We start from the raw sequence: 144179 nt of genomic DNA on the forward strand, positions 1-144179 counted from the left end.
AGTGCTGAATAACAGAATGTTACAACTTCATGGAACATACGTTTTGATGGAGTTCCTTTCTTTCATTTCATAGATGAAGGATCAGAATCAGGTAGTTGACTTGCCCCAGATCACTCAGTATAGCTGTGGACCAGAAGGTATGTATTTTGTCTATTTATGTTCCCCTACTTTCAACGGTTTCTGGTGTATTATAGAATTTCAGAATTGAAAAGACTCTTAGGATAAGAGAATTAAAGCTAAAAGGGACCTTGGACACCATCTTATCCTCCCTCCCCACATGAAAAAATCAAGATGAAGCCATTTGCCCAAGGTTACATGGGTAACAAACCATAGAACTAAGATTTAAAACCATATTCTGTGACTTTCTCTTTCTACTGTGCTATTCTGACTCAAGCTCAGCTTATTAAAGTAACTTCTATCTTTTAACATAAGGGAAACAGTAGAATAATGAAAATTAAATTTAGTATGCAATAAATATTCCAGACTATCTGTATTCATTTGACCTTACATGCCTTCAGAATTGGAGGAGAATTAGACTAAATATGTACCATCTTTAATGGGACTTGATGTTTTCCCTTCCCACAGGGTCAGTATTACCCAAAAGACTCATTTGGGCCTTTCCCAAATTAGGATGGGCATGTTAATGGGTACTATTTCCCTTTCAGGGTTCCTAAGCCTTATCTGTGCCAGTGACTTAAATGTACAGTACTTAGAGTCAGTGATGGGTGGAGTATTAGAGAGAAGAGTTTTGTTATATATGGCCATTTGACTTGTAAAATTTTTGCACTGGTTTAATTTTGCAGTTTATTCTTTTTTAATAAGATTATTACTTTCTGAGTTAGTGGCCAGTCGCTTATTTTAGAATGCAATAGTATTTATTCACGCTTTAGTGGGTATTTTTCTTGGACAAAAAAATTTTTCCTGAAATTAACTGTACCTCTACTTTGATTTCCAAAATCATGAGACAGCACAAACTAATAATTAAAGAAATGCCACTTTGGTGCTTCTGGTTCTGCTTACTCTTTCCTCTAAATCTTAAAATATCATAAGAGCAATGCATGTATATCTCTATCATGAGAAGGCAGAGCAATGCTACCCAGACCATTTTCCCAAAAGGATTACTGCTTCATTACTGTGTAATTAACCTTAAATTAAGAATTCTTTTGCAGTAGCAAATTAAAGACTTGGCTTGCATACATATAATATTCAGAGAAAGTGAGTCCTGTCACTGAAAAAATAAGAAAGTTTTATTGTCATTACTGTCTTGAGTTATGAGGAGTTTCCAAAAAAGTTATCAATGAATCACACTTAGGAGACTTGCCCTGAGAGAATGGACTCTATCTACTTCAAAGCCCCCACTACAATTCATAAGCACAAGATCCATCAAAATCTAATAAAACTGCTTCATTAGCATGATTATCACCTTATTAATAATTCACAGGTTGGCAGAGGTACTGATGGGATTATAATGCATCATTTTAAACAAGAAAAGAACATTATTGCAATGCTTATTAAGGTGATCTCTACAGAAGTAAAATCTGTGGCATACATATTTAAAATATTTTTATTGTAATTAACTAACCCAAAACCTTCCAATATAACACAATTCTTGAGTATAACACTTTGTTCTGTGAGTTGTGCAATCAGTCCCTTAAAGTGACCAGAATAGTACAAAAATCAATTAATTTCATGGGATTTATTGTTCTCTCTCTTTCTCTTTCTCCCTCCCTCCCTCACTCCCTCTCTTTCCTTTCTCTTTCTCTTTCTCTCTTTCTTTCAATAGACACAGTGTGCAGTGGGGGCTAGAACAAGGGAAGAAAAAAGCATTTAGATAGTGCCTACCACATTCCATGGCACTGTGCTATTGCTTTACAAATATCTCAGATAGGAGACTTGCCTTGGACTGAGGAAGACCTGAGCCCATATCCTGCCTCTAACACATGAGAACCGTGCAAACGTGAGCAAAGCATTTAATGTTTCTCTCAGTGGCCTCAATCAAATCTTTAAGAGAATAGTAACATTAATTATGGTAATGATAATAGTAATCATTATTATGACTATTATTATCACATATAGTGCTTGCAAAGAATTTTACAAACATGATCTTCATTTGATCCCAACAACCTTGGGATACTGGTGCTATTTTTATTCACATTTTACACATAAGGAAACTATGATAGACTATGGTTAGGCAATTTGCTCAGCCTTACATAGCTAGTAAGTATCTGAGGCAGGATTTGAATTCAGGCATTGCTGATATCAAGTTGTGTGTTCTATCTACTATACCATATAGGAATTTTCTGATCTGCATGGTTGGAGGCTGTTTCTACACTGAGAGTTGCTGAATCAATGTAATCACAGGTCTGACCCTCTCCCACTTTTCATTTCCAACTAAAAACAAAAGCCTATAATAAGGTATTGTGGGAAAACAACCAAAAACTAAAGAAATCATTGGTCACTTGAAAATCTCTCTGCAGAGAAAAGAAAGCTACCTCAATCACATTAGATACTGAAGGATTTATACTGGTATAGTGAAGTCACCATGTTGAAGTCAAGACAACAGATTGATAGCCCTAATGTAAAACCATCTCCAATTCACCATCAGTCAAGGGAAAATGCTTTCACTTTGGCATCAAATGGCTACTGGGGTTGTTAATAGGAAGCAAAGCTTCGAATCACTAATTGAAATTTGACCTGTGTGAGCATTACTTCAGAAAAATCAAAGTAAATTGTCAATCTCACTGTAAGTTTCAGCATTAAAAAGTCATCACTGATAACATGATTGCCTTTTAATTTCTAACAACACACTACCATGTAACAACAACAACAATGGAAAACAAAAATAATAGCTAACTTTGACTTGTGTCTTTGGGGTTTGTGCCAACTGTTTATACATGTGGTCTTATTTCTTCCTCTCAATAACCCTAAGAGAGGCAGACAGAGCATACCGGATAGAGAACTGTTCCTGAAGCCAGGAAGACCTGATTCAAACCCCACTTCTGACATGATATAATGACTCTTAGACACTAAGCAAATCATTCAATTCACAGTGCTCAAGGGAACATTCTAGCATGTAAGTTACAGGGAAGGCACTGGCTTGCACTGGTGGATAGAATGTCCTCATCTGTAATGTTCTTATGTCAATTAAATCATATTCTAGTCCCTATCTCTAACAGCCTTGTGAGGATTGCATGAGCATTATTATCATCTTTATTTTATACAGGAGGAAAGGAACACTCAGAGATATTAAATGCCTTGCCCAAGGTCACAAGGATATATTGGAAGAGGAGAGATGTCATCCGGATCTCCTGAGTCCAAATCCAAGGCCTTTTCTGGTTCACCACAGGGAACTAAATCTAAAACTTTCATGACCAGCTTTCTTCCGTAATTGCCTGTCTCTATAGTTGTTTAGGGTATTCCTCTGAGTCTCATCTGACAAGACAAATTATAACTTGCCTTTAAATTAACCACATTATATACCAATTGGCAGTCTTAGTTAATGAACTCAAGGCAACTGGACATATTTTGCTGCCTTGGCAATTACACTAATCAATCCCAAGACAACATTTTTTTTCCAATATGTAACTAGTTATATGCATATACACACATGATCATGCATGCCCATATTAAAGGTATGCGTATAGGTATACACGCATGTATGTATGCTTGTATACATATGTACATATGTATACATATTATATATAATATATACATATTATATATATGTGTGTATATATATACACACACATATATATGCATGCATGTGTACACACTTATGAAGGATAGACCTCAGACAAACAGAAGTGAGAGCTCATTTGAATCCCTAAGAATAATTTTAGGGACATAGCAATATTGTAATATTAGGGTTGTCCAAACTTCCCTCCATGAAATCCCTATTTTCTGCTCCTACCTGGTCTTCTACCTATTGAAGTGCCCAGTTGTTCTCAGAGAATAGTTAAGACAGCAGATAATCATGCTTCTGACTAGGCAATGGCCAGGAAGAAGTCACACCTTTTTTTGACCTATCTGTTCACTTCCAGTTGTAGATGTTAATTCAATACTTGGGGGGAATGAAGGGGTAGGAGAGATGAGCAGCCCTAAGAGTAGGGTCTAAAGAGTTAAACTGTGTGTGTGTGTGTGTGTGTGTGTGTGTGTGTGTGTGTGAGACAGAGAGAGAGAGAGAGAGAGAGAGGGAAAGAGAGAGAGAGAGGGAAAGAGAGAGAGAGAGAGAGAGAGGGAAAGAGAGAGAGAGACAAATGTTCCACCTAACTCCATCCCTCTTTAGGTTTACTCTCCCTAGACCATGCTCCTAGAAGGTACTGAGTAAGAAGGAAATGATTCTATCCTTTTTTATATAAATTGTACCTGGCCATCAATTTACAGGTCACCTCCCTCATGATCTGAAGGTACTACATAGTTAATATATAGCTAATTGACTTGAGTATTTTTCTGATAATAGCTCATGTTTTCCTAATAGTTTTAGATTGGCAAATTTTTTTTATACATTTTCTTATTTGATCCTCCCAACAACCCTGTAAGAAATGAGTAAATGAATGAATATATGTGGTTGCACAGTTGTTCAGAGTTATATCTGACTCTCTTTTTTTTTGGAGTTTAGAGTTTTCTTCACAAAGATATTGGAGTGGTTCTTCTTCCAGTTCATTTTACAGATGAGGAATCGAAACAAACAGGGTTAAGTAACTTGCTCAAGGTCACAGCGCTAGTAAGTATCTGAGGATTTGAACTTAGGAAGATGAATATTCCTGACTCCAGGCCTGGCACTTTATCCATTGTACCACCCAGCTGCCCTGAATGAATAAACATACATTAAGCATTTTCTCCGCCAGACCAAGCGCTGAGAGGTCAAATGTCAGAGACACTACCTGTCTCTCCCATTACATTCTAATAGGAGAACAACACACATATGGGAGGTGATGGGCAAGGAAAAGTGAAATCACAGAGTGATTTAATACTATACCCTTTTCAGAAGTAGGTGCTATTGTTATCTCCTTTTTGCATATGAATAAACTGCCACTCAGTGAGGTTAAACAAGTTCTCCATGATAACACATAGTAAGTATTGGAGGTGGAGATGTATATACAGGTTTTCCTAACTCTAAGGCAGGTGCTCTATCCACTCAGTCATGTTATCTCTGATAGAAGGGGTATGTGTGTCAATGTTCATGGGAAATCAAGAATGACTCATGAAGTGAATCTCGACAGGAAAGTGACTTGCTATATCCCCTTCAAACTCTTCATACTAGGTAGGCACTTAACAGGTCCTATTTCTTGCTTCCTGTGCAGAACTACCATTCTTCCTCCACTATTCTTTCTCATGTTCACTGACCTTGTCTCTACTTACTGCATGACCCAAGGATTAAAGGTTTGCTACTCATCAGAACTAGACCCAATAATTCTAGACACTCTTTAAATACTAGGAAAAGATGGCAGAGTGAGAAAAATGAAATAACAAGAGGAAAGGAAGGGAAGATAACAAAGGAAAATAGGCCAAAAAAGGGAAGGAGAGAAAAAAAAACAAATTGTTATATTTTTATATATCTAGCATACAGAGATAATGGAAAAATCATTAATTAAAGTCAATATTTAACTACGGGCCTGGAAGATTGATATTTTGTATCTCAACAGTGACATGACTGTGCAGACTACTTTACTTGATAAAGAACCTAAGAACCAATTTTTGAAGTGTCCAAGCAAGCCCCTATGTCTTTATTTTTTTTTAAAAAATGAAATATAGTCTTGTTACTCTAGGTTCTAATTATTATATTTGTTCTACCAATGTTTAAAATAGGAAAACCATTTTCTTTGCACTGCTTGGTACTTACAAGCTTACATTTTCCTTTGGTCAGGCAAAAGATAAAAGAACAAAAAAAGCAACTTTGGGGCAGCTAAGTAGCTGCTACCTCATGAAGCCCAACTTACCAACCTCAGGTTCTGGTTGCCATGGTCCATCTTCCTCATTGTTTCCCTTCCACTATCACCCAATTTCTGCCTCCTGCCATCTTCTCATACTATCTCTTCTCAAGGACAAGTTGGTTTATGAAACAACAGTTTTGTTATGACATAATGATCCAGGATCTCTGGGGAATAGGCTATATCACTTCTTGACAGTATTTCCCCTGACTGGAGCCATTTTTTCTCAGAAATATTTTTGACATCTGAATTTAGTCCAGATACAATACTTCTTAACCACAAATATGGTGATAGGGTTAAGGAACACTCCATAGGGTATGATTTGCTTAGAAACTACATGTCCTGCAAAGAGTTATTCTAGTCCACCTTTTAAGAGTGGGACATCAAAATGGCACATTCTCAAAAAAAAAACTGGGTGGCTTATGGTTAAATAATGAGATTGTAAATTATCATTGTGCCTGGTCTACTACACTCACTGATTACTCACTGATAAGTTATAGCTAATCTATGGGGTAATGGGGCAGGGATGAGCCTACAGCCCCAACATATGAAGAAAAACTAAAGGAATAGGGGATGTTTAACCTAGAGTAGTAGTTCTCAAGTTATTTTGTATCATAGACCCCTTTGGCAGTCTGATGAAGCCTATAGATCCACTTCTCAGAATAATGTTATTTAAGTAATAAATAAAATATGTAAGATTACAAAGTAAACCAATTATATTGAAATGTAGTTATCAAAATACTTTTAGAAATATACATTCATGGACCCCAGGTTAATAATCCTTCACCTAGAAACAGGAAAGCTTGGGTGAAGGTAGATAGATACAGGAGATAGAGATAGATACAGGACAGATGTTTTCAAATATTTGAAGAACTATAACTGCAAGAAGGATTAGGCTTCTCCTGATTGGCCTCAGAGTATATAATGAGATTCAATTGGTAGAAATTTAAGCAAGATAAGGCTTGGTATAAGGAGAAAAATATTTTATCAATTAGAGCTGTCCAGAAATGGAACAGATATTTTAGAAGTCAATGAGTTCCTCACATTGTAGATTACCAAATGGAAGCTGGATGGCTATTTGGTCATAAATATTGTTTGTACAAGTGATTTTGGTCAGGAAAAGGTTGGAGTAGTTAAACTCTAATTTCCTTTACAACTCTGAGCTTCAATGACCCTGATACTACATCTATATGAATAACAATCTCAATATATAGAGTTGTGAGCTTAATATTCCAAAGTGGTTTTATAAACCCATTTTTGGGGGAGATTCCTCTTGTTTAGGTTGAAACTATTTCCATGTTATAATATAATTAATAAAAATAATTTTAAAAATATTAGGTGTATAAGAAGCATGATCTCAGACTTGATCAGCTATCTATCGTCTATTCACTCAATATACAGAGTGTTTGCTATGTAGAAAGCACTGGACTTGCTTCTGAAGCAGTTACAGAAATGAATATGTAATGTTCCTTGCCCTCAAAAACAGATCCCAACAGATCCCAGATGGCCAACTGCATTATATATTATTCCACTACCTACACTTCACAACCTATGTAAACTTGCTTTCTTGTTGTTCTTCACACATGTCACTCCATCTCCCCCCTCTACACATTTGTACTGGCCATCCACTATACCTGGAACGTGCTCCCTCCTTAGTTCCACTTGGCAGAATTCCTTACTTTCATTTAGTTTCAATTCACATAGGACTTTCTACATTAAATCTTCTCTGATCTCCCTGCTCAGCCTAAGTAGCACACATTTATTTTGTACATGTTTAAAAATGTGTATATTATCTCCCAAAAGAGTGTTAGCTCCTTGAAAATGAGTATTGTTTCATTTTTGTCTCTATACTCATCACCTAGTATAATAATTGGCATATAGTGGGTGCTTAATAAATTCTTGCTGATTGATTGACAGGTAACTATAGTATGGGACAAAATGTAGTGTGTCATAAGTGGGGCATGGCCAAAATGCAATAAGAGGTTGTAGAAAGCAGAGATTAGATCCATGAGGTATATTTTCATAAACAAGAAAACATTTGAGTTGAGATTTGAAGGATGGGTAGGATTTCAACAGGGAAAGAAGTCAAGCAGAAAAAAAATTGGGGGGGATACACTGGGTTGGCAAGAAGCTCCATTTAAGGAAAATATGGGGTACAAGTAGAATAATTGATTATAAGTTAGATTAGGCTCTAGTCATAGAATATTTTAAATGAAATAGTGATGAGTTTGGACTTAATTTAGTAGTTGACAAGAAGTCATTAAAAGCCTTTGAGAAAGGGAATAACATTATGTTATATTTTAGTAATATTCATCCAGCATTAGTATGTAGGATTAATGGGAGAGAAGAGAAATCAGAGTCAGTGTGACTAGTTCAGAGGTTATTGCAGGCTATGTGAGAGGTAACAAGGACTTAGACTATGGTGATGCTAGTAGCAGCAGAATGGAAGGATACAAGTAAGAGACACTGTACAGGCAAACTCATTGTGACAAGATTTGATGATTAATCAGGAGTAGAGCAATGGAATAACAGGAACTGGGGTTTTGATCATGGTTGGGAGAATGTGGTGCTATTAAACAGTAGTCCAGAAGCTTCTGTTTTAAAACTAAATCATGAGTGTCATTATGGGCATGGTGAACCAAGGAGTCAGTATGAAATCTATATTTACTTGTCTTATAGACATTTGGAAAGACTCAACTGTATATCAGTAGATAAGTTTGGGTAAGGGATGCAGATTTTGGAATCATTTACATGGAGGTGATCATTGAAGTAATGCACTTTATGTGATATCACTGAGGAGAAAAAAAAAGCTGCACCTTGAAAGATACCTGTGATTGAGGCATGAGAAGCCCTCTAATTAATATTTTGATATACACAAATTAAGTAGGCAACACTTCAAAAATATTTTAAAGAATTATCCTACACAGGTCAATAACATTTTAATAAGTTAATATATGAAACTGTTAATAACTTAAATTTGTGTTTCTAAGATGTGCCACTTGTGTTAATTACAGTATGTAAGAATTAATTTATGAAGCTCATTTTTGATGAACCTTGGGCATTCATACAGAATTGCTAATGAAAAACCTAACTTAATTTGGATGAATATTTTCATTCAGTAGTACCTGAAGAAATGAAACTACAGAAACATGTGGCCTCATTCACTATGCAAAATATTTAATACAAAATGAACTGGCAATTTTGTTGGGAATACTCATCTGCAGGTCATTTCTGTCATTTTATTTTGTACATACAGAAATTTTTATTCAAATCCAGTCTAACTATCATACCTGAGAAAGAGATTTAACTGTTTTCAGCTCAACACAGATTAAAAACAGTCGATATGTTTATACAAGATAGAAATAATTTTATGTAAGAGAGAGAAAAGGAATGTGATAGAGACTGGGACTAAGGGCACAACAGACTAATAATTAGGAAATCTGAGTATTTTGGTGAACTATAATCCACTAGTTTTTTAAAGAATCTGGCTAAGTCTAGGACAGAAAAAGTGAATGACAAATGTTGGAGGGAACTTGGGGAAAAGGAGATTTTAATGAGCTATTGGTAGAGTAATGAATCAATTCAACCATTCTGCACAGCAATTTGGAACTGTGCCCAAAGGGCTATAAAACTATGCATACCCTTTGACCTAGCAATATCACCAGTAGGTCTGTATCCCAAAAGAGATAAAAAACAAAAAAGGAAAAGGACCTAAAAGTACAAAAATATTTATAGCAGCTCTTTTATGGGGTAAAGAATTAGAAGTTGAGGAAATGTCCGTTGACTGGGGAATGACTAAACAAGTTCTGGTATGTGATTATGATGGAATACTATTGTAATATAAAAAATGATGAGCAGAATGCTCTCAGAAAAGACTGGAAAGAGTTGCATGAACTGATGCAAAGTGAAATGTACTGTGTACAAAGTAACAGCAATATTGTAAGATGATCAGTCGTGAATGACTTAGCTATTGTCAGCAATACAATGATACAAGACAACTCTGAAGGACTTATGATGAAAGATGCTATTCATCTGGTTTCTGAATACAGGTTGAAGCACATTTTTTAACTTTATTATTTTTCTTGAGCTTTTTTAGTCTATGTTTTCTTTCACAACTTGACTACTAATGAATATGTTCTGCATGACTACAGATGTATAACCCATATGGAACTGCTTACCTTCTGAATGAGGTGGGGAGGAAGGAAGAGAGAGAATTTGGAACTCAAGTTTTAAAAATGAATGTTAAATTTTTTTTACATGTAACTGGGGAAAATAAAATACTAAATAAAAGCTTAAAAAAAGAATATGGATGTCACAAAATTGCTTAAACCTTTGGTTTTCCTTTCCTTAAGGTGAGAATAATAAATTCCTTTTAATTCTAAGATCCAGTTCTATTATCTTTATTTCCTCAAAGGTAGTGAGTGTCTTGTTTTTGTATTTGCAAATATTTCACTTAGCACAACAATGCCTTTGACAAATTAGTTGCTTAATGTCTGTTTGGGGACCAAGCATACCAGTTCTTGTGAAGATAAAATGAAACCACAGGTATAGGAATTCAATTTATTTTAGATGACCTAAATAAGAAAAGAAAGTATTTTTAAAGTTCGATGGAATTGTGATCTCATCCATTTAAAATTCTGCAATTCCATAGACAAAATTCCATATGAAAGACAACACTTTGATGGTATCTGATCTTAAATGGTTCTTGTCTAGGACTTCCCACAAATCCTCTACAAAGGGTCTACCCAAAGTAATGGAAGGCTTCCTATGCGTCTTTTAACTAACATTAGTATAACACTCAGTTGGTTCATTTGTCATCTGTTACTCTCATTTTATGATCAGTATTTTTAACTCTAATCACACATTACCTAGATGATCACCTTTATGCCTCTTCTGCATAAGTCATTGTAAGCATATATCATTTTATAAATCTGAAGCAAATGCAATGAAAAAAAGAATCATTATGGAGTAGAGAGGATTAATCCCTCCCTTCTCCATATCGTTTCAGCAAAACTTTCTATGGTAACATTCTCCTCTCATTTTCTCATGGAACCAAAGGAGACTCTTGCATTTCCTGGAGGGTCCTGCAGCAGTTCTACCTGTGATGCCACCATATAGATTCTTTTTTTTTCCTTTTTTTTTTTTGGGTGAGGCAATCAGGGTTAAGTGACTTGCCCAAGGTCATACAGCTAGTACATGTCAAGTGTTTGGTCTGAGGCCAAATTTGAACTCAGGTCCTCCTGACATCAGGGCCAGTGCTCTATCCACTGTGCCACCTAGCTGCCCCCACCATATAGATTCTGTAAGTTGCATACTCAAGAATATTCTGGAAAATGAAAATGTCTAGGAAAGTGTTCAAATTGACAGCTATCTGAGGGACAACATCCTACACAATTGATTCTGACCTTATCCCAAGTTTCATGTTAGGGGGAAAATAAAAATTTAAGTATGGAAAAAAAGTTATTTTATTCTTCTGCTGTAAGAAGGAAAAAAATGAAATATAGTTTACTATATATATGCATATATATGTGTATATATATATATGTATGTATGTATATGCATATACTATCTCTTTCAAAAAACTTCCATTGAAACTACATTGTCTCTATTTCTCTTGATGATCTCATCATATCACATGGATTTAATTTTTATAATGTAGATGACTCTCAGATACATTTATCCAATCCTATCATCTCTCATTATCAGTATCACATTTCAAGCCACCTATTCACCATCTTGAAAGGAATGTTCGATAGCCATATTCAAATCAAAATGTTTACTACAGAACTCATTAGTTTCCCCCAAATCCTCCACTTTTCTTAACCACTGTTACTGTTAAGGGTACCACCCTCTTCCCAGTAACCCAGACTTGCAGCCTAGGTTTCAACCTTGGCTTCTCTCACTCTCAGCACCATATCCAATTCGTTGCTTAGGACTCTCCCAAAATCTCTCATACATGCGATATTCTCTTCTCTGAAAATACCACCACCTTGGTTGAGGTCTTCATCTCCTCATGCTTGGACTACTGTAACAGCCCACCAATTGGTATCCCTGCCACAAATCTCACTCTATCCCAATCTATCTTCTCTCTCAGCTATTGAAATGATATTCCTAAAGCATGCATCTGTCTATATGAAGTAAGGTAGGGAGAAGTGAACTAGAACCAAAAACATCGAATGTTAAAGTTGAAAGGGATTTAAGAAAACATTTGGTCCAAACTTGCTGATTTACAAGATGAGGAAACCTACCCCAGTGACCTTCCCAAGGGCAGATGCTTATTTAGTGGAGAAGATGAAACTAAAGACTAGGTCTTCTGACTTACAGTTCAGTGTTCTTTCCATCTGATCCATGATATTTGCAATGGAGTTTTACTATATGTAATCATTCTTGGTACCAGTTTAAGATGATTCATCTTTTCTATTCAGGAATTGGCTATGTTGTAAATTCTTTGAAGTCATGGAATATTTAATTTTTTATTTTTGTAGCCCCAGAGCCTATCACAAAGCTTGGAACATAATAGGTACTTAATGAATTCATTGATTCTTGTTGACTGCCTGAACAAAAGGATTTCCTAACCTGTTCATATGGTATAGGCTATAATCTTTATGTTATTGGGAGATTCTGGTATTCTATTTCTGATAATATTGTTATTTAGTTATTTCAGTCATGCCTACTCTTTGTGACCTCATTTGGGGTTTTCTTGGCAAAGATACTCGAGTGGTTTACCATTTCCTTTTCCAACTCATTTACATATCAGGAAACTGAGGTAAAGAGGGTTAAGTAACTTGTTGAGGGTCAAACAGCTAGTAAGTGCCTGAGACCAAGTTTGAACTCAGAAAGATGTGTCTATCTCCAGGCACAGCACTTTATCCACTGAGCCACCTAGCTGCCCTATTTCTGATAACATTATTTATAGGAATAATGAGGAAGAAAAGGAGGAAGAGAAGGAAGAAGAGAAGGAAAGAAGAAAAAGGAGGAAAAGGAGGAATAGGAGCAGAAGAAGCAGGAAGAAAGGAAGGAAAAAGAAAGGGAAAAGGAGGGAAGGGAGAGAGAGAGAGAGAGAGAGAGAGAGAGAGAGAGAGAGAGAGAGAGAGAGAGAGACTATGAGAATGTAATCCCAGTTCCAAAATCCATTAATGTGCAATTATTTCCTCATTGGTGGAGATGAATGCCCTGAGTCTACCTGAGGAATGGGGCGGAGTAGATAACAGGAGTTAAGAGTACAGCTTTGCTCTTCCTAAACTCTTGAGTGTCTTCAAGTTTCTACAGGTCTCTTTGGGTCTTTTTGAGACTTCTTTGGGATCTACAGTCACTTTAGGCTCTTCTAGCTTCCAGCTTCAAGAGAGAACATAAATGATACAAATTCCACTTCAAGTTGTTGAAGGAAAAGACTCTAGGAAAGAGCTGAATTAAAGAAGCTAGCAGTCTCCAAAATGTCCCTATCTTGCTACACTAGAGACTCAGGTTCAGGAAGCATCTGATAACCTAAAATCTCACTAGAACTGGCAATGTTGCAAAATCAAAGGTTATAATTATAAAAGATATAAAGACTCTTGTTCAAGTAGCTTAAGACATATTACCAACTTTATAGAATGTCTGCAAATATAATAAGACTATCAAATTACAATAAGCATTTCTTTCAAAGTATGTACATGAATAAGATGAAAAATCACATGCAATTTTGTTGACTTCCTTTAAACATCGACTATAAAAGATGTATTTTCAAAAGTGGGTTGTTTAGAAAATTGCCTCACACAAACTTGTGCAGTTTTAAGAGAATAAATATATGGGTTACATGATCAAAATTATTTCCTTGCTTAGGAAAATTCCTCTAAGCTGAATATAATTGAGTTATTATAAAGGTTAGCCCTAATGCATCTCAATGAGTCCAGGATTAGCCCTTATGGAGACAACAACCTCCAGGGACAATATGATTTAATTATTTTATGAAACAAATACCTCTTTTATATATTAAAATGATATAGGCAATATACATTGATTATGCTATAATAGTAATAATTGAGATAAAACCCTGAAAATTGCCTATATTCAATATTACTGTGTAACAAAGCACTTAAAAACTCATTTAAAAATCCACAATCCTCCATTAACTTTTTAAAATCAGATTTTATCAAGACTTGTTATATATTTCTATCACTTAATTTATCAAGTTTCAGTTTTGGTTTAATCAGATTAATTTTGTAGCAAGTATGATAAATTATTAATGCTAATCATAAAATGGAGCTATGTGGCTGAAAGAACATTGGACCAGGAGGCAGACACCCTAGGCTTGAGTCATAATCCTGCTGTTTGACCTCAAATAGAGATAACAGGATGAAGAAATATTATCTACTGAAGTTTAACTCCAAAATTATCTCTATTTTTGCAGAAGAGGAAACTGAGTCTCAAGAAAGGGATTTCGATAAGGTTACCCAGCTAGTAACTGTTAGATTTAAATTCAAAATAATGTCTACTGATTTCAAATCTATTGCAATATTCACTCTGCTAATTGCCTCCCAATACCACTCCAGAACTTAGCAGAGTACCTTGCATTGTAAACATTTAGCAAATGTTTGTTGAACAAAATACACTTAGTTATATGCTATTTTGTGTTGTTACCTAATTAGTTTGTGTTTGTACACGTACACATGCACTGCTTAACAACAAAAATTGTCAGCTTTTGAGAAGGAAAACTGCTGAATGCTTTGAAGCTCATTCTATGATAGGTACTTGTAATATATCTGATAAATATCTGTTGAACTAAACATGTATTTTTAAAATGCCTTTGTGTTTTAAATAAGTCAATGTTAATTTTACTGAATGGTAACCACAATGAGGAATTTATAAGATCCTTTATAATATTTACTACAAAATTCCAAAAGGAAAGTTAATTATCCCCTATAGGCAACAAGAATGTATAGAGTATCTACTCTTTTATGTGCTAAACACTGTGATAGACACTAAGGAGAAGGACAAAAAAAATACACATAAAAACTACTTCCCCAAGAAGACTGTGTTCTACTGGGAAGCATGAAACCTCTCTCTATATATCTATCTACTGATATATGTAGATATAGATAAATATAGATATAGATATATGTGTGTGCATGTATGTGTATGTATATGTATGTGTATGTATATGTATGTGTATGTATATGTATGTGTATGTATATGTATGTGTATGTATATGTATGTGTATGTATATGTATATATACACATATATATGTATAAATGTAATATACATGAAAACAAATAAAAATTAATTCTTAGAGACCAAGTATTATAAATCAGAAAAGGCCTCTTGTGGAAGGTGGATCTTGATCCATTAAAAAGGACTTGAGCATTCCAAATGGTGGGGGTGAGAAGGGAAAAAATCCAGATGCACAAGAAACTCTATACAAAGGAACATATGCAGAAAGACAGATGTTATATATGAAGAACATCAAGTAGGCCTATTTGGCTAAAACACATTATGACATAGAATAATGAATTATAAGGCTTAAAAGATAGACTGATGTCAGATTGTGAAGGGCTTTAAAAGGAAAAAAAATTGGAGCCTTCTTAAATAAGAGTCTTATGGTTACACCTATGATTTAGGACATCAGTTGGCAAAAACCTAGGTGTCTCTGGCTATATCTATTCTTATTTTAGTAGCTTTGTGTGCAAAACCTTCAAAGTTTGTTACTTTTAGGGTATAGCTTTTATTTTTGATATGATTATGATAAAAATAATGTTTGTTTTTTAATTGAGGCATCTTGGCATAAGTAATGTTGATAATGAAATGACATCGTAAGGCACGTTTTCTGTCTCAATGCTTTTGGACAAGGGGGAAAAAAAGAAGACATACCAAACAACAACTCATTCTCCCAATAATGTCTTCCCAATTATGTTTGCTTCAGTGAAGTCTGACCTAATTAAATTTGCCTTACTTAGACTGAACCAAGGAAAGACCAATACAGGTGAGACTAATAAATTTCCTGCCATTCTTAGTTAATAGCAGAGGGCTCAAGTGCCCTTGGTTCACAAAAGCAATTAAACATGTTCATACCTAGAAAGCAAGAAACCAGCAAAAAAAAAAAATCCCTAAGACCACAAAGACTGAATTCATTTTAAAATGAAGCTGAAATATTACATTTAATTTTTCAGAAATCCTTGCTGGATACCTACATGAAATATTTTGTAAACAATGAAAACTTTGCTTTCCAAAACCTTTAACAACAACAAAATCATGTACCTGTGATGTCATTGATGCTGGGCACTCTGGGTGAGGAACTGTCTTTGCTAATAAATATAGGCTTCTACTTATCTTCGAGAATTTTCTGAGTCAGTATAAGCTAAATAACTTAAAAAATAGCCAGTGTATGTCAAAGGTGGGACTTGAACCTAAGACTTCCTTCTGGACTTTGAGGATACCTCTCTATTCACAGACTACCTCTCTATTTTCCATGCTAAAGATCTTCCAGCACACAGGTAGATGAAAATGGCAACTTCTTACATTTACGTGTCATTTAACAACTTTAAAAGCCCTTCTCTCACAAAAGAAGTGTGGATGGTCAAGTTGTGTTGAGAGCTGGTCCCTTGTGCCTACAAAGTGCTGTCATTTTAATTTTAATATACATTTTTTATGAAAAACTGTCTAAAATGAACCATTTCATTTTTAAGCACAAATTACCAAGTATGTTTCCTCTTTCTTGACGAGTTGTGGTCATCATTGTAAACTTCAGTCATAATGAGCTGAAGATGTAGCTCTAACTGTAGCTGCAGATTAGGGAATAACTATAGATACATGGGACTCAGAGCTGCCTGGACAGTGACCCCAGCAATGTCCTTGGAAAGAGTTTAGGAAGGAAATCCTGATGCCAGTTTGTATTCTTGTCATTTTCTTCCTCCTTATGAAGCTAGGCCCTCCCAAACTGCACAAGAAGGCAGGCTTTCTGCACATTTAATTAGTGAACCAATGGTTTAAGATATTCTCATGAATGATTTTCCCATTGCCTAGAAAAAGACAATCTCCTCCACCATTACAGACAATATCCTTTTGACTTGTGCCATTCCAAACTTAATCTATGTTTTCTACATCATTAACAAAATGGACCACACCTTCTTTTCAACTTGCACATAGTCTTCTATCTCAATTTTATTATCATGTGATGGAGGTACAAACAAGAAATATCCTTCGGTAGTTCAAATGCTGGAGCATTTGAAGGGTGGCTTTCTCTATGATTGTGTTCTATCACAGAAGATGATGTTTCTACAGCATGACACCAGAGCTATACTTTCTTAAGGTTTAAATCCAAACATACTTCTAGGCACAAGAAACATTTAAAACTGTGGTTTTGATGTTAGAACAATATTGTTGTTGTTGTTGTTGATAAATCTCCCTTTTCATGAAAGTTCTTCAGGAAACAAATTTCATGAGGTAAGGAATATCTTACTACAGAGATAGAATCAATAAGGTAATACTGAAGGGCAAGAAAATGTTAAAAGTATTCCTATATATATATATATATATATATATATATATATATATATATATATCTCATTAGGCTGTACTTCATGTATCTAAAAAAATGAATAACTGTACTTATCTTTAGGTACTCCTATAGTATGTAATGATCCTTTTCAAAGGGATGATAAACAAAGTATAGAGGAAGTATTATACAGGCGTGCATTAGATTTTCTCCTATAAAGGACAGGTGTGACATTTATGAGAGAAACAGACTGATGAATTTTCTAATTACCAAAAGGTTTTATTTTCTGTGAGCCTGCAGCATTAATGTACATATAAATAGCCAACCCATCCTTATTCTGCTCAAATCTTGGAGGAACTTGAGAAGCTAGGTAATGAGGTACACAGAATACCAGACCTGGAGTCAGGAAGACCTGAATTCAAACCCTGTCTCATAAACTTAACTAGCTGTGTGACCCTGGGTAAGTCACTTTTACCTCTATCTTCCTTAGTTTCCTCTTTTGTAAAATGAGGATACTAATAAGACCTAATACTTAGAGTTGTTGTGAGATTACAATGAGATATTCATAAAATGCTTTGCAAACCTTAAAGAACCATACAAATGTTGGATAATGTTGTAGCTATTATTTTGCAGTTTGTCACGCAAAAATTTGGCAAGAACTACCAAAATATATCTTAAAGAACAGGAAAAAATGGTCATGAAACAAAGCATCCTCAAAAAAATCATTTCCTAAATGAACTATGACTTTTTAAGGCAGTTTTGTGATTTGCTTATTTGTTTCTCCCAGTTATATCAAGGCTTGTAAAGATATATACCAGGTACATATCTGGTAAATATCCCAGAAGGTCATATCTGGAAGGCACCTCAGAGGACATTTAGTCAAACCTGTAATAGATAATCCTATGGATCTTTGTTATGAGGCTAGAACTCTGAAGTACTGTGTCTCAATTTGAAATCCCAGGCAATCTTTCTGAAATTTCACAAAATACAGCCAATTTTACTTGCTCATCAAAACATATGTCCCTTCAGTCCACATTAGTACCAAGTTAGAGCCATCTTTAAATCTTCTACATAAGCATCACTCACGTAGAATGCATTGCGATGTAGATAATTCAGGTGAGTCCATTATATAGTGACATGGTTTTGCTACAGTTTCACCTCACTGAGATATTTCAAATAATGTAACCATCTAGCCTTCATGAACGTAGAAATTATATAGAGTAGATGCATCAATATCCTGCTTAGCTATTTACATGGGTTTAGTTATTGCACAAAGCATTGTATCATTATTCAAATAACTGTTCTCCTTCCATGTTGTATGTGTGTGTATGTATGTGTGGGACATCTCCCATCTTACTTGACTATGGACTGAAAATTATTAAACTCAGACTACATTTTCCTGATTTATGATTCTACGATTACGTGTAACATATTGGTGGGAGTCAGAATGAGTCTGGAATATCTGGTACCAGGTACTACCTCTTACATACAGATTGTATGACCCTGGAAAAATCACTTTCTCATTGGCATCAAGTGATATTCTAAAACAATTAGTTATGAATTTTTTTTGTCTAAATTATTAGAGAGAGTTCCCAACTGGAAGTTCATTATACCAATGAATAATAATTTAAGACATAAAAAAAGGTTGTGTGCATCAATATGTGCATGAAATTTTTATTTCAATAAGCAAATTAATTAATTAATTAATTAATACATAGATGGATAGATATATAGATAAACAAGGAGCCATGTCTCCTAATCTTTATCCAAGTAGAAGCAGATTAGATCTAAGGGCCTGTATAATTTCTAAAAGAGACGGCCCTATAGCTTAAGTCCAACTTCCATTATCCAAGACTCTCTATAAATTTGTCATCTTAAGATCATAAAGCTACAACTGATGGGTTCTTCAAAGAAGAACTCCAGCTCCTTCATTTTACAGACAAGAGAACTCAAACCCAGGGAAATTATATGACTTTGCTACAGAATCATAGTAGTGACAGAGGCAGGATTTCACCCTGTCTTCTGAATACCCTCCTTCTGTACTATCCACATGAACACTTTTAGTGCTTATACATAATATATACGTGTCCCCATATGTATATATTTTATTTCGTCTGAATTTTAGTGTCTGTTAATGCTAAATTAATATTAAAGTTGAACCTACATTTCTCAGCAAGGTAAAAATGAGCTGCTTTTCTCAGTTTAGACCTCTAAGAAGAGGAAAGGGTGGAGAAATTAACAAGCAAAACTTATTTTGAAAATGTTCAATGGTGAATGGAAAGAAGAAATCTACTGAGAGGTGAGTTGGTTACGTGTGTTAAACAGCTGGTCAAGTCTCAATCCTAGAAATATTCAAAGTGTGTCACATGGCAGCAGTTAAAACCATCTGACCTAGAGAGAGCACTGACCTAAACCAGAATGAAGATTTTTGATACGATATGCTTGCTCCAGACTGGCTCATGGCTATCTCCTTCTTCTGCTACAGTCATGAGCAGTCCAGTGCTAAGAAAGCAGCATTTCAGTGAGAATAATTGTTTTGTCTTTAGTTCTATTATTTGTGCATATATCCTTTGAAAGTTCAGTACACTTAGAAAATAAGCACAGTGTGAGATGCTGTAAATACTATAATTATAAGCATGTAAATGAATAAACACCAGTTAGGAATGCCTCTTAACAAAAATCCCTGTGGATGCCAACTTGATGGAGGAAACAGTGTTCCATGATACTTTCAAAATAGATCTTAATGAAATTGTATGTTTAAGATATCTTAAAAGGAAAAAAATAGCTTCATCTCACAGTTTTCCTCACATATGTGGTTAAATATCTTTCACCAACAAATATTACTGGTCTATAGATTTTAAATATGAATATTTTGGACTACTTTATAACATTTGTTAAATATAAACTGCCAAACATTTCAAATGATGATATCCTTCATTATAAGTGCATCATGGAGTCATGAAGACCTGAGTTCAAATCTAGCCTCAGACATTTACTAGCTATGTGACCCTAGGCAAGTCATTTAACCCTGTTTGCCTCAGTATCCTCATCTGTAAAATGATCTGGAGAAGGAAATGACAAACTATTCCAGTATTGTTGACAAGAAAACTCCAAATGGGGTCACAAAGAATTGGACACTACCAAAATAACTGAACAACAACAATGATAGGCTCTCACTTGGTGGTGGTAGCACAGTAGGCTAATATTAAAGGTGGGTTTCTGCACACTTACAAATTTTTAATTCCTCTTTGAAATATACAAATTAACTAAAAATACCTAAGCATTACAAAAATGAAACAATGGAGTACATAGTTTTTAAGATTAGCTTTTTTAAAAAAAAATTCAAAGGTGTAATAATGAAGTTTTCTGACTAATTTAAGAATTATAATCAATCATCATTTATTATGCCCTTATTTTATCCACATTCTTGATTAGAACACTAATTTCTAGCTGGCTTTATATTTGTGTCTTAGAGTAACAGCCTTCATAGGACAGTCTCCATTAAAAGCCTTTTTAGCAATTTCTCCTCAAGCATTCAATGGATCATGGCTTTTCTCTGTAGTCATAGATGAACTTTTATCTTCCTAGGTTTATAAAGTCAGTTATAAGGATAGTTTTGGTTTACATTTCTATCCTTCTTATCTCTCTTATTCCTCTCTGTATGTCTTCTCTCTTCAGAAGGCTAAAACAAAGAAAGATGAGTTCTTAAAAAGTTGCATATTTACTGTTTAACTTTTAACTTCATAATTTGTCTTCATTCTATGAAAAAAAAAAGTTGGTTGTTTGTTTTTTCCCTAACCATGGGGATCTCCTACAATAGATCTCTGGTTGGTGTACTCTATGAATTCCACAAATAAGTACAAAGTTTTTATAGTAAACACTTCTTAGCTGGCTCCAGATACCTTAATTTATTCAGAATGAATATGAAATTCTTTCAGAAAAGAAACCCTCAGAATTATTTCCTCATGTCCCCAAATGCCTAAGTAATAGAATAAAAAAAAACATACTAATCATAACTAGTATTTTTAACAAAAGTAGTTTAACTAGTGACTTAAAAAATCACATTTGTAGTAGCAAAGAAGTTTAAAAAAGAAAATGGAAAATATTATTTATTTGTCCTTAATGTTTACAATATATTTAAAAGATAAAGCTTTTAGTTTAAGACAAACTAATTTTCAGTGATGAAACCAAAGATTAGACTTTATCAGCAGAAAAATAGGCAAAGGGAACTATTATATCACCAAAAAGGTAAAAAAATAAAATCTATCATTAAGTCTTTACTTTCCTTGATTCTATACCAAAAATAATATAGCCTTAATATAACAGGAATACAAACCTGTTATATTACCATATGGAGAATTCCCAGTAGGGAAAAACCCTCTACTCATGCAGACTGATAATTCATTTGTAACTCAAAAACATAGAGAGTTGTCTGAAGAAAATGAGATTTTAAGAGACTTAAGGGTCACACAGCCAGTATGTGTAAGAAGCAGACCTGAAAGCACTTCTTACAGACTTTAAAGCCAGCCCTCTGTCTGCTACTGCAAACTGCTTGTTTTCTTCCTCCCGACCTCACCCATAAAAGGAATCATTTTTTTCAACTTAACATCAATGATTTTAAAAGAGAGAAAATAAAAACAATATATGAGTAGGAAATTTCTCATTGGACAAAATGACTAGTCAGGTAAATTAAAACATTGATCTCTGTGGATCATTGCTCCAATTTGTAAGATCTTTTAATTACAAAGATCACACAGTTTGTAACTCCTTGAAACAGGTTTCCATTTTAAAAATAAGGCACTTTGATTGACATTTAAGGATGGTTTTCCTAGGCTATCTCTCAGTAAGCTTTTAATTGATTATGTCAATTTGATTGATTATTTAATATTTGCTCTCTTCATAGACAAATATAACTAAAGAAATCAATAGCTCAGGATAATGAAAGCACAGTGTGTGTTTATGTGTGTATACATATATATAATTATATATAAAATTCAATAATTATATGCAAATTGCCTTTTTAAACAGAAAATCATGAGCCCAAATACAAAGTAAATGCAGTAAAGTTTAGTGTAATCTTATTAAGTTTATGCTATCCTGATTTCATATAACTTTACCATGGTCCAGGTATATGCATAAATAGGCTGCAAAATATTACAAACTAGTAATTATACTGAAAAAATTGTTTAAATGATGTCATCAAATAATTGCATGATAAAAATGACAGGCTGGTAATGTAGCAAAAGTGAAAGATAACTTATTTTAAAGAGTCTGGAAGGTCCATTGACATCCTCATACTTTCAACAGATTGCAAGTAAGATCTCTAAGCACATTGGCTTGATGGCCTCCTGAAAATTGTAGTATGATATTAATGAGCATCACACAGAGTAGGCAGGAATTGATAGGTATACATACCTCTTTGGAGGAAATACACACATGAAACCATGAATTAAAAATGAATGGTGCAGAATAGGTTAGAAGAAGAGAAGGAGGAGAAAGAAGAAGAATACCAACAACAACTATAGTAACAAGAAGTACCATTTCATACTGTTTTAAGTGTTGGAGATGCTTTACAAATACAATCGTATTTTATACTTTCAACAACAGGGGGAGGTATGTGCAATTATTTTTTATCTCCATCTTAACAGATGAGAAAACTGAGTCACATCAGGGTTAAATGACTTGCCCAGAGTCATATATCTGTAAGCATCTGAGACTGCATTTGAACTCAGGTCTTCTTGAATCCAGGTCCAGAACTCTATCCACTTAACCGCCTACCTGATTGAGTGCAGCACTAAAGAAAGTAAAGTTGAGTCAAGAAAATAGAAGACCTTTCATATTATGTTAAGAAGACTGGATCTCATTTTTAGAAGTAAAAGGAAACATTAAAGTTTTTTGAGCAAAAAGGTAGAATAATTATACCTTCATGGAATCTTGTAGACAGGAAGGTAGAGGTTCCATAATCTGATCTCCCACCTTATGAGCCATATGAATTCTTCCAATAATTGGGAAATTGGCACTCTAAAAGGCATTACCTTCCATTTTAAGATAACTAATTTTTTTTCAAAGTTCTTCATTGAAGTAAATATCAAGATCATAAATGTGATTTAGGAAGATTATTATGATAGCAGCATTGTAAGATAGAAGTTGAAGTGGAGATAGACTAGATCTAGTAAGCCTATACATAATGAATCTCTTTGGTTCCTGGAAAACCTCCTTGTCGCAGAATGTTATTTTTTGCTCTCTATTATGTGCTGACTCTAATTTTAAAAATATAGTATCACCATAATTTGAGATCATAAACCCAGTGGTGTATTCTAATTTCAACTTGAGGTAGAAAGGTGATTAGCTTTCAAATACTACTCTAACTTTGAATTCATAAAACATAATTTTTTTTTACAAATGACACAATTCTTTGAATAAGTATATCCATTAAACAGTGTGAAAATGAGCAGTTAGAAGAAAAAAATATATTGTATTGATAATCAATATTTGTGCAATTAAAACAGTATTTATCAGACTGCAATAATATGAACATGATGGTAAAATCATACCAGATATACACACACACACATACACACACACACACACACACACACACACACACACACACACACATGAATGTATATGAAGTTATCAATGCTGTAATTATTTTTTGTGCCTATGTTTGGGAGAAATCACTTATGGATGATTAATTTTATATTTAGATTTCAAATGCATTCTATTTTTCTAAAATTAGCTCAACAGATGTTTCAATAACACTTTTCTTCATTATTATTTTTACCTTTTTTAGTCCTTTTCAAGTATTTTGTGATCAAGTGTAGAAAATATCCAAGTCCAACATCTGATAAGCTTTATTACCCCAATAAAGTTAAGTGGAAAAAAAAGATTGAGAAAAGATTGAAAAAAAGATTGAAGCATCCTACTTTATTTTTTTTTAGCAAGAGAGAGCTCAACTATAAAATTGATTTCCCATCCATATTCTCTATGGTTTGAAAAAAACTAGAGATTATACTTACAACATATTATGAAGTTTGTGTGTTGGGAAAATTGCAATTCTTCCTTTTTATGTTAGTATACAGTTTCTATTGGCTATTTTTCCTTCACCGCCATACAAGAAAGTACTACTGACTGCTTCAAAACTCATAGAAGTGGAATAAAAGAAAGTTGCCACTGAAGCAGGGGTCTTAATTGCCTAAGGGGTAAGTTGCTTGAAAATAGAAGTGGTGTGCCATATACACTAACCCTTTACTTGAGAAGTGTTCGAAGTATTGTTAAATTTAGTTACTAGAAATTTAATTCCTAAGAGTAAGAAGATAGAATTTAATAGTGAAAATAGTGGCAGATTTGGAATTATAAGGTCCGAATATTAAAGTGGGTACTATTGTAGCTCTGTGACCCTGGGCAAGTCACTAGTAATTCTGAACATTAGTTCTCTAAAATTCAAGATAGGAATAATAAGGTATAGATTATGAATGTCACTGAAGTATTCTGAGGAATAAGTAAGTTAATGCTGTGCACTTTGTTAAGAGCCTTACAAGTCTATCATTATTAATAATCACTTACAGACTCTGCTATTAAGCATCTAGCTCTAAAAGTGCTTCTCCAATATGGACACCCATAATTAAAGAAAAGCCTATAATCTATAGAAATCTATATCGATGACTAGCTCCCAAATCAGTCTAACCTAGAACTAATTTCATCTAGTCTCACCTACTTCTGTCATTATAGAAATATAAAGAGTATAAAAGGAAGCAAAGAAAATACAGCCTCAGTCATCTGAAAGTCTGCACAACTTAGTTTTTCATCATGGCTTTAGGATGCTTAAAATGGAATCAGTATGTCTTTGTATATTGTGAAGAAGCAAACTGAAAGCAAGAGCTAAAGCTGTGTCAAATGGTCCAAGGGGTGATCATCACCATTTTCACTGTTCACCTATCAAAGCTTTTGTTCTGATGAATGCTTTATAGGCATCCAGCTTCCCTCAAAGCTACATTCCATTCTCTTTTAAAAATACTTTAGTCTGACCAGTCCCAGGACAGGTGTTATTTCTACGGCCTCTATGTCCTAACATTGTCCTACTCATATCTCATCCTATTAGTTCTACCCACAAAATTTGACAATTGTTTAGTCCTAGTTTTAAACAGGCAGAAGACCCAAAAGGAACATGTGTTCAAGCAACAAAGCTGTTTGGTTTTCCAGCTCCATCTAGCTAGACTGGAGCATTCCATATCAGTCCCAGAGTTTAAGTCCAGGAGTTGCATCATAGTTTGTTAACTACCCAATTTAGCCTCTTCATCTGACTCCCAACTCCCCTTCAAACTTAACAAAAAACATCTTTCATCTTGGTGTGAAGCCCCATACCAACTCCCATAAATACAATATAAACTTTGCCCCATATGTAACATTGTAAATTTCTGTACTCTAGATAATGTCAGTATTTTTTTTTTGTTATGTAACATTGAAGACAAAAGGAAAGATAAATCTAGGTTAACTCTGTTTGAAAGGGTTCTTTATCATAGGCTTTGAGATATGCCATAAAAAACAATACATGGCAGAAAGCATTCAGGAAAAAAGAGTGAAGTAAATTACAATGAATATTCAAGATTCCTTATCTTGTACTCTTAGGAATTAATATTTAATTTTAAGAAAATACAGATCATAAAAACCAACAGATCAGTGGCTTTCAAAATATGGTTTAGAGATGGCAGTAGTAGATAACAAGTATTCTCCAAGCATAGGCTAGTTTCTTATGTGATTCATATTTATATGACAAAGTCCACATTTGGATTTTAAATATTAATGAATAATTTACATAATTTTAACAAAAGTCAGAAATGACAACGAATATATCTATAACAGGAATGTTTACTGAAATTGAATGCTAAAACAGAAGCAATCAAACACACTGAATCCATTTTAACTGGTTCTTTGAGTGAAAGTTGAATACTCAACATATTGCCTAACCCTAAGACTATGACTTGCAGTATCTTTAAATGTGGTGATAAACTATTGTCTAAGCTACAGTATGTTATTGATGAGTTCACACAAACATTAAAAAAAAAATTCATAATATCGACACAGTATTTCTGTCTATAAAATGAGAACTAGCCTGGGGAAAACTACCAATGAGAATTTTATTCACATTCTATGGTCCTTAGTTTTAAAAATTCTTAGACTGAAACATTAAAGTTCTTTTATCCTTTTAAAGCAAACTTAATACACTTGGTTAAAAACTTGAATGCATTTAGGGTAACAAATTGGGATGACATCAAGCCTTTAAAAGACCTGAAAATGAATTTTATATAATGACTAGTTTGCTATAAAGGATTGAATAAATACCAGGTTCTAATTACCATCATATGACTTAGAGAGTGAAAGAATGTTCTATTAACCCAGTTCATTACCTCTATATTAATAAAAGTAAAACTATTACAACTCACAATAGTTCTGATTAATTTTATGCCTAGATTATGTGGGTTTAATTTATGCATTTAAGCAATGGATGCAGTGACTCTATGTTCATATATGTATATGTGTATGTGCACACAAATATAGATAAATATATACATTTAAGTACCTATATACAGACAACTTTGTGTGTATGTGTATACATGTGTATATAAACACATAGACAGACACTATGACTTATTACAGGCCCCACAAAAATTATCCTAAAACAAACTTGGCAACAGAACCAATGAGCAGCTCCTTGACTAAAGTGTACTTGTCAAATATTTCACCAATGTGTACTTAACTTTCTTCTGTGTTGTGGGTTGTTTTCTTTGAAGACACCATACTTTTCATATCATATATTGAATATTTGATTACTTAAAATATGTTTATCATGAAATGCTATTTCATTAAGAATATCTCCATCTCATTCATTTGTCTTGGAAATGTAACTAAAGTCACCTGTAGCATGACTTCCAAGACTAGAAGCCTTAATAGATTCATCAATTATGCAAGCCAAAAATTATTTGACTGTGTTCTATTTAATGCATGTCAGTTCTTAAGAATGTGATTTACTATTTACTAATTTTTTACATGAAGAAATTAAATAATGAAGTGTAAGCAAACTGGTATTTTGAGACAATTTCAGAATTATGTAATGTTTTGAGGTAATCACTTTAACATAACACTTGTTTCAAGTTTAGTCTCGGTCAATGAAGTTTATAAATTATACCTTTTTCAGACATCCCCGAAACAAGAGACCTATTTCTGAAATCATAATGAAAGTTAGTTAGGAAATTCTGATTCAATATACAATTGCTTGCAGTATGCAAAATTTTAGTTTCATATGTAATGTACAAAGAGATATTGCCAAGTCCTTGTTGAACTGGATTAAAATTTATGTAAGATAGCGTACACACACACACACACACACACACACACACACACACACACACACACAAATATACCTAAAGCAGTATAAGATTTATATATCTTACAGTAGGTGGCCCTAGTAGCTACAATGCCATTTTCTATGATTCACAATCCTGGACTGCCATTCTTGTGAAAAGGAAGAGGTAAAAAGTAATGTAACTTTGGAAACCTAAGAAAAATCTTGAATGCATTTCAGGATTTTTCCATTGTAAATATAGGCATAGCCTTAGCAGGCCTTAAGATCTAATTTTACCACCTTTCTAAATGTAGAAACATTAAAAAAAATAATATAACTGTTCCTGTATATAAGAATATTTCAAACCAACTTAACTTACAAGGAAAATGTAGAATATGACCCTCAGGAGCTTTGCTGTATTTCTTCAACTCTCTGATACCATACAAAAAAATGATACTTTGAGCAAGTAAATTCATAGCCAACCATATACATCTGTATTTCCAGATTTCCAACTATCAGGGGAAGTTTTAAAGTCTAGAGAGCTATAAAATAAAATAAAAAATCAGTGTTTTTTTGAGTTGTAATAATAAATTGTACACATAAAAAAGAAACAAAATACTGTCTTAACAAATTCATTTCAAAAGTTATGATAGTGTAGAAGGCAGACAACACCATAATTTAAACTGTTAAGAAAATAACCTAGCTATTTCTCAATGCACAAATAGCAGTTTTTTTTTAAAGAATCAATAAATTAAAACTCTTAAACCTTCAGCATTATAGAAAAAGGAACAAAGATATCATGTAACAACCTGAGGGCTCATTGAAGTGTGGAGTATACTTATTTTCTGAATGGAAGGTACTGACTATACTTGAGCATGTATGATAACTAATCTGAAATGCCTTCCTTCCTTACCTGGCATATGGAAGTTTTTAAAAATAGTATTAAGCATGGAGTGTGGATGGGAGAACAGTTCTGTTCTAAGAGTCTAAGCAAGAGAAAAACTACACAGTGGTCTAGCACCTCCATGAAGATGTGCATACACAGAGACAACATAGTATAGTGGATAGAGTACTGAATTCAGAGTCAAAAGGAACTTGGTTGACAAAGTGCCTCTGACACTGATTAGACATATGATCTCAATAGTCATGACATTTATCTCAAGTAACTCACAAAGGCTTATCTATTAAGTCAGAGATGAGATGATCTGTAACATATGGATTGTAACCTGTGTTGGTAGAGGGAGTTCCCATACAAGGGGTTATCCATTCAGTTAAGATCACAGATCACTTATTTACTAAAAATTGCTCACACTATTTTATATCATTATGTTGTGCACCTGCATAAAGAAAAAAAATAGTAAAACATAGGAAACAGTAATATTTCAGCATAATATCTGAGTTTAAAAACAAAACATGCTAAGCATTCCAGGAAAGTGCTAAGTCACTGAGAACATCTGCAGATATACCACCTATAAGGTTCCACTTAACTATATTAAAAAGACCTTTGATGGCAGAAGCCAAGTTAAAACATGTTGAGTCTTCTAGAGAAGTCAAGGGAAATATTGGAATTGGTATTCAGATTAATTAATTATAGGATTTTTCTAATTAGAATAAATGTACTCCTTTACGAAGTAGAATATCTCCTTATTTTTTTAATATAAACATACTAGTATTATATGAATGCTTCATTTTTAATTTAATATTGAAGAACTAAAGGTTATTTAATGATTCATTTCCCTTTTCTCACATTCATGGGCTATACCATGTATATATCCCTCCTCATTTCTTCCCTCGGGTGAATCCTAAGTAATCTGAATCTTTTGTCTTGTGTTTTTTGACAACTATTTGCTCTTACAATTTTCATTTTTCTGGAAATATCAACACCCAATTCAAAGTACAGATGGCCTAGAAGAATCAGTATGGCACTCGACTTATTTCATTTAACAATGTAGTTCTGAAGTTTAAATTGCATCAACAAATGCTTTCTATTGTTAGAGCCTTCAACTAGTGAGAAGTAATAAAATAAAACTCAAAGCACAATGAATCAGCACTAAAGGGGAAAATATTGAAATTATATATTATTTGTCTTTATTCTATTGAATCTGATAAGCCTATGAGGGAAATGGTTTCTATGGAAGACATAAACCTATTGTAATTAATATTTAAAATGAGAGCACAGTTTCATTTCAGTAAAAAATAAACTTATAGACATCCCCAGGTTTATAGTCCTATTACAGTAACATCTGTACAAACCTACCTCAGATGTAGGGAGGGGAAGTATTCAAGAAAATTTTTGAATATCAGTTAGTATGCCTGCCCCCTAGGGGCCTTAAGGGTTCTTAACTTTGAAATTTTATAAGACAAAAATACCTATGAATTCAACTTATAAGAACTATGGAAATTTTCCTCAACACACACACACACACACACACACACACACACACACACACACATTATTCTTCATTACAAGAAATATGCAAGCAAGAAATAACAGTGTGGATCTGAAAACATGCCTGGAAGTCAAAGGAAAGAACTCTTATAGAAGACACGAATTGATGTCTTGCATAGTTTGGACATCACAGGACAAATTAAATGACATGTAATAAAATTTTCAAATATTTAAATACAAAATAAATGTAGCAAAACCAAGAATTAAAAATATTCAACTATCTAAAGATATTGAGAGGAAATGACCAAATTCTCTAGAGAGAGAATCCTTTCTTCTGGGTGGAAGTGGTTATAATGACACCAGGATCACACATTTGTTTCTAATAATTAAATAAAAATTTTCCTGTATGGTCTGGAGTGAGTAAATAAAGTGCTGCCTGTTATCAACCAGTTAATTCACCCAGAATAAAATACTGCACTGTGTTTAAATGTTCTCTTTCAACAAGGAAGGACCATTACTGAGCTCAAGCTCAAGATGAATTCACAACATTTATTTTCATATTAGTTTTTTACATTGTGTGCTTTGATTTATTCTTTTCAGAGTCATTATTTAAGGATGAGGAGTAGTTAGAAAAGAAGGGAAATGAACCAGATACAAGGTGACTATAAAATTAGTCCTTGAATTACTTGAAAGTTGCTAGAAACTATAACTATCTACTTGAAATTTTCTCAAATTTCCCTGCATATTAAAGTCTCTCTCTCTCTCTGTTTCTGTCTCTTTCTCTCTCTCTTACACACACACACACACACACACACACACACACACACACACACACACAGAGAAATGTGTCAAAATATAGAGACTTTGAACAAATTATACTGCATAAATATTCACAAGTACTTCATGCCATCACTTAAATTCTACTCTAGCGCCTCTACACAATACAAAGTAACCTGGAGAACCGGCCATTATTAGAATAATGTGATCAATTTTGTCAGTAAAACTAGATAAAACAGCCTACTTTGAGAATTTATAAAAGTGACTTAGTAAGGGCACAACTTCACTTTGAACTTCATAGTTGCAGTCTTTGAAAGAATGTTCAAATCCTTTAACTAAAGTCTATAAAATTTAAATGCTTTATCTATGTTCATACATACAATCTGTCTATATATAAGGAAGAAAACTGAATAGATAGACCCAGTCAGATTTATATAATTCATCATTAAAAATGAACAAAAAAATCTTAACAATGGAATTGGACTTAGTTAAGTATATTCAAAATGTTATTAATTAAGGAAAATGCAACACTGAGAGGAGTGACAATACTCAATATATTTACATATAACTAGGAAGAAAATCAACTCACACTAGGAAAAAACTTTCAAATAGTTTCCTATTTTCTCAGAAATAAGTAGCTAAACATTCTTATATATTATATTCCAAAGTTATTGGGCCTAAGATATTGTATTAGTGCAACTATCATGCTTCATGATTGGAAAGTAGAAACAGAATAAAAATATTAAACTTATATTTTTCCATGTTACTTTTTGTCTTCTGATGACCTCTCCTGGTTGAGTTGTTCATTATCCTTTATTCAAGTAGTTAGCAATATTTTATTCTACATCCAGTGTACTAACTCTCAAAGGCACATTCTGCATAGTGTAACAGTAGTACACAATTTTAAACATAATTTTGGAGATGTAAATGTGCAGGTCGAGAAAGTGTGAAGTATTAGCTATATATTCAGGAAATTATTTTACTTTTCATACTGACTTCTGAAAAAATGTCTTTTTGGAGATGATATCTTTAATTCAACTGAAAAAAAGTTGCTTTTATCAAGCCATTATATATGAACTATGGCAAATAAAAGTAAAAGAAATAGAGATACCATGCAGGCACATAGGCTTTCCTTTTAAGTCCAAAAATAAGCAATACTTTCAATATGTGAATAGATTAACAAATTGAATGTCAGATTTGGACTAAATGTAAAATATAAAGTATGAGTTTTCTCATAATAATATTCTCATCTTATAGTTATGTGAACTCATATAATGAATAAGTTAGATGTCAAAGGGACTAAAACGTTAGTTCTCATTCCATTTTTGACTTAGGAAGGAGTTTCCTATTTACTCATAACCACTGATAGATATAGAAAGCTATATCCAAAAGCCTGAGAAAACTTAGTAAGTTTGGCCCAACATAGAAAATAGATTTGAAATATTCCAAATCATAACTAGCTAATGTTTGGAAAAATCCCACAATGTACAATTACAACTAACATTATTATCTGGATGAATGCCGGAATATGAAATAATTTGAACATTTTACCTTGTAAATTGCATTAGTTTAGTGCTCTAATTTTATTTCAACAGAGAAATAGACTTTGAAAATCACACATGTTCACACTTTCTGTAAAATTCTACCAAAACTGTTATAAAGTAGAAATAGGCCATATTCACTTTTAAGTTCTATTTTTAACAAAAACTTTGCAAAACTTTTTCTCAACTTAGGCAATTAAATTGATAACTTGGTGATTACCTTAAAATATTGTATATTATCCCTGTAACAAAACCAAATAGAAAAAACACAACTATAGTTTTCACAAAAGGCTATATAATCTGTGTCAATCAAAAAAGAAAATGGATTAATTCAAAACATGACATTATTATAGATTCTTTTAATGCAGTGTGGTTTCTCATACAGTCCTATATTTCTCAGGATATTCATTGTCAATCAAGAAAAATTAAAATTGGTAATCAGCATGTAGACATACATAAACTTTACAAATATTATTGTAATGCATCATCACTGAACATTACAAACATTACAGTAATAAACACAGAGGAGGTATATTAACACATTTGTATGGTAAATAGAGGAAATCAGATCAACTTTTTTTTCCAAATTAAAAAAAACCTTTTTAAGATTCCAGATTTCTAATTATTAATAATTCTGATTCTATATTTTAGACACATAAATTTCCCTAAGGTCCCTTTAAATCTAGAAACTTGACCCAGACAATAAAATGACTGGTGCACTGAACTCTTCCTGAAACAAAAGGAGAGCCAATGCCACTTCTTTTTCGGTGCAGTATGCTCTAGCAAAGCAATGCAGAACTTGAGTTGCTGTGTTCCATTTTATTCCAATGTAATGAAAAAGATGAGCAGTCTATGTTGGCTGGCTAACCTAGAGGCATACATACAGCAGTGGCATCTACCTGAAAGCCTTTCTAAGAAACTCGTGCAACATAACATTATAGAGAAAGAAAGAAAGAAAGAAAGAAAGAAAGAAAGAAAGAAAGAAAGAAAGAAAGAAAGAAAGAAAGAAAGAAAGAAAGAAAGAAAGAAAGAAAGAAAGAAAAAAAGAAAAACTATATCCCTGCCCTGAGTTGCAAGCCTGTGATGCATTGGCTACAAGCTGTGCAAATAAGTTACAGCAATTCAAGCTAGTGTCTTTATTTTCACTATCTTCAGTCTTAACAAGGAAATCCCTAAGGGGCATGAAGTTTTATTTAGAAGAAAACTGAAGTAGAAGATGTCCTGGGTAATCTAAACTGCACTCTACAAACTTGTGTTCTGACCATATCAAAGTAAATCCTTAGTAAAAATGTAAATGCCTAAATACCAACTCGCTTTGGATTTCACTTTTCTTTACATGGGCTATCAAAGCCAATTTCAATAAGCCATTGATGTATAAAAAAGCAAGGAAGTGGAGGGAGAACTTCCAAGCATCTGTCTTCCAAACTACCGCCACTAGAACCAAGCAGGTGCAGTGAATTATCTCTCTAATGCCAGGACCAACTTTCCAGCAACATCACCACAGTCAAAACCACTTCCCCCTCCAAAGCTGGAGCGCTGGGTTTTGGAGTTTCTCTGCTGCAGTGACTGCAAGTGCGTGACAGCAAAGACACATACACAAATCAAGGAAAAAGAACGGCAGACGCACTCTGGAGTTGGTACACAGGGTGGAATAACATCAATGCGACACAGAAACCCTTCAGGTTAAAAAACCACCAGGAAAGAAGCAACGGAGCTACTTACGGGAAGTAGAAGAAGCTGTCCAGGCTCTGCAGCTGATGCTGCTCAAAATCCAAAGGAAAACAGCTGCCCCGCAGCCCGTTCGCGAGACCATAACCATCCTTCCCTCCTTCTACTACCAGTGCTCACTGCAGAATAGCCGTGACAAAGGTCCCTCCACTTCTCTGTCTGTCTGTTTTGTTCTTGTAGGAAGGTGCGTTGCTCCCAGATAAAGGAAGAATCCAAGCCCCCTTCCTCTTCGTTTCCCCGCTTCTTCTCCAGTCTCTAGTCTCTCGGGCTCGGAGCAGTAGAGTGAGTCCTCTCTCCCTCAGTGATGGGTATTTGCCTCTTTCGCAACAAGCCGGTGTAATGTCATGAGGAAGGAATTTGTCAAAAGAAGGAGGAGGGTGGGGGGAACCCAACAAGCACCCTCGTCCTTCCTCCGAAAACCACAGAAGGAAGTGTGGAGAAGAAAAAGAGGATGCAAAAGAAGAAGAAAAAAAAAGAGGGGAGAGAGGGATAGTGGTGCCGCTGCCTGTGCTGCTTCTACCACTGCAGGAGAGCGTTTCTCTCTCCACTGAGCAGCGCAACCAATAAAGGTTTCAAATAACCCCTCAGCTCAGATATATATATATATATATATGTATGCATATATATGTGATGTATGTAGTGTTCTAGCCACGTACACACAGCTAAACACACATGCTCTCTCCCTCAGGCAGACAGACAGTACCGCTTCAGCTCTCCCCTTCCCCAGGATTCCTCATTCTCCCCCAGCAGTGGGAGCAGCAGCAGCAGCAGCAGCTAGAGGAGGAGGAAACACTGCCGCCGTCAGCAGCAGCAGTAGCAGCAGCAAGCATAGGCTCCTGCAAACCCAAGCTAGGGGAAGGGGGGTGGGTGGGAAAACCCCTCCCTTCTCTCTCCTTCTCCTATCTCCTCCCAGGCTCCTCCTCCTCTTCCTCCCCCTTACTGTACCCCTCCGGTTGTCAGGACCCTTCTCTCCTCCCTTTGCCTCGCTTTGAAGCAAAACATCAGAAGAGAATGAAGCCGAAGGGCCTGAGTCTTAGGCTTTGGGCAGAGGGAAGGATAAGGAAGCTGGCCCTCTCCAGCAAGCCTTGGAAAGCCGAGCTGTCCGTGGTGCTGAAGTTGGGAGAATCCCTTGGTAATCTTTTTTTTTGTTGCACGCCCCCGATGCCGAATGCCCTCACCCAGCTTAGAAAAAGAAGACCCACCCCACCCCCACCCCTACCCCAGATGACTTCTGTTTTTCTTCTCTCCTCCCCTTCGAATAGAGATGGTACAGGCTCCCAGAGCTCCAACCTCTTGGGAACCACGATCAGGCGTCCGACAGGCAGGCAGGTCTTCCGAGTGGTCCTAACACAGAGCTGAACATCCCAACTGGAGGAGCTAGGACTGCAGAAGCCGCTAATGCAGATGTTTTCAATATGTAATTAATTCATACTCATACACACACGCAAACATATCAACCACACACCAATGCCCACAAAACTGCACTGAGGTAAATGTTCCCACAAATAGACATAAACACAAACCTGACATAAATAAATACATTAACACTCACACACGTTTACTCCACAGAAAGATATCTAGATGGAAGACCTGACTTACAGCACTCTCTATGGAATTTAGGAAGACCTAGATGTTACCACACACAATTAACTAAATTCAGTCCTAAATCAAATATTTCCACTACTCCCCAAAACCACACCTGGCAGCCCAGTAGCACACTCTCTATGGAAATTTTCTCTCATGCAATTTAGTATTCATACAGAATTTTTCATACATATTTCTTCATACAAAATTCATCTACTGGCTTTACTGACCCAGCAAAGAGTTTGTGCTCCTTTACATATCGAAAGATGCTTGGGAGGCCTGAGTAGGAGGAGCTATACTTTTAATGTTTTACAACTGGTTAGCTTTCACTTTTAAAGAGAATTTATTTTTTTTTGTTTTTAATGAAGATTCTGTTAAGTCTTGAAACATGCTTTTAGTATGCAGCTGTATGATTTGCCTGTGCTTATGTTTAAGGTTAATGACATCTTAAGTTTAATGTATAATTAGTAAAATATTAGTAAGTCTAATGTTCCAGTTTTATTTAATCATTTAGAAAAAAAAATGATTTGAAGGAATGTTTTATCCCAGTGAGAACTTCAGGTTTGGGTACAATATTGGAAATGACTAAGAAATAGATAATTAGCAAAACTGCATCTTCATGGCATATGATTTTACTGCTCAAAATTAATGCATTAAACATATTGCAAAAGATTCAAAATCCTTTAAAATAATATTTTCTGATTTGCAATTCTGAAGTATAATAGAACATATAGTTAATGAAAAAGTAGAAAGTATATTGGGGGGATAGGGATGCCACTATTCATTTATGGGAGTGAAAAGGAATCTGACACAAGCAAAAAAAAATGGAAAGTACAACTTTGCAGATCAATTATTGCAATGTCTCTGCAGCTTGACAAGTTCTTAGAGGGAAAAGACCAAAAAGAATTAGTTTAAAACTATTTTTGTTGAAAGAAAAACAAAGACAAAAAGGTGCTAAAGAAAAGATCATTCCTTTCCCTAACAATCTGGGTGATGGGTACCTCAAACAATATAGATGCCATTAAGGTTCTTGCAAGAGAAAACAGCAAAAGTTATGAAAACTTCTCTCTTCAGACAATTGTTTTGCAATACTAAATTATACTCTAGGGTATATTCATTCTTTAAAAATAATAAGTGGCCGCTCACTCTGACTTTTTCCTGATATGAATATATAAAAACAGGATTAAGTTAATCAAGAATTTACCTTGTGTCAGAAAAATCCTCTATTGTGTGATTTTGTCTAACTCTTTCAAAATTCAGGGGCTGCTATCACCTGTTTTGACCCCACTTGGTCAGGCTGGAAATTAATAATGTCACACACCTGTAACAAAGCAACCTTTGCTTCATGATTGTATGAAATGGACACTGTTATCAAGACAAACCTAATAAATGTAAAGAATTAGCATATTGCATACTACAAGTAGGGCTATTCTCTAGAACACAACCCACCTCCTACCCACATCTCATTTTTCAAATAGTTATAATAATTAAATAGTACCATATTACTTCGGTTCCAGCATAATAATCAAGGGCAGTCAGGCACTAAGGTCAACTTATTTTGAACTGCTTTCTAGGTCATCAGCAACTGGTGAAATTGAACATGCTGTTCTACCTCCAAAGTTGAAGTGACATTAAGTACAGAGAAACATAGCAATAGCTATGCAGGAAAAAAACAATGTCTACATTGTTGGATTGGTAAGGGTTTCCAATTCCTCTCTATCTAGCATAAGGTAAATGCTAGGTATAAGGTCTTCCCATTTTTTTATCTTTAAACAGAATAAGATTGGTGGTTACCCAAAAGCAGTCTCCTAATAGAAAAAAAAGAATCTCACAGGACCAGAGAGCAAGTTTTTGTCACCTGATAAATAATAGCCTTGGTGTGCACAGTTATTTCCTTTAAGGTGCTTTATACATAGATAAGAAAAAAAAATCTGAGTGCTTTCAGTAGGCCCCACTGTCAAGTGAACTAACAGTTAAGAGAAGTAAATAAGGCTTCCTGTGTATGAGGATGGTTATGTACGTCTAGAAAAAAAATTATCATAGCAAAGCAAGTAAAAAAATATATGTGGGATATCTATGTATCTGATGTAATAACTACTTATGTTACACTTTTTAAGTAACACAAAATTCACCTTTTAACACAGTTAATTCAGTTATGCATATGTCTAATAAGCAGAGATAATAAAGAGAATTGTTCTATATACCTAACATTTTGTCTAAAGAGAAAATCAGCTAGTCTCACCTCCACATTCTCATCTTTCAAACAGGATAAGTGGCCCATATTTGAAAATGATATTATAGCTCTCTGTTGGAGACATTCAGACACCTGTGTTTAGCAAGATAGTTTTAAAGGGAGTGGGAGGGACCAATGTATTAGGCATGGTATCATGTCATCTGCTGGTAGAATGATAGGAGGTAGGGCAAGGAGAGAAGAGGGGTGAGATATTTGCATTCAATAAAAGGTAGGATTCAAACTTAGTCTTCCAACTCCAGAACACTTTCACTGTGCCATGGCACATAAGTTAGTTAAAGCAATGCTTAATCGCACTTATATCCAACATTTTCCCTGTCATACCTACAAAAGCACAATTAATAGAAAAAAAATTATAATACTATTTGAGATCTAAACTTGGAAAGTAGCTCCAAGTTCAATTACTTCAACTCACTCATTTTACAAATGATGAAACTGAGGCCCAGAAAGGTTTAATGACTTGCCCAAGGTCACATTTTTCCAGGATTTCATTTTTGGCATTTTGCATATTGCCTAATCAAGGTAATTTGTGAAGCTATGCTTTTGTACAGAAGAAATATTATGATGGTTGTGGTAGTGATAATGATAATAGATAACATGGCTTAGTGCAGGGATTCTGGCGAAATCTATTGTTCCCTTTTCAGACCAATGTCTTTAAATGCATAAAATAAAATGCATATTTAAAAAGGAAGCTAAGGGCTCCGTCTAGAGCAGCACCTGTCACAGCTGCCAAGATGTTGATGCCCAAGAAGAACAGAATTGCCCTCTATGAACTCCTTTTAAGGTGGGAATATTGGTAGTCAAGAAGGATGTCCACATGCCAAAACATCCTGAGTTGGCAGACAAGAATGTGCCCAATCTCCATGTCATGAAGACCATGAAGTCTCTAAAGTCACGTGGCTAATGTTAAGGAGCAGTTCACATGGAGGCATTTCTACTGGTACCTCACCAATGAGGGCATTCAGTACCTCCGGGATTACCTTCACCTGCCATGCTCCGCAGAACATGTTCTGAGACAGGAAGGCCAATGATCAAAAGTCTGGAGGGTGAGGTACCTTCCAGGCTTACTTGGGGTGAAGCTGACAAAGACACATGCAAACAAAATGCTGCTCCCCCTTGGTGCTGACAAGAAGGCCAAGGCTGGGGCTGGGTCAGCAACAGAATTCCGATTTAGAGGTGGATTTGGTGGTGGGCATGGTTAGCCTCCTCAATAAAAGCTTGAGATATGTTTCCTATTGAATAAAATTTGGGGAAAAAAGGAAGCTATGTTAAACTGCAGTTATTAAAATATTTTAAGAAGGCAACATCATAGACCTTGGGTTAAGAACCCTTGGATTAGTCAATAGATGGTTAGCCATAGACTCTGGATTCAGGTTTGCCTCTGACACAAAATTGCTGGACAACCATGGACAAATAAGCGAACTTCTCTGTCACTTCAAGCAACTAATCTAAATGATAAAATTGTTGGCAATCTGCATCAGAAGCGATTTTCACAGAGGTAGTTCTCTGCTGATAAAATCACATATCTGGGCCTAAAATATTAATGATAGTGATAATTGACATTTACACATCATTTTATACTTCACAAACATTTCCTCATATGAACCTCATAACAATACTCTGAGATAGGTATGATAATTATTATTATCTTAATTTCAGAGTTGAAAAAGCAGGCTCAGGAAGTTGATGTGACTCAGATGGGTCAAGCTTTTGCAACCAGTCAGTGCGTAATATAATTTATTCTCTGAGTATTTAATCAGTGATAATGTTATGGAAGTTCTAGGTTTGTAATAAAGTCATAAAGAAGCCTTCAAAATGTCCCATGCCCTAAGACTGAAAGATTTTATAATGTCCCATTTACATGAATTTTAAAATAATCTACTTGTGATTATTGGATAGTGAAAGGACTTTCTGACTCAGTCAAGTGATCTGGACCCAAATACCAGTTTTTCCACTTACTTGCTGTACAGGATTAGGCATGTCACTTAATCTTTCTGATTCTTTTTTTTTTATCTGAAAATTGAGGAAACTGGATCAAATGATTCTATCTAAGGTCTTTTTACACTCCAAAATTTGAAGCAATGTAAATATTTTTCTGATATGTTGAAAATCATCTTTGGCATTACAAAGTTTAGGAAATAAACAACAATGAACAACATATTTTAAAGATAAACCCAAACTGAACTTGCTCAAGACTTGAAAAAAATCACCATCATTTATATGGAATTTAAGTTTTACAAAGTATTTTACATAGACTATCATTTGAGGCTCACAACAACTTCATCAAATAGATGTTACAGATATTATCACCCTCAATTTACATAAAAGAAAACTGATTCTTATAGAGGCAAAATGACTTGCCCATAGTTACTCAAGGAAGTAAGTTAAGAGGGAGGATTTGAAGCAAGTCTTTCTGACTTCAGACTTTTCACTTTTCCAACTCTTCAGGTAGCCTCAGATTGGGTCAGGTAGAATTCTAAGGCTGTGTATCCAAAAGGTGAATGTGAAGAGGTAAATGTGTATGCTTTCTTAGGAGTAGTATTGCCTTCCAAAAAGGGAGCTTCCCTTGACTCTGCTCAAGTAAGAAGCCAAGGGATTAGTATTTTTACACTACATGTGAATGTAAGCATTAGAATAGGGACATTGGTTAGCCCTGTGTATGCATGTGGAGAGGGGATCTTTGTAGGCATGGCATCCATATGTTTCCTTGGAAATATGGTGCCCAAATAGGATGTATAATCTAACACTGGGGAAAAGGAAGTCAGAAAAAGTGAGGAAGCCCTGATTATGGCATTTGCCCACTTATATCTTCTCAGAGCTGGGAAAGGAAAGCACCATTGTATGCATATTAATGCTATGGAGGATGTTCCACAATTCCCAGGTGCCATGAAGCTTGAGCTTTTTTAGGCATAGGGCCAGGGTGCTTTCTGTCTTCTGCTGCCTGTACTAAAGAATTTGTGAGGTGACAGAGACAGCCTATTTTTCCCTATTTTCTTGGAATTAAAGGGAAGTATCTTACCCATTAATTCTTTCTTTCTACACATGATATGATTTTCAGAATGGCTGCTTCATTTGTTATGAATTGGCAGGTGTAATTCCAATGTAATCTCTTAGACTTCTAGAAAAATCGTGTGATGGAATGAAAACAGCCTAGGACTCAGTTAGAGGACTTGTGCTACTTTCAAGTCACATTTTTGCGAGACTCGCTAACTGCTACTTAACTGTATGACTTTGGCAAGCCAAGTAAGCTCTTTGAGTCCCAGTTTTACCATCTTTAAAACAGAACTGATGGTACCTGCTTTATCTAGATTTCAAAGCTACTTTGAGGAAAGCATTTAAATGTTATAAGAATATGAGCTAATATTAGACACTCTCACTTACTTGGAGCCTAAAACCCTTGGGGCTGCTAAGTGGAGCTTGGCGCCAATGTCACAGGCCACATGGGCATACATCAGAAGTTGATAGGAAAGCCATATGTTTTTCTAATTGTGGAAACTTCTGCATTGTTTTTTATGCCCTACCAAAGAGGACTGGGTGATAAGGCAGGCACAAATTAAGCATGCCTACAATAACCACAATACCGTCTCAGAAATCTCTAGAGTTAGCCCATGAAAACCCAGAATTCTGTGTATTAAAGCCACTGAAATGACTTAACCAAGTCATTTCATACTGTTTTATATTCATAATAAGGGTGTGGTTCACATACTGAGAAGAAAAAAAGAAAAAAAAGAAACATCCTTTCTTTAAAATATTAGTATTACAATGTAGGTTATGCAAAGAAAGTGATCATAAAAATGGTTGTGATTAAGTAAGACATAAAATAATAGAGTGATGTGTCAAAAAAAGCATAATGAAGATTCAGGTATAATCTGATCAGATGAAAAAATGCATCTTATTTAGAAGAATCATACAGCTGTAACTGCAATTAAAAATAATCCTCCCCCTACCACCTTCCCTAAGCCAAATGTATTTTCCCTACCTTAGGCTTTTTTTTTTTGCAAATTCAATTGCAGCTAAAGGAATCATTCCCTTTGAATCTCCCACTACTGTATTTGATTATCTCATAGAATATAGAAGAATCTAGTAATTTCAAATTTATGCCCCCAGAAAACTACATAATTATAGAGAGATATCTCATGTGACCAAGGGAACGTTCTGGCAAGTAATCATAAGCTCAGTTAGTGAAAAAAATAAAGGGATGATTATCAAGGGAAAAGAAAAGTACCCAGGGATTTCCCAGAATTGTTTTGAATGTCATCACCAAATCAACATCATATATAGCAGGGTGCATAAATAAAGTATGCTGAATGGTTGGGTGAAATAGATGTCAAGTCAAGGAAAAAGCATTTATTAATTGCCTACTACTGTACTAAGCATTATACTAAGTGATAGGGATGCAAATAAAGGCAAGGAAAAGTCAAAAACATAAATTTAAGAGGTGGGATAATATGCAAATAACTATGAATACATAAGACATACAGGGTATCTCTGAAGTAGAAGTGGCATTTTAAATAGCCTAAAATTCACTAAAACTTTGGGGATACCCTGTATATAAGATACATTAGAGATACTATTAGAGGGAAGGCATTAAGATTAAGGGAAAGGCTTTTTGCAGAAACTAGAATTTAAGCTAGGACTTGAAAGAATATAGGGAATCTAGTTGGAGGGAAAGAAGACAGATTTCTAGGAATGGAAGATAGCCAAGGAAAACTCTAGGAGTACAGAGATGGAATATTATGTTTAGGGAATAGCAAGGAAGCCAGTGATACTAGATTCCAGAGTACGGGGGGGCGGAGCAGGTAGAAGGTACAAGACTAGAAAAGTAGCAGGGGGCCAGGTTACAAAAGACTTAAAAAACGCACAAAGGATTTTATATTTATTTGATCCTGGGCATAATAGGAAGGCTTGGGAGTTGACTGAATAAGGGGGCATGACCTGATCAGGTTTATTCTCAAGGAATATCAATTTCACATATGAATGAAGGAAAAACTAGAATGGGGAGAGGCTACCACCAGCAGGGAGATCAATCAGCAGGTTATTTCAATTGTCCAGGCATGCTATGATAAAGACCTGCACCAGGTTAGGGGTAGTATTAGAGGTGAGAAGGGTGAATGTTACAAGAGATGTCACAAAGGTAAAATCAATAGAACTTTGTAACCAGTTGGACATGGGGAAAGGTGAGAGAATGAGTTAAAATGATGATACCTGGTTTGCAAACATGGGTGACTTGGAGAATAGTGATACCCTTGGCAATAGTAATAAAGTTTGGAACAGAGGAATATTTGGGGAGAAAACACCTAGTTCAGTTTAGGACAGGTTGAGTTTAAGATGTCTATGAGACATCCAGTTTTAGATGACCAATAGGCAATTATGAGACTGGAAGGCAGGAGACAGCTTAGGGCTGGTCAAATATATCAGAGAATCACTGCACAGAAATAATGATTGAATGCATGAGAACTGATGAGATCACCAGTTAAAAGAGAATAGAAATGAGATGAAGACCTAGGACAGAGCCATCAGAAACACCTGTGGCCAGCAGGAATTAATTAACTGAAGCTCTAGTGAATCTGGGAAGAAATGAAGTAGGAGGAAAACCAGGAAAGAGAAATATCATAAAATCCTAGAGAGAAGAGAATACTAAGTGGGTAATTAATCACCTTTGTCAAAGTAGACAAAGAAGTTAAAAGGATGAAAATTCAAAAAAAAAAGTCATTAGATTTGTGAATTAAGAGATCATTAATAGCTTTGGAGACAGCAGATTCATGTGAATGATGAATATTAAAAGTCAGCCTGCAAGTAAAAGCATGAGAAGTGGAGGCACCTATTGTTAGATGCCATTCTCCAAGAGGTTAGCCATGAAGTGGAGTAGACACATAGTACAATAGGCAGCATCGTTTCTCAGATTAAATGTGGGGTTTTTGAAGATAGTGGAGATATGGCATGTTTGAAGGCTATAAGGAAATAACCCATAGACAGAGAAAGACTTAAGATTAGTGAGAGAGTAGAGATGATAGAGGGAGAATCTGGGGGAGAAGATAGGACGAATTGAGATCAGTTATGCATGTAGAAGTGTTTGCCTTGGCAAGGAGAAGGGCCACTTTTTCAAGTGAGATGAGTGAAAGAGGACATAGTAGAGGAAGTCATCCAAATAATGTGAGATGGATGAGGAGAAGAGTGTAGAGACCCTAAGTAGAATGGCTTCAATTTTTTCAGTGAACTATGAAGGATTGTTCTTAGATCAAATAGTGGAGGAGGAGATACCCTGAGGAGTTAGTGGAGGGATACAAAGGTTTGGAAAAGAAGTAGTAGTGAGTGTGATAGTTATTAGGAAGGTGTCAAAATTGCCTTACAACAGTGGGAGCCCAATTGAGATCATCTAGAGTGGACCCAATCAGGATGGTTTTGTGATTTTTCTCCAGTTTTATTCAGTGGCATGTGACTAAGAGCAAAGATGGTAAGAGTATCGTATGGTAAGAGTAATCCAAGGCTGAGGCTTAGTAGGACAAGATTTGCAATAGGATAATGTACTAAAACATTCAAGAGGAGAGAGCAGTGTAGAGTTGAACTGGTTCAGCAATGGATCATCTTGAGGAAGGGGGTAAAACCAGTGTAGAGCTGATGGCCTAGGAAAGAACTGAGAGGGATTGTAGATCATGTTAAAGATGAAGGGAAGGGAGAGGAAATGAGCATTTACAGAGGACCTACTAAGTACCACAAAATGCACAAAGCATTTTTTGGAAATATTTCATTGATCCTTACAACTTTGAGATGCAGGTGTTATTATCCCCCCTTTTATAGCCACGAAAACTGAGTCAGACAGTGATTAAGTGACTTGTCTAAGTTCATACAGCTAGTGTATGAATCCACATTTGAATTCAGTTCTTCCCAACTCCAGGCCTCACACTCTATAGATCACACCATCAGATAACTCTAGCATAAAAGATGAAAATGTGAACATCTTTATGTATAGCCAAGGAGGTATGGAAAAGTAGATCATTGGAATTGAGAAATTGAGATGTTAGGGGGACTTAAGAGGGTGACAGAAGATTCTCATAAAATGCCCTGTCCTATTTTTTTTTTACTATTGATTAAAAATGACTGTATTCCTGATCAATAAATGCCAAGTGGAAAAGAGGAGGTGGAAGGGGGGCAAGAGAAAAAGAAAAGGTTATAATCCTCTTCATTTGTGCAGTGCTTTTAATAATACATTCCCCCAACTATTTAGCATTTACATAATGAAGGGATAGATGGGGAGTTAAGCTGTGCTTGCTAAGTAGTGGTTAGCTATTTAAAAAGTTATACATCAGCTTTTAGATTTTTGTGAATGTGGATAATTTCCACAGCCAATTTGAAAGTTCCAAGAATTAGTTTAAGTGGATAAAGCTAGGGACTTGATCTGTAATTAGAGGAAACTTGTTCAACCAATGCTGGTCAGAGCTTTTTTCTGCATCTTATGGTCTTAGAGAATTAACTATGGCACTGAGAGGTTAAGTGACTTACCTAGGGTCACATAGCCAACATGTCTCAGACGTGGAATCTGTACAACTGTCTCTCTTGCCTCTCAGGCAAGTTTTTATCCCATTTTGCCATAATGTATCTTATTTTAAGTACAGGATTTTTTGAGAAAAAGTAGAGAGGGATTCAAAACAATAAAATAACTAATGTTCTCATAAACCTGCTAGAATTTTCAAAATTGCTGAAATTACTAAACTTTGTTCATCCTATGATTTTTTTTTTTGGTAAGGGTTAGAAATGTGGGAGTGGGTGGAAAAAAAAACATACAAGACTGTTTCAGTGAGTGTAGCTACTATATGTGGTGAACTTAGGTGGTAGAATTGTTGCAGTAGAGTGCTTTCAATTTTTATACCAGCAAGATCAGGGCTGCTTATTTGCTTTTGCCTTTAGAAAAGACCTTCTGTCAAATTGGAGAGTTCTGGTTTCCACAAGGGACCAGCCACTTCTTTACGTTACCTTTTCAACTTTATGGGAACCCAAAGGATCAAAAAATTTCCACAGAAGGAGACAGGAAAGGAATGGAATGCGAGACACATGACAATGGAATTGACAGCAAGAACAATAGCAATTGTCAGGAAGTTCATTAAAAATATAAAGAGAGTCAACATCCATTCAAAATCATAGTTTATGTGCCTCTACTTATTTTCTTTTTCACAAAGTGAATCAGAGGAAATGTTAGTTCAAAGCAAAATAAATATAATCAAATAGCATGTCAAATAAATTAATAATGAAACAAAAATTCCCTATACAAAGTATACAGGCATCCTGTAGGTTACCATATTACTACAGGTTGACAATACTCTTTCAGAGAGAACACATAATGCAGGAGGAGCAGCACTAACATACTCTCCCACGCGCCTCCAATGAACAGGAGACAGTGACCAAGGCCCTGACTTTCTTCTAGCAACAATACACCTATGAGAACTTGAGCTTTAATTTTCATGCCCCTCCTCATATTATCACTTTGATTAATACTTGATTTCCTCTGCACTTGTCTATTAGTGCTCTCACTCTTTTTCTCCTCCATCTTACATGATCCATTGCCCACCCAAATCCTACCCACCTCTTCCATCTTCATCTTTAAATAAAATGGACTCAGATTTAACACCATTTCTTTTTTTTAAGTAAACATTATTGACATTTTTTAACACTGCCAAAATTTCTCCCAATATACGTTTCCTGGCAGCTAGGTAGCGCAGTGGACAGAGTGCTAGGCCTGGTTAGGAAGACTCATCTTCCTGAGTTCAAATCTGGCCTCAGACACTTACTAGCTGTGTGACAGTGGGCAACTCATTTAAACTTGTTTGCCTCAGTTTTCTCATCTGTAAAATGAACTGGAGAAGGAAATGCAAACCACTCTAGTATCTTTGCCAAGAAAACACCAAATGGAGTCACAAAGAATCAAATATGAGCAAGATGCATTTTCAATTATTTTGTCATTTTTATCTCCATTGTAACTTTTGTAGTCAATTAGCACATTTTTTTCCCTTGGCTTTGCTTACTTCCCTCAAAGTCAGATCATGTAAACCTTTCTATTTGTGTCTAATTAACATATTCCTTGTTTCTTATAGGAAAGTACTATTCTATTACATTCATTCACCACAAGTTGTTTAGACATTCCCCAATAGAGGGGTTTGACATGGTTTCTATATAGCATTCATCCAAAGTTTATATAACAATTGGATGAATCTCTATTTCAACTACCAGTCTACAATCTAATGAGGGAGACAACAGAAATACATGTATACAGACTACATACAAGAAAAATAAGAAATAATTAACAAAAGGACAGTAGTAATATTAAGAGGGCTTGAAAAACACTTCTTTTAAAAGACAGAATGTTAGTTGTACTTAAAAGAAGTCACTAGGTGGAATTGACTTAGGAGAGATTCTAGGCATGGAGGACAGTCAGAAAAATGGCCCAGAGTTGAGAGATGGAGTATCTTGTTAGTGGAACAGCCAGAAGGCCAGTGACGCTGGATCAAAGCAAACCTGGCAGCGAGTAAGGTGTAGGAAGGTTGGGTGGGCAATGCATAAGGTAAGATGGAGGAGAAAAAGAGTGAGAGAACAAGAGGCAGGGTGAAAGGCTTTGAATGCTAAACTGAGGATTTTGTATTTGATCTTGCAGGATAAAAACCCATCATGGCCTTGATTCTCAGACTCCAAGATTCCCAAGCACCTAGATGCCTTTTCTAACCTTTTGAAACTCACAAGGTAGCACCAACTTCCTTCAATGAAAATGAAAAAAAAAAAAAGAAAAACCAAACACTGAAGCAAACAAGGAAAGGAAAGCCAGAGGCTTGTCCCCTTAGGCTTTGTCTTTCAGTAGAGCACAGTCTTCCACAAAGAGTTTTGCAGAAGACGGCAAGTCATACTAAGAGAATGGCTGAGGCTCATTAATGCCTTTTGAAAACACCCCTATTTTTTGATCTGCAATGGCAGCAAATTAAAGAAACTAATATCAAAAAAATAGTTAACAAACTAGAACCAGCTACAGATTGTTTCTGTACAAATGCTCCATAGTGTCTCCTAGGCACTTCCATTACAAGTAAATATGATTCTCACAGAAGGGAGCTCCCCATCCTCTTCCACATGGGGGAATTTCATTTGCTAAGTCTGCTCATGAGCTTCACCAGCTCGTGAGAAATGAACTCATTGGTCAGTCTCTTACACAATGAGAAATCATTTTGATGATTGTAAATAGTAACCATTAAAATTATTTGTAATGTACCTTTAGATCTGATACTGCTAGGACCCCTTCTCATTGCCCCCCATTATATACCTTTAGATTCTTGAACTTTAGTTCCTGCAGATAATTTTGCTATTATTTTTCTAGCTCTGTAAAGAAGTCATTTCAGAGGTTGATTGGTATGTCACTGAATAAAAAGAAATTATGTAGTATTAATATTTTTATGATATCACCTCAGTCAATGAAAAGGTAATTCCATATATTTTAGTAATATATCCAATTCATGTGTGTTTTTTTAGTAAGATACCCAATTCATATGTGTGTATCTCCAATTCATGTATATATAGCCATATGTATGCTCTATATGCATATACATGTGTGTATCTGTGTACACACATATAATTTATATATTTCTTTTGAGCCTTGGTAGGTAGACTTCTTAATATTTTTCTTTTTATGCCTTTCTATTAGATTCTGCAAGCATTTTACAGAAATGCTAATGCTTTATGGGAAATTTTTGTAACCCATAACTTTCTCAAAGTTAGTATTTCAATAAATATTTACTTAATTCTCTAGGGTTCCTTAAGTAAACTATTATATCATCTGCCAAGAGTGATAATTTTGTTTCCTCTTTGCCAGTGTTATTTCCTTCCATTGTATTTTCTTTTGTTATTGCTATAGCTAGCATTTCTGACTCTTCAACAAATAGTAGTAGGCATAAAGGATGTTCTTGCCATAGCTTTCTAATTTATCTCCATTTCCTATAATTCTAGATCTTTAAATTGCTTAACTACTATATATCATGTTAAAGAAACTTCATAACTACATTTACTCAAAATTTTAAAAACAGAAATTGGTATTGTATTTTGTCAAAAGATTTTTCTACACCTGTTGATATAAACTTGAGATTTTTGTTTTCCTATTATTAATAAGTTTTCTGGTTACTTTTCCCAAAATGAATCTATGCAGTTTTCCTGCAGCAAATCTAACATTGTCATGATGTATGACCTTTTGATATAATGCTATAGCTTTGGTTAATATTTTATTTAATATTTGGTGGTCAATATCTTCGTCAATAGCTATCTTTTTCCCAGTCTGACATATGTGTATCAAATTTTTTGGAACAATGTTTTCTTTTCTGGGTTTTTTTTAAATAGACTTTTATAATACTAAAATTATTTTTTCCTTGAATATTTTATATAATTGGCTTATAAATCAATCTAGTCCAGTAGTATTTTTTCTTTGAGTGGTTTATTTATGACTTGTATTTCTTTTTGTGAGACTGAGCATTTAAAGTCTTTTTCTTGTTCTGTTATTTTGAGCATTTTTAATTTAAAAAAAATCATCCATACAATAAAGTTATTAGTTATTAGCATATAGTGAGCAAAGTGGGTTCTAACAAGTTAATTCATATTTAATACTTATTTATATATTTATTCATATTTATTTATATATTGAATTTATCTTTAGTATATTAGAGCCAAATCCAACCCTATGGATTTTGAGAAAATCCATTATTTTATAGTTAATCCAGTCCATAAAAATCAAACCAGCTTAGCCATAGCACCCAGTTCAAAATCTTTGGTTTAGCCTCTTCACTCTCAGTTGTAGATCACTATTTGATCCAGACAGAGTTAAAAGTCATTGCTTTACATAGTTACTAGGACAAATACATAACTATGACAAAGAAAGACATCGTATAGGCTGTGGCCTTGACATTAACTACAGTCAATAAAGCAGGTTTGTTCAACACCACAAAAAGATATAAAGACAATTGACAGGAGGCATTAATCTAATTAATCTATCAGCCTCATTCACAACAAAGAGGCATCTAGTATATATCCCATACAACTACTTCTTCGGGAACACAAAAGAAAACAGTTTACAAGAATAAAAAAAAAAGCTGATTTTTTTTTTGGTGGAGGGGGATGGGTAGTGATCCAAGATTTTTTGCATTCAAGTTTAAAGTCTCTGTGCCTTGAGTACACTCTTCATCAGGTCTCTTGAAGAAAGGAGGGAGGGTGTTCAGTTCCTAGGCTTCTAGGACGGTGTACCTTCCCCAGATGTGGACATTAATGTTGTTTTCCTTTGTTTTTAAGAAATAATGAGGCAGCTAGGTGGTACAGTGGATAGAACACTGGCCCTAGAGTTAGGAGGACCTATGTTCAAATCTATCCTCAGACACTTGACACTTACTAGCTGAGTGACCCTGTGCAAGTCATTTAATCCCAATTGCCTCACACACACACACACACACACACAAACAGATAGCTAAGCTTTATTTCTAGCTAGATCTTAAACTGAAAGTGAGGGAATTCCAGAGCAATAAAGAATTCCCCTGCGTTCCTATCCATTTTAAAGATATTACTGTATTCTTTAGCTCCCCCGGTATGATCCTGAAAACACTATTCTCAATCTTTGAGATATTGCCATGCTAATTTACATCTTTTTCCCTCAAGCTGTGAAGCACATTAGTTCTGGCTTGGGAAGACTTGAGTCCAAATCCCAACCCTAATAGTCTTTTGTGATGGTGAATAAGTTCCTTAACTTCTCTGGGCCTTGATTTCTTCATCTTTAAAATAAGGGGATTGAGCTAGAAAGCCTCTGAGATTCCTTCTTTCTCTAAATTTATGATCCTGGTGTGCTGTGTTTTATATATTTATTTCTCTACTCTGTTTCTCTACTCTTCCAGAACTTTTATCATTCATACAAAACTCTTATTATCCTCCACTGGTCATTCAGGTTCTCTTCTGATGACTTGGTAATCACGACCTCTATATCTCAGGTCTATTAGCAAATTTAAGCAATCTTATCCAGCTAAGCCAATTATAGTTCAGTATTTCCCATGATTCTAGTTATATTCTTAAGTTTCTATACAGACAGACAACAGGCATTTAAATGCTTACTATGTGGCAAGAACTGTGCTAATCATGAGCGTGAGAGATACAAATATGCAACAGAGAGAGAGAGAGAGAGAGAGAGAGAGAGAGAGAGAGAGAGAGAGAGAGAGAGAGAGGAACCTGGCCTTGAAGTAGATTACATTCTAATAGAGGTGGAGAACACACAAAAGTGAGTTCAAACTGGGAGTGGGTGAAGATTGCATACCCATTTGGGAACATGATATTGAAGTCCAGAGAGTCAGAACAGAGCTGAGAAAAGAATGAAGGATGGCCAACCTTGGGCCTTTTCTCAAAATGGAAGTCCCAGGAAGAATTGAGGTCAAATCTGGCCTCAGACACATAACACTTACTAGATGCATGACTCTAGGCAAGTCACTTAACCACAATTGCCTAAAAAAAAAAAAAGCAGTAGGAGAGAGAAGCAGGGGGTGAAGAGGTATTTCAGGGTAAGAATTCCCACGGTTCTGAGAAAAAAAATTTAAGAAAACATCTGAAACATACATGATGGCAAAGTCCAAAAAGTCAGAATCAAATGCAGGAGGGAAACAAAGGATTTTAATTTTTTATAGTGAAAAAAAATATGTTAGTACAGTTACATGTCTCATATCTGTAATGGTTATAGAATTGTCCTCTGCAATATTGTTTCACCTAAAGATATATTTCCATTGAATTGCTTAAATAAACACTAATTAGATTAATACTACTTGGAATTATGACTATCATTTGGGGAAAAGCTAAGCAAATTAAGTTTGATGAACTTCATAGGATATTACCACACTCTAAGACATACTGAATATGATGAATAAAGAGAATCATAGAAATACTTTCATGAACTGATGCAAAAGAAAAATAAGATCCAGGAAAATAATAGACACAATGGCTACAACAATGTAAGTAGAAAGAACAACAACATGATAAAAATTGAATAAAGTGAAATCCCCAAAGAAGAAATATGAAAAGACACCTGCCCCCATTTCTCAGCAGAGGTGAAAGACGATAGATATGTAACACTGCATGGAACATAAGGCTTTTTAATGGTGCTTAGTTTAGCTGACCATTTTTTCCTTCTCATTCATAAAAATATTCCTTATTATGAGCCATGGCTCCCTGGGAGAGTTTGGGGAGAGGGGAGGAATATAGTGGGTCATGTAAGTTATGTGACAAGAAAATACAATAATAAGATATTTAAATTACTACTTAAAATGTTAATTAAATTAATGTTAATTAACCTTCACTAAAATATTGTCCCTCATTGTGACAGGGAAGTAACCCTGGATTCCTGAAGGCTATGCCAGCAAAATGTAAGTAGCGGGAGGCCCTACAGATTGGGAAAATATGCAAGTCTAAGACTGGTGATGGACTATATACATTTGTTGTCCTAAAACAACCTTGTTAATTTTGACGTGGTTCATTTTCATGTTGGTAACAGGGTAATTATTTTTTTTCCCCTGCAGCAACTCTCAAAGATCATCTATAAAGTTATATAGCCAGTTACCAGCTACATCAATAGAGGATGTACCACCATGTACAAAATTACACATCCTTAGCAATTTAGTATTAGGTGCTATATGTTGAATATGTTTAGGTCTACAAGGCTAAAGCAAATTCTAATGTTATGTTATTAAGCCTTGGATTATGGTAAGTAACATGTGTAATTCATTCCTCTTTTCCCTCTTTATCACCATTTGTTATCCACATGCAACTCCAACTACTCATAAAAGACAATATTTCAGACTTATCCTGAATTGATCCTTAATGTTGGGGAAGTAGAGTAATATCTAAGGGACCTAAATAAACCTTGCTTTATTTTATTCCATAGATTTGATATTTCAGAGTTTCTTGTTTCCAGGATAAAAAGCAGATGAGAGGAATTTTAATCTAGACTGACAAAATGAAGTGGAAATTTGACTTAATTATCTAGATAATCTAGGATCCCAGATTCCTTTGTTTCACTGACCCAGAGTAGGTTCAGTGTTTTTGGAATAATTGCTTCAATCCTCCCCTTCGCTACACTTTGGAGAGATAGCCTGTGAGTTGTTTTAAATTCTTAATTAATCCTTAGCACAGAGGACTTTGAAAAAGAAGATGAAAATATCCAACCCATCACTTAGAATAACTGAAACAAAGAAGTTAAAGAATGAACATGTTCATTGTGGTTACATTAAATTGAAGACAAGAAACATTTTATGCTAAGCTCATACTATTAACTAGTTCCCATTCTCCTGGGCCTTTCTCACAGATTTTGTGTTTCTTTTTGTCAGTTTCCTCATATGGAAAATGAGTAGCTTGGATGAGGTAAATGCCTAAAATACCTTCAGAAGAATTCTGAATAAAATTTCATTCCTCTGTAAATTTTTGTTGTTATTATTTTTTAGTGAGAGGTGCATCATACAGCTGGGGCAAAGTAGTTGATGACACTAGCTCAGAAAGAATTATGTGAAAGAATTTTAGGGGTGATTTGCAAAGGACACAGCCCATCAGACATGGTTTTAAAGGGCAAAAGGCAATAAAAGGGAGAAAGAGAGAGCCATGACTACACTGAAGTTTTCCTTTTGTCCCCACTTCTTAAAGGGCCCACAGATAATGGAAAAGTTCCCAGAGGTTATAAGTCAAATTCAGACTATTTTTTTTTCCTGCTGAAAGCAGCCTAGAGTCAGCATAGTACTAGAGATTTTAACTTGTGAGCTAGAAATTCAGAGGCAGCCAGACTCTTCTAGGGTTTCAGTTTCAAGACACAGCTTTGACACTGGTCATTCTTGAACAATATTTGGACAAGTTTTTAGCATTCCTGTTCTCTACTTGGTGGTAAGGACCAAATGAGGACCAGAGACATGGGAGAGAGACCCAATGGGACTCCCATGAATGAGTGGTTTCTGATGGATTTTGCAACATTTAGAACTGATTTACAATGAAAAAAACATGTCCTCCATCCTCAAAAATGTTTTTTTTTTTTTATGATGGGAGGACCGTTATCTGGAGATTGAATAGGAATGAGCAGTATTTGTCACATCATGAGGTTCATCACGGGACTTCCTTGATCAACTTGATAAACTGCTTTTGTTTGTAAATTTGATTGAATTACGCAATGGGCATTGTCTCAATGAGTAGAGCAATCCAAAATATAGTTGACTCTGCTATCAGGCTTGCTTGAAAACACATCTTTATTTAAATGTGAGTGATGTATTAGGGAACAATTTGAGCATTATATAAATTTTACATTTACTTATTCATGATTGCATCTTTGAGAAAGTCAGAATAAAGAAAACTATGCCCAGGTGAACACAACTGAACTGAACCTCTTAGTAATATATAAAATACATACACTGACTACCTCAGTTTACTACATTTATTATTCTACAACATTCCTTACACCAATGGGCTCAACATCATTGTCTTCATATTAATAGTATTTATACTAATAGCAAAATCAGCAGCAGCAGCAGCAGCAGCAGCAGCAGCAGTAGTAGTGGTAGTAGTAGCAGTAGTAGTAGTAGTAGTAGTAGTAGTAGTAGTAGTAGTAGTAGTAGTAGTAGTAGTGGTAGTAGTAGTAGTAGTAGTAGTAGTAGTAGTAGTAGTAGTAGTAGTAGTAGTAGTAGTAGTAGTAGTAGTAGTAGTAGTATTGATAACAGTAGTGATAGTAGTAATAGCTAACATTTATGGAAAACTTTAAGGTTTGTAAAGCACTTTATGAATATTATCTCATTTTTTCCTCACAACAACCCTGAGAGGATCTATATGAATCATCGGCATTTCTATATATTACCAACAAAACAGAGAAGGAAGAGATAGAAAAGGAAATTCCATTTAAAATAATTGTAGAGAATACAAAATATTTTGGAATCTACCTGCCATGACAAACCCAAGAACTGTATGAACACAATTATAAATCACTTTTCATACAAATAAAGATCTAAACCACTGGAGAAATAGTAATTATTCAAGGGTAGGCAAGGTCAAAATAATAAAAATGACAATTCTACCTAAGTTTATTTACTTATTCAGTATCATTTCAATCAAACTACCAAATTATAATTATATAGATCTAGAAAAAATAATAACAAAACTCATCTGGAAGAACAAAAGGTCAAAAGATATAGAGGGAATTAATGAAAAAGTGTGAAGGAATACTGATAGGCTAATCAGTACCACATTTCAGACTACATTCCTAAGTGGGATTATTGAGACAATCCAGTACCCTCTAAGAAAGAGAGCAGTGGATCAGTGAAGGAGATTGAGTACATAATACACAGTAGCAAATGACCATAGTGATCTAATGTTTGATAAACCTGAAGATCCAAGCTTTGGGGGCAAGACTCAACATCTGACAGAAAAATGCCAGGAAAAAATGGAAACCATTTTGAAGAACAACTTAAAAGTATGACCAAATAAATAATAAAACCATGCATACTCAGAAATACTGCTACTGGGTCTGTATCCCAAAGAGATTAAAGAAAAAGGGGAAAAAGTTATGTGAACAAAAATATTTATATCAGCTCTTTTTGTGGCAGCAAAGGATTGGAAATTGAGGGAATGCCTATCAATTGGGGAATGGTTGAACAAGATGTAGTATATGACTGTGATGGAATAATATTGTGCTATCAGAAATGACAAGCAAGATTGTTTCGGGGGGGGGGAGCTGGGAAGACCTGTGTGAATTGATGTAGAGTGAAGTGAGTAGAATTAAGAGAATATGGTACATGGTAATAGCAATATTGTAATAATGATCTACTGTGAAAGGCTTAGCTACTCTGGTCAATACAATAACCCAAGACAATTCCAAAGGACTCAGGAAGAAAAATGGTATCCACCTCCAAAAAAAAGAGAAGTGATGAACACTAAGTGAAAATTGAAGTATAATTTTTGGCTTTATTTTTTCTTGATTTGGGGGTAGGGGAAACATGGCTAATATGGAAAAATGTTTTGTATGATTTCACATGTATAACTGATCATATTGCTTGCCTTCTCAATGAGAGGGGAAGGGGCTGGAGAGGAGAGAATTTAGAACTCAACTTTAAAAAATGCTAAAAAATAATAATAATTTAGTAAAAGAAAAAATAAACTCAGAGGTAGATACTGTTATTATCTCCATTTTATAGATGAGGAAATAAGCCCAGAATGATTTAAAGGCTTGCCCAGGATCATATAGCTAGCAAGTGCTGAGGCCGAATTTGAGCTCAGGTCCAGTGTTCTATCCAGTGTTCCACCTAGCTGCCTCACTTACCACAGACACCAAATGGTCTTCAGCCAAAATGAGGCTCAGAGCTCCCAAACTTAATCAATTCAACAACCTCAGCCTATAGCAACTCGTAGGAATTACAGGTACAAGCCATATAATTTCTAGAGGAATTGTAAAGGCTTGTGAAACACAGTAATAATTTTGCAACATGGACTAGTAGGCAAATAATAAATTCATATTAAATAATATTGGTAGTTCTTGAAATGATTTCTTCAAAATGATGTAGGTGCAAATATCATGATTCTTATTTTACAAATGAAAAAACTGCATCTTAAAGAAAAATTTTGCTCTGAGTTATGCTGCTAGTAAAAATCAGTCAGCACCTTGATTCCTCAATTCAGTAATCTTTCTTCAGTATCAAAATGTCTCAAAATCCAACTGAAAATCTACCAAAAATAATTGAAAAGTTATGCAATGAAGTTCAGTTTTCAAAATGCGTATGCTCTCTAGGCAACTGGGCCTTCTTATAGGCTAATAATCATGATTCTTTTTTTTTGGCATGATAAACTACAGCAAGTAAGAAAAGTAGCTGTCTTGATTGCAAAAGGAATTATCTAGTTTTGCAGTCCCAGATTCTCCAGATAATCACATAATCAGCTGTAGGTGGAGATCAGTTGCCTGAGGAAATGAGATTTTTAATAGGGTGGAGACAGGCAGAAAATTTAATTTTAGAGCATGAGGGACATCCCAGGGTAGGCAAGCTAGAGGGCTTTGGGAAGTTATAGAGATGTATAAGTATACTAGATGCCAGGGTAGGAGAAGAGATGTGTGCAGTGGAGGTGGGGTGACAGGAGATGGGAAAATGGCGCTGAAAGAGAGTTGCAACAGCAACGGTCAACTTTGCCCACCCTTCACAATTTTTACTGTTAGCCCTATATACACCCTCTACTGTCTGGAATTTAATCTGTTGTGTGCACATTTGATTTAGAGAATCCCAAAGTTCTATGATTTCACCAATGGAATTATTTCTTCTATCAATACAGTTCCCAATCCCTTAATTTATCAAAAGACAGGCTTCCATGAGTTTCTATGCCACCCTCCTGTTGATCAGCTGTTGACCAGTTTAGTGATGATGACCTATTCATTTAGCTAAGTCCCTTCTCATACAACAAAGGCGTAATTTATACAATGACTTTATTAAAACCTTTCCAGTTTGGCAGAACCTGTCAGAGTGGGGCTTCTCTAGCTTAGCCTTCCAGAGCCTCCAAAACAAGATGTGTCATTGAAGAAGGACTGTAAGTGGATAACTTTAAAGAGCATAGGAACATAACTCTCAAACTGACAGAGAATTGAGAAGCCATCTAGTCAGATGCATTTTTTTTTCAGATGAGGAAATTGAAGCCAAGAGGTATTAAGTGATTTGCCCAAAGTCACATGGGTAATCTGAATCATAATTTGCATGAGCCCTAGAACTTGAGCTGGAAAGAATCTCAGAGATCAGAAGTCCAATGCCCTCATTTTGTGGATGAGAAAAATGAGTCACAAAGAGGCAATGTAGGAGTGATGAATAAGTATCAGAGGCAGAATTTGAACCCAGCTCTTCTGATTCTAGGGATGGGAACAGGTAATTCCCTAACTTAGCTGACCTGTCAAAGATCCAAAGAGACTTAAGGAAGGGGGGGGGGCGGAAAAACTCTAGGAGGAAATTAGAGATATCATCAATATACATTAAACTGAATGTTATCCTGAAAACTATATGAATACTTTGTCTTTTTTTTTTTTTTTTAGAAATCCTGGCATTACACATTAATTATTTCTCTATCCCTGCTGAATAAGACATTTTGTTCCTCAAAAGTAATCAGGTCATGGCTCATAAGTTAGGTACAATGTTGAGAACTGGGATATTTCCAAACCAAAATCAATACAATATGACTTCCATAGAAACCTAGCAAGCTAGATGCTAACAAAGGATAAAATTATTTAATAGTCATCTTACTTTGATAACTTTGGAAGATACTTGCATTCAGCCAATGGCTACTGAAATATCACCACATATTTGACCAAACTTTCTTCTTTGCTTTGAGTGAATAGATGACAGAACAATGTTATGCATTATCCATGAAGCTCCCAAAAGCTTATGGAGAGGGCAGATATCTTGATATTTATATACTAGCAGAAAAAAATGTCACTCTTCTTTTCATGAGAAAACAATAAAATCTATATAAAAAAACCTGATAATGTTCTTGATGCTTAATTCAGATATATGTGTGTATACATATGTACATATGTGCACACTAAATATACATGTATATATAAAATGTATTTGGATAGATATAGATAGATGATAGATAACTAGATAGATAAATAGATAAAGAGGGTTTCTTTAATAAGAGTCAAATAGGGGCCTCCTAAATTTTTATTATGATGGTTAAAAAGATGTGAATTCCTTGGTAAGGTTAGTTGTGGTTTTCTTTTGAGAAGGTATGTATGTTCAATGAGTCCTTTGTCCTTTTCACATGACATTAAACAAATTTGATTAATTGCTTCATTACTAATTTATGCATCCTGGATACATCTGTGGAGATGACCTTTAAAAGAGAGAGATATAGGAAGCTAGAGACAGAGAAACACAGTGAGGAGAGGGGCTATACAATGACTGAAATTGTATATATGTGTGTGTGTGTGTGTGTGTGTGTGTGTGTGTGTGTGTGTGTGTGTGTGTGTGTGTGTATACAATACGATATATCAGTAGTTCCCTTCCATGGGACTATGTCACCCAAAGATGTCATCATACAGAGATAGTAGTGGGGAAATGAAAAGATTTTGGACTGAACCACCTGGACCCAGAGGAGTAGCTTCTGGACAATGTAATAATGTCAAAGCTGGAACTAAGAAGAGACCCCTGACATTGCTCTTCAGTTACAGGAGCTGTTTAGGTCCAAAGAAAAGAAGTTAGCCTTCTGGTGTCCTTTCAAGTGGGCTTTACAGTAGTACTATTAATGTAAAGGAAATTACTGGTTCCTGGAAAAGAAAAAGCCCACTAAAGAATGAAGGAAGGTTGTTGTTGTCTGTTAACAGATTCGGGACTTATGCTTTTGCATTTTTCTCCTGAATCAAATAATTGCAATCTTATATTTGATCATTTATTTTCTTGAGTAATTCAGATAATTTTTTTAATTAAAAAAATTATTTAATAGTTTATTTTTCCCCAATTATATTTTTAACATTTTTAAGATGATCTTTTTTTAAAATTTTTGAGTTCCAAATTATCTTTCTCTCTTCTTTCCTTCCTCCCTCATTGAGAAGGCAGGCAATCTGATATAGGTTATACATGTGCAGCCATAGAAAACATATTTCAACATTAATCATTTTGTGAAAGAAAAGACACAAAAAAAAAAAAAGAAAAGAAAAAGTATGTTTTTATCTGCATTCAGACTCCATCAGTTCTTTTTCTTGAGAGGGATAGCATTTTTCATCATAAGTCCTTTAGAATTGTCTTGGATTATTATATTTCTAACAGTAGTTAAGTCTTGCACAGTTTATCATTGTACAATATTACTATGGCCATGTACAGTGTTCTCTTGCTTCTGCTTACTTCACTTTGCATCAGTTCATATAAGTCTTTCCAGGTTTTACTGAGAGTATCCTGCTCACTATTTCTCATAGCACAAGAGTATCCCATCACAATCATATACAACAAATACTTTAGCCATTCTTCTACTGATGTGCATGACCTCAATTTCCAATTCTTTGCCACCATTAAAATAATTGCTATGAATATTTTTATACGTATCAGCCCTTTTCTTTTCTTTTTTTTTAAATCTAGTTGGGATATAAACCTAGTGGTGGTATTATTTGGTCAAAGGATATGCATGGTTTTATAGCCCTTTGAACATAGTTGTAAATTGTTCTACAGAATGGTTGAATTGGTACGTAATTCACCAATAGTGTATTAGTTTCTCAATTTTCCCACATCTGCTCCCACATTTGTCATTTTCCTTTTCTGTCATATTAGCCAATCTAATAGGCATGAGTGGTACCTCAGTGTTGTTTTAATTTGCATTTCTTTAATCAATAGCTATTTAGAACATTTTTTCCATATGATTATAGTTAGCTTTGATTACTTTGACTGAAAACTGCCTATTTATATCCTTTAATCATTTATTAACTGAGGAATGGATCTTATTTTTATAAATTTGACTCAGTTCTCTATATATTTGAGAAATGGGCTCTTTATCAGAGAAGCTTGCTATAATTTTTTTTACAGTTATGATTAACTATTTTCCTAAGTCCTATTTTCTTCATGTTTGTCCTACTTTCACTATCCTTTCACTCTGTCCATTCTCAAAAGTACTTTGCTGATGTCTTTTACCTCCCCCAATCCACACTCCCTTTTATCAATAACCCCTTTTTCTTATCCCCTTCCCTTCCTACTTTCCTATAGGACAAGACAGATTTCTATACCCAGCTGAGCACATATTATTCTCTGTTTTAGCCAATTCTCATGAGAATAAAGTTCATTCACTCCCCTACCTCTTCCATCTTCCCCCTGCATTGTAAAAGCACTTTTGCACCTCTTTCATGTGAGATAATTTATCCCATTCTACTGCTCCCTTTCCCCTTGTCCCAGCGCATTCCTCTTTTTCACCCCTTACTTTTATTTTTAAAAAATTATCCCACCTTATTCAACTCACACCCATGCCTTCTATTTATACTCCTTCTAACAGTCCTAGTAAGGAGAAGGTTTTTAGGAGTTACAAGTATCTTTATACCATGTAGGAATGTAAATAGTTTAACCTTATCAAAGCCCTCATGATTTCTCTTTCCTGTTTACCTTTTTATGCTTCTCTTGAGTATTGTATTTGAAAGTCAAATTTTCTATTCAGCTCTGGTCTTCTCATCAGGAATGTTTGAGAGTCTTCTGTTTCACTGAATATCCATTTTTCCCTGAAGAATTATACTCAGTTTTGCTGGGTAGATGATTCTTGGTTGTAATTCTAGCTCCTTTGCCTTCTGAAATATCATATGCCAAGCCCTCTAATTCTTTAATGTAGAAGCTGCTAAATCTTGTATTATCTTGACTGTAGCTCCACCATACTTGAATTGTTTCTTTCTGGTTGCTTGCAATATTTTCTCCTTGACCTGAGAGTTCTGGAATTTGGCTATAATATTCCTGGGAGTTTGCATTTTGGGATATTTTTAAGGAGGTGATCAATGGATGCTTTTAATTTCTATTTTGATCTCTGACTCTAGAGTATCAAGACAATTTTCCTTGATAATTTCTTGAAAGATGATGCCTAGGCCCTTTATTTTGGTCATGGCTTTCAGGTAGTCCAATAATTTTTAAATTATCTTTCCTGGATCTATTTTCTAGGTCAGTTGTTTTTCCAATGAGATATTTCACATTTTTTTCCTACTTTTTCATTCTTTCAGTATTGTTTTATTGTTTCTTGATGTCTTATGGAGTCATTAGCTTCAACTTGCCCAACTGTAATTTTTAAGGAATTATTTTCTTCAGTGACCTTTTGGTACCTCCTTTTCCAATTGGCTGATTCTACTTTATAAGGAGTCCTTCTCTTCAATGAATTTTTGTATATCTTTTTTTTCCTTTCCAATTTGGCCAATTCTGCTTTTCAATGCATTCTTCTCCATATTGGATTTTTGTACCTCTTTTATCATCCGGTCTATTCTGTTTTTTAAGGTGCTATTTTCTTTGGTATTTTTCTGTGCCTCCTTTGCCAATCTATTGACTCTTTTTTCATGATTTTCTTGCATCACTCTCATTTCTCATCCCAATTTCTCCTCTACTTCTCTTACTTTATTTTCAAGATCCATTTTTGGATCTCTGCCATGGCCTGAGACCAATTAATAATTTTTTTGAGGCTTTGGATTAGCAGTTTTGACTTTGTTTTCTTCTGAATGTGTGTTTTGATCTTCCTTGTCACCATAGTAACTCTATAGTCAGAATTTTTTCCTGTTGTTTGCTCATTTTTCCAGCTTATATCTTGACTTTTAACTCTATGCTAAAGTTAGGTTCTGCCTCCAAGGTGGAGGGCACATTTTCTAAGCTTCAGGATTTATGTGCAGCTATTTTCAGAGATACTTCTAGGAGCCTGTAAGCTTTTAGATATTCCAAGGTGGTAGGACCTAAGAAGAGGTATGTTTACTAATTTTGTGGTCTATGCTCTGGTCTGTCAGTGACCACAAACATTCTTTTCTGCCATGAAATTGACTAGGTCCCTGCTTCCCTTTGGCCACAAGGTCTGGTATACTAGTGCTCCTCCTTACCCTGGGACTGTCACCCAGGATTGTAACCCTGATCCATGTATGAACAATGCTACAGAGTTCTACCCTCTAGTGTCTACAAAGGGACCCCTGTAATCTCTTTCTGACCAGTTGTCTATATGTGGATTGAGAGCTTGGGAAATAGATTCTGATGCTTCTGCTGCTGCTGCTGCTGCTGCTGATGATGATGATTCAGTCACTCACAAGGCCTGATCCTGGTTTGCTTGGGCCAGGTCTGTTCTGATGCAACCTTTGCTGGACTATACTCCACTCCCACACCAATGTAACAGACCTTTCCTACCAACTTCCTAAATTGTCTTGGATTGGAAAATTGTTCCATCCCATTATTTTGTAGGTCCTGCCACTCCAGAATTTGTTTTAGGGCATTATTTTAAAGATGGGGAATTTGGGAGAGCTCAGGTGAGTCCCTGCCTTTTCTTCACCTTCTTGGCTCCACTGCCCCTGGAACTTTACTTTTTCTGTAGTTCTGCAAGTAAGTCAAATGTAGACATTCCCAATAAAATCAATGGTTAGGGGCAAAATAAGGTAAATCCAAATGTTAGTAAATGTTTGATTGATTACTTGATTAGTTGATTTTCCCAAAGCAAACTTTGGGTAGAAATGCAGATTGAAAGAAAGATATTATATGGAGAATCCCCAAGACTGAACCTGGGCCATGCAAGCAATATAGGTTACAATAATATATGACATTTTAGTAATAGCTTCATTAGGGAGGCATTAGGGAGCAAATCATGAAGAACTATTAATGTATAAATTTATTATTTATTAATTAAAATATTAATAAATACATCCGTAGTTGAAACTTTTTTTTTAGGATATAAAAAGATTTATTAAGGCACTAAAAGCTAACAGAGGCTCCATATCCAGGCCTGGGGTGTGGCATGGGGGAAGAAGCTGCTATTTTGGTGGGACCTGGGATCTCAGAGGCCGAGATGGTGGGGGCAGTGTTGGTGGGGAGGGGAGAATTTGGTCTGCTTCTGCTCAGGGGATCTCTGTAGTTCTCTCCAGCTTGATGGGGTTGGGGCTTGCTGTACAAACTCTGGAACAAGTATGTCTATATCCCCTGGACCCCAGTGGATTTCAGGCTCCTCCCTGCCCTCCAAATCAACCAGGTTGCTAGCTGTCTCCCCAGCTGCCTGAGAGAGCCTTTGTCCATCTTCCCACCCTGGGCTTGTGGGAATTTGAACTAGCTAAGGATTTGAACTCAGGTCCTCCTGACTTCAAGACCAGTGCTCTATCCACTGTGCCACCTAGCTGCCCCTTTGGCCTTTGTTCTTGAAGAGGACCATGACATCAGGGAGATGATGACTTGACTTGCAATTGACTTTGTTTTGAGTGAGTGAGGGCTGTGCAAGGTCACCAGCCTCACTTTATCCTCTAGAGACATCTAGGTGCAGTGGTAAGATATTCATCAGGATAACTGAAGATAGCTCAGTATGCAATGGGAGACCCTGGCCCTTTCAGGTTCTCACTTTGAGTGAGGCAAAGCCCTATTCAATAAATGGACCCTTTAATTTAAAAAAAAAATCAAACTGGGAGGGGAAGACCCTCAGGGTTGCTGGCCAAAAGAGAACCAGTTACTATTTACTTTGACTCAGAGCCAGGAAAGCCCAAAAAATAACCATTAAGTGATGCTTGGGCAGGGACCTATTGTCCAATCTTTGAGCTCCAGAGTGAATTGGCTTTAGGGCTTGATCTTTGAGAGAAAAATCTAGCCAGTAACCTCCAAGTTGAGTAGACATCTTTCAGCCATCAAAATTTACCTTCCTTTGGGCAGAACACCCTCAGGTGAGGGGAGGGGAGGGAAGGGGAGAGGGTAGAGGGGAGGAGGGGAGGAGGGGAGGGGGAAGCACAAGCAGATTATTGCCAAAGCACAACTGCCAAAGTTGTGTCAGTGTCAGAACAAAGTGTATTTGAAAGATGTTGCAAAATTGAAATCAACAGGCCTTGTCAACAGAACAGATATGGGGGCAAGAGGTGAGAGACAGTGCAAAGCTGAGAATGACACCTAAATTGGGAGCCTGTGGGACTGAGGGGATGGAGTTTCCCTCGTGTAATAGGAAGGGTTTGGGGCGGTGGTGGGGGTAAGAAAGAAAGATGATGAGTTCAGTTTTGGACGTCTTAAGTTTAAGATGTGTACTGGACACCCAGTTTGAGATGTCTGAAAGGCAAAGTGAGATACGAGATTGGAAATCAGCATGGAGGTTAAGGCAGGATTGATATATTTAAACATCGTCATAAAGATGATGATTAAATCTATGGGAGTAGACGTTATAACCAAGTGAAGCAGTATGAAGGATGAAGGGAACCGAGTCAAATGTCTTGATGAGGTTCATGCAAAAGAAACTGAGGAGTGATCAGATAGACTGGAGGAAAATTGATAGAAAGGGATGGCCTGAAAACCTAGAAATCAAAGAACATCAAGGGGATGAGAGCGTTTAACATTGTCAAAGGCTGCAGAGAGGTTGAGGAGAATGAGAATTGGGAAAAGTCCAGTAGATTTGGCAATTCAAGGATCATTAGTATTTTTGGAGAGAACAATTATGGTGGACTGATGAGATCAGAAGCCAGGTTTTAATGGGTTAAGAAGAGAGAAAAGACAGAAAGTCTTTGCAAGGAATTAAGCCACAATGGATAGAAGAGTTAGTAGGGATGGAAGGATCATGTAAGGGGTTTTTTAGTACGAGGGAGACAAGGGCATGTTTGTAGAGAACAGGGAAGGAGCCAGTGGATAGGGAAAGATTGAGAATAAGTAATAAAGTGAGAATAATAGAATGAGCAAACTATTAGAGGAGAAAATATGGAGTGGGATCACCTGTGCAAGTAGAGGGATAGCATTGGTAAAGAGTAAGGCCACTTTATGTGAGATACGGATCTGTCGTTATCTTAGTGGCAGAAGGCATATGAGTGATACAAGATGAGGAAGAGAGGAAAAGAAGCTCACAGTGAATGGCCTCAATTTTTTTTTCTGTAAAATGTGAGGTGAGGTTCTCAGCTGAAGGGGGTAAAGAAAGCAAGCCTGTGAGGTCTGAGGTGGCATAAAAAGATTTGGAAGAACTGCTATGGAAAGTGGGATAATAAATTGATAAGGGAGGAATGGAAGGATTTCCTAGCAGCAGTGAGGGCCCAGGAGAGGTTGTAAAACAAATTTTTAGATCAATCAGTCTGCAAGGTTGTGTAATTTTCTTCACCTTCATTGCAGAATGCATATAGGAGCAAAGGCAGCTAATGCTGGTAGTTACCCAAGGCTGAGGCTTTGCAGGACACAATCAATAAAATGATAAGGGTTATAGGGACTGAAGAGAAGAGGGTAGTGTTTTTAAGAAGAGGATAATACTAAGTTAAAGTGGTTCAGCAAAGGTTCAGAGACCAGAATCCCTAAGGTTTGCAGGGTATAACCAGGTGTGTGAATGAAGATTAGAAAAGGAGTCACTGTGGAAAAAAGACATCAGGATAAGAATTGAGCTTCAGACTGCATAAATTTATAGAAATTAGAAAGAAAAAAAAGTGGAGCCATCAAAGGGGAAGGAGGAAAAAAAAGAGATTAAGGGGTGACAGAAGGAAACTTAGTATAATAAAGGCAATGGAGAAAAGTTTCAAAATATTGTAGAGGGTAATTAGAAAAAAATAAAATATTAAAAAACATTGTAGAGGTCGAGAAAAATGAAGAGTGAGATAAGGACATTGGATTTTGTGATTAAGTAAGTAACAATAGAATACTGTGGACAGAAGGTGGAGTGCAAATGTAAGAAAGAAAATGGAGGCAACAAGCAAGAAGTAAGTTTAAAAAAACTATTTTTTAAGATGCTGGAGAAATATTCTACTTGTCAGCAGAGGGGAGAGGAGCCAGTAGAAAGAAAACAAAAATTGAAGATAATGAATGAGAAGGGATGATTTAGGAAGAAAAGCTCCAAAAAAGGCAAAATGGAAGTTAACAAGTGAAAGGTTTGACTTTGGAAAGGAGTAAGAGCAACGTCCCCTCCTGAAAGAGAAGAGAAGGAGGCAATGAATGAAGAGGAGACAATCTGAGGTTATGAAGACGTGATCAAAGAGACATTATAAGGCATAGTGGAGGGAAGGTGAGAAAATTTTTGCTAGATGGCCTCAATCTTGTCAGTAAAGCAAGAACACATACCATTTCCTTTGGCAGTCTGTCATTTCTTTGATAAATCAAAGTCTCTTAGGTGTAAGAAATCTCTACATGAAAGCATAATTATGTTCAAGCAAAATCTACTCATGGTTCCAAGGTGCATTAAATATGTAATACACTAAGCATAAATTTTATAGCTTCTATTACCATCTTTAATGTTTGCCAACATTGGCATCCTGTTTCAGAAGTGTCCAAAGAGGTAATAAGCTTGATTTTTCCCTTTTAAGTAACGGGAAGCACTAGCTAGGCCTCCATCAGTAGCTGGAAGGAATATAATACAACCTTCAATACCTTACACTCCACACATTACCTGTTTCCAGTGGGGTTAGGACTAGGCCTGACCAAATAACCTGTATAGTATAGCAATCAAAGAGGGGAACCAACCTCAGTCAAGGGATGGCTTTTACAATGAGGATATTCTGAATATAGCAATGGTTTTGAAGAATCATGCTCTCAGTGAACCACCCTAGATTGTCCCCCAGCCCAATCTAGGCTATTTCTTCTTTGGAAGTAAAGCAGCATAACTGCCATAGTGGCCATTGTATATTTGGGGAAGACATTATTTGCCTTTGTTAAAGGCTACAAAGAAAAGAAAATGATTCCTGTATTATAGGTCTGTTCCATTAGAGCAATTACTTTCACTCAATTAATTAATCAATGAGCTAATACTTATTAAGTATAGCCTCTGCTACCAGAACATCGTACACAGTGATAACATCATGTAATGATCAACTGTGAATGACTTAGTTCTTCTCAGCAATACAATGATCCAAGACAATTCCAAAGAACTCTCAATGGAAAATGCTGTCTATATTCAGAGAAAGAACAGATTAAGTCTGAATGCAGATCAAAGCATACTATTTTCATTTTATTTTTGAGGATTTTTTTCTTTTGGTTTGCTTCTTTCACAACATGACTAAAATGTAAATATGTTTTACCCGATTGCACATAAATAACCTACGTGAAACAACTTATCTTAGGGGAGGTGAGGGAAAGAGGGAGAAAATCTGGAACTCAATTTAAAAAAAAAAAGAATGGTAAAAAATATCCTTACACGTTGTTGGGAAAAATAAAATACTGTTTTTTAGTCTTCTATTTAGTATTTTATTTTTCCCCACTTACATGTAAAAACAATTTTAAGCACTCATTTTTAAAACCTGAGTTCCAAATTATCTCCCTTTCTTCCTCCCCACCCCCTCACCCCATTGAGAAGGCAAGCAATTCCATATAGGTTATATGTGTATAGTCACACAAAACATATTCATAATAGTCATGTTGTGAAAGAAAACAAAGGGAAAAAACTCAAGAAAACTAAAGAAAAGAAAATAAAGTTTAAAAAATGTGTGCTGCAGGGGGCGGCTAGGTGGTGCAGTGGATAGAGCACCGGCCCTGGATTCAGGAGGATCTGAGTTCAAATCTGGCCTCAGACACATAACACTTACTAGCTATGTGACCTTGGGCAAGTCACTTAACCCCATTGCCTAGCCCCCCAAAAAATGTATGCTGCAATTTGTAAATAAAGTGAATAAAGTATGCTTCAACCTGTATTCAGAACATCAGTTCTTTCTCAAGGAACGGATAGCATTTTTCATCATAAGTCCTTCAGAGTGTCCTGGATCATTGTAGAGTGAGAATAGCTGAGTCATTGCTGTTACTTGTACATAGCACAATTCATTTTGAATCAGCTCATGTGAGTCTTTCCAGGTTTTTCTGAGAGCATCCTGCTCATCATTTCTTGTAGCACAATAGTATTTCATTGTAATCACAACAACTTGTTCAGCCGTTCCCAAACTGATGGGCATCCCCTTAACTGGTAATTATTTACTCCCCAGAAAAGAACTGCTATAAATATTATACCTATAATATTTATATACATATAGGTCCATTTACTTTTTCTTTTCATCTCTTTTGGGATACAGGACTGGTAGTGGTATTGCTAGGTTAAAGGGTATGCATATTTTTTGTCGTTTGTTGTTGTTGTTGTCGTAGTTGTTTTGGGGGCATGATTTTTTGTAATTTATTTATTTTTAGTTTTCAACATTCACTTCCACAAGATTTTGAGTTCCAAATTTTCTCCCCATCTCGCCCCTCTCCCCACCCAAAGACAGCATGCCTTCTGAATACTCCTTCCCCTAATCTGCCTCCCTTCTATCACCCCCCTTTCTTTTATCCCCTTCCCCTTCTATTTTCCTGTGGGGCAGGATAGATTTCTACACCCCATTGCCTGTATGTCTTATTTCCCAGTTGCATGCAAAAACAATTTTTAACATTTGTTTTTAAAACTTTGGGTTCCAAATTTTCTCCTTTCCTCCCTCCCTCATTGAGAAGGCAAGCAACTCAGTACAGGTTATACATGGGTAGTCATGCAAAACACTTCCATAGTAGTCATGTCGTGAAAAATTAATTACATTTCCCTTCATCCTATCCCACTCCCTGTTTATTCTATTCTCTCATTTGACCCTGTCCCTTCTCAGAAGGTTTGCTTCTGATTACCCCCTCCCCCAATCTGCCCTCCCTTCTATCATCCCCCCTCCTTATCCCCGGATAAGTCTGGAAACCAGCACAGCTGCCTGTGATTCAGTCTCCTGAGGCCTACTCCAGGTTCACTGAGGCCTGGTCTTTGCCTGTGGGGCCCACACTGAACTGCACTCCTCTCCCAGCCCAGCACAATAAACCTTTCCAATCAACCATCCAGGTTGTCTTGGGCTGGAAATTTGTTTCACTCTGTCTTTTTGTGTGTTCTGATGCTCTAGAATTTGTTTAGAGCCATTTTTTACAGGTATTTGGAGAGGTTTGGAGGAGAGCTTAAGCAAGTCATTGCTTTCACTCTGCTGTCTTGGCTTGGCCCCTGTATGAATGGTTTTATAGCCCTCTGGGCATAGTTCCAAATTGCTCTACAGAATGGTTGAATAAATTCACAATCCCACTAATAATGCATTAAAGTTTTGTTTTTCCCAAGTCCCCTCCAGCATTTGTCATTTACCTTTTCTATCCTATTAGCCAAGCTAATGGGTATGAGGTAGTATCTCTGTTTTTTTTTTAATTTACATTTACCCAATCAATAGTGAGTTAAAGAACTTTTTTTCATATGGCTATAGATAGCTTTGATGACTTCATCTGGAAATTGATTATATCTTTTGATCATTTATCAGTTGGGGAATGGCTCTTATTTTTATGTGTTTTATACATTCTCTATATGTTTGAGAAATGAGGCCTTTATCAGAGAAAATTGCTTCAAATTTTTTTTCACAGTTACTATTGCTTAGTTTATTTCCCTCCATCCTATTCCCCCCCACGATTTATTCTATTCTTTCTTTCCTTTCACCCTGTCCTTCCTCAAAAATGTTTTGCTTCTGATAACCCCCTACCCCTTCTCTATCCCCTTCCCCTCCTACTTTCATGTAAGGCAAGTTAGATTTTTCTATACCCAATTGAGTGTGTATGTTATTCCCTCTTTGAGGGGATTCTGATGAAACTAAGGTTCACTCACTTCCGCTCACCTCCCTCTTTCTCTCCACTGCAAAAGTTTTTTCTTGCCTCTTTCATGTGAGATAATTTATGCCATTCTACCTCTTCCTTTCTTTTTCTCCCAGTACATTCCTCTCTCACCCCCTAATTTATATTTTAGAAATCATCCTTTTATATTCCACTCACACCTGTGTTCTCTGTCTATATATGCCCCTTTAACTAACTTAATAATGAGAAAGGTCATGAGTTTCAAATATCATCTTCCCATGTAGAAACATAAACAGCTTACCTTATTAAGTCCCTTATGATTTCCCTTTCCTGTTTGCCTTTTTATGGTTCTCTTGAGTCTTGTATTTGAAAGTCAGATTTTCTATTCAGCTCTGGTCTTTTCATCAAGAATGCTTGAAAGTCCTCTATCTCATTAAATACCCATTTTTCCCCTGAAGGATTATGTTGTTTTGCTGGGTAGGTGATTCTTGGTTGTAATCCTACCTCCTTTGCCCTCTAGAATATCATATTGCAATCCCTCTGATTCTTTTATGTAGAAGCTGCTAAATCTTGAGTTGTCCTGACTGTGGCTCCACCAAATTTGAATTATTTCTTGCTGGCTGCTTGCAATATTTTCTCCATGACCTGGGAACTCTGGAATTTGGCTATAATATTCCTCAGTTTTCATTTTGAGATCTCTTTCAGGAGGTGATTGGTGGATTATTTCAATTTCTATTTTACCTTCTGGTTCTAGAATATTAGAGCAGTTTTCTTTGATAATTTCTTGAAAGATAATGTATAGGCTCTTTTTTTTTTTCCTTTTGGTCATGGCTTTCAGGTAGTCCAATAATTTTTTTTTTAAAACTATCTCTCCTGGATCCATTTTCCAGGTTAGTTGTCTTTGCAATGAGATATTTCACGTTGACTTCTATTTTTTTTTCATTCCTTTGGTTTTATTTCATTGTTTCTTGGTTTCTCATAAAGTTATTACCTACCATTTGTTCCATTCTAATTTTTAAGGAATTATTTTCTTCAGTGAGCTTTTGAACCTCCTTTTCCATTTGTTTTGTTTTCTTTACCATAGTGTGTGTGTATGTGTGTGTGTGTCTCCTTTACCAAGCTGTTGACTTGTTTTTCATTATTTTCTTACATCACTCTCATTTATCTTACCAATTTTTCCTCTGCCTCTCTTACTTGATTTTCAAAATCTGTTTTTAAGCTCCTTCATGGCCAGGTACCAATCCATATTTTTCTTGGAGGCTTTGGATATAGGAGTTTTAACTTTGTTGTAGTCTTCTCTGCGTGTGTTTTGATCTTCCTTGTCACCACAGTAACTTTCAATAGTCAGAGGTGTTTTTTTTTATTTTTCCAATTGTTCGCCTATTTTCTCAGCTTATCAGTTGACTTTTAAGTCTGTGTTAAAGTAGTGCTCTGCTTCCAGGGTGGAGGGCACACTGTCCCAAGTTTCAAGGGATTTTGCTGCTATTTTGAGATACTTCTGGGGACCTGTAAATTTTCAGTCCTTCCAAGGTGATCTAATGATCAAGGTGTCTATTACTTTCCTGGCCTATATTCTAGTCTGTGAGAGAACACAAGCACTGTTTTCTGCCCTGGAATTGTGGGAAGGGTCTCCTCTCCACTGTGGCTGCAAGCTCTGCTATGCTAGTGCTCCTCCTCACTCTGGGCCTGCCACCCAAGACCAGAATCTGAGCATAGGCAAAGCAACAGTCCTGCCTTAGTGCTAGCACAAAGATGCCTGTAATCTCCTTGTGACTAGTTGTTTGACGTGCCTGTGGGCTGAAAGCTCTGGAAGCAGCTACACAGCTTGGCCTGTGCTAGACTGCACTCCACTCTCACCCAGGTGTGATAGACCTTTCTTGTGGACTTTCTAAGTTATCTTTGGCATCTGTGGACTGATACATCTGAAAACTGTCAAGGCTGTGAGTGATTCAGTCACCCTGAGGCCTGCTCTGGCTTTGCTGGGGCCAGGTCTGCCCTCGTGTGGCCTGCACTGAACTGTGCTGAACTGTGCTCCTCTCTCAGCCTACTACAACAGACCTTTCCTGCCAACCTTCCAAATTTTCTTGGGCTGGAAATTTGTTTCATCCCATCTTTTTTTGTGGGTTCTGCTGCTCTACAATTTGTTTAGAGTCATTTTTAAAGGTATTTGGAGGGGTTTGGGGGAGAGCTTAGGAGAGTCTCTACCTTTACTCTGCCATCTTGGCTCCACCTCAAAAATAAAATACTGTTTAAAAAATAAAGAGAAAATACAGCCACGACCTTGAAAGAATAAAAAAAAAGTCTCTGCCCTCAAGAAGATTATATTCTAATGTAGTACACAACATATATATATATATATATATATATATACACATATATATATATGTATATATGTATATATATATACACACACATATACATGTACATGTATACATGTATATATAATATATGATATATAAATATATACACATATACATGTACATGTATATATGTATATATAATATATGATATATATAAATATATGTGTGTGCATATCTATATCTATATGTATATCTCCATACACATACAAATATACACACACACACACATATACTCATGCACACACATGCATATGCACCAGTCACAAGTTACACATACAGCAGATACAAGTTGACCTTTGGCACTTGGTGCTACGAGCACTAAAAAGAACTTCCATGCAGAAGGTGGTACTTGAACTGAATCTTGAACTTCAGAAGGAATTGTAAGTACATGTGTAAATAAGAGATGGAGTATTATATATAAGAAATATCAACAAGGCCATTTTGGCTAGACTGTGGAGTGATAAGTATAAAGCTGAAAAAGTAGGTAAGGGATAGCTCATAAAGGTCTAAATGCCAAAACAGAGGAGCTTACATTTGATTTTAGAGTTATAGTGAACCACTGAAATTTACTAAGTATAGGAAGGAAGAAAATCACTTCAGTAGCTATGTGGAAGACAGATTGGAGAGGGAGATGTTTGATTCAGTGAGATCAATTAGGAAACTAATACAATAGGAAGAGAGGTGATCAGGGTCTGAAATACATGGTAGCTGTTTGGGTGGAGAGAAGTATGCAGAAGATTTTGTGGATGTATAAACAAGATTTGGCAATTGATTGGTGATACAGACTGAGTAAGAAAAAAGGAGTGAAATCAGTGCTGACAACCTGGGTGAATAAAATGACTGCAGTACTCAGGATGGAAATAGGAAGCTTTGTCAGAGAGATTGGGGATTGATTTGGAGGGAATAAAAATGAGTTCTGCTTTGGACACAACTATTCTAAGTATCCTAAAAGCCCCTTTTGCTTTAGTACATCAAGAAGAGAATTAGACCAAATAATAGATATAATATAATTCTGTAGATTAGCAAAGCATGATTTGCTTTTTAGAGATACCATGCTGCCTTTTACTTAATAGGTTACATATGCCTAAATATTCAGCAATCCAGCCCATTATTTTAGATTCATTCCATCACTTTGCCTGGAACTGGAGGAAGATTCGTTATATTGTCCTAAAACTATAGCATATTCTTTGGAATCCTTTTTATGGACTTGATCACACGGGCAATCCTCCAGGTCCAATGTGCAATGGCCATTTGTATGACATATTTTTTGCCAACAGTTTCACCCTTGAATTCCTTCAAAACTCTAGTCTGCCTGATTTATCTATAACTATTTTTTCTTTTCTTTTTTTTTAACAGACATATTTGTATTCTTCTACGTATTTATGACTTTACAAGTAACTCTAGTGATGTTTTTGAAGCAGCCTGGCATAGTGGGTAGAGGGCCAGCCTCAGATTGAAATCTTCATTCTGCCACTAGTTACCTATGTCTCTTCACTAAGTCACTTAGCCTCAGAGACATGATGACTTGGCTTACCTCTGACACTAACTGGCTTTGTGACCCCAGGCAAATCACTTAACCTCTAAGGGACCTCTTAACAGCTTTCTAAGACTCCAATTGCAGTACAGTTATGAATATGAACATGTAAGGAGAATATTTTCACTGAGAGATGAAATTATAATTCTAGATCAAAACACACACATATACACACATACACACATGCATGTCCAAAACCTTTTGATCTATAAATTCAAAGAGAAATTAGAACCTCTAATCACCTAATATGTTCCTTGCTAAAGAGAGAGGTAAACAATTTAAATGCCCTGTCATCTCCTTGCTTCACTTAGCACCACTCTGGCTTCTTAGTCAAGAAGCTCCACTGAATCACTACAGCTTGCTGTTTTTAATGTGTTTGTAAATTATCACTGTACTTATACCCCTTTCCTGCCCACTGACTCTCCCAAAAACTGTGTCTGTTTGGGTTCTTCTGATCTCCTACTTCTCCAATTTAATAACTCAGAATACTCATTCATTCTCAGGACTTCAAAGCTAAGTTTTGCATTGATCACTATTGTCAAGATATTAGGAGACACCTTGTTTTCCAGAGCTAAGGCACAGCGAGCCAGCTGTGCTGTGAGCTTGGCATAACAACAATCCTTTGTGCTCGCCCTCTGGATCATCTCAGCCACAGTAAAACCCCAGAATTGTTTCATACCAGCGTCAGGTGGTCTCCGAGCTTGGACAAGTACTTGTAGTACCCATGTTCTGGTTAGGAAACCCTGCTATGAATCAAACTTAACACAATGTTACTGTTAACCCTCATTGTCAGGGCTACAACTCCCCGTGTAGCCATAGGTATAAATATTGAGATCTCCCCACGCTGCCTCAGCACCCCCTCCAATTAGGGGCAGGACTGTAATATACGTGTCCTTGCTTGCAAACCATTTTTCCTCTCTTTGAAATTAAACTTCTCTTTGATTACTGACTCTCCTGTTTTGGACCTGTTTTTTTTTTTTTTTTGGCTCTGGCCACTCACAGGTTAGAAATCGGTTCTGGTCCAATTGCCACTACCAAATCATCACCTCTGTCTCTGAAACATTATTCAAGTTCTAATTGAACTTTACCATCACTCTCCTCTTGTATATTTTAATTAAAGGAAATCTTAAATTTCAATCAGAGGTTATTGAAAATAATGTCATAATTTTTTCCCATCTGAGTTCCTGGACCCCTTGATATCTATCCATGAAAACCTTGAAAGTCCAGGGACACAATCTCTTAAAGAATATAGATACCTTAAATACAACTTAGGACCTTTCCAATATATTATTAATTTTTTTCCTTTGTCATCTTACCTTGTCATTAACACTTTTTCTTAAGTAGAATATTTTGTTTAATATTGGTGTACCTATTGTTGTCTCAGCAATGCTTAGTGAAATGTCACAAGGGCTCTGTCCTTGATCTTCTGTTAGTCACCATTTGTATCAGTGACTAAGACGAAAGCAGAGATGGCATGCTTATTAAATCCATTAATCAATACTCTTTGGATCTGTTCACTGACTGTTTGGTTCAATAAAGTTATATGGTTTGTGTTCCTAATTGAAGAATTGAATTGAAACTTTTATATTATTCTCTATGAAAATACTCCACCGATTTAATTTGTTAGAATACATCTCAGAGATGTGAAATAAGGATGATAACTTTTTATTATGTTTTATTAAAGATAATATATTCATGCAATTTTTGAAATGTTTTCTGAACAGGTCACAGTAATACACTCATATACACATATATACTCGTATAATTTTAATTAATTTTATTTTCTATATTATATACTTAATAAATGTTGGCAAATTTGTTGAATTTTAATATTTTCAGTATCACATCTTCTTTTAAATATGAATATATACTATTTGTTTATAGATATTTTACTAGAAGATTACATTTTTAATAATTTTAAGGTAATGGGAATGTAGTGGAAGGGAGGCAAGTCTGAGCAAGTGTCACCAGAATGAACTTCAGACAAAATACCCCCCTTACTGCTAGAGCCAAATAGCTGTATGCAAATTTCAGGCAAAGGGTCTAAGCAAAAGACATTACCCTTTTCAGTACTGAAACTATAAACTGAAGAAAATGCGACGACAGAGAAAGAACCAGTCATCATAGTAATAGCTAGGATGTCTACAGCACTATGCCTGTGCTGTATCATATGATTTTCAGAATAATCCTTCAGATTTGGCATCACCATTAATTCCATTCCATAGATGAGGGAATTCAGTTCTAGAGGGATGAAGTAGTATGTCCAGGATTACACAACTAAGTAAATTACCTGAAGCAAAATTTGAACTCAAGTCTTCCTGCCTCCTAACTCAAGTGGTCTGTGTACTTACCACCTTCCTGTTTCCAATAAGGGAAGAAAATCAAAGGATTCTCTTCAAATGTACTTTTGGACAACATAATTATTTTCATGTGGTCCCATCCAATACCTTTGTGTGTTTCAGGTTATCCTTATACCTGCTATGGTATCTTTTAATTTTCAATTCAGCTGTTGTGTTTTCTATTGTTTTCTTTCCCTCAAGCTTTTGCTCTTTTCATACTATGCTACATATTTGTTTCCCGAAGAAAATATAAAGTGTATTTTTAGTTATCTTTAAACTTCTAATGGATTATTTACTTTTCAAAATATTTCTGTCATTTTATTTCACTAACTATCCTTCACAGCAGTCCTAGGACATAAATAGCTTGGAGTAATAATGAATATCAAGACAAAAACATGAGTTAGTATAGTTATTCACCTGCTTTGTTCCCATCAACAACATTGGTCTCTAATATGCATGAAAATAAAATTAGATAAAAATATAGGCAACTAGATTTTTTTCTATGAAGGCTAAACACAGGGTTGCCCATAAGCTCTGGGATAAGGTGAAAATCATGGCTGCAAAACAATACAGATACATAGATCATGATGTTTGTTTATATACTGAAGACAATGGGGATTCCCTTTCACCATATGGATGCCAAAAACCAAACCAAAACAAAAAACCCAACAACAACAAAAAACAAAAAACCTTCTACAATCACAGTTACCTATGGAAGGAAGGCCACAGGAAAATAGTGGGTTTTTATTCCCTTTCTGATTAGAATTCATCAGTTGTGAATAACAGACAGACAAATTAGGACAAATCAAAATCAGAAGCTATACAGTCTCTAAGACATGAGAATAGAGTCATAAAAGTAGAAGGACTAGAATTATGATTTTACTAATGTAGAACAAGGATAGGGACTAGAATTATGATTTCACTAATGTTGGACATGGAGGAGGAAATAGCTAAACCACTCCAATATCTTTGCCAAGAAAATCCTGACACAACTGAAATGAACAACAACAACGTAGGGCATTCCCAGATGGGGAAACTCCCTGTGCCAACGTAGGATAATAATCTTAGGCAGTTGTCTAGAGCCAAGATGTCAAATTCCCAAGTGCTCCTAAGAACCAGATTAAAATGTAGTTGGGCAGTGTTTGACAAAATAATTAGGGGCAGCTAGGTGGCACAGTGGATGGAGCATGGGCCCTGAAGTCGGGAGGACCTGAGTTCAAATTTGGCCTCAGACTAAACACTTGACACTTACTAGCTGTGTAACCCTGGACAAGTCACTTAACCCCAATTGCCTAAAAGTAAAAAATTTAAAAAATTGAATAAGTAGGTAATGGTAATGTGTGGTTTTCTGCTGTTGGCAGGGATCTTTTTCTATTTGAATTTGAAATTATAGATGTAGAAGACTGAGAGGTTAGGTAATTTGTCCAGGGTCACATAAACAGTGTGGAAGCTGAATCTAGGCTTTTTCCTATGCTCAAGATAGATCTTTATCCATTATGCCATGTTGGAATGAAGTCATAAAGAATCACAAATCCATAATATATGTGGTACATCTTGTCTTGAACGTTACGCATATTTTTATATTTACTTAGTAAGATCATCGTGAGCAGGAATTTTCTTTTTATTTAGATCCTTGGTGCTTAATTTAGTAGTTGTATTGATTTGCTGAATGAATGTCTTCTTCATTCTATATTAGGCAACAGAAAATAAAATAAATACAAGAGCTCCTCGTGATTTCACTGAGGTAAGTGAAGTTTTTTTTTTAATCAGAGTTCTCATATAAGCATTTTTTAAAACAGCATTCTCTTGCATTCATAAAATCATTATTGAAAATTAGTAGACTGATACACTGTCAGTTTTAATACTCCCCATATGTTTTTATGCAGAAAATAAAGATTTTTATGAGGGCAAACACACAAAAAACTGTAGCATTCTCCGGGAAAATTTGTGTTTATATATTACCTAGTGAGGTTTTATTTATTTATTTTTTTAGTCTGTGTATTATCTCTTGAACAACAAGGTCCTACTTTGTTCCAAAACACACTGAGAAGGCACAGAAGCTTTAACCTTTCATGTGGGAATGGAATCACCTCTCCCAGAAAAGAAGAAAAAGGGGGGAAAGCATTTATTAAGAGTCTATCATGTACTAGGCACTGTGCTAAATGGTTTACCAATATTATCTTATCTGATCCTTACAATAACCTTGGGAGCAGGTGCTATCATTTTCCCTCTTACATAGTTGAAAAAACTGAGTAAAACAGAGGTTAAATGATTTGCCTAGCATCACATAGCTAGAAAGTTTTGGAAGCTGGATTTGAGCTCTGTCTTCCTGACTCCAGGCCCAATTCTCTCTCCATTGTACCACCTAACTGCCTAGCTGGGCAAGGTGTAGCATAGTTCTTGAAGCAGGCTCCAATCCATGGGCTCCAAAGCCATACTGGCTTAGTTTTTTGTTTCCATAAATTTCTGATGTTTTTATTCAGGAGACCAAGGGGGCTTTGACCTCCAAACATCACCTACTTAGAGTTCATGGTCTTTCCTATACTGTGTCTCCTGCCAAGAGCAAAGTATGTTTACACTAGTATAGCCCATATTGTCACTAGTATCAAAGGACTTCCTCTGGCTACCTCAGTGTCAGCAGGCCAAAAAATATGGGACCCACCAGCACATCTGATCTCATACAAGTGTCCCAAAAGTCATAGTGCAGTTTTAAGCTTTTAAAGTTTAAACATTGTGAGGAATGGGATACTCAGCACAAAGTATATATAGGTTACTTAAATTTCCAGTCTTGGCATTAATCATTGAGGTTCGTTCATCCTTAATCATTATTTATCTTTTTCCAGGAAAAATAGAGTTGTGGATAGAGGGCTGGTCTTAAAGCCAGAGAGATGTGGATTAATATCTTACTTCAGACACATACCTCTCTCAGCCTTAGGTTCCTCATCAATAAAATGGGAATAACAATAGGACAAACATCACAGGTTTATTGTGAGGATAAAATAATATCTGGAAAGTACTAGACAAATCTTAAGTACCTTATATTATTTTATAATTGTCCATTTTTATTTCAAGTCTATTTAAGACTTCTGTCATTTGTTTCCAGCTCCGGTCTCAGCCTCACTCTCTGTTCTTCTATACTTGTCCTACTTTTCCTCCCTGGGACTGAACAAGTGATTTCTCTCAGCTGCCTTCCCTCTGGTGCAGCAACTTCCTCTGCTGTCTGGGTCCTGGTTTCAGTTTGTTCCCTGGGAAATCTCTTCAACTCTGGCTTAGAAGAATTCCCTGAATTCAGCCCACAGAAATTTTCTCAGCTAGAGCCTTATCAGTTGCACACAAACTGTGCAGCTTAATTTCTTTACCTGATCTGATCTTATTTTCTAGTATTCCTTTGCATGATGCAGCAATTCTAGGTCCTGTATTATATCCAAAGCAGGACAATTGGGGATTTGGCCAGTCTTCACATGGAAGAGGGGAGACAGGAATGCTTTCGCAAAACAGAAGTTCCACATTTATCCAAATCAGCACCACCTGGGACTTCTAAGGGCTCGGCTAGTCTTCTGGTGCTCACTTTTCCCCACTTATGCATCCTCCTAAGCCCTTCAACACCTTCCCAAACTCTCCCCAACCTAAAAAAAAAAAAAAGACTTCCCCAGACTGGAGCAGACTCTCATTTCAATCCCAAATGTTTTGTTTTGCTTTGTTTTGTTTTTGCTCTGAAAACCAGAATTCCTAGGATGGCTCTGATTATTCCATTTTCCTCCATTTCAATGAACTCTTCCTAGTCTCCTCTACTCAAAGCCACCAACTTTCTTATAACTCTTCATTCCGCTATTACCATCCTGGGGATTCTCATATCCATTCTCCAGTCACCATACTCCTCCTCAGGGAGTCATCTTACCTGACTCATTTCTAGGTCACTGGCTTTTCTTAAACCCTATGTTCAGCATAAAACACTTATACAGCTCAATTGTCTTTCAATTTAGCTGACCCATCCAGGCTGTTTTCAATTCACAGTGATTTGGCATATGATTTCTCTGCCACAGATTATTTATATTAGCTACTACTTGATACCAGAATGCTCCTATCTCTTTCCTCCATTATAATCTATTTACGAGGCAGGATATAGATAGATTCCATATCTTAGGAATTCTCAACATACAAGTCAGGGATGGGGGAATGATTTGTGTAGACACCAGCACACCAAAATTCCTCTCACTGCACTAAGGTTATTCTTCCTTTGTTTGTGTACTTACGTATGTCTTCTTGTGCACTCTCCTCCTACCTACCTTATATTTTCTTCCAGGAACTTGATAGATGCCTGAACAGTGGGAAGAAGTCTAATATATTGGAAAGAATATTAAATTTTGAATAAAAGGAGTTCAATTTGATAACTGGTTTTGCATTCTAATACTTTGTTATGTTGGACAAGTCATTGACTTCTCTAAGCCTCAATTTAACACCTTAGTTAAAATCGCAAATCTAATCCAGATGATCCACATATGTTTTTCTAACTCTTTATTAAAATCTAAATCTTTTGAAATGATTTCTGAATGAAAGAAAAGTATACTAAATATACTTTTCCCTAAAGAAACTGTATCCTAAAGAGAACTAGTCACCACCTTCATGTGGGTTGTGGTCTAATGCAGTGGTGTCATACTCAAATAGAAATGGGGGTCCCGACCTGTACGCAAGGAGCCCTGCAGGATACATATTAACTTGGTTTTAAAATGTAATATTATCTATTTTTATGCCTTTTTGTTAAATATTTTCTAATTAATATGGTTCAGGCTGAACTCAGGACTCTGCTCACAGGCCACATGTTTGACACCTCTGGTCTAAGAGTTCAATTTAATCAGTTATTTGGAACTTAAAATGTATTTATGAGGCTCTATCTAGCAATCTGCTAGAGGGTATGGAGATTGGAGTTTAGGAATATTCATTTGGTTATGGGCAGGGAGGTAAAGACCACCTTTAAAGAGACTTCTACTTTGATGTCAGCAAGCACAGAAAACATCCATCTAAAACTATGTAGGTAGCTGGCATGGATCACTAATCGACTCTCCAGAACTGCCCAACAAAAGTTGGCTCTTTAGCTTCTTATAATTTAGCTGATAGTGTGACTATTCTTGTCATTATCCCTTCGGACTTACACCATATCTTTTCATAAACCATGTGTCAACTTCATTGCTTATTCTAACCCTGAACACTTCAAAATCTTATATTATTCAACTTCCACACTATATTTCTCAAAAGCTCCCACAATATTTAATCATTTAATCATAGTATTGTCCCCTATCTTACACTACTATTGTGCCCACCAGGATCATGAAAGATCCAGTGGTTACCATAATGGACTAAAATAGAAAAACTTCAGGAGAGGCATAGATCCACAGCCAAGATGGTATTTTACAATAGAAATTATGCCAGAAATGGTGATTATATCCAAATAAACTTGAAAAAATTATTTAACCCATAATATAATTTAGCATAAAGAGAAAATTTACAGAAGTTATAACATAATTTCTTTGAGAAAATATATTTGGAGTTATATATGTATACACACCTATACACATACATATCTCTATGTGTGTATGTATATATATATATATATATATATATATATATGTGTATATATATATATATACATATATACACAAACACCTAAGTAGTTCTGTTCAATTAACCATACATATTCGCTATATAATATATATTCACTATACATATACATATGTATTATATGTGCAGTAGTTCACAGGTATAATTAATTTGAACATTATTATATGTGTATATATGTCATATACATGTATATGGATGTGTATACATATATATATATACACACATATTTTATATATTAAACTTAAATTTACTCTCATAAGATTTTTGGTACCATCTTTCTTAGCAAGGAATAATGGAATTATGGAAAGATTGCTAGATTTGGAGTCAGAGCACCTAGACTTATATCCCAGCTCTGCTACTTATTACCTATAAAACATTGGTCAAGAAATGCAACTCCTGTGGGCATCTGTCCCTTATTTATAAATTGAAGGAGATGGACTAGACGACCTCTAAGGCCCCTTCCGAAATTTTGTGATGATGCTGTGATGTCCTATGCTAGATGTAGAAGCCTGGGAATCCAACTTTCTCTTCAAACTTTTTGCCCTTAGTTATTGAGATCACTTCCCCCCCCCCGAAATTCTGGAGTACTTTAAAAAAATCAAAAGATCTTATGAAATGATAAGGAAATGGGCAATGTCATGAAAGGTGAGTAGGGTGAACCTCAGAACTAGCTTATTTAAATTGGAGGTAATAACATGAAAGGAGGGCATTTCCAGAACCTTTAAAAAAGCTCACTTGAATGGAACACATGGACTGGGGTGGTTCTGATATCCTTTGAATGATTTTAAGATTTGCATCTAAGAACAGAAAGAGGAAATAGTCCATGTTATATAATGTATGGCTGACATTATTTTAAAAAACAAAAGAACAAATAAAAAAATAGTGAATGACAGATTCACTTCTGATAATAGAGAATACATTTAAGCTGTCTTTCTAGTTGTGGTGGATTTACACTGTGATCTTTTAGCACCAGATCCACTGTAACCAGTGACAACACATTTGTGAGACAGCTGTCTGGGGTTAGGAGTTCAGCTTGTGGTTTGGGAGCAGAGTGAAGCTAACTGGCTCCTACAGAAATTGAAATTGTGATCTTGGCCCCATTAGCACTAGGCTCTAACTGCCTGAGATAGCCAGCACAGAGAAAGAAAAGCAAATGGCTTTTAAGAGATATATGATCCATGGAGATGATTGAGTTAGGGAGTAATTTAGAGGTTGAGGGATTTATTAATGCTAAGAAAAAGGAATGCATAGATGTAACATAACAACTATCAAAGGGGCACAAAAGAATTTTTAAAGGCATGTTTATTCAAAATGATTTGCTTTTGGGGGGGGGCAATACATGCTGACTAAAAATAGTTATATTGGACCTAGATCATATCTCTGTCCCTTTAAAGAAATGAAAAGTATTGAAGCTCCATTCCCAAAACATCACAAGATCATGAAGATAAATACCAGAAGATCTTCCCTGGTTTCCGTTTTTTTGAAACAAATCTATGACCTGTTCATGCCCATGGGAAGGTATACAGTTATGTTAGTTAATGTAATTGGATAATTATCAGATGACATAATTTTCATCTGCTAGTATTATTTCCTAAAAGTGGAAAAATGAATAACTTCTGTGAACACTTCCAGAATCCAATTACTAAACATATTGAGTGAAAAAATATGGAGAATGAAAAATCTCAGTAGCTACATGATTCCTAAATGTGATATGCACAAAGAAAATTTATTCCATGAATCACATATGTAAAGGGGATTGCTTTTTATTCTGCCCCCTTCCACTTTTCCCACGTTAGATTTTGCTGGGAAGTGTGTGGCTTCATGACACTTGATATGACCTACACTTAAGGAAGTATCCCAGAATAATTTAAATACCCCTATTGACTGGTTGCCAAGTGGATTGGAAGGGTTTTGAGAGATAATTGGTTAGAAGTCAGTGTTCTGCAACCTTCTCAGACATAGGGGAATTTTCCTCCAGTTCTCCTTGTTTAGAGGACATCAGGCTTTGATGTTACCATATCATATCCTGTTATTAGAATATGCTTGGAGATCAGGGGGGCAGATTGTGCTCCTGATCACTGCATAAGCTTTTGTGAAATTAGAAATCAGTGGAAACCATAATGAAAAGGGGGCAGCTAGATGGCATAGTGGATAGAGTACAGGGCCTGGAGTCAGAAAGACTTATCTTCCTGAGTTCAAATCCAGCCTCAGACACTTACTAGCTGTGTGGTTAGTCGCTCACTCTGACTCAGTTTCCTGCTCTGTATAACAAGCTGGAGAAGGAAATGCCAAATCACTCCACTATCTTTACCTAGAAAGTCCCAAAAAGGGGTCATGAAGAGTTGGAAATGATGAAAATGATTAAAATTATAACAGTAATGTTAAGGAGATACTTACAAGCAATGCCAAACTTCACCTACAACGAACTACAGAGAACTAGAAGAGTCTTGATGGGAAGAATCACCAATAACAACTTGTGGGTCCCCCATATCACTCCTTGTCAAAGTTCTTTTGTTTGTACTCCTCCATATATTCTGTCCTTTGTACCATGTGAGAATATGTGATATCAGGGTTATATATACATTAAGCAGTCTTGTCACTGATAATGCCTGAATTGCCTAGATACTATATCCAGAATTAGGCACGACATAAAGGATGTTTTCTTTCATATTGTCTTAAGAACTACATGTGTATACTGCCAAATGTATTGCTGGGCTAGGAACAACAGAGGAAGCTAGTGGAGTGGAATTACTTTAGAGAGAAACAGAGAACCATCCACTGAGAGAGGCAATCCCTGGTACTGCCTACCTATTATATGACTGAAAGAGAAATGTGGTCATCCAGATCTTTGGGGGAGGAGAGGCTGAAGTTTTTATTTTTATGAGGTATAACATGAATCATCTTTGTTTTAAAAAAAAAAGTACCTAGGTACTCTAATATAGTTATTTAGCAAATTTTCCTCCAAAAGAAATACCATGCTGCTAAAATACATTGCCTTGTGTAATAAGATGGCTCTTAAAATTCTCACTTTGTCTACTACTGCTTTTGAACATTTGCATATCATTTTAACTCATCTACTTCCTTTACTTAAATTAAAAATGACGATAATAACAGTGTTAATGGGTAGCATTTCTATAGCACTTTAAGGTTTGTACAGTACATAACAGATGTGGTCTCATTTCATCTTCACAACAACCTTGTAAGATAGTGCTATTATTATCCCCATTTTATAGGTGAGGAAACTGAATCGGAGAGAGGGGAATGGACTTACCTAGGGTCACACAACTAGTATGTGTCTACTATTAACTTGAACTCAGATCTTCCTGACTTTCAGTCCAACACTTTATACAAGTTCCTAAAATTTAAGCAATCTTTTTTGGATGAATTTAGCATCTATATAACAAACATAATTATTCAAATATACAAAGAACAACAACAAAAAATGGAATGTTATACCTGCAACTCTAAACTTAAGCCTCAGTCAGCATGGAATTATGAGAGAGAAGAGTATAAAGTCATTCTAACAATGGGGAAAAACAAACAGCTTCCTTACGGTGAAGCAGGAGTGGTCCTTTGTGTAACGACAACAGAAATGGTTTCGGAGATAGGATATCTGGATTCAAGTACTGACTTTGCTTCTAACCAGCTGCAGAAGCAGGTTAAACTTTGGGGTCCTCAATTCCTTCAGTCATAAAACAAGGGAATTAGAAGAAAAATATCTCTGAAGTGCCTTCTGACTCAAAGGCTAGAATGTTATCTCCTTCCTTAGATTTTCAGCTCCTGTAAGGGCAGGGACTTACTTTTACTTTTTTTTTTATTTATTCCTAGCACTTAGCACAGTGTTTGCCACATAATGAGTGCTTAATAAATGTTTATGATTGATTATTGATTGATTTTACATAAATTGGATTATTAAATTATAAACTCTTCAAAACAAGGACCACTTCTCCTTCCTCCTCTGCATAGCGCTGAGTATAGTAAAATGCGAAATGGTCACTCAATTGTAGTTGATAGGATAATTAAAATGATAACTGAAGAAAAGATTAAATAAGGACAGTAAACTTTTATTCTATTAATGAGAACATCATAGAACTTTAGAATTGGAAGAACACTGGGGCTATCAAAATCATGAATCATCTCAATAGTATGCCTGCCATGTGGTCATCAAAGTTATGCTTCAATTAAACCCAATTCAACAATGTTTTAAGTGTTACTAGGTCCTGTGACTGGTGTTGGGTTGCAATTTAGTCATGGAGATCCTAAACAGAAGCTGGAATAGTTTGTATTTTACTCTAGAGAAAATGATGATATACTGATAACTTTTGAGCAGGCCAATAGCATGTTCAGACCTGTGCGTTGGCATAATTTTTGAGCAGTGGTAGATGGAATGGAGAAGAGAGAGAATGGAAGCAGGGAAACTGATTAGGAGAATAATCTGGGAATTCAGGCAAGAGTGGATGTGGTACTGAAGTAGGTTGCTATGTAAATGGAAAGAAGGGGTTGGAAGTAAAAGCTGTTATAGAGAAAGAAATGGCAAAATTGGCAAATGGATCAGTGTGAGAATAAGAGAGCTAAATGAGTTAGGAATGAGAATTAATTTCACATTCAAAATCTAAACCATTTCTTAATCCTTTTGGTGAAAATGCTTGAAAATAATCCATGAATGAAATGGATGGATGAGAAAACATAAACTCAAACGAAGCACCAGATCACTTTCTGTCAACCAAAAAGCAAAGTCCACATTTTGGAAGGGTCAAATGTTTTAATTCACTATAAATATAGACAAGTTTCCAGGACTTCCGAAAGATTTTCTATGAATACAACATGAATAGAAGTGGTTATCAGCAAAACCAAAATCCAGCCAGCAACAGAGGCTTTTTTTTTATTAAAAAGGTTATTAAAGGATATTTTCTTCCCATGGGAACTTGAGTAGTAGAACTAAAGTTCATGTGCTATATAGGTATGATGCCTTCCTCTAGCTAGTTAATGAACTAGGAAATGATTTGAAATATTGGATTTATGCTAAAGATCAGAGTTAAATAAATCTGTGAAATATGATACCAAATGTGCAAAGATAAATTACCCCTCATTGGACTGTAGTGAAAATATAATTTTTCAGTTACTTGTATACTCCATTATTTTAAATAATCCAACATGTAAAAATGCATTTTTACCAAAAAGACTAAGTTACAGTGGTTTGGCTTAAAAATGACAATTTGCTTTTTAAGTAAGAGACATATCAAATGATAAGTTACAGATCTCTTAACCTTCAATTTATCATTAGACAGTATTTCAGTGGATCTGTGATCACATCCACGTAAGTACTCCCTCAGAGTTCAGATTGCAATGCATCTATAACTCTTCCTGTGTGACTATTGTCTATGCCCTCTTTCCCATTCCATATAGAAAGTCTGCTCAAACGTAATAATGGTCTTCTGCTAGGACTTTAGCATTACATAGCACTCTGGCTTTTTATCTTTTATGCCTAACTTTTGCTTCATGAATAGCCAACCTTCTTTTCAGTTAGTACATCCCTCCCAGATAATGTTTTTATAACATTTTGGGCATTAAAATGACAATTTGTAATATGACACATCTACGTTATTGTTGTGTTTACTCATTTCCAATAGAGCCAAACTCTTTGTGACCCCTTTTTGGTGTTTTCTTGGCAAAGTTTGTCATTTCCTTTTCTAGTTCATTTCACAGATGAGCAAACTGAAGCAAACAGGGTTAAGTGACTTGTCAACAGTCACACACCCAGTTAAGTGTCCAATGTCAGATTTTCCCTGACTGCAGTCCTGGCACTCTATCCACTGTGCCACTTAGCTGCCCGCATATATACATAAAAATATGTGAATCTGTTTACCACCTACAATTCTGACTCTGTAGACTTAGCTGTTCTATTATTTAAAACTCTGTAGCATTAAATTAAGAATATTGGTGCTAAAAAAGATGGGTTTTTATTTTAGGGAACAGGCTGGTGTCATTGAAAGTATTCCATAAACTGAAATGAATTATGATTTTCTGCCTTCCTTCTCTTCAATTCTGGACAAAGCTCATTGTCCATCTGCAGTGACTGTACAATATGAAAGGACATAGGTGCCAATCCAATTTTCTTCCCATTAAAATATATATCATAATTTGTGCAATAGAGAAAGGGATTGTAATTGCATTGATTTAGGGAATTCATGCATAAGGAAACTCCATCTACCAGGTCTAGCCAACAGGTTCTTTCCGAATGATAGTCCTAGATATTTATGTGATGATATCTTGATTACCTTTTCCTAATTGTAATAATTTTAGGGGGTCAATTATATTATCTACAATTTTCCTAATTATTTTATTATTATGACAAATTTATTATTAGTATTATATTTCCTAATTATCAATATCTTTTATGTTATACATCATATATATTTATAATATTTCTTTATTATTAATATTATATATAGTATATTATTAGTAAATATTATTACATTATTATTATAATATTCCCTAATTAGTAACATCTTCCTCTTTCTTTTTTAAAGTATTTTGGTAATTGATTCCTTAACGCTTTTACAATTTTGTCACCTCTAACAAGGATTTCCTCTGGTTACAGTTTGTCTGTTAGGACATTTTTCTATTTTATCACATGTTCATTGATGTTTGAGATACATTACAAATTTGGTAACTATATTGTCATTGATGATGAAATTATGTGGCTTTTTGAATTAAAATGCTGATGGATATGTTCTGTAATTTTTTTTCTACTTGTTTTCTTCCTCCTATTTTTACTTTTAAATACTCTTGAGATGATCTTGCTTAACTGGGTCTCATCCCAAGCTGATCTTGCTTAATTAGGTCTCATCCCAAGCTTCCTGAAAAGTAATTTTTCCTTCCATTATAAAATAATAATAAAAATAAAAGTACTTTGCATAATACTTGCTGACTGGTATAGTTTCTGGACCCTTTTGACCTTCTTATTGTGGAGCTTGCTTTACATGAGTTAAACATCTGTAGAAAATGGTATGGCACTTTAATATCTTGTCTTGATCCTTTTCCCATTTTTTGCCATTAGTAGATTGTTTGAATAGGTGAAGATATGTTATGAATTAATTTACCTTCTCTTGTTTCACATGTCTTTTTATTTAATATTAATCATGATTTATACTTTGAAAAGTTAATGGTATTACCACCACTGGGAGCATCTGAATTTGGCTTGAGTCACTCTAGGGCTCTCAGCTCCCATGCACTTACAAAAATCATAAAATATAGCATAGTTTAATTTAACTAAACTGATGATTAAAAAAAAACTATCAATAAATATGGCAATTTCAGTCAGCTTTTGCCTTCTTCAAATTCCTGTAGTCTTCTAGATTTATCTTAATATTCTTGGTGGCTATCTACTGTAAAGGAAAATAACTTACTGTTGCTAGAAAGAAATTCTTCCCTCTGGTAGTTCCCTGCTTTCCTCCAGACTTTGACGGTCCACAATACTCACATAACCATTAAAGAGAAAGGTTTCATTGGCACTTTCACTTTCTGGCTCCCTCCCTTGTTTTACTTCACATCTCAGTCAGGTAAAGGGTCCTTGTAACCTTCCATATCTCCTTTCTGGCAAGATATTCTTCTCTTTCGTATCTCTTCCTGGTGATGACTCTTTGTCTCTTTATGCTTTCCCATAGGAGGACCTCTCTTCAATCTGATTTGTCTGTATTTATACCTAACTTTTTGAAATGCATGGTTCCCTAAAAGAATTCTCCCTCAGAAACTGAGTCTGCCTTATAAATTACTTCCTCTCTCTGCACTTCTCTGTCTAACTTTTCTTTTAAAGGTCAAGTTTAAGAGTGTAGTATGGTGATGTGAACTGGCTGTGAATTGAATTAAATCCCAGAACAAAAATTTCATTGGCAAAACAATGAGAACTCATGACAAGGGGAATTTATACATTGTCTAGGAAAGTCATACATTTTCAAGCAAAGGTAAGGTGAAGGAAATATTTTCTTGCCTTCTCTAGGTGCCTGCTTAGGCACAATCCAGTGATGTGGTTTGGTACTTGGCTTCTCCTGTGCAGTTCGACCTTTTTTTTTTTTTAAAGAAAGTCCTCCTTGCCTAGAGGTTAACAGAAACCTGTGACTTCTTTTGTTTCTGAATTATGAACCATGTTTTCCAACATGTTTTTCAGTGACATCACTGAGTGTGTATATATACACACATTTATGTATGTATGTGTGTATGTCTGTATGTTTATATGTGTGTATATCTGTATGTATGTATGTACATAGCATCCAGGAGGCACCATGGATAGAGTGCCAGTCCTTGAGTCAGGAAGACTCATCTTCATGAGTTCAAATCTGTCCCCAGACACTTAGTAGCTGTATGATCCTGGTCAAGTTACCATACCCTCTTTGTCTCAGTTTCCTCATCTGTAAAATGATTTGGAGAAGGAAATGACAAATCACTACAGTGTCTTTGCCAAAAAACAACCAACTAAGCCAACAAAACCCAATTACGGTCGGGAAAAGTCAGACACGACTGAAATGACCGAACAACGGACACGTTGTACATATGTACATTTAGACATACACACACACATATATGTTTTATGTGTGTGTGTGTGAATATGTATGTATACATATATGCATATGCATTGCAGACTATTTTTGAGTTATCTGTAGAATATTCATATATCTTTATTTCCTCTCAGCCAATGTTGTTACTTAAGTTTCAAATATCTTCAGAATGGTGTTTGTAATTGTAATAATCATGAATTCTGCAAGGCAAAATAACAGAATATCTAATAAAAGACATTCTTATTTCCTTTGAATGAATGATGAAACAAACTACAATTTCTTTCCTTACTTCTCTGAGGAGAATCTGAGTCACCTTCCCATTTGCTTTCAACTTTCTTCTATCTCCTTGCTTCACTAATACTGAGTATGATAATATTTTGACTCATAGAACAAAGATTTCCCATTTCTAGTGGAGAGGGTTAAATATATGTCTGTCGATGGGTAAAATCTGTTTGGTTGTTTTCATCTTCTGCCCCATTTTTGCCATTTTGCCATTTCAGGGAAGAATTAGAATTAGATTGAGAGCCAGTTCATGACATTGATTGTCATGACCAAAGAATTCATCACCTAATGGCCAGCCTACCAGTGGCTAAGCATCTTGTTAATAAGCTAGACTGGCAGAAACAGTCTGTTATTGAGCACATACTTTAAAATCCTCTATCTTGGTAGGAATTGCTATAGTTTATACTCTGCTGAAATGAATTTTGAAAAAACAGTATCATCTCTATGCTTGAATGAGGCACTGGAGGAAGATTTTTTTTAATGGATATAATTTAATTTAAACTTAAAAAAAACTTCCAAGCAAGTTTTCAAGAATGATTCCAGCACTTAAAGAAAGGTATGCCTGCATTGGATTGACATTTTACACTTTGAGTTGAAATAAGACATAAAAATAAATTAAAACATGATGAATGGATTTCATTTGTCCCACTTTAAATAATATAAGAAAATAACCTTTAACAAAATCTAAGACATATAAATAGGTAATGCATTATTTTTCCTTTTAGCTTCATTTCCTTTGGTAATCCAAATGCCACCCTGTTAGTTGGTTGTAATTTTGTGAGGTGGAGGGAGGAGGAAGGAAATGAAAAAATAAGCAAAACAGTATACAAACTTATGGAATCCTACCTTTGTCATAAAATGAACATATGTAATTATTTTGAATATTTTGAAAATTCATTGTGCCCACAACTTAGATTTATGTAGCTCTTTTTGTTAAATTATGCCTGTAGAGCTTACATTTTATGATGTATAGTTAGTTGTAGTTAAACACATCCTTCAATTATTCACCTCTTTCTGCAGCTGGCAGCACCACGTTACTGGTGCTGAATTCAAGTGCACTCCACTTCCAGCCCTCCCTATATGCACTCACGTGTGTATACACACACACACACACACACATACGCACATACACACATGCACACACAGAGCCACAGTTATCAAATAATTTTCAGAGTGGAAAAAGATTTGAGCAATTATCTAAATAAGCCCTCATATTTTGGATGGGGAGACTGCGTCCCAGCAACAATGACTGGTTCATCCGTGGTCCAATTTGTGGCAAAAATAGGAACCCAGGTCTCTTCATTCCTAATCTAGTAGTTGTTTTTTTTTTTTTTGTAACCACCACACTAAGGCTGGATGTCAGCAGATCACAACATAGAAATGAACTATTTTACCTCATCATATGACCTCAGGAAAATGTTTTAGCTAACTACCCTCTTTGAAATAGTTTGAGCGATACAGTTTATATGACAGAATAGTATTTTTAATATGGCTCCATTCTAGGTGCCAAGTATATATGAATGCTATAGATGGATATTTGCTGGTCAAATTGCATCCCCATAGAATTCTCCTCTTTGACCTTCAGAGTTACATGAATGGATATTATGAAATTGTAACTGAAAATTTAATTTCTATCCAATTATAGGGGAGAGAGAAGTTTTATTATGGTAGTGAGATCACAAAGAATAGAGGTGGTATAAGGATAAGACCCAAGGGTGAGCACGTCTAATACAGCAAGTAGACTCGGGGAGTGTGGAGTGGGAGGGGAGAAAGTTGTCACTGCACTGCATTCATCACTAATACAACCATGAGTCAATAAGGGAGCAAATGTAGATTCAATAAGACAAAGTCTATAGCTGACTTTTCTGGTAGCCTCATAGAAAAAGTACAGAATGGCTACAGCAATCCTTGCTATTGAGACCAGACAGGATAAATCTGTATTTTTCTGTCCTATGCCTTATTCTCACTCTTGTTCTTTCTCTCTCTCAGGAGAGAAAGGATCTTCATTTCTAATTCCTATTTCTTATGTTTGTTGGCTTTCTACTTCATATTACTTTTTTTCTAGTATAAAGCATTCACCTATTTAATTTCTGATCTATATGTCTATCCTTGCACAAATACTAGCAGAAAGAGGGAGGTGATAGGTGATAAATTACTCTGGAGCAAGAATGTTATTTTTTAAACTGCTGTGGTCTTTCCTGGCACAATAGGGGCTTAGAGCTATATAGAAAAGAAGTTTTTATTAATTCATATTTTATACAGTAACTTCCCAAAAGCACAGAAATGACATATGAATCCAAACAAGTTCTAGACAATAAACCAAGAAGTTTCCGGTAAAGAGAGATTTGTAAGTGAGCTGGAAGCTAGCCCTTCTGAAGTGATTGCTTCAGGTACTTCCCCTTTCCCATTGTTTCTACCTACACCTACACCTAAGTTGGAAGGGTAAAAAAAAAATTCCAATGGGCAGAACCAATGGAATTAAGTAGAAAAAAAGTCATACCTCAGGGGAGGTCAGAAGGAGAAGCTAGAAAACAGTGACACTGCCCATACCAAGGTGGGGTCCAGAAAGAAGTTATGACTTGTCCTTTATCTACCAGCCAAATACCCCCAAGTCATACAACTTCTAGATTAGTAATTCTGCCACATAAAATTTTATTTTTGGAATACATTTCCATTTTCAAATTAACACATAAAGTTTGATGACATGATTAGGTGAATGTATTCCTGAGAGAATTCATTTTATAGATTCAAAGACTAACTATACCTGATCCAGAAACCCTTCTACAATAGCTCTAGCAAGTGGTCATCTTCCCTATTCTGGAAAACTTGTGATGGTTGGGAATTCAGAGGCCTTCCCAAGCAGCCCATTCTATTTTGAAGAGCTCAATTTTTAGGGCATGTTTCCTTATATTAACCCCCAAATCTGTTGCCCTTTAGCTTCTAGTCATTGTTCCTAGATGTACCCTCTGGATCCCACCAAAACAATTCCTTCTACTTTATAAGAATACTTCAAATACATACATATACGTATATATATATATATATATATATATATATATATATATATATATATATGTGTGTGTGTGTGTGTGTGTGTGTGTGTGTGTGTGTATGTATGTATGCATGTGTATATGTATGTGTATATATAACACTACCATCCTTTTCCCCAATTCTTTCTTTGGACTAGTGATCCCATATCCTTCAACAGATTTTTATAATAATGCTAATAATAGAAACAGCAAAAAATAATATCAAATAGAACATAGCACAATTTTTCTTTGCTGCAATATTTCAATTTGCCACAACATTTCAATATGGTGTCATAATTTCCCATCATTTATTATCATGTTGATATTAATGAATATCTGTAGTACTTTGAGACTTTTATAGTAATTAGCACATGTTTATTTGTTGATTAAAAACATTAGACAACTTTTGTGAAGGTGTTCTTATTCTTCACAGGCAGTAAAAAAAATTAAGATACAGTAGAATGATATCTATTACATCAATCAGATTATTCTGTTTTATTGGAATCCTGAAACAGATATTATCAGATATTATTTGGGATACCAAAGCAAAGATTAAAAAAAAAATGTCATTTCGGAAAACACACACTATTTTGTATCAGTGTGGGAGCCAATAAAAAAACATAATTGATCTAGGGTTCATATGAATTATCTCTAATGACATGTAAAGTGAAAAGAGCCCTGGAGCTAAGTATAATGGTGCATGCCTGTAGTCTCTGCTTTGGAGGAAGCTGAGATAGTCTGATAGCTTGATTTCAGCAGTTCTGAACAAAGTTGAGCTTAAGCTGATTGGGCCTACATACAAAGTACAGAACCAATATGATGGGTTCCTGGGAGCGGAGGGCCACTAGGTTGCCAAAGGAGTAGTAAACTTCCTAAGGTAGGAATAATGGAGTAAGGTAAAGTTTTTATGCCAGTAAGTACAGGGATTGATCCATGAGTGGCTGCTGAACCTGTAATCTGGGTGAGATAGAAGATGAGAGTGAAGGGAAGGGAAGGGAAGGGAAGGGAAGGGAAGGGAAGGGAAGGGAAGGGAAGGGAAGGCAAGGGAAGGGAAGGCAAGGGAAGGGAAGGGAAGGGAAGGGAAGGGAAGGCAAGGGAAGGGAAGGCAAGGGAAGGAAGGCAAGGGAAGGGGAGGGGGAAAAAGAAGAAATGAAAGAAGGGAGGGAATAAAAATGAGGAAGAAGGAAGAAGAGAAAGACTGAAAGGAAAGAAGGGGAAAGGGAGAAAAGGGAAGAGAAAAGAAAAGAGAAGATAAGGGAAAGATCTTTTAAAAGATAAGAGCACTGTATTTGGAGTTATAGGCCTTCACTATTTATTTGCTTCTTAGAGGATGTGAAGTGCTTCAAATGTTCTCTAATAAAATGCAAATATTGGTGGGAAAGATGCTCCAAAAGTCATTATCAGCTAGGTGACCTTTACTTTCTATTCAAGAACCAAAAGAGCAAGACCCTTCTAAATTGAATAATTTAGTGGAAAGAGCAACAGATCCAGGCAAAAGGACCTGGGTTCAAACTTCTCCTCTGCTATTTCCTATTTATGTAGCCTTGGGAAAATCATTTAACCTTTCTGGGACTCAATTTTTCCATTTATAAAATGGGGACACTGAACTACATGACCTTGAAGGTCCCTTCCGTCTCTAAACTATGATCATATGGAATATAGGCTAGGAATCTGGTACAGGACCAACTAAAAGAAAGAAATCAAGATGAGCCACCAGAAGTGGTTAGAGGTCACCAAAGAAGGCAAGGTGGAAGAGAAACACAGAAGAATTGTGTTTGAATTCCAATTTTGCATTTTGATGTTAATTTTCTAGTGGAACATGTTTATATCCATTTCTTCTTGACAACTTTTCACACCTAAAAACAACATTATACTGAAAATAAAATAGTTTAGATAGTATTACTACCAAAATATATTCGAAGGTTCCTGTTTTGCATTTGAGGTTATATAAAAACGGGCTATTTGCCTTTATAATTTGTACTACAGATAGGAAAATTACTCTTCATGTCCACTAGGTGGCGAGTGTGCTATATAGTGCCAGGAACACCTTACAAAAAGTATTTCATCTCTAGTATAAAGAAGCATATCTGATTGGTCAGTGGCCAAACAGTTATCTGAAATAGAGCACTGTAATCCAGATAAATGTTTTCTCTTATTTGAGAATAACTAACCTCCCGAGTTAGGTGCCTTTGAAAAGAATCAGAAGGATGCAGGGTTTCTTATTAGATCATTACAGTTTTAGTACTACTGGTCATCGCTTCATTTCTTTTCATCTGATTTCTGTTTTAGTTACTTCCCTAGTACTATTCAATCTGGAGTTAAAACCCCATTCCTGGCTACACTTTCCTTCTGGCAATCTCCTTTATGTGCCAAGGACTGTTAATCAACCAAATACACTTGATATCCTCTTCCCTTGGCACTTTACAAGTCTTTGTTCTCTCTTTATAATCCTCTTATGTAGAGACTCACATTCTAAGTGTTACACACAGAGGAGTCCTAATAGTAGGGATGGAACAAGATAAGATTAGCTGATAAGAGCCAGTGTATTGTAAAAGTGACTGTATGGCAATGTTTCTGTGCAGTCCCTTTTTTACATTTATGTCTCCTTTCTACTTTTCCTGTGAATTTAATTTAACAAAAGAATAGCTTGTTAAAATATGTATCTTAGAGATTCTATAAATGCTTCTTCCTTTTTTCTTAATGTGTTAAAAATGTCATTCTCATATTTTTATACTGCATATAATGGACGCCAGTACTTGTCTTTCACTTACAATTTTATTTGCTTCCAAAAGGGTAATATAATAGATATTTTCCTACCTTTTCTCCCAAAATAAACATATGATTTGGTGGCACAAAATATTGATTATAATATGAAAAACTTCAAATTGGATTATGATGGTATTAATAAGTAGTCCTTTTTTGTATCTAACCTCTAGTCATTTTCTATAATTGTGTTCAGTAAATATTTATGCAGTGCCTACTAAGGTCGAGGAACTGTAACAAATGCTAGGGATACAAAAACAAAATGGTGAAGAATTCTCATTTCTAAGCAAGCCATATTCTACTGGTGAAGAGGGGGCAATGATATTGCCTATTTATTTCATACTACACTAAAAAAAAGTTTAAAAGCTAAAAATGATGACGGGTAGTATGCTGTACAAGCCATTATAAGGAAGTTCCCATAATTTCATATAGTTCTCTCAAGATTGCAGATTGCTTTTCTCACAACCACCCTCTGAGGAAGACACTATTTTAAAATGAGGAAATTGAGTCAAAGGGAGCATGGATGACTAGCCCAGGTTAATAAAGCAAGAATAGCAAGAAGAAGAAGAAATGTGATCAAAATTCAAGTCTGTTGAGTTCAGTTTAGGAAAGCATGAGATTTAAATTCACTTGTGGGTGAAATTTTCAGTGCCAGGGCAAACCAAAAGTAGAAACAAAATCATAACCAAAACCAAAGCCATAAATTAAAGAACCATTGAGGGCTTATTGAATTCACTAGCCCTAATACATAGGACTATCCTTGCTGTGTCAGCAAAAAGGAAGGTTGAAGTCAGGGTTAGGATTGCAATACAAAAAGGGCCAGGGGCAAGATAAAACAGCTGCTGAAAAATGGAGCTGCTTTGGTTTTCTCAGCTACCCACACATTCATAGTTCGTTTTGCACACTGTGTTGATAGAAACATAATTTGTCCTAAGTTAAAATGGATATTCATCGTGCAAATTCTTTCTTGGAGATCCCTTGATTTGTTTTTCTGTGTTTCATTTTGAGAATGAAATTTGGGGTTTGTTCTTAAATCAGTTCAACTTAACCAACATTTATCAAGCTCCTGATTAATTCATGTTATCATTCTATATAAAGAAAATATGTAGGCAAATATCTGGCCTCAAAGATCTTATACTCTAACTGAGGAGGAATGAATTCTTCATTAATGCATGCCTCTGTTTATAGTCCTCCATGTTTCTATTGTTCTTTCGCCAGTAGGTTATTGTTGTTCCTCCTTCATTTTCGAAGAGGACCAATGACATCATGGTGTGATGCCTTGACTGGAGAGTGAATTGGATTTGTGAAGCAGAATTGCACAAAGTCATCAGCCTCATTCTTTCTTCCAGAATCATCCAGTGGGAAGGCAAGAGTCAAGCTGTTGAGGTTTAGAGGTTTTGGGGTGCTGGGACCTCAAAATCAGAACACGTGGGTCCTGTCTGAAAGAATTCAACCCAAGCCTTCTTTCAGCCAAAGACAAGATTTATTAGAACATCTGTCATATTGGGCAGACTCATAGAGTCTGAACATTAGTGAGTTATTGGCTAGATTGTAAGAATCAGAGCACCTTATCAGAAACAAGATGGACCTTATATACAGAAAGACTGTGGGAGGGGTCTAGGAGTGGCCAAGTAGTTTGGGGTTACTGGAGGAGGGGTCTAAGGAATAGAGTGGCCAGTAAACTGGGATGAGCAGAATACCTGGGAAGTCGACCTCATGGCCAAGGGAGAATGGAGCCTAGCTAGGATTAAGGGTGGGAAATGGCCAGGGGCCACAGGGAGGTAAGACAATGGAAGGCTAGGAAATTGGGTGTAGCCACAAAGAAGGCCCAGTTGATGGGATTATAGCCTTAGGCAAACTCCAGAGATTTGGCCACTTGGGAAAGTCCAGGGTTTTTCCTTTTTGGAGTCTAGCTCCATCCTCATCAAAGCCACCCTTCATATTCATTTGCTCACATGTAAAATGAGGCTGTTGACCAGTGTTAACTCTGAAATCATTTCTAATTCTAATGTTATAATTTAGCAACTTCTGTGTCTATTACCCCAAAAACAAGGTTTATTAAAGCTCTGCCATATTGGCCAATCTCTTAAGGAATCTGAACATTTGTACCACTCAAATTGACAAGCAGGCTAGACCTGAGTACCTTAATGTAGACAAGATGAATCTCATATACAGAAAGACTGTGGGAGAGATCTAGGAGTGGCCAAGTAGTCAGGGGTGACTGGAGGTCAAATGCCTGGACCAAGAAAATGGTGTCTAAATAGGATCAAGGGTGGGAAGAAGCCAGAGGAAATCTGGAGGTAATAGACAACGAAGGGCTGGGCTAGGTTAAGGGTAACAGAAAACTGGGTGTTCACAATAATGTAAGGACAGTTGATTAGGATTACAGCCTCAGGTGAACACCGGAGACTTACTGCATAAATAGGAAAATTCAGGAAGGCTTGGGTCCAATTCATTAAAGCAGGACCTGCATGTCATTATTTTGGGGACCTAGCACCCTCAACATTTCCATTTTATGGGTGAGTTCATTATATTCACATTCAAAGTTATAATTACTAGAGGAGCATTTCCCTCCATGCTATTTTTCCTCACTGCTTCTCTCTCTCTCTCTCTCTCTCTCTCTCTCTCTCTCTCTCTCTCTCTCTCTCTCCCTCCCTCCCTCTCTCTCTCTGTCCTTTATCTTATTCCCTCATTCCCTCACTCTCCTATTTCTTTGTAAGTTAAGAATATTTTTATTCCCTTCTATATACATGTCATTCCCTCTTTAACCATTATAAGAATAACGTTCTATAAGGTTCTAGCACTACCAGCCCTCCACCCTCTCCTGCCCTCCACTTTAATAATTATTCTATTCATACCTCATTTGTATGAGATAATACTCCATTTTATCTCTCCCTACCCAATTTTGTTCTTTAGAATCATCCCATTATACTCAACCCAACCCCAAACCTTCTATCTAAGTATGTTTCTTCAAACCACTCAAGTAATCTTAAATTTTTTAAGAGTTTCAGATAACATTTTTCCTTATAAGAAGGAAATGGTTTGACCTTATTAAATCCCTTACAACTGGCATTGTTGATCCAAGTAAATATGTTAAGTACTATGGATAAAAAGGAACATAACACTGTTCTCAAGAAGCTTATAGTTTGTACAGTGGAAGGAAAGTAAACAACTAAGTGCCAAGTGCTATGAGAAATTTGGAAAGAGAACAACTTCCTATAGTAGTAGTTTGAGGCAATGAAGTAATTAGGAAGAGTGTCATAGCAAAGGTAGCAGCTGATTTTGGCCTTGGAACAAGGAAGGGAAATCAAAAGTTCTAGATGGAGTTAATTTTGTGCATAAGGGTTACAGTGAAAAGAAGTATGGGGATGACATAATAAATAAGTAAAAAGATATGATTTTCTTCTTCAGTGTAAGGCTTATAAGTAGAATAAAAGGAAAAAATGAGCCAAATTAGAGAAGGCCTTGAATGCCAAAATTAGGAATTTATTTTCTTTTCCAATAGGCAATGGGAAATCACTGAAAGTTTTTAAGTAGAAGATAATCATAAGCAGCATTGGATTTCTTTTATGATTGCTTACTATCAAGTAGATAATAAATTACTTATTTTTTAGCAAAGCCTACATTCATTCCAAAAATGATTGCTCACCTTCTGGTATTATCTTACTCATCACGTAGCAATTTATCTTTGGTCAACTATTACAGAACTGAGTAACAGTCTTTCCCCTCAATTTAATGTATATATTTTTAATAATGCTTCTTCTGCTCAGCCTAAAATAGTTTTCAAAGTACAGATACAAAATAACAATCCATATTTCTTTTTGGATTCACCTAACATGAATTTTCATACATGTGCCCAAATGGAGGTAACACTTTTTTTTCTTTTCCTTTTTTAAGTATCTGGCTCACAGCTAGCTTTATTCACTTGAAATTGGTTCAGTTGCTCCTTTTTATGTACCTGATACAAATGAACATTGGCAAGTCACAGCAATATATTGTTAATTTAGTGACTCATATTTTGAAATTTTTAAATTATTCGTAACATGGCTTTTCAAGCTAACGTAATTTGTCATTGGACTTAGATCCACATGCTAATTTGCATGACTTTACATAGTTCCACAAATATTTGCTCCTAGGAAATACAGCCATAAAACTATTGACTGGAGAACATCATATCCAAGGATCACTGCTCCTTATAGGTCGTAGCACAGCTTTGAATAACTGGAAAATGCTTGTTTCCATAATAGTCCCTATAAGCTCATTGTTGTATAAGAAATGCAATATAAACAAATAGCATTGCCAATGTGAATCTTGTGATGTATTATTAAGCTTTAAGCTGCATGATTTTTCCCAATTCAGTGATGTGACAGTCAATTAATCCTCAATTAATCAGCAATTGGAAATATCAAAGAGTAATAAAAAACAATTGAGCCAGGATTTTTCTTAAAGAATAGTTCCTCTGTTAATTACAGAAATGATTCTCTCTTGTCTATGATTGACTGCTATGTGTCATAACTATCTGGGAACACTCAGGAGGAATGTTTTCTAACTTAATTCCTGGAATTGATTCTTGAGACACAAATATAAAGGAGAAATATTTATGGTGGATACATTCTTTCCATGACTTAGCCCTGCTTCCATAAGCTAGTGCTTCTATCTCCCCTTTTGCTACTCTTGGGGCTGCCTAATACTAGGCAAAATTATAGCATGAAATGTAATTCTTTCCTGTTCCCTTTTTGATTGTCTGCCTCCTCTCTACAGGCATGCTTCTCAATGCCCTCTTGGTTGACAAGGGTCTCCATTGTGATTCCTTACTCATTCATTCCCCTCTAGGTATTGCCCATGCTCAGAACCATGGCCAACTCTCTCCTCAAAATTAAATATGTATATCCTGTTTCTCATTTTCTCATAAAATTACTCTATGCTAAGTGGCAGTTAAGTAAACTTACACATCTATGTTAATACAATTGTAGGCACTAATGAATTAATGTGATATATCCCATGTGTTTTCAAATTAATAAGGGCCTTTTTCAAAGGAATTATTCAACTCAATAGACTTGGGGTACAATGGTGGGAATTTTAGTCAGAATGGCAGGTTGTTGTGATAGCCATTTTCAGGCAGTTGAACATTTTGTTCCTTTCATATCACACCATAATGGCTACTACCTTATATCTGGTTATAGGGACCCAATGGTGATATCTCTCATTTCTACATTCCCTCAAGTGCCTCCTTTTTCTATATAATATTAATTTCTACCAGTCTTTGGGTCCCAATATCCATTTTTCCTATGTGTATTCTTTCCTAGTCTTTCTGTTCTAGATTCCTACCTAGAGACTCTTACAAATGTGGCTGATCACCTTAGTCTACCCCATGATGGTGAGAATTTTATTTAAACAAACATTAATTGAATAACAGGTGATTAAAAAATAAATACATAAGACAGTCCTGGATATCAGGTTGATCACAATCTACTACAATTTATAAGAATAAATGAATATACAAGCATGTTCCAGATATTACGCTTCATGATGGTTCTCGATAGTGTAGTAGAAAGAGTCCTGAACTTGGAGTAAGAAGATCTTTGGATTGGATCCTCGCTTTACCACTTGTTAGACATGCAATCTTGGGCAGATCATTTATACTACCTGAAGTTTGGTTTTATTGTTCTGTACGATGAGGATTGTGTGTGTTGTGTGTGTGTGTGTGTTTCTATTTGATGAAACTATTGCAAAGAATATATTTTAAAATATAAAGCATTACTAATATTCACTCCCCAAAATACTTAGCTGTTAGTGGCCTGAGTAGGAGAAATTTCAAGGAGAATCAATAGATTACCACATACAAGCTCTGTCACAAAAGCTTTAGTGTGGTTTTAAGCTTTAACAGCTTAAAGCAAAAGGAACTTAAAATTTCTCTCACACTGTTCAGACACTGTATAATTACTGGCAAATTAAAATGATTGAATTTTTTTGTAAAATTTTATAATACAACTTGTTACTTCATATTTTTGTGTGTTTATGTAAATTATACATAGTACAAATTAGAGCAAAAGTTGTATTATATAAACCTTTCATCTGTTATGGGGTCTTGATTTTCAGCTGAATTAAAACCTTTTTAGAATCTTTTTTAATATAAAAATGAAATAATTTAACTTGCTGATTCAAATGTAAATAGCAAAAGAGTTATTTCAGAGATTCAAAAAACTAGTTTGACCCCAGATTCTTATTAATTTCTAATGTTTACTTTATATATTTAACAAAATGAGACATATAACAGAACTATGAAAACTCACTTAAGTACAGGGCTTTTAGAAGCCAGTATATATGAGACAATGACATGTTCATTCTGGTAACCAAATTTTGCCGAAGTCTGTGTAGGATTCCCCAGTGTGGAATACAGATGTTGGATGATAGCATCCTCTGGCAGAAAGCTTAAAAATTCTCAGGAGGAACTCTTAATAGAAGGCTGTTGGATGAAAGATAGTCTAGAAAGGAAAGTGACAGAGAGGAAAAAAGTATGCATATGCTTCCACTGTATATTTCAATAGATGAATTTAAAAATTCAGAATGGTTCCATCAATTACAAGTTACGGCAGACCACTTCACCTCCTCTTTTTGGATAGTTACTAGAATGGTGGGGGACCAGAATGTTGTGAGCTTCATTTCAACCAAGTCCTTCAAACTATTTTTTTAGATAAAATTTTGAGATATGATCTATACACTCATACAGGTTGGATGATTTTGAATCAGTTTAATGGTAGGACTAAAATATGAATCATTAACATCTTAATGACAGCTTGGCAAAAGTTCTGCAGTAGATTGCCCCAAGGATTAATGTTTGGCTTTGTGTTATGTATAATAAGTATAAGTTTTAAGTTTATACAACTTGAAGATAGCATGAAACTTAGCTACTGTACTAGATGACAAAATCCAAAAGCTGTTGGGCAAAATCTAATATGGTGAAATTCAATAAGGATTCAGAAAAAGTTTTACATATGGATTTAAAAAAATCAAATGTATAATTACAATATGTTGGAGGTATGGGTAGATAGCAGTCCAGTGGGAAAATATATGGAGATTTTATTAGATTGTACTCTTAGTATGAGTCAACAGTGTGGCATATTAGCCAAGGAAGTTAACACAATCTTTGATATTAAGAGAGGCACAGAAAGCCTCAGGATTAGAAATAGGGAGGTGAAAATCTCCCTATGCTCTGACCTTGTCATAAGCCTTCTGACTTGTTTTAGTGTTATGACATTTTTGCTGTCACTCTCCAGTACTGGATGGCATTTGGAAAAGGATATCAGAATAGTGACAAGCCTCAAAAGCCTATCATATGTAGATTGCTTGAAGGAATTAGGAATGTTTGGCCTAGAGAAGAATTTACTTAGGGGCAAAATGGGAACTGTCTTGAAGTATCTGAAGGGCTGTCACACAGAAGAGAGATTAAAATTGTTCTGTTAGATCAAATTAGAAGAAAAAAAAAGGAAAAAAGTAGAAGAGTGGATTAAAGTTGAAAAGAGAAAAATCCTGGTTTGATTCAGGAAGAAAGAGAAAAAACCTTCCTCATATTAAGAACTGAAAAAAATCCATTAACTTGGTCCTTATAGGTGTAGGAGATAGTGGGTTCTCCATCACTGGAGGTCATCAAGTAAAGGTTGAATGATCACTTGTTAAATATATTGTACTACAGATTTTTACTCAGAAATGCTTTGGAATAGATGTCTTTTGAGGTTCCTTGAGAGTCTGTGATTCACTTCCCAGCCTTCAGGCAGTACCAATATGAATGTCTATCAGCTAAAACAAATGTCATGTAGAGTGAGCTATGTAATCACAGAAGTAATTAGGGCAATGAGTAAAGAAAAAAGAGTCAATAATTACAAACTATTTTCATTGTTGAGTAATTTAAAAATTATAAAACTGATGTGATCTCTTTTATAGAAACCTGAACTGGAGAACATTCCATTTGGAGGCTTGGAGTTTGGAGATGTGTGACATTTGCTCAAGTTACCTCAAATTTTGACAAAAATCTCTACATTGTAATATTTATTCAGGTTCATAATTTATTTGTATAATTTCCTAAGATTTTGCAAAGAATTCTGTGCATATTATCTATCTGAACCTTATAATGCTGTGTTCTATTATTATGCTCCATATTTAAGGTGATAAAACTAAGGCTCAGAGAGGCTAAGTAATTTGGCAAGTGACACACAGCCAATGAGGGTCAAGAGCTGGGATTTAAACCCATCCTCCTAAGACCAATATTCTTCCTACTACCTCACACCACCTCTCAGGTTAGACTTTGCTTGGTATTTGAAACTCTCTAACTTCATCTCATGTCAGTCTACTGTAATCTCTTCCATATATTGTTTCTAATTTTATCTCTTATGGGTGAATTATGCCATAGAGTAAGAAGTTTTTAATCAGACATTAATTGTGGTAAAGATCTGTTCCATTCCAAGTAGATACTAACTTAAAGCAAATAATATTAAAAGAATGTATATCATTTCATGTTGTAGCAATTAATATGAAGATGGAATATACATAGAGTAGGAGTATGGTAAAGGATGATAAAGAACACTTACTTTTTTTTTATTCTATACTATCCTGAGTAGATGAATGAATGCTTTCTCAAATATCTATGTGGAGAGGGAAAGAGAGAGAGAGAGAGAAAGAGAGAGAGAGAGAGAGAGAGAGAGAGAGAGAGAGAGAGAGAGAGAGAGAGAGCCCTCTGAACTCCTCAATCTTGTGCAGGAGCCAATTAATTAATAGCTAGAGGCTGAAGTTTTCCTTAATACTCCTTTTCACCATCTATCCCCATTAATCATGAACATCAATTACACATCAGCATTGCATACTTCTCATCCAATTGGTAAAAAAGTAAATCAAGACATAGAAAAGTGGGAAATCTGCTTTATTTATTCATAAGGGGTAGGAAGTGACACTAATTAAGACTAAAATGAAATCCAGTTTCCCTGTAATGTCAATCCCTACATCCTTCAATACAGTTTAATAAAATACATTTTTATCCAATAGGTGGACCAAATTGCTGTCGTATATAGGGAATAGTTAAATTTCCAGCACTATAGATAAGTTCTTCATTAAGGATAAAATGATTTCCTTAACAGGGAGGGATAAAAGAAACACAATATAATACAATATTACTGTATAAATTCTGACACTCAAAGACTCATCATCAAGTAATTCTTTCATAGAAGTACTGATTTAATGTATACGGAAAAATATTTAATCAAGTTTAGTTTACATAAAGTAAATCTAGTTACACATATTCTTAATATTTTTCCAGAAGACCTGTTTTTTTCTCTCATTTAAAAATTCATTTTTAGATGGCTATTCCATTTTTTCCCCTTCCTCTTTAGTGCTACTGTATTCTATACCTTGCATTACACAAATGTTTCCTTTTGTTTCTGGATTATCCTAAAGACTATAAAATATTTCTTTGCTCCTCTTTCCATTATTTTAAGAGAAGCACAATCATAGTAGAAATGGTGAATATTTGGAGTTATTGTCTGACAATTTTATATGTAAGCTGTGGTGAGCATTAAGTAAAGGGGGGAGAGCAAAACTTCATTATGTCATTTGTTTTTATTTTTACCAGAAATAAATATGAGTTAGCATTCTGGTAACAAAAAGGTAATTTGTAAAGGAATTAATATGACAGTGTTTAGTCACTAAATATAACATTATTATCTTACAAATAATTAAAATCATCAGCAAATAGTAGTTGTGATGGTGCTAGATAGAAAAGGGTTCATCTGCCATTAATTGAACCTATTCATATGCATGTTACATTCTATTTATAAATTGGCAGTCCTATCTCCTTTTGAGTATAGATAAGCGTACAAGTGTTATTGGAATTACTTGAGAAAGAGCAATTATTTTGATATGATTTCATTTTATGATGGCAGTTGTCTAGTATATATGATTCTGCAGATAATAGACTGATTCAGAATGTCTGACCTTGACCTGGTGAAAAAAAAAGATTTACATTTGTTTTCCCATCTTTAGCTAGGTGTCTGTTAGAGGAAAGTCAGATTTTGTTCCATACACATGTATTTCACTGCTCTCTTTTGTTGTACTTTTAATTCTGTGGGGTTTTTTTAAGAATGGCTATTATTCCAAGAAACTGTGCAAAAGCTTTAATTGTTAAAAAGCATATATCAATGAATGCTAGTGATATTGCTGTAGTTGCTAATATTAATGCAGTAAAGCTTTCAAGCCCAGAGTGAAACAAGTTCAATTGCACCTAAGCCTAAATGAAATTACTCTCAAAAATTAAAAAGGCCAAGAAATATTTTGTAAAGCAGCTTAATTAATTCAAAGAAATTAGAGACCTTCAGAGGGGCTTGGCAGTTAGAAGAGCTGTTACTGGTTTATCTGCAGAGAGACAAAAGCACTTATAACTCTGAAGCTGCAGTGACAAGAACAGGTGTGTGTGTGTGTGTGTGTGTGTGTGTGTGTGTGTGTGTATGTGTATGTTTAAAGCTGATAACTGGTGCAACAAAGGAATAAAAGTAGTGGGCAATATACAGATCAGAATAATAAATATTGGAAAAAGTTAATTTTTACTGATAAAACTTGATTTTTCATTCAAGGCTATTTTAAATTTTTTGTCAGAAGTCCAGATGAGCTTGCAAGATCTAGGTATTTTCATAAGACCAATAAATAACCATCTATGGTTTTTTTTGAACCTCTGACAAGCTTGGAAGTCTTGTCCTCATTGAGGGAATAATAGATCCTGATAAATATACTGAGACATAGACTTCCAGAATGACAGCAAATACAATATTTAGACAAAATGCCATAATATAGCCTGGTACCATGCCACGCATTAAGAAAGGTTAAGAAATTTATCCAATAGATGGTGAAAAATATGTTTCAATGACCTGAGAACAGATCTGATTTAAACTGCATTGAAAAGCTATCATCTGTAATCAAGGTTAAACTTGGGGAAAAAGGACTGTTCATCAAATACCTGTTTAATAGCAAATGTGATAATAATGTGATTTCATTATGAAGAAATAAAGAATATGTGTTGAAATGTTGCCAACCTAATATCAAATTGTGTAAAATGTGTGATTACAAATTTTAAAAAAGGGGAGGAGCAGGTAGGTGGCACGATGGATAGAGCATCGGCCCTGGAGTCAAGAGGAACTGAGTTCTAATCCAGCCTCAGAAACATAATACTTCCTAGCTGTATGCCTCTGGGCAAGTCACTTAACCCCAATTGCCTCACTAAAACAAACAAACAAACAACCAAAAAAACTTATTGCATTTAAAAATTTTTTTAATGACAAAAAGTTATAAGGTTTAGGTCAACACATTTAATTATTTTACTTTGTTCCAATTAATTGGCATATCATGATATGCTGAGTAAATAAACAGTCTCAATTCATCATAACTAAAAAAAATGTATAACTTTTAAGATAGTCCATCCTGAAAGAACAGTTAGTCTTTAATAAGGCAATGATATGTGGGGTTTTTAGACTGTAGTAGTCTATCTGACCAAATTTTATTAGACTTTCTAGAAATACAAACAAAAACTGAAAAACAACAAACAAAAAAATCAACCTGAGTTTAAAGATGCCAGGACAGGATACTGGATTAAAGTGTTGGGCCTGGTCTCAAGAAGATTTGAGTTCAAATCCTGCTCCTAGGACTGAGGTTTAACAGTTGTATGCCTCAGGATAAATCTTTCTCTTTTTTTTTTTGAGAAATCTTTTTTATTACTATTAATTTATTTATTTTTAGTTTTCAACATTCACTTCCACAAGATTTTAAGTTCCAAATTTTCTCCCCATCTTGTCCCTCACCCCACCCCAAGATGCATACATTCTGAATACCCCTTCTCTTAATCTGCCCTCCCTTCTGTCTGTCCCCCTTTCTCTTATCCCCTTCCCCTTCAATTTTCCTATAGGGCAGGATAGATTTCTCTACCCTATTTCCTGTATATCTTATTTCCCAGTTGCATGTGAAAACAATTTTTTTTTAAATTTTGTTTTTAAAACTTTGGGTTCCAAATTTTCTCTCTTCCTCCCTCCCTACTCACCTCATTGAGAAGGCAAGCAACTCGATATAGGTTATACATGTGTAGCAATGCAAAACACTTCCATAGTAGTCATGTTGTGAAAAACTAAGTATATTGCCCTTAATCCTATCCCACCTCCTATTCTCTCTTTTGACCCTGTCCCTCCTTAAAAGTGTTTGCTTCTGATTACCCCCTCCTCCAATCTGCCCTCCCCTCTATTATCCTCCTGCTCTCTTGTCCCCTTCTTCCCCTATTTTCCTAGAGTAAGATAGATTTCCATACCTAATTGAGTGTGTATGTTATTATCTCTTTAAGCCAAATCTGATGAGAATAAGATTCACTCATTCCCTCTCACCTTTTCCCATTTCCCCTCCACTGTAAAAGCCTTTTCTTGTCTGTTTTATGTGAAATAATTTATCCTATTCTACCTCTCCCTTTCTCCTTCTTTCTGTATAATCTTCTCTCACTCTTTAATTTTGTTCTCCAGATATCACCCCTTCATCTTCAACTCACCCTGTGCCCTCTATTTATTTATCTATCTATATCCATATATTCATACATATAATTTTTTTTCCCTCCAACTATTCTAATACTGACAAAGGACTCATAAGTTACAAATATCATCTGTTCATGCAGAATGTAAACAGTTCAACCTTAATAAGTCTCTTATGATTTCTCTTTCCTGTTTATTTCTTCATGTTTCTCTTGAATCTTTTATCTGAAAGTCAAATTTTCTATTCAGCTCTGATCTTTTTATCGAGAATACTGGAAAGTCCTCTATTTCACTGAATGTCCATTTTTTTCCCCTGAATAATTATGCTCAGTTTTGCTGGGTAGGTGATTCTTGGTTGTAATCCTATCTCCTTTGCCCTCCAGAATATTATATTCCAAGCCCTGTGGTCCCTTAATGTAGAAGCTGCTAAATCTTCTGTTATCCTGAGTGTGTTTCCATAATACTTGAATTGTTTCTTTCTGGCTGCTTGCAATTCTTTCTCCTTGACCTGGGAACTCTGGAATTTGGATACAATATTCCTAGAAGTTTTCCTTTGGGGATGTCTTTCAGGAGGGGTTTGGTGGATTGTTTCAAATTCTATCTTGCCCTCTGGTTCTAAAATATCAGGGTAGTTTTCCTTGATAATTTCTTGAATGATGACGTCTAGGCTCTTTTTTTGATCATGACTTGCAGATAGTTCAATAATTTTAAAATTTTCTCTCCTGGATCTATTTTCCAGGCCAGTTGTTTTTCCAATGAGATATTTCACATTATTTTCTTTTTTTTTTTCATTCTTTTGAATTTGTTTTATAGTGTCTTGATTTCTCATAAAGTCACTGTCTTCCAATTGCTCCATTCTAATTTTTGAGGAAGTATTTTCTTCAGTAAGATTTTGGACTTCCTTTTCCATTTGGCCAATTTTGCTTTTGAAGGCATTCTTCTTCTTATTGACTTTTTGGACCTCTTTTGGCATTTGGGTTAGGCTATTTTTTAAGGTGTTATTTTCTTCAGTATTTTTTTGGGTCTCCTTTAGCAAGCTGTTGACTTGTTTTTCGTGATTTTCTTGCATCATTCTCAGTTTTTCCTCTAGTTCTCTTACTTGCATCTCTAAATCCTTTTTGAGCTCTTCCATGGCCTGGGACAAATTCATATTTTTCTTGGAGGCTTTGGATGTAGGAGCTTTGACTTTGTTGTCTTCTTCTGGTTGTATGTTTTGTTCTTTATCATCAAAGTAAGATTCTATGGTCTGACTCTTTTTGTGCTGCTTACTCATGATCCCAGCCAATTACTTGAGTTATAAACTTTTTGTTAAGGTAGGCATCTGCTTCCAGTGTGGACAATGTACTGTCCCAAGCTCTGGGGGTTTTGTGAAGCTGTTTTCAGAGATACTTCCAGGGACCTGAAAATTTTCAGTTCTTCAAGGTGCTATGATCAACAGTGAGGTATTTCTTCCTTTGCTGGCCTGTGCTGTGGTCTATGAGTGACCACAAGCACTGTTTTCTGTCTTGGAACCATGAGGAGGATTCTCTCTGTACAACCACTACAGCTTCACCATTCCAGAACTCCTCCTCACCCCAGGTCTGTCACCCAGATCCAAGCACGGGCAAAGCAACTGAATCCTGCCTCAGCAGCAGCAAAGAGATCCCTGCAATCCTTCTCCAATCAGCTACTCAATTCCCCCTCAGTGTGTGGGCCAGAAGCTCCAGAGGCAGCCACTGCCCCAGTGTTTGTGCTGGGGGACTAGGGCTGGGACTGGCTTCCCTCTCTCACACCTCAGACACAGACTCTTCCTACTGACCTTCTATTTTTTGGCGTTCATGGGTTGAGAAATGGGGAAACCACAACAGCTGGCTGTGATTCAATCCTCTGAGGCCTACTCCAGTTTCACTGAAGCCTGTGCACCCATGCCAAACTGTGTTCCTCTTCCAGCCCAATGCGATATATTTTTCTGATCAACCATCCAGGTTGTCTTGGCCTGGAAATTTGTTTCACTGTCTTTTTGTGGGTTCTTCTGCTTTAAAATTTGTTTAGAGCCATTTTGTACAGGTATTTCTAGGGGTTTGAGGGAGAGCTCAAGCAAGTCACTACTTTTACTCTGCCATCTTGGCTCTGCCCAGGATAAATCTTTTAATCTCTCTTTGAATCACATGATTCCCTTGTATTTGTTAAGACAAATAGTTTATAATGCTGACTAAATTAGTTATAATTCCCATGTTACTCACATCTTCAGATGGATTTTGGATCTTGTGGATTTGGAAGTTACTTCCAGCAATACAGATAGTAACTTTTCCATACCTACCCAACTTCTATTACTCTAGTCTACATGCACCCATAATTTCATTTTAGGAAGTAGGAATAAGACCTATATACCATCTTGAATTGGTGAAAGCCACTGACTGGGAGACTGGATTGCTACCTACGTACTTTGTATGAAAGGGAGAAGCAATCTCAACTGAGGAAGAGAGATTCTGAGTTTCTGGATACAAGAAGTTAGAGAGAGCATGGAACAAAGGGAAGACTGAACTGTGGCAGAAGAAAAAGATATAGAAGGCCCTTGGCTCTAGAAGCATTGAAGAAAGAAGAAATCAGGCTAATCAAAGTACCATGAAAAAATGCTCTCTTTCCTAAACTTTCTCCCATCAAACCCCTTTCTATCCATCAATAATATAAAAGATTCTTTGTTTGTGCAAATGTTTATAGGAAACTGAATTTTCTCCTCAGCTACAAAAAGGACAGGGATTAACTAGAATTTGATACAAATGTAAGGTTAGAAAGATAACTTAAGCTCTGCCTAGGTGTAACAAATTTTTCTTGATTGGCGGGTCCTAGCAAAAGTGACATAATTCAGAACTTTTCATCTAAAATAAATACCATAAAGCTGAATAGAAGGAAAGAAAGCAGACAGTAAGTGCCATTATAGTCTCCTGTAGACTTAAAATGAGATTGTAATATCCAACATACAAGTGGCCTTCTTCATTCTCTGTTGAAGGTACAAGTGAAGCACTTTAACTGTCTTATCTATTATACTGAGCGAAAATAAATTATAGAATATGCCTCCTTCCCTTGAAACATAACTGCTCTCCCCACTCTTCTTGCTTTTCTTAGTACCCCTAATCTAACTCAGTGTGGGGTTCCTAGAAGAAATTAGGTACATTTCCAAGAAACTTTTTGATTTAGAAAAAAATGTATAATTTTTTAGGTAAACCTTTATCCCTAAAGCTGAACATCTTTCAAAAAAATGTAAAAAAGCAAGCAACAATTCCTCCCTCTCTTCTGATACACTAAAACCACTAGTTTTTGCACTAGATTTGTCCTATTTACTGATGTTCCTTTCTATACAAATGGTAAAGACAGGCAGACATACAGATATAAATGTAGACAGACAGACATAGATATACATATCATATAAATTCTGATTAGTCTCCAAAGTGACTTCATGCTGGTAAAGATGAAATCTATATTTTCTAATCCATACAAAATCTGCTTCCTTAGTAACACTAGTAATAATAACGACAACATTTACACAGCATTTAATGCTTTTAAGGGACTTTGTAATATCTTAATTTGTCCTCAAAACAACACTGGTAGGCAAATATCATTATCCCCATTTTACAAATGAGGAAACACATTACCCATATGCACAAAAATCTTACGAAGTGTGAGCATGGCGTCAACCCTCAAATCTTCTCTTAGTCTCTCTATGCTGGAGTTGGCTCACTCACCCTATAATTAACCATAATGGTTGTCATTATTGTTTACCCTTCATTTTCAAAAAGAAACAGTGATATAATGTTAGGATCAGGGTACAGTGTGTTTGGCTGTGGTCAGTCCAATACAAGTTTGGAAGGCTCAACAACAGGTCAAGCACAAGTAGTCTGCCATTTCAGATGGGAGGATTCTGGGAAGATGGCAGATTAGGTAAGAAAATTCCAAGTTCTCCAGATTTCTCCCACATGTAAGATAATAATAGCACCTCAGGATGAAAATAGAGTAGTAAAAATTAATAAAAGTAAGAGAAGAACAATGGTCCTTCTGGGACAATTAGAGAAGATCTGAAGAAGAATCTCAGGATGAGATTTGGTCCTTGTAAAGAGTGAACACCTCCAGGCTAGGTCCAATGGCAAGCCCTATGGTTAACTGGGTTGGGAGGCTGCCTCAGGCCCACCCACAGGAACATTTACCCCCAGGATAGTGAGTGGTATCTAGCATCTGAGCTGGGGAAGATCAAAGGAACCTCTGCTGACAAGGAATGAGAAACCAGGCTGAGACTGGGAACAAGAAGGGACCAGCACAGGTCTGGTGAGTGCAGAAGTAGTGGGTTGGAGACACCACTGGCTGTGGGCACTTACAGGACACTAGAGATCTTAGTTTTGACTCCAGGTCAGAGGGGAGAACTGAAGGAGGATCTGAGGCCAGAGGCACCATCCCCCATATCCAAGGGCTAGAGGTGGTTACAAAAACTAAGCTGCTACAAATAAAAAATAAAATAAAATAAAATAAACAAGCAAAGGAGAAAGAATCCAACCATAGAGGATTACTATGGGAATAGAAAAGACTGGGGTTAGTTTTCAGAGGAGGATACTGAAGTAAAGAAACCCTTGTCTACCCCAAAGAGTAATGTCAAATGCTTACCTACCCAAAAAGAATTCATAGAAGAACTTAAAAAAGACTTTAAAAATAAAATGAGAGAGAGTGAGGGTGAACTAAAATCAATCAATCAATCAATCAATCAATAAATCCAAGAACAGCAAGAAGATTATGAAAAGTCAAACAATTAAAAAGGAAATCTAGAATCTTAAGGAAGAAAACTACTCCTTGAAAATCAGAATTGGGCAAGGGAAGCTAGTGAAGTCATAAGAGATCAAGAAATAATCAAATAAAATATAAAGAATGAAAACATAGAAGAGAATATAAAACATCTCATAAGAAGACAATTGATCTGGAAAACAGATTAAGAAGGGAAAACGTAACAATAATCAGACTATTCGAAAGCTATGATCAAAAAAAGAATCTTGACACAATAATAGAAGAAATAATTAAAGAAAATTGTCCTGAAGCATTAAAATAAGAGGGGAAAGTAGAAATAGGAAAAAAATCACCAACTACCATCTGAAGGAGATCCTACAAGGAAAACCCACAGGGATATCATAGTCAAATTTTGAAATCCCTAGCTCAAAGTAAAAATATTATGAGCAACAAGGAAAAAAAAACAGACAATTTAAATATGAAAGTGCCACAATCAGAATCACACAAGACCTATCAGCAGCGACACTAAAAGACCACAGGTCATGGAACACTATATAATGAAGAGCAAACAACTGGAGTTCCCGCCAAAATTATCATACCCAGCAAGGCTAAGCATAATCCTGAATGAAAAAAAAAAGACATTTAATGAATTATCAGACTTCAGGATTTTGTTAAAAAAACTTTTAAACCTGAACTTAATAGAAGATTTGACATGTAAGAGCCAAGAGAAACATAAGGTACATACCAAAGACTAATTACAAGGGACTCAATAAAGATAGACTGTTTACTTTTTCTGCACATAACGTGTAAAAGATATGTCCAAGATTGTTATTAGTAATTGGGTAGTTCATAAGAATGATTGGGGCAGACCTAAGTATGCTACGATTTGAATAAGGAAAACCATTTAGGAACAACTAAAAAGATTAATTATCTCATACAAATAAGGTACAAAAGGAAGAACCAATACAGAAGAATTAGAATGGGGAAGAGGGCTGGTAATTCTGAAAACCTACTTTCATTGGGAATGGGTTCAAGAGGGAGCAATACATATATATATATATATATATATATATATATATATATATATATATATATAGAAGAGTATACAAGTCTTCTAAATTTAGAAAGAAATAAAATGCTAAGGGGATAAGGAGGGGGGAGAGGATAAGAGAGGGATCTTTAGAGGGGAAGGTGAGGCTAGAGAAGGGTGTTTAGATTAATGGAAATGGGAGAACAAGGAAGGGATGCTTGGAAGGGGCATAGATTAAGTAATAGGAGGGCAAGATAGCCAGTACAAGTAGAGTAGTCAGGAGGGATAGGAAATATGCACAAACATAAAAGAATAGGATTAAAATTTGTTAGGGAAAAAGGTGCAGGGATGGTAATCATAATCTCGGACAAAGTTAAGGTTAAAATAAATTTGACCAAAAGAGAAAAATAGGGAAACTACACTATGTGTCATATTTATCAATGTTGTTTGGACTATTTAAAACAACTAGACAGTTGAAGGTGGGAATATTTCTGCGATGTAGTAAATGACAAGTTGTGAAAATATGGAAAATACAACTTGGGAAAATATGGAAATACGTGGACTTATGAAGGAGATTAACACCCTTAGAGAAACAGAGAATGTATTAGTATGCTGTTACATAGATGCATATGAATGTATATGTCTATATATAACTATGATTATTGATATCTAAGTACATGTATGTAAAAGTGTTTGTATGTATGGATGTGTGTGTTTATGCATATGTTTGAATCTTTGGGTGTATATGTTTATATATGTGTGTATATTTGTATGTGTATATATGCACACGTGTGTGTGTGTGTATCTGTACTTAATTGTAGCTTTCTGGGGCAGGGCAGGGGGAACAAGAAAAAGAACAAAGTAAAAAGTGCATAGCACAGCACCTCACAGGAGAAAATTTACAAGGAAGCAATGAAAAGACAGATAGCTCTCAATGAAATGTGTAGTATTTATTGCACAGGCTTTCTTGAAATGGAGATTTATTGCTGTATATTTTGAATCCTCTTTCAAGTTCTTGCCCATTTCACATGGCAATGCTTTTTTTTTCTTTTCTTAATTTGTATTATTTTATTTTTAGTATTTGTTTCTTTTTTCTTTTCTTATTTGTATTTAACTTTAAAACTAAAAATATAAATAAAAATAAATAAAATACTTATAACAACAAAAAAAGAGCATTTTGGATAGAAATGTCTCTGAATTTAATAGCTCATATAACCTTTGTGCTCCTGTGATTCTCTTTCACTCATGGAGTACAATACTTTTTTTTTTTCCAAACATGCCATGCTGGGTGGTCCTATGCTAGCATCTAATAGTCTATCTAATCTAATGTAATCTAATTAATGTCATAATCAATACTAATTTCTTCAGAGAGACCCTGAAAGTGTCCTTGTTCTGCTTCTTCTGACTCCCATGTAAATGTTTGTCTTTTGCAAGTTCTCCATGAAATAATCATTTAGGAAAATGTGGGTTTGGCATTCAGGCTACATGGCCAGCCCATCAAAGTTATGCTCTCTGCAGTAAAGTTTGAATGCTTGGAAGTTCAGCTGGAGAGAGGACCTCAGTGTCCAGTACCTCATCTTGCTAGATAATCTTCAGAATCTTTCTAAGACAATTCAAGTAAAAGCAATTCAGTTTTCTGGCATGGTGCTGGTATACTGGAATAGAGGCCTTGATGTCCCATTTCTTCAGAGCAAAGTATGTCCCTTATGTCACCTGCTTAAGTGGAACTATTCCTTTTCTTATCTTCTAAAATCTCATGTTGGATAAAGCTATATTTCTACTAGTCTGAAACTGATAAAGTCCTATTAAATTCTTTCAGCAGAGCCTTAGGGCTAAGATACTCAAATATTTTGAGGTATGCTCTTTTTGCACATAGTAAGTGCTTAATAAGTGTTGATTGATTAGTTGATTGATTGACTTGCTGAACATCAGGACTGTTTTATATAGATTCAAGGAGGGGACTGGTCTTCTCTTAAGCCTATGGTAGCCAAGCTATTTAGGTTTGTCTTCACATCTTTTACAATTTTCCAGACTCAAGTCATAGAGATCAGTAAAGGGCAATGTAGGCAAATCTCTTAGGGCTTTCTTCTCTATCAAGCTATAGATGGTGCTTAAGAGAAAGACAGACAAATCCAGGCATCTTTTCAAACCAGAGAAGATTCATTTTTCCTTGGATAAGTTCTTTCAATTAGCAACAATTTTCCTCCAGTCAAACCAGCTCTCCAGGATCAAACTAGGGAGCTTATCTGTCTCAAGCAGCTGATCTCAGCTAGACTCCACTGCTGTTACCTTCCTCCTTCTCTCCCCTACTTCTTTGCTTCTGCTGGCTACTCAGCTCCATGACTTTTGTGTTCTGTGTTCTCTCTTAATGGCTTCTGATAGATATTTCACTGTCTTTGGCTAAGACCCCTCCAAATCCACATCCCTATTAAATATGACACAAACAGTCAACATGCAACTGCTCTATTCCCATAATTCAGAATTTCCAAATTATAAACTTTAAAGTCCTTTAAAATAATGTGGTAGGAGAGCCATATGTAAATTAGCTGCTGGAAAACAATGCACTTCTACCATTTTACCATCAATAAGTATCTTGCCTCTGAGAAGTTTTTTTTTTTACTTTTTCCTCTTAGGCCCTCTCAAAATTGTCACTATCTCTCCTCAAGAACTTTTATTTCAAGGGTCTCTTTCCTCTCAGGTCCTTTAGAACTGTATTTGTTTCCCTTCAACCTGATTTTCTCACAAAAATGTCATTTTTTTTGTCTCTTTTAAGTAAATTACATATCCACGTAAGAAAGAGGTAGCATTTTATACCTATGAATTTAAATTACTTTAGATATCTGAATTTTGTTGTTTATTCCACCTCTCCATTTTGAGAAATGGAAAAGACTTCCTTGATGAAATTGCTATTTTTTTCTTCCTTCCAAGCTTGTATTAACAATCACAACATCCATAATTGTTAGCAACAGAGGCTGTCTGCTCAGCTCCTGGCCTCCAAGAGGCTATAGCAGGGGTTCTAGATGACATTGTTAAAATGCAATTACCTCTTTCTGAAGTTCAGTGAAAACAGCACCATTGTCAACAAAACACACAATGGGATGCAAAGATTAGAGTTAAAGGAATTGAGTTCATTTAGTATTTCCTTACAGAAAGGACATTTATAATACAAATCAGTTTTACAGCTGGAGGTGGAGTGGTTCAGATAAGAGTACTTCATTGGATAAAAACATAAAGACCTGCAAATCTAGGTTACTAATAACTTTGTCATTTATTTCACAAGTTACTATTCTTTAGTGGATATATACAAACATAGACTAAAAAACTTTTATGAATCATTTTTCAGTTTAGAAAGCCTTTTCCCTGCAACAGTACTGTGAGGTAGGTCGTAACTAGTTTAGTAATATCAAGAACTGACTAGGTTTCTCTTTTGTAAAATGGAGGTGAGAAATCTAGCCAACTTACCTCACAGTGGTAATAAGGAATATGCTTTTTAATCATAAAGTACTCCAGAAGTGGGAGTTACTGATGCTATAAACTCATTTGAAAAATGGAACTTGAATGTTGAAGATGTAAAATGGCTACCTAAGGACATAGGGCTTGTAAGTCCTTCAGTCAGGATATTTATATTTTTATGACAAAGACAAGTCAACTATTTACTAAACAACTAAGAAATGAGAAATACTATTTAAAAAAAAACACCTAAATTCCATAGCCCCAAAAGATAAGTAGTCAAAGGAAATGAACAATGATTTCCCAAAAGAAGAGTTAAAAATTATTATATGATTATATGAAAAAAAAATTCTCCAAATCACTATTAGAGAAATATAAATCAAAACAACCCTGAAATTTTACCTCAGACTGAGTAAATTGGTAAAGGTTACACGTGATGTGAATAGTCAATTTGGAAGGGTTGAGGAATTAAATAAACATTAATGCATTGATGTTGAAACAGTGAATTGTTCCCAGAATTCTGGAAAGCAATTTGGAATTATGCAAATACTGTGACTAAAACATTTGTCCCTTTTGATCCAGAGATTCCAATGCTTGGCATATAAACCAAAAAAGTCAAGGGCATAAAGAAAAGTTTCAAATACACCAAAATATGTATCATAACAATGTTGTGGTAGCAAAGAACTGGAAATAAATTAAATGCCTACCAATTGGGAAATGGCTATATAAAATGTGGCACATGGATGTTATGAGACATTACTGTGATGTAAGAAATGATAAATGTTATGATAAGGAAATATAAGAAGAATTAATATGTACTGATACAAAATAAAGCAGAACAAGGACTACAACCGTGGAAATGGAAACAACAGCAACCAAAAAGAAAAGCAATGGCTATGAAATCATAATGATCTAACTTTATCCCAAAGTAGAGACAGGAAAAAAGACTTCTCCCTCCTACTTTATACAGGTAGGGGAATATGGGCATAGGGCCCTATATGTAATGTCAGACTTTTCTGATATGTACTGTTACTGAATTTTTTTTATTCTTCTTTTTTAATCTTTATTATAAGGGATAGCTCTCTGGGAAAAAAAAGTAGCTGGAGGGATATAGCAGGAAAGAAATATTATATAAAAACAAAGAATATCAATCAAGCTTTATTTTTTTTTAATCCCAAGGAAGTCAATTTTGTACATACTCAGATATGTACTTCTATAGAATAGATTTCAAAATGTTCAGAGAAAAGAGTAGTTAGATCCTATTGTTAGAAATCTTCAACAGGAATATAATTCAAGGAGTATAGGAAGCTCTAAGAAAAGGTCAGTCCCATCAATAATAAAACCAACAAAAATCATATGATCATCCCAATAAATGCAGAAAAAGCTTTTGACAAAAATATAGCACTCAAGCCTATTTAAAGCACTAGAAGCAGCATTACCTGCCATACACTACAAAGAGATCAAAGAAAGTGAAGAAAGGTTCTATTGAAACTTATTCTAATTCAATTAGCCATTGTTCCCAGACTGCTTGTCAATCAGTGTTTGGGGAGGCATCACCTGATCTATAGCTTTGGACTACCTGCCATTTGTTATGTACCAAGGTACTCCCTACCTGTTTATACCTGATAATTGTCACTGAAAGGTAACTGGAGAGGAAATGAGATGCAACGGATCATTCTCTTTGGTTGACCTAGATCTATACAAATTGCCTTTATTTCATTACAGAAGTTATCAATAAAAGCTGGCTCTATCTTGAATCCCTTGCTAGGATGTATGGGATGTTTAAGGAGTATTAGCAACTCTGATATGAGGGCTTGCTAAGCCCTTTCTCAGGGCTGCTTATCCACCTTTGGTGTCTACCTGGCACTCAACTCTCACCTGTGACTTCAAAAAGCTATAGCATGCCCCAATTCATAAATGGTGAAAGGATATGAATAGGCAGTTCTCAGATGAAGAAATTAAAGCCATCTGTAGTCATATGAAAAAAAATTCTCTAAATCCCTATTGATTAGAGAAATGCAAATCAAAACAAGTCTGAGATACCACATCACACCTATCAGATTGGCTAACATGACAAAACAGGAAAATGATAAATGCTGGAGAAGATGTGGGAAAATTGGAACACTAATGCATTGTTGGTAGAGTTGTGAACTGATCCAACCATTCTGGAGAGCAATTTGGAACTATGTCCAAAGGGCTACAAAAAATGGGCATATCCTTTGACCCAGCAATAGCACTTCTAGGGCTGTATCCCAGAGAGATCATAAAAATGGGAAAAAGACCCACATGTATAAAAACAAATAGCAGCTCTTTTTGTTGTGGCAAAGAATTGGAAATTGAGGGAATGCCCATCAATTGAGGGATGGCTGAACAAGTTGTGGTATGTGAATGTAATGGAATACTATTGTGCTGTAAGAAATGATGAACAGGTGGACTTCAGGAAAACCTGGAAAGATTTGTATGGTCTGATGCTCAGTGAAGTGAGCAGAACCAGGAGAACATTGTACACAGTAACAGACACATTATGTGATGACTTGTGTTGATAGACTTAACCCTTGTCAGCAATGCAAGGATCCAAGACATCAACAAAGGTCTCATGATGGAAAATGCTATCCATATCCAAAGAAAGAACTATGGAGTTTGAATGCAGATCGAATCATACTGTTTGCTATTTTTTTTCTTCTGTTTTGTTTTGTCTTTCTTATGGATCCTCCTATTGGTTCTAATTCTTCCTTACATGACTAATGTGAAAATATGTTTAATGGGAATGTATATGTATAGCCTATGTTAGAGTGTGAGTCATGTTAGGGAAGGGAAGTGGGGAGGGAGGAGGAGAAAAATTTAAAACTCAAAGTTTATGGAAGTGATTGCTGATAAATTAAAATAAATTAAGTAAAAAAAAAGCTATAGCATGTACAGCAGCCATACCCTGGTAAAATCATCTCAGCAGAAGGGCTAAACCAGGTGGAGGGTAATCAATGGGCCTCAAATCTGTTGATAAGTTAGGGGGATGTCTGTACAAGCATGTGAAGGCTTTCTCTAGTGAAATAAGTGGATGAGAACAATTTGTTCCAATGGCCATGAAGGCATTTGAAGCAGGGGCTATGAAGTACTTAAAGTTTGGTCAGACACTGAAGAAACCAAGGTTATCCATTGCATCCCAGGCCATGACCAGTCTCTTGACTTTTATCTTGCCACTGGACTTTGACTCTGGAAGAAAAACTGAAGCTGATAACTTTATGCAGTTCTACCTCACTTAAATACAATTCACACACCTGTCAAGCTATCACCCCATGGTGTCATTGGTCCTTCTCAAAAAGGAAGGTGAGACAACAATCTTGTCTTTGGTTACTACATCCAGGAACCCCTGAGGGTCTACCCCAAGCTTCTGGATAATTTTCCCACAACATCAGTTGGGCACTGGCTGAACAAATTATGATATATGAATGAAATGGAATATTATTGTGCCATAAAAAATTATGTAAGGGAAACCTTAGGAAAGGAAACCTAGGAAGCTTCTCATGAACAACTACAGAGTGAAGTGAGCAGAAATAGGCAAGTAATTTATACCACAATAGCAATGAAAAAAGACATGAATTTCAGTCAGTCGATAAATATTTATTAAATGTTTACTATGTGCCAGGCATTGAGCTAAGCTCTGGAAGTAAAAAGAAAATCAAAAGACAGTCCTTGCCCTCAAAGATCTCAGAATCTAATATGAGAAGACAAAAAAAAGAACTTCAAAAGGAGGAGAAGGGGGAGGGTACCAAGCCCAATGAAGTCCAAAGGAGTACAGCTATGTAGGAAATGAAGATATGTCCTAAGAATCATCCTTAAATGTAGGACCTGAGGAGAGCTTTTTAATGTCTACACTTCATCCTCTCCAATCAGAGTGAAAAAGTACCCCAGAGGTAGCCTTTGGGCTGATATGACCTTGAAGTATGATAAAATTCTGGGGAGGAGGATAAAGTATAGAGGAATATAGCTGTGTGGGAAATGAAACTGAAGAGATTTAAGAAGTGTGATCAACACAATTAATCACTATTCCAGAATATGGATAATGAAGGACACTCCCCGTTTCCTGAAAGAGAGGTGATGAACTCGATATATAGAATGAGACATTTTGGATATCGACAATGTGAGAATTTGTTTTGATTTACTATGCATGTTTGTTACAAGGTTTTAATTTTTCTCTATTTAGGGGAGAAAAAAATAAATGAATGCTTATTAAATGAAAAAAAAATGAAGTGAAGAAAGAAAAACCAAGAAAAAATATATACTGTGACTAAAACAATGTAAATGGAAGGAAGGTCAATTAATCAAACAAAATTGAATGTTGTAAAATTAAAATGATAAGTTTGGCCCCAGAGAAGAAATATGAAAAGGGATCAATTAAAAAAAAAAAAAAGACAAGTATAAATTATGGAAAGAAGACATATAAAAATCTTATCTAAATCTTTAATTCTCCCTGCTTGACCTCTTCTTTACACTTATTACATTTTAATAGTAATTTGTGTACATTCTTTTTCTCCCCAATATACTGTAATCTCCTTGAGGAAAGACTATTTATTTTTAATTTTTCTATCCCTCAGTGCCTAGAACAGATATTGAAGGCAAATCAATCCCTCAATCAAAAAGCATTTGTTATGTGTCTTGTACCAGTTGCTGTGCTGGGCACTGGAGAAACAAATATCCAATTGAAACTGTCCCTGCCTTCAAGGAGAAAACATTTTACTGAGATAGTAGTGGGGAGAACTGATCTTATAGGTACTCACATAGTAAATATATACAAGATATATGTAAATAAGTACACAGTAATTTAAGGCAGGGGATCACTAAATACTAAACACTAAACAGTAACAGAGGTCTCACAGATTGTAGCATGAGAGCTGAGCTCTGAAGGGGATTAAGGTTCCAAATAGGTAGAGGTGAGAAGCCAGATCATTCTAGGCATGGGAGATAAAATAGCTAAAGCCTAAAATAAATTGAACTTTGCTTTCAACTGCAATTCCCCATCCTCCAATTCCCTAGGGATTACAAAAATTACACTTACAGCTCTATTTTTTTTCTCCATGGGATAAAAACTAATGTTTATATAACATTTTAAGGTAGATTTTCAGAGAACGTTTGGCCTAAAGTAATTATACAAAATCCATAAGACATTGTGTTCCATATAAAATCCCCATATTACAGATGATAAAATTGAGGTTCAGATACATTAAATGACTTGCCCAGAATTACATTGCTAGAATGTGTCAGAAGGAAGGTTTAATTCGTCTGTTCCTGACTACAAATCTAGTTGTTGTTCATCATCCTTTGTTTTCAAGGACAACCAATGACATCACAGGCGATATCGTGTCTTGTGCATGAATTGGATTTAAGTGAGGCAGAATTACACAAAGTTGTCAATCTCATTATCTCTTCCTGAGTCATCAAAGTCCAGTGGCAAGACAAAAATCAAGATGGCTGGTGATGGCCTGGAATGAAGTGGATGACCTTGGTGTATTAGATGTCTGACCAAGCTCTAAGCACTCCACGGTGCCTGCTTCAGCTACCTTCATGGCCATTGGACAAATTGTTCTCATCTGTCCTTTCCACCAGGAAAAGTCTTCATGTGCTTGGCGTAGACATCCCCCTAATTCACCAATGGGCCTATTAATTACCCTTAACCTGGTTTAGCGTGTGTGCTGAGATGGTTTTACTTGGTTATGGTCACTGTGCATGCTACAGCTTCTCGGAGTGACTGACAGGTGGGAGAGCTGGGTAAAGATGAGCCCTAAAGGTGGATGAGAAGCCCTGAAAAGGACTCAGAAAACTCACACACCAGAGGTGCTAGCCTTCCCTGAACACCCCATATACCCCACAAGTCTAGTATTTTAAAGGGTATGACAAACTTGTTGGAACAGATAGTATAATGCTTTGGTATTTGGGGTTTTGTTAATATTGCGTACTGTGTACCCAGGGATTAATAGGTGGTAAACACTTAATAAAATGCTTCATTTCTTTTTTTTTTTTACATTATTTTAACTATCCTTTCCCCAATTCTTCTCTTTCACAAAATCTCCTCCCTGCTAAGGAAACTTCCTGTAATGAGGTAGGTCAGCACTGTCTGCAATTTAGTGAGTCCTTTTAGAGAATTGCCTAGCCCTAGAGAACTAAGGGGTTCAATAATTTGCCTGGAGTCATAGTGTCAATACTAGTCAAAGTCAATACTTGCATTTTGATCTTCCTTTCTCCAAAGCTGGCTCTATACCCATCATATCATATTTGTCTCCTTTTAACAATAAAAAAAAAATGAGAATGACATAATCAGAAAAATATGGGAAAAAAGGAAATGGGTCCATTTATGATATATTCTCAAATGTAAGAAAGTTATGTCCACTCACGACATTTTTCTAACTTAGCATTTCTCTTGCAGCAACTATACTAAACTTATATAAGCAGCTAGATGGTACAGTTAATTGAGAACTGCCCCTGGAGTCAGAAGACGATAATTCATATATGACATCAGATTCTACATGACTAGCTACTTGACTCCAGAGAAGTTTCTTAACTTCTGTCTGTCTGTTTCCTCATCTAAACAGTTGAGTAGTAATAGCAACTATTTCCCAGGGTAGTTGCGAGTTAAAATAAGATAATATTTGTAAACTGCTTTGCAAACTTTACTACTATTTGTTGAGAAGGGAATCAGGTTTTGTATACAAAGCTTGAGTGTTTTCTCATTAATGAACAATCATCAGAAGTTTAGTTTGAACTTGAAAACTATATCTCCTAGACTGACAATATGTAATAAAGCAAAAAGAAATAATTCTAGCTCAATATGAGAGAGAGAGAGAGAGAGAGAGAGAGAGAGAGAGAGAGAGAGCGAGAGAGCAGATCGAAGTGGCCAAGCTTCTGGCCCAAGCTTTTGTTTCTCTTTCATAAGAGTGAAGGGAGAAGAGGCTAGAAATAACACATATCAGCAGCAGCAGCAGCAGCAGCAGCACCATCATCATCATCCACTTTATCATAATAGCTATATAATTTATATAACCTTTAAATATTTGCAAAGCAAATTTGCAAATCTCATTTGATCTTTCAAGGAAGGTGCTATATTATAGCCTCCACATGGTAAATGAGGACGCTGAAACTGAAAGAGGAGATTCCAACACAGGATGAGATTGCAACGCATGTTTTCCAACATAGAAAACACACATTTTCCATATTTACATCAAGTGCCCTTGTTCACTCTGCTAAGCTGTAATAAACAATTGAGTAAGATCTAAATCCATTTTTATTTGAATATTTATAAAATCCTAAACCTTATCTAAAAGGTTGTTTTATGTTTCTCTTAATTATTTTTGTTCCTCTAAATTATGGTCAAGAACATAATGTCTTACAAGTATTTTCTTTTTAAATTTATTTATACATACATAGTCCTGGAAGTGTTAGGGTTTGTATGTGGAAAATTCACAGCTAACAGACTAAATCATTCTATTAGATAAATGAACATTTAACGTATCTGACTTGATTGGGGTAGACAGGAAGGGAATAGGATTATACACAGCTCAATTAGACTTTTAAGAGTCTCAGTCTACATGAGTTTAGATATTTAGCTACTGAAGTCTTTAAATATATACATATATATGCACATACACACATATATTTGTGTATGTGTGTTAAGTCTGCTTGAAAAGAAACTCTGGCAGATTTCTACAAAATTGAATAATGCAAATTCAGCTCCTGAATTACTCTTTTTATTTATCTGGTTGACATTTAATTTTGAAAGCTGGGTAGTTGTTAAATTTCTAATACATGACTAGTTATGTTCTTTAGAGTTTCTAAGGGAACTGATTAATGTGCGTGTGTGTGGTTTTTCTTTAACTTACATTTGGTTTTGAGAAGGACCAGTGTTCACATACACTTTGTGTACTGTACACTTTGCAGATTCCAGTGAAAACAATTTAATGGAAGAAGGAAAGGCAGAAATGTCACATCAAAAGGACTTTTTAAGCAAATTGGCTTATAACTAAAAATGGCTGAACAGATTTTGTTGTCTCTCCAAGGCAGTTACATTTTATAATTTGATCTCCTTGTAAAGAAGACCTAAGCAGATTTAATGCTAGTGATGTTATGAATCCTCTGCAGACAGAATGACAATTTGTGCTCATTTAGTGCATGACCAAACTAATATTCTTGTTCCCATGGCAGACGGCCTTAATTGCTAGCTACATGAGTCTTACACAATGAGCAGCATTTTCTAGACAGTCTCCCACCCCAAAGGTGAAGGGTTTATTTCACCTAATAGAGGGTAGTAGGTTACTGTGACATAGTACTAATCAGTATATTACTGTATACGTAGCACTAATCAGTATATGACTATAATATGTAATCAACTAGAAAAGGGTTGTTATTTTACTTTTTCATATTTCTATTGTACCTTTATATAAGCTCCCAGGAAATTAATGATAAGAGCCTTCCATCTCTTTTTTTCTCATTTTGGGAGAGATAGGAGGGACAAAGATGCAAACTTAGCTCTAGATATAAAATCACAGAACTCCCAAACCTCCTTAAAGTATCCTACAGCAGGCTCCTTTAGTGTATATTATCAGTCTTTCTTGTATATCTCAAAACTGGCAAGAGTTGTAGCACCTCCTAAATAACTTCAGTACATAAGTACATGTTCTTCCAACCTAAATGGGAAAAACAATCACACTCATTATTATTAGAGAATTTAATGGCTCTTCTTAAAGGCCATATGTTAAATATCATTCAATAAATGCTGGGAATACTCTGAGAATATGCTGTACTACCATTTGATAAAGAATCATGATTGGTCACTGGCAACTTACAGAATAACAAATAATACTATGTGCATCTTAACATAAATTTATGAGTTGTCCTTGCTTTAAAAAATAATCTTCACTTGGCCTTAATGTGTGGTGTTATTGTCATTCCATTTTCTTCTCCCCCTGCCAATATTTTATTTTTGTCTTTGTACTCCCAATGTGTTGAAGTATGTCATGCCTGTTGAATGACTAATTGATCTTTTTTGAGTGATTAACCTCTTTCTATGCTGTGTCACTGCTTCTTCACCACATTTGTTGCTGTTTAGTCATTTCAATCAGTTCTGACTCCTTGGGGTTTTCTTGGCAAAGATACTGGAGGGGTTTGCCATTTTCTTCTCCAGCTCACTTTACAGATGAGAAAAACTGAGGCAAACAGGATTAAGTGACTTGCGCAGGGTCACAAAGCTAATAAGTATCAGAGGCCAGATTTGAATTCAGGTCTTCCTAACTCCAGACCTTGCACTGTATCCACTGTGACACCTATGTGCCTTCTTCACCATATAGTGTCACCTTTATACAAATATTTTCCCCATTCTATTATTTCCCTTCTTATCCTAGCTATATTAATGTTGCCTGTGCAGAAGCTTTTCACTCTTAAGTAATCAAAATTTTCTATTTTATTTTTTGTAATTGCCTCTATTTCTTATTTGATTAAAAATATATCTCCTCTTCATAGCTTCAAAAGGTATAGTATCTGTTTCTCTTCTAATATTTTATAATATGATCTTTAATATTAAGGACATCTGTACATTTAGAATATATTGTGAAGTGTGGTCTAAGGTATTGTTCTAAGCTAAATTTCTTCCAGAATGTTTTTTTTTAAATCATATAGGAAACTTTGCTCTAGGTAATCCATGTTTTCCTACTTTATGAAACCTTAGACCACATGTTTCTAAATCACCCTTTCTAGTCTGTTCCATTGTTCTATCTCTCTGTTCTTTAACCAATACCTTTATACATAGTTTGATATATGGAAGTGCTATTCCCTCTTCATCCTTACTTGTTTTCAATGTTTCCCTTGATATTCAAGATCTTTTGTTTTTCCAAATTTATTTTATTATTACTTTATCAAGTACTGCATTATATCCCTTTGGTAATTTGGTTGATATGGCAACAAAAGTATAGATAATTTTGGTACTGTGGTCATGTTTGTTATAGTAGCATGCCCTAGCCATGAGCATTGATAATTCTTCCAGCTATGCAGGCTGTTCTTTGTTTCTTAAAGAGCACTTTGTAAATGTATCTGTAGAAGTCCAATGTACTTTGGGAGGTTGATCTCTAGATATTCTATTCATTTTGTAGTTATTTGGAATGGGATATCCTTTTTCATTGTTGCTTCTAGTTTATTTGTTATTTTTACCTAGAAATGCTATTGATTTTTGAGGATTCAATTTGTAGGAACATGTTTGCTTAAGCTGTTGTTACAATTAGTAGCTCTGTTGATTCCCTGAGGTTTTTCAATTCAGCTACCATATAATCAGCAAACAGGGATAGTTTTACTTACTCTTTACCTGTATTTATCCCTTTAATTCCTTTCTCTTATCTTATTGTTACTGCTAACATTTCCAGAACTATATCAAATAATAGTGGAAAGAGTAGGCAACCTTAATTCCTCTATTTATTGAAAAAGTTTCCACCCAGGACTGTGACCTGGATCCAAGTATGGGCAAAGCAACAGAGTCCTACTCCAGAGCTAGCAAAAAGACCTCTGTATTCTCCTTCTGACAGCTGTTCAACCCCCTTACCATCTGTGGGCTGAGAGTTTTTTGGAAGCAGCTGCTGCCACTGCCGCTGCTGATTCACTCACTTCCAAGGCCTGCTCCTTGTTTGCTGGGGCCAGGGCTATCCTGGCACAGCCTTCACTGGACTGTGTTCCATTCTCACCCAGGTGTGACAGACATTTCCTGCTGACCTTCTAAGTTGTCTTCGACATTTGCGGGCTGAGAAGTACAGAAAGTGCCACTGCTACCAATGATTCTATCACCCTGAGACCCGCTTCAGGTTTGCTGGGATGGTCTACACCGGCATGGCCTACACTAGACTGCACTCCTCTCTCACCTTGATGCAAAAGACCTTTCCTGCAGACCTTCCAAGTTGTCTTGAGCTGGAAAATTGTTTCACTCCATGTTTCTATGGGTTCGGCTGTTCTATGATTTGTTTGGAGTCATTTTAAAAGGCATTTGGAGGAGTTTGGGGAAAAGCTCAGGTGAGTCCCTGCCTTTACTCGACCATCTTGCCTCCACCCCCCATGAGAGAATACTATTTCAAGAAAACTCTAACCCTGATTTACTTTATTCTACCTCTCCAATCGCCTTCTTCACAATTGCCTATCCAATCATTTTGCCTTCCACACTAGACATTATATCCTGGAGAAACTTCCAACTACAGGGGCAGCTAGGTGGCACAGTGGATAGAGCACCAGCCCTGGAGTCAGGAGGACCTGAGTTCAAATGTGACCTCACACACGTAACATTCACTAGCTGTGTGACTCTGGGCAAGTCACTCAACCCTAACTGCCTCACTAAAAAAACAAACAAACAAAAAACCTTCCAACTAGAGCTCCATTCTTTGATTGGGGAATCAGAATAAGAACACTAATTCAGGAAAACTTCAGTCATGCTTCATTTCATTCCTTTCTTTAAAAATAATTTATTTTTAATTTTTTAATTCTCTTTTTTCCTCCAATCCTCTCCCAACCCATTGAGAAGGCAAGCAATATGATATCAATTATACACGTAAAGTAATGCAAAACATGTAACTATATTAGCCATGTTGAAAAGAAAAAGAAGAAAAAAGCCAAAAATAAAAGTATGTTTCAATCTGCATTGAGAGTGCATCAGTCCTCTCTCTGGAGGTGGATAACATTTTTCCTCGTGGGTCCTTTAGAACTGCCTTGGATCATTGTATTGATTTGAGTAGCTAAGACTTTCACAGTTGATCACAATTCAGATATTGCTGTTACAGAGTACAGTGTTATGGTTCTGCTCACTTTGCTTTGAATCAATGCTAGAAGTCTTCCCAGGTGATTTTGAAACTATCCTGCTTATCATTTCTTATAGAGTAACATATTCTGTTAAATCATATACCACATCTTGTTAAGCCATTCCCCATTTAATGAGCATCACTTCAATTTTAATTCTTTGCCACCACAAAAAGAGCTGTGATAAATATTTTTGTATGCATAGATCTTTTCTCTTTTTCTTTGAGCTCTTAATAGTAGACTTAATAATAGTATTGCTGGATCAAAGTATATATGCAGGTTTTATTTTGCCCTTTGTGTATAGTTTTAAGTTTTTCTCCAGAATTGTTGGACTAGTTTACAATTCCACTAACAACATGTTAATGTCCCTATTTTTCCTTATCCCCTCCAATATTTGTTCTTTTCCTTTTCTGTCATGTTAGCCAGTCTGACAGACATGAGGTAGTACCTTACAGTTGTTTTAATTTGCATTTCTCTAATAAAGTGATTTGGAACATTTTTCATGTGATTATTGATAGCTTCGATTTCTTCTTAAAATTGTTCAGATCATTTTTGAATCAAATCAATTGGGGAATAGCACTTTTTTTTATAAATTTTGCTCAGTTTTCTATATATTTGAGAAATGACTTTTTTTGTGCAACTGTTAATTTATCAGAAAAACTTACTGTAATTATTTTTCTGTTTTCTCCTTTTCTCTAATTTTGGTTGTATTAATTTAGTTTTCTTTGTGTAAAAATGATTTAATTTTACGTAATCAAAATTATCCATTTTACTTCCCATGATCCTTTCTATCTCTTGTTTAGTCATGAACTCTTCCCTTATCCATAGATCTCACAAGTAAATTTTCTGTGCTCCCCTAATTTGTTTATGATAGCACCCTTTATGTCTAGATCATTTTACATTGTGGTATATGGTGTGAAACGTTGATCTATAGTGGTGGTGTTGTTGTTGTTGAGTTGTTTAGTTGTTCCTGTCATGTCCAACTCTCTGTGACCCCATTTGGGGTTTTCTTGGCAAAGATACTTAAGTATTTTGCCATTATCTTTTCCATATCCTTTTACAGATGAAAAGTGGAGGAAAACAACAATAAGTGACTTGCCCGGGATCACATAGTAAGTAATTATCGGAGGCTAGATCTGAATTCAAGAAGATGAGTCTTTGTGACTTCAGACCTCGCACTCTATCCACGGCATCACCTACCTACCCTTATGACCTATGATCTATGCCTAGTTTCTGCCAAATTTCTCTCCAGTTTTCTCATGATTTTTTTTAGATGATGATTTCTTGCCCCCAGAGCTTGGATCTTTGGGGTTTATCAAACACTAGACTATTTTAAAAATTTGCTTTGGTGTACCAAAGCTATTCCACTGATCCCCACTATTTCTTAGTCAATATTAAATTGTTTTCATGATTACCATTTTGTAATACAGTTTGAAATCTGGTAGTGGTAGGATAGATGCCATTCTTTACTTTTTTTTCCCATTAATCTTCTTGACATTTGGTGCTTCTAGATGAATTTTGTTTTTATTTTTTCTAGCTCTATAAAATAATTCTTTGGCAGTTTGATTGACATGGTACTTAATGAAGTAAATTAATTTACATAGAATTGGCATTTTTATTGTATTAGCTCAACCTACCCATAAGGAATTAATATTTCTCTAGTTCTTTAGGTCTGTATTTGTGTAAAAACTGATTTGTAGTTGTGTTTATACAATATCTAGGATTGCCTTGACAGGTAGATTGCCAAGCATTTTCTTTTATCTGCAGTTATTTCAAATAGAATTTCTTTTTCTATCTCTTCCTGCTCTATTTTGTTGGCAATATATAGAAATGCAGGTTTATTTTATTTTATAGCCCACAACTTTGTTAAAGTTATTACTTATTTCATTACTTTTTGTTGATTCTCTACAGTTGTCTAAGTACACCATCATATCATCTGCAAAAAGTGACGCTTTATTACCTTGTTGCCTGTTCTTTTCCCTTCAATTTCTTTTTCTTGTTTTATTACTATAACTAGTATTTCTAATACAATAATAGTGGTGATAATGGGTATTCTTGCTTCACCCCTGATCTTATTGAGAATGCTCTTAGTTTATCTCTGTTACAGAAAATGCTTCATCCTCCTGTTAGATAAATGCTATTTATCATCTTAAGAAAAGCTCCATTTGAGCAGCTAGGTGGTGCAGTGGATAGAGTACTGGCCCTGAAGTCAGAAGGATCTGAATTCAAATCCGGCCTCAGATCAAACACTTGACACTTACTAGCTGTGTGACCCTGGGCAAGTCACTTAACCCCAATTGCCAAAAGAGAAAGAAAGAAAGGCTCCATTTACCCCTATGCTTTCTAATGTTTCAAAAAGAAATAATATTATACTTTGTCAAAAGTTTTTTCTGCAACTATTGATACAATCATATGATTTTTTTTGTTGATGTGGTCAATTATACTGATAGTTTTCCTAATATTGAACCAGCCCTGCATTCCTGGTATAAATCCCACCTGGTCATAGTGTATAACCTTTGTGATATGTTGTAATTTCCTTGTTAGTATTTTTTTTAATTTTCACATCATTATCCATCAAAGAAATTGCTCTATAGTTTTCTTTCTTGTTTTTGCTTTCTCTTGTTTGTTTCAAACTTACATTTGTGTCATAAAAGAAATTTGGTAGGAATCCTTTACTTACTTTTCCTACCCCCCAATTTATATAATATTAGCATTAATTGCTCTTTAGATGTTTGGTAGAATTTACTTGTGAATCCATCAGGTCCTAGTGATTTTTTTCTTAAGAAGTTCATTTATGGCTTGTTCAATTTATTTTTTTTTTCTAAGACAGGGTTATTTAAAAATTCTATTTCCTCTTATGTTAATCTTGACAATTGATATTTTTGTAAATATTCATCCATTTCACTTAGATTGTCTGTTTTATCCTCGGTATGGGCAATGAAGTTGCCAAACAGTGCCCTGTTCTACACCCAGTGCTGGCATAAGGGTACCACATAATCTCTTTCTAATCAATTGCCTAGTTCTTTTACTGTCTTGACTGAGAAATCATGAAGGTGTTGCTGCTACTATAGCTATAGCCAAGTCCTATAGCTAGTGTTGCCAATATATGTACTCTAGATTGGCCCTAACCCTGGTGTCAGACCTCTCTTGCAGATCTGCTAAATTTTCTTGGGCTGAAGAAATGTCTCACTCTGACATTTGTTGGCTCTGCCTCCCTAGAACTTTATTTGAGGCATAATTTTCAAATTGTTTGGAAGAGAATGTTCAAGAGTTCAAAGGTAATGCACTGATGTACCAATTTTCCCACATCCTCTCCAACAGTTATAATTTTTCCTTTTTTTGTCATATTACCTAATCTTATAGGTATGAGGTGGTATCTCAGAGTTCCTTTAATTTGCATTTCTCTAATCTAAAGTGATTCCAAGCACCTTTTCATAGATAGCTTTGATTTTTTCATCTAAAAAATGCATGTTCATATATTTTCACCATTTATCAATTGGGAAATGGCTTCTATTCTTATAAATTTTACTCAGTTCTCTATATATATTTGAGAACTAAGGCCTTTATCAGAGACACATGGTGTAAATATTGTTTCCCAGCTTTCTTCTTTCCTTCTACTCAGCTGCATTGGTTTTGTTTGTACTAAAGCCTTTTGATTTAATATAATCAAAATTATCCATTTTACATTTTGCAACGATCTCTGTCTCTTGCTTGGTCTTGAATTCTTCCCTTGCCCATAGATCTAACAGGTTGACTATTCCTTGTTTTTCTAATTTGCTTATGGTATCATCCTTTAGGTCTAAATCATATATTCATTTTGACCTTATTTTGGTCCACAGTGTGAACTGTTGGTTTATATGTAGTTTGTGTACTGTTTTTTCCAGTTTTCACAGCATTTTTTATCAAATAGTGAGTTCTTATCAAAAAGCTAGGATCTTTGAGTTTATCAAATACTAGGTTACCATGTTCATCTTCCCCTCCTTCTAAGAGCTAGTTATTCTTCCTTATCTGTTTTTTTTTTAAAGAGAAAATTCAGTCTTGGAGTGGAGATAGAGTAAGGATATATCTAGAAAAAACTGATACTTTTTTTTACAATGGTTTAGTAAACTATTTTTATCTAGTTAAATGATTTTATCAATTTATCAATTAATGCTTTCCTCATTCTTGGGTCAGTTTCCCTGAAGAATATGATGCTCACCTAAGGTTATCTTCATATTCCATCCCCTCTTAATTATTTCTTTTTAATAAGTTATGCCCTTCTGTATTCATGGTCAAGCATTTAATCACATTTCACCAAGTTTAGACATATTCATGAGGTTAAATGTGCCCTTGGTTTAGGACTTTAGTTCACTTTGTTTATTATCCATTTTTTGTTGTTCAGTCATTTCAATTGTGCCCAACTCTCCATGACCCCATTTGGGGTTTTATTGGCAAAAATACTGGAATGGTTTACCATTTCTTTCTCTAGTTGATTTTACAGATGAGGAACTGAGGCAAACAAGGTTAAGTGACTTGCTGAGTCATACAACTACTAAGTGTCTGAGGCTGGATTTGAACTCAGATCTTCCTGACTCAAGGCGAGGCACTATTTACTGCACTACCTAGTTGCCCGTACTTTCTATGAATACTTTTTTTTCCTTAATAAATATCTACTGAAGTCATCTATCCCTTCTGATTGCACTCCCCCAGTATTCTAAACCTCATATTCTATTTATTGTTTCTATTTCTGTATTCTTGATCTCCATGTTCTTAACTCTGGTTTGTTGACTTGTCCCTGATTTCTTTTCTCTCCCTTAATTGGCCAATTTGTTGTAAACTTTCATGACCTTGCATCTGTACATTAATTCCAATTAACTCAGCAGGAAGGGTTTATCCCTCATTGCCTGACAGGGCTGGACAAATGCTGTCTGTCAACACCATATGCAATCAAAAAGATAGAGTTTTCAGGGAAATGATTTTAAGAGCCTTAATCCATTTATTTACAAGAAGAAGAATTGTCCATAATCTGCCCAGAAATTTGGATGTTACAATTTTGGGGGTGGGAAGGCTGTTGCTTTTATTAGAATAAATTTGTATCCACCCAAAGTCTGGTGTGTGTGTTTGTGTGTGTGTGTGTGTGTGTGTGTGTGTGTGTGTGTGTGTGTGTGTGTGTGTCTGTATGTGTGTGTGTATCATCCAAAGGGGGCAAAAAGCTCTTGTTTGCTGTTTGCCATTTCCATGCTGTGAGGAGACAATACATATTCTGTCAACAGAGTGATGAGAAGCACAATTTAATAGTGATCTGGTGCACTCTAGGACTGATTGTAGCTTTGGACGAGGATTATAGTGTGGCCAAGACTTAGAAGTTTGGCAAATTTCTGAGAAGAACAGGGGAGATACTGACAAATACATTCAGCTACTTTTGAAACAGAAAAAAAAGGAGAAATGTCTCCCAGCTGGTAAAAGGTGAAAAATCAAGAAGAACATTGTTTCAAAGTGCACTGACAGACACACATATAAGATCTAAGACCATGCCCCACTTGTCACTCCAAAGGGAAATATCCTTTAAACAACTCCAATCCTAAACACATACCATCTGTTTACAAGGGGGTCAAGGATACATTAATCAGCATATTGTAAAACCCACTAGTAGCAGCTGATATTTTATGTCCAGCCCCTTTTAGTTATGCCAAGGAAGTGAACAAGAGGTTAACAAGCATTGTGTGTATAGTGTTATCCAGTCTTCCTAGCCTCCTTCAATGAACTGTCAATCAGTAGTCAGTCAGATAACCACAATACAACCAATTAAAACCATCACTTTCTGACCTAACTCTGACTGGCAGTTCAGCAAGCCAGTGGTATTGTTGGGAAAAGGAGAATGGCTTTCCCACTGTACATTTTTATGAGTTCCATAAAAATTTAGGGTTGGTTGAGTGGGTTGAAAATTTAATAGAACATCTCTGTTTTGAATCAGATAGCATGGTGGGAGATTTGGACAGAGAATTTATCTCACTCATATAAGAGAGGATGTAAAAATCCACTGAGGCTTTTCAATATGCCTTTTCATCATCTTATTTGATCCCTGACTGTGATTTCAGGTATGATGAGATGGTTGTGATGGTCACATACTACTGAAGAGAATAAAAGTTTTCTTAGCTTGTTTTATTCTAGAATATTTTGACTTTTAGACAGCTTAAGGGACTGGGAGATACCTCTGAGAGATGGTATGAATGAATTTGTCTCAATCCTAAAATACATGGGCAGCAGATGTTTGGTGAAAATATCTACCTGAGTCATAAGGAACTATGTGTATTGGGAATAAACTCAAATTAATTTTAAAGGAAAGTCCAACTTAAAACAACAACAATAATCAGAAATTTACATGGGTATTTGATGCATTAATTACATGATTATTTACCTAATATTATAGTATTAATTGACCTAAGTCTCTTAAAATGACACCTGGCAGTCACTTACCACCTACAATGCCAGCAGAAGGAAAGTTATTAAGCCCTATTTGCCAACTAATTCATCTATATTAGATAATTACTATCTGTCTGTCTGCCTGTCTATCTATCTATCTACAAAATCCTCTGCTTGACTGCACCTGAAGGTTGGCAGCATTCATTACTCAGTCTACATGTTAGATATATAAGGTTTAAGGTAGGATTTCCTAAACCTTCTTGTGTCATAGGCACCTTTGAAAGTCTGCTAAAGCCTATAGAACCCTTCTCAAAATAATATTTTTAAACCTGTGAAAGAAACATTACATTTCAGTTAGAAGATGGTGGAAATAAAGCTGCATTTTTTTCTGGTCTAAAGTCAAAGGCCCCTTGAATTCTATTGACAGTCCCCAGGTTGAGAGACTTCAAGAATTTGACTCAATTTCTGCTTAAAGAAGAAAGAGCAAGAAAACTAAGCTTATCATTGTACAGCAGAGGAGTACTGAAAACTATCTTTTGGGGGGAAATGTAGAAAGTTTTCTATGAGAAGACATTTCATAATATTCTCAGACTTTGGATATCAATACAATGAACAGTCATTGCTGATATCCCTTCTCATGCATCTTTATGGGCCATCAAATTCTGGTCCAAGCTATTTTGTAAAGAAATCATTAGAAAGTGATGATAGAATTTTGTACATGTGCCTGGAAAAAAATTGCCTGGCACTATAGCTGTTGGCAGTGAATTACAACACAAATTCCCAAACATTCTTCTTATGGAAGGTCTCCCTAAAACATTTAACAATGACAGATTGTTCCCAATGGGGCAAATAAATATGGTGATTGTGGACAATTTGATGGATAGAGCCTCTGAAGATCTGATGATCTATTGATAGCTATTGCTGAAATTGTGCTTAATAGACTAAAAGGGAATAGACTTTTTCATGGCAAATGCAGGTCTTAAAAAGGGGGGATATGATCTTTTTTTTTTTAAAAAGACTGTGCTTTATAAAGAGAAAATCCAATCCTTCTGGTTCTGCAGACCCCTGCTGAGCTCTCACCAGAGCTTGGAAAAGATGAAGATTTAGGTATAGGAGATTTGGAGGACGTAGGACGGGGAATAGGGAAAAGATTTAATTAGACCAGAATGGGGTTCATAGGAAAGTTGAGATAGGTCTAAAAAGGCAAAAGATACAAAACAGCAAGTAAAAAAAATGTGTAGATGCCATGGATCTAGACAGGTACAAAGTTTTAGAGCAATTTCACAACAAAAAAGAGATGTCCAAGTTAGGAGACCAGATAATAAGGGGTCAATGCCCAAGATTGAGCTTCTGGGTAACACCAGACAGGGTCTCAGGCCAAAGAGTTTGGGCAAGAAAAGGTAAGTATTACATCCTAAAATAGGCAATAGGCCTACTTATTGGCTTATTATTGGAAGGAGGTCTAGGCACAGCAGCCTTAAATCTATATGTTTATGATTTTAGATGCTATGCTGTCTGGTATAAATATGTTTACTTGTTTTGTTCTCAATGGTGCCTTTAAACATAGTGTAGTTTCTCTGTTTAACTCTCTTGAAATTGTGGATTTTTATTTTTGCTTTGTCTGATAGTGGTTAAAAATCCTGCTTTTTAAAAAAAACATCTAATACCTATTAAACTTTACTCCAGCTTCTCATTATTATCTCATATCTGTTTTTACTCTCTCAGATATATTCCTTGATTGCAATGAATGACTGGCTCTTATTTCTTATCCGTTCTGCATGCTACTTATTGACTTTTAAAATCTACTCTCATTTAAGATTATGGTTCCATTGTAGTTTTCTCCACTTAACCTTTGCTGGATAATCATCCGAGTCTTACACGCCAACTGTGGCTATCTGCTAAGAGTCTTCCCTGGGCCTTCCTTTATTCTTTCTCACTGTATGTTGTCATTGTTTGTCTCTGGATGGTTGATTGTGCCAGGCTGGGCATACAGGCAAAGACCAGGCCTCAGCAAACTTGGAGCAGGCCTCGGAGGTCTGAATCATGGGCAGCCGTGTTGGTTTCCAGACTTCCCAACCCCGCCAAAGACAACTGAAAAGGTCAGTAGTAAAGCTCTGTGACCGTGGTGAGAGGAGCTCAGTCTGGCCCCAGTCCTGGTGCAGCCTCAGGACAGTGGCTGATTCCCAAGCTCTCAGCCTACAGACAGAGGAGGGATCAAGCAGCCGATCAGAGGGGGATTGCAGGGATCTCTTTGCCGGTGCTGAGGCAGGAAACTCTTGCTTTGCCCATGTTTGGATCTGGGTCGCAGTTCTGGGAGGCAGTCATGGTGGGGCTTGTGGTGGTGGTGGTGGTGGTGGTAGTGGTGGAGAGAAAACCTCCTCACGGTTCCAAGGAAGAAAAGAGCAATTTTAATCACTCATAGACCAGAGCACAGGCTAGGAAATGAGTAAACACCTCAACTTTGATCATACCACCTTGGAAGAACTAAAAATTTACAGGTCCCTAGAAGCAACTCTGAAAACAGCTGCACAAAACCCCTGAAGCTTGGGACGGTACATTCTTCACAGTGGAAACAGAGTCCTACTTTAACAAATAGTTTAAAACTCAAGTACTTGGCTGGGATCATGAACAAACAGCTCATGTCAAACCATAGAATCTTACTTTAGTTACAAAAAAGATTAAAACATACAACCAGAAGAAGACAACAAAGTCAAAGCTCCTATATCCAAAGCCTCCAAGAAAAATATGAATCAGTCCTAGGCTATGGAATAGCTCAGAAAGGACTTTGAGAAGCAAATAAGAAAGAGAACTAGAGGAAAAACTGGGTAAGAGAAATGAGAGTGATGCAAGAAAATCATGAAAAACAAGTCAACAGCTTGCTAAAGGAGACCCAAAAAAAATACTGAAGAAAATAACATCTTAAAAAATAGACTAACCCAAATGGCAAAAGAGATCCAAAAAGCCAATAAGGAGAAGAATGCCTTCAAAAGCAGAACTGGCCAAATGGAAAAGGAAGTCCATAAGCTCACTGAAGAAAATATTTCCTTAAAAATTAGAATGGAGCAAACAGAAGCTATTGACTTCAGGAGAAATCAAGACATTGTAAAACAAAGCCAAAAGAATGAAAAAATAGAAGACAGTATGAAATATCTCATTGGAAAAACACAACTGACCTGGAAAATAGATCCAGGAGAGATAATTTAAAAATTATTGGACTGCCTGAAAGCCATGATCAGAAAAAGAGCCTAGATATCATCTTCTAAGAAATCATCAAGGAAAACTGCCCTGATATTCTAGAAGCAGAGGGTAAAATAGAAATGGAAATAATCCATCAATCACCTCTTGAAAGAGATCCCCAAAGGAAAACCCCTAGGAATATTATAGCCCAATTCCAGAGTTCCCAGGTCAGGGAGAAAATATTGCAAGCAGAGAGGAAGAATTCAAGTATTGTGGAAACACAATCAGACTAACACAAGATTTAGCAGCTTCTACATTAAGGGACTGCAGGACTTGGAATATAATATTTCAGAGGGCAAAAGAGATGGGATTACAACCAAGAATCACCTACCCAGCAAAACTGAGTATAATCTTTCAGGGGAAAAAATGGAATTCAGTGAAATAGAGGATTGTCAAGCATTCTTGATGGAAAAACCAGAGTTGAATAGAAAATTAGACTTTCAAATACAAGACTCAAGAGAAGCATGAAAAACTAAACAGGAAAGAGAAATCTTAAGGGACTTATTACATTCCTACATGGAAAGATGATATTTGTAATTCATGAGACCTTTGTCAGTATTAGAGTAATTGGAAGAAAAAAAATATATACGTATGCATAGATAGATAGATAGATAGATAGATAGATAGATAGATAGATAGATACAGGGTGAGTTGAAGATGAAGGGATGATATCTGGAGAATAAAATTAAGGGGTGAGAGAGGATTATACTGGTAGAAGGAGAAAGGGAGAAGTATAATGGGGTAATTATCTCTTATAAAACAGACAAGAAAAAGCTTTTATGGTGGAGGGGAAGTGGGGAAAGGTGAGAGGGAATGAGTGAATCTTATTCTCATCAGATTTGGCTTAAGGAAAGAACAACAGACACACTCAATTGGGTATGGAAATCTATCTTACCCTACAGGAAAATAGGGGGGAAGGGAATAAGAGAGGAGGGGGATGATAGACAGGAGGGCAGATTGGGGGAAGGGGTAATCAGAAATAAACACTTCTGAAGAGGGACCGGGTCAAAAGAGTGAATAGAATAAATGGGGGTGGGGCAGGATGAAGGGAAATATAGTTAGTTTTTTACAACATGACTACTAGGGAAGTGTTTTGCATGACTACACGTGTGTAACCTGTATTGACTTGCTTGCCATCTCAATGAGGGTGGGTGGGGAGGGAGGAAAGGAGAGAATTTGGAACTCAAAGCTTTAAAAATAAATGTTAAAAATTGTTTTTACATGCAACTGGGAAATAAGATATACAGGCAATGGGGTATAGAAATCTATGTTAATCTACAGGAAAATAGAAAGGGAAGGTGAAAAGGGGGCTTGTGATAGAAGGGAGGGCAGATTAGAGGAAGGGGTATTCAGAATGCAGGCCGTCTTGGGGTGGGGGAGAGGCAAGATGGGGAGAAAATTTGAAAGTTGAAATCTTGTGGAAGTGAATGTTGAAAACTAAAAATAAATTAATTAATTAAAAAAAACCTGTAGCCCTCACAACTATCCCATTTTCCCCATATTGTCATAACCAACTATAAGGAGCTCTTGTGAATCAGTTAAACATATGAACAAGATTTGATTACCTAAATCAAATTGTTACATTAAAAAAGCATGAGAGAATTAAAAGGATAAATATTTCTTTTGAAATGTCAAACTTGATTAGTTAATGATAAAAATAAATTTTTGGATCCTGGGGTGGGGGCAGGGAGGGAAATATGGGGTAGATTTTTTGCTGGGTCCCTCACAGAGCCAGGGTGTATACCTTTCCTCATTTTATCCAATCTGTCCTGTTGTAATTTAGACACTGCTACCAGCTATTCCTACCATGAGGATATGCTAGGACACAGTTGAAAAAGTTCAAGCACTTGAGTCATCTGAACTTCAGGAGATTCTCCTCCTGCTGCCAGTGGCAGGGGTAGGGGTGGAGAACAAAGACCAAGAGCAAAGCTGAGATCAAAGGATCTCACTACCAACACTGCCACTCCCTCCTAATACATTTATTTTTAAGAGCTTAGGTATAAGGTTTCTACTCTAAGATGCCAGACCCTTGAATCTTTACATTCCAAACTGTTCTATTGTTTTATAGATAATCGACAGGAAGTGACCAAGTTTCTTCACTAATCCAAACACATTTCATGTGCAACATCACTCCAGTCATTCTAATGGCTTTCAAGGACCTCTAAATTGATCAAAGACTTTTTTTTTATTACATTTAGCCAGTCAAACAAGCAAAGGCTTGATTAATTATTTGAGAGGTTAAGGGAATTAGGGAATAACATCCTGTCACTTTGAAAGTGGGTGGGGTAATTAGTTGATTTACTGGGTCAACACTTTCCCTTTAAGGAGAAACGTATGTAGAATGTAAGCAGGCTTCACCATAGAACCAATGAAAAACTGTGAAGAACAGGAGTAAAAGACAGCATTAGGATGACAGGAAAAGGTCTGATGAGAAAAGAAGATGGCTGGTCACATGGTAAGCATAAATAATGGGAGGTATAAAGCTTAAGTATTCCACTTGTGTGGTCATGTTGTTAAAATAAAAAGTAAGGTCTTCAGTAAGTTATGAGGATCCCCTATGATAAACTTTTAGGAGAATGTAGAAAATGGTAATAGTATGGACAGATCATAATCTGAATGATTGGAGGGAATATCTAAAAAGATAAGATTAGAAATCCATTTAAGTATTGCTTGTCTTTTTGCTTTTATAGAAATGCCTCCAGTGATTTTCTGTGTTTTTTTTGAAGGTACATCTTCTTTCACTGATGATTAGATTTAGGTCAATCATTTATTAATATTTATTAAGCACCTACTATGTATCAGGCACTGTACCCAGCACTGAGGATAAAAGGATGAAGAATAAACAATCCCTACTTAAAAGGAATTTATATTCTAATGGATAAAACAACCAATACATATAAAATTTATGCAACATAAATATCAAGTGAATAGACATGAGCATATACAAATGAGTTCAATTCAAGGTAGGTGGGGGAAGAGTAGCAGTTGAGACAATCAGGAAATACTTCCTAGAGAAGATGGTGCTTAAGCTGCGTCACAAAGCAAGAGAAGGAGTTTATGAGCAAGTAGTGAAGAGGAAAAGTTCCAGGCATGTGGAACAGCATGAACATAGCCATAGAGGGAGGAGATGGAATGGCATGTATGAAGAAAAGGGGAAATAATGTCCAGTGAGGCTGGTAAAATGAGTGGCACCAGGTAGTGAAAGGATTTAAAAGCTAACAAAGAATTGTATACTTTATAATTATCATATCATATCATATCGTATTGTATCATATCATATCATATCATATCATATCATATTATATATATTGAAAGTGGCCTTAGGAAGCCACTGTGTTTTACTGAATAGGACAGTGATGTGGACAGATCTGGACTTAAGGAAAATCATTTTGGCATAAAGTTTATTGTGTTATGGCTTATTTTAATTTTTACTCTTTTATCTTTCTATATTTAAAAATAATACTGCTACTTTATCTTCTTTGAAGTTAGGTTCACACGTAGCTTATCTTAAAATTTTTGTCCCTCAGTCATCCTCTTGTATTCCTATTAGCTGGTATCTGGTTACTCTCCTCACTCTTTGGTACTTACCCCCATTCCACTACAGTTGCACATTTTATTTTTCTTCTGCACTGACTCCTGAAGCTAGGTATCCTCAGACTGTGGGGCCTTCACTGATTCCCTGTCATAATTGAAATCCTTGGGGAAAAGATTAATCCCCATCAGAATTCTCATCCTCTTTCCCTTGGATCATGAAAGCACTTTCCATTTTAACTGGCTTTACACCACCATATTTTTTTTTCTACCCCATTGCCGCACTTTCATTCCTTTTCCCTTGTGAGGCTGGGGAGAATCAGAGTTTTCTGTCTCTTTGGGGCTGGCCATGGGTTTTGTTTAGACTGAGTGATGAGTCATGGCATGAGAGCACCAGGCAGGGGATGTCTCAGCCAGAATGTGAAAAACAAGCCTTTGCAATCAACTGCACTGTCTGCTCCAGTCACCTGGGGTAGGGGAGGAGGAATACTTAGTATTTAAGTTCCAAGATGTCATATCATAAGGCATTTATCTTATGCAATGTTCCTTTCATCTTATACTGTTGAATGGGTTTAATTATTTCAGATTTGGTGTATATTCCCTTCTTCTTGGCTTGTTAGGTTAAAGTAGAGAGTTATACAATAAAAACTCTGTGATCTTGCTAACCGGATGACTACAATGTATTTCTAATAATCACATTGCACCTGCTGTTTCCTCCAAACAGGCCTGAGATCAAGGGTGAAGCATAGT

The 144179-nt window shown here is 35.7% G+C and overlaps 1 pseudogene; it reads left to right on the plus strand.

The window, feature by feature from the left end:
- Nucleotides 1-38747: 38747 nt before the first annotated feature.
- Nucleotides 38748-39227, plus strand: LOC110216115 (small ribosomal subunit protein eS10 pseudogene; annotated as a pseudogene).
- Nucleotides 39228-144179: the final 104952 nt, after the last annotated feature.

The sequence above is a fragment of the Phascolarctos cinereus genome, unplaced genomic scaffold, assembly GCF_003287225.1.
Source record: "Phascolarctos cinereus isolate Bilbo 61053 unplaced genomic scaffold, phaCin_HiC Scaffold_1;HRSCAF=81, whole genome shotgun sequence".
NCBI classification, from domain to species: domain Eukaryota; kingdom Metazoa; phylum Chordata; class Mammalia; order Diprotodontia; family Phascolarctidae; genus Phascolarctos; species Phascolarctos cinereus.